Source organism: Cibotium barometz, chromosome 42, assembly GCF_041138505.1.
Source record: "Cibotium barometz isolate CiBa-2024 chromosome 42, ASM4113850v1, whole genome shotgun sequence".
Classification (NCBI taxonomy): domain Eukaryota; kingdom Viridiplantae; phylum Streptophyta; class Polypodiopsida; order Cyatheales; family Cibotiaceae; genus Cibotium; species Cibotium barometz.
Genome location: NC_141087.1, coordinates 1450682 through 1594860, shown reverse-complemented (window position 1 = coordinate 1594860; position 144179 = coordinate 1450682). Strand labels below are relative to the sequence as shown.

General features: G+C 43.7%; 1 protein-coding gene across 3 annotated transcripts; it reads left to right on the top strand.

The window, feature by feature from the left end:
• The first annotated feature begins 22786 nt into the window (after positions 1-22786).
• On the top strand, positions 22787-118855 carry LOC147614041 (sodium/hydrogen exchanger 6-like). 3 transcript variants are annotated; one of them, XM_086780582.1, is made up of 24 exons: positions 22787-22988; positions 23082-23171; positions 23256-23422; positions 60230-60281; positions 60387-60446; positions 60581-60605; positions 60715-60800; positions 60977-61088; positions 61186-61248; positions 61536-61555; positions 61631-61728; positions 95374-95402; positions 95516-95547; positions 95664-95711; positions 115206-115266; positions 115381-115478; positions 115613-115688; positions 115806-115825; positions 115955-116052; positions 116268-116377; positions 116449-116532; positions 117804-117907; positions 118038-118138; positions 118223-118855. In XM_086780582.1, exons 3-24 carry the CDS (start codon positions 23266-23268, stop codon positions 118507-118509), a joined length of 1821 nt encoding a protein of 606 aa, XP_086636708.1. In that variant the 5' UTR covers positions 22787-22988; positions 23082-23171; positions 23256-23265; the 3' UTR covers positions 118510-118855. The 3 variants fall into 3 exon arrangements, with proteins under 3 accessions (XP_086636708.1, XP_086636707.1, XP_086636709.1); XM_086780581.1 differs by having other exon boundaries at positions 118035-118138; XM_086780583.1 differs by having other exon boundaries at positions 22788-22988; positions 60585-60605; positions 118035-118138.
• The last annotated feature ends 25324 nt before the right edge of the window (positions 118856-144179 follow it).

Here is a 144179-nt window from a genome sequence, read left to right as displayed (position 1 = left end):
GGTAGGGATGAGTGGTGAGGTGTGCTCACTCTCAAATAAATGCATCTTACATGTAATCTCCTTCTCTCTCTCTCTCTCTCTCACACACACACACACATACATGCACATGCACACTATTTATATATACATGCTTACATACCTATAGATACACATACATACATAATATATATAAGTGTGTGTATCTATAGGTATGTAAGCATGTATACAAAGATTTCATTGAAAGATGTGAGATGAGATCTTCTTAGATTCAAATTCAAAATTACATTGGAAGATGTGAGATTTGGCTTTTGGAGAAGGAGTGGTTATTTTGAAATAGTCCCACCTCCTTTGCCCACGTGGAGGGAGGTGGGGTTCTCCTTAATCCTGTATAGATAAGCCCTCAACAAAAGCATCTCTTCAAGATTTTAAATCGGAAGCTTTTACCCCTCCTCACACCTTGCTTTAAAGTAATATATAACTAGGAAAAAAAAAGGCTAAGTTCAAAGGCTTCTAAAGATTAAAGGCTTGAAAAATGTAAACTTTTGGATTGCTGCAAAAGTGAGTTTCTCCAAATTTGATTTTTGGGACAAAGGCAATCATCTCAAAAGCAAGATTGGGCTATGTCAACAAATCGATCTAGAAAGCTTCAAATGCTACTTACGGGCTTTGTGACACTTGAAGTTGGGAATTCTTACTCCACAAAATTAGGACAACATATGACCAACAAATTCGAAGCAAGGACCGTAAGTATTACTTTTCACATATTGTTTATTTGCTTATCTTAATTATTATCATCTCTTCAAGCTCAATTAAATGAGAAACAAGCTAAGAGGATAGAATTGGAAGAACTACTTTCTAAAAGGAAAAGATCAGGAAGTGTTCAATCTGATTTTGACATTAAACATACCATTAAATAAACTTTTCGTGAGCAAGAGAAACAAAAAGAAAAGAAAATTAGTCGTAAAGCTTTCACATTTCAAAATTTTGATAGTAGTAAAAAGGATGCAAAAATGATCTTGCCATGGATTAGTCAAGCTGATAATTATTTTTCCGGAAAAGAATTTTCCAAGAAAGAAAAAGTCAAGTGTGCTGCAAATCATTTGGTTGAAACTACACCATTATGGTGGAATGCAATTAAGCAAGGACGTGAAAGACCTAGAACTTGGAAAGAATTTCAAAAGCTCATTAGAAAGAATTTCTTGCCATCTCAATATTGTTAGTCTAGAAGTCCCGAGTGTGAACAGTCCTACACATGAACACTTTTTACCTTGTGTTGACAAGGGTTTTTTCCCGTGTGAACACACTCTTGTGTGTTAGCCACATCAGCCTTAGGGCAAGGGCTATAGTACTCTTGTACTCCACTCATTTTATATCATTATCATCGAGGAGGCTGGAGAGTACGGGAGCTCCCTTTTAGAAGAGAACCCATCAATATACTTCGTCGAAAGCTTCTACTACTCTCAGACCCACAAGATAATCCAAAGATTACGCGTAGCGAGAGGAGAGCTTGCCTAACGATGATATCACGCCTCTCGGGGTACTTTTTGGCACCGAGCTTCATCTCTCGCTCTCTAAGCTTGTCTGTCACTGTGTGTGCATATGTCTAGTGGGTGTCCAAAGCGTCGTCTCTGAGCTTGTCTATCACTGTGTGTGCATGTATCTAGTGGGTGTGCAAAGCATCGTATCAAAGCAGTGTTATTGACATCTGTCTACGTTCACATTCGGCTATTGTCATTGCCACCGACATTTGCGTTTGTGTTTGGTCTCACATCGATCCCTGCTATTGGCCTTGATGCCTTCCTCTTTGGTGTGGCCACCTGTTTGTTTTTGGGTAAGCTCTTGCACTACTCACTTTTCATAGAACTAGGATTTCTACCTTCTCTATACATTGGTCAACTTTTCTTTATGATAACGTACATTCACGCCAATCCCACACACTAGCACTACACTCAGCTCAAGCTTTCACAAGCATTCGGCATTGGATTTCTATATCCGCCGAATTTTGCTGCTTCTGGCTTTCAGTTTTTGACATTTGACTTCTACATCCGTCAATTAAGCTCAGTTAGCCATTCAGCTTTCCATTTGGCATTGGATTTCTTTGTCTCGCAATTCTGCTTGTTTAGCCATTCAGTTGCATCAGTCTACTTGGTCTAGTCAGCAGATCAACCTTTGGCTTCCCTCAGTCAGCACCTGCACATTTAACATTCAACTTCAGCTTCAGTTGTACCAAATGATTTATCAGGCATTCAGTTGCATTTGTCATCGATTTTACCCAATCAACAAATTGAACCTTCCATTTTTAACTCACAACATTGGACTTCCTTGTCCATTCGTTGTATCAGTCATCTTTGCCCAGTGAGTCGTTCAACGTTTGGCTTTCTTCATTCAACCATTCTGCTTCAGGCATTCCGCATTAAAGCATTCGACCTCAACATCCAATAGCTTCTACATCAACTGTTTCAATTGGCTTTCCCCTGTGATCAGCCATTCGACATTTAGCTTTTCTCATTTTGCCATTCTACTTCAAGCATTTTGCATTAAGGCATTCGACTTCAAGGTTTAGCATTTGATTAAAGCTTTCGATTCAGCAATCAACTTTTAATGCTTAGCATTCAATATTCAACTTTCAGCCATTAACGTTCAACATTTGATTGCGGCCTCTACGTCAATAACTTAGCAATCAGCTTTCAGTGCTTGGCGTTCAACATTTACCTTTCAACCATCAATGCTCAGTATTTGATTGCAGCTTTCACATCAGTAGACAGCTTTCAGTCTTTTAACTATCAACATTCAACAATTGGCCGGGCTTACTCCTTTCAACAATCGCTAGACGCACCAATGCTCATTCCCTAATATTAGGAATCAAATTCTTCAATCAAATGTCTAATCTAATCATTGTTTTTGCTCATCTTTCTCTTCCCACTACAATAAGGTTAGTGTCATATTAATGACTCCTTCAAGCTCCCCACTATTAAAAGCACCATTAATAAAATGTGAAAGATATTTTTTTTGCCAATATTTATCCAACTTGTAGCAATGCTTTTGATATCCAAAAGATGCACTAGTTCCACGTTGATTAAAAATACAAGGTACACAAATCAAATCAATTCAAAGAAGATGAGTGAAGACATAAACAAATGATTGCCTTAGGGCTTTGCCTTAGAAGCCCTAGACAAAAGAAAATCAAAAGTGAAACTTAAGCTCTTGCAACTAAGAAAATCTTTTAAAGAAGAGGAGATTTAATACAGCTACTTAAAAAGGCAATGTATGATAAGGATAACCTTGAAACACACCATAGCAAGATTCTACTTGTCCATAACAAACACTCATTGTTTATCATCAATGAAGCTCATCCATATCGTTGCATCATTGTCTACCATAATAATTACAAAACAACAAAGGGAAAGTATAAGGGTTTGACTAGCACTCACGACCCAACCACTAGCTCCAAACCACACAATCGTAAGCCACCCATCAAGCTAGACATCAACACAACCCTTGCAAACACGTGCCCACAAAGCATGCATGTCCCATACCATGCACCCCCAGCCATTTGGACTATCATTGCATTGCCTACCAGTGGGCTAACCACTAGCTGGGGCTCTTGGGATGCCCTAATTCCAAGGTAGAGCTCCACAATTAGAACCACACAAATGAGCCATAATCCCAACTATATAGCTACTTGACCAATTCACACTGCTATAAGAACTGTTCGACCGGCCGATCGCTATGTCCACACAATACGAGACATAACATGTCACTCACAATTCCCTTGATTTAAGGATTAATTTAGATTTGCTCTCTCTAAAAAATATTTCTTAAGAGAGATTGATCCAATCCAGCCATATTTAATATAATTTAATTTTCTAGAGTCACTTCTAGGATTTTAACCTAATCTTAACCTTAATCCTAAATGTGCATGGGCTCTCTTCCTTTTCACTCTATAGAATTCTCTTTTCTCTCTCTAGGATTCTCCTCCTAGGGTTTTCTCTCTCTAAAATTCTTTGGCTATATTTTCACCGATTTTGAAAAAGAATTCTAAATCCCAATAAACCCTAATTAAGCTAAGATATTTTCCCCATCATAATGTTATTTTTTTTCTCTATAATCCTAATCTTACTTTTGCTCTGTAGGCGGAGGGCTAACCCTAAATTCACAAATTAATTTCTAAGTTTGATTTTTCCCACTTTTCCCTACTTTTTTTTTTGTCATAATGCTCATCCCCGCTCCACCATCCAAGATCATAGTTGCTTGAAATCTGTTAAGGTAGATGGGAATTGCAACATCATTCGTGTCATCATTCTCATAGTAGTGGTCCAACTAATTGTCTAGGATTTGTATGAATTTAGGGGCATTGCTATATGATGTGAGATATAAACCTCTGGTTCATGTCTTGGTTTATCCTGTGGTTTTGAAGTTCCTTCAACCCATTCTTTTATGTCCTTCCATGAGGTGGGATTTTTATCTTTGGTTTATCCTATGGTTGTGAAGTTCCTTCGACCCATTCTTTTATGTCTCTCCACGAGACATGATTGCTAGGCATTTTCACCTCTGAAGACAAGAATGACATCAAGCTGTCTACATCACGTGGTTTGTATATGCTATCTCACTTTCCCTAACCAGATGTTCAATCCCATTTTAGGAGTATGAACCTCATCCCATGTCTTAAACATTCTATTCACATGAGGTCATCTCTCGACCCATCCATGGAGCTAAGTTCTTGCTCCTCCTTCTGTTCTTGAATTGGCCCTGAGATGTCCAATTCTCTGTTTCACCTTATCTCTTCTCAGCAATATAATGTATCGAGAGCTCTAGTGCTTCTTAGCTTTTGTTCAACCTTACCTTGGGCTTCTCTGATTAATCCCTTTACTGTTTCTAATTTTTGAGTCTCTTTCTTAGCATTGGGATATTCTCCCATGCCCTTTGGGGTTGCTAGCCTTTCCTAGGCTATTTGTTTGGGGGATTTTTATATAGGGACATTGTCTAGACTAGATCTCACAGCCTTGTTTCTATGGTTTCCTTGTTTGGACCATCTTGGACTCATCCCTTGCCTACCCTCTTTGGCAGCCTTCTCCTACCTTTTTTAGAGGTAGAAGCTAGTTCTTGGTGAACATCCACCTTGTCTTTGTTCAACTAATTGACGTGGGCTTGAGTTACGTTCAGTGGAGCTACAATGTGTCTTGGTTGTATACTTATCAAGTGGAGGCTTGTTGCAAGATTGGTGGAAGTTGGCACTTGACTTGTATAGACAATCCTTGATTAGATGGTCCACTCCACACTTTGTACATTTAAACGCTGGAGCCATTTTGTTTTGGAGCTTGCCTGCTCTGCTGCTGAAGCAGCAGGAGTAACCATTTTATGTAGGATGTCATTCAGTCTTCCGTCCCCAATAGATAGGTAATCCGTTCTCTGTAAATGAAAGGAGGGAGAAATGGCGCTCAGGCTTGACCATGATGTGCATATAGTAGGCAAGGAGCATATCTATAGCTATCTAGTAACACATGTGGTCACCTAAAAAAGACTCCAGTTTACTAGCTTTCTGTCTTATCTTTCACCAAACTACCGAGCTTCCATGATGATCTTCATTCGCCTGAGATGCTTTGCCTTTAATCTTGGTTTTGTGACATGTTATGGGTTCAGCCTCCCTTTGTGGGTTTTGGTGAATCAATGCCTGTGGTGGCCACCCACCTTTTCCATACATAGGTACTCCTTAACTACACAACCTATCATGGCCTTTGCTACAAGAACATCCACAATAGATGCAATGTGCTTGACTATATCTCCTTCTTTAATGGCGGTATCACTACCGAATATAATAATTCCTAGCACTCTGCTATTTGATGAGATCCTTGACAATGATTAAATTTCAACGAGGCCCTCTGAGTTGTTGCATTCATGCCTCTTCCCTTCCACCATTGGATAGAGGTTTGAAACACGAGCACTAGCTTCGCTCCTTGCATAACGTAGAAATTGAACAATATCCTGTTTCTCCTTATAGTAGTCATGATTTAGTTCAGACTCATGCTTGTCCTTGTAATAGCACTAATTGCATATATGTGAGGAAATCAGGATTCGTTATTACTTTGTTAATGTCCTCCTTAGAGTAAATTTGTTCCTTGGATTTTTCTCCTTTTTGAGTTGAGTTCTGCTAGCCCATGATGGGTAGCCATTTCCCCCTCTCCCTTTGGATACTCCTAGATTGGCTCTAGGGATGGCATCCCTTCTGTCAAAGCTTGTCCAAGATCTTGGCTTGCATTGCAGCCTCCAATCTATCCCTTTCTTGTGTGTTTAGCTCTAGGGTTTACACTCTCTCTCGGTGTCTATTTCCTTCTAGCATCCAATTCTTATTTTCGTTGGTTGTAGATTTTGAATTGTTTGTGAGCCGTGCTCAATTTTATTTATATCTCCATCTCCTCACTCATGGGAAAAAAGGTCTCTCTAGTTTTGCCGATACTCTCCATGCCCCTCTTAATCCTAGGAGTGTCAGAGATTTGTTTATGGGGGTGTTGCTTGCATAACTCCTCTTGTTGTTGTTGGGAGCATTTGAATGGTACTCATTGCATGACCCTCATTTTGGCAAAGTGAGCCTCTTGGTCCATATCCCCAACTATACTCTACATAGCCCTTTAGCAATGTCTAATCATGCCACTAGATATTGTGGGAGATCTTGAAACTCTCTCCTCCACAGTCATCTATAATCTGAGTGTCTTTCCATGGATTCCTCGCTACTAGTTTGCTTGAACTCAAACCTCTCCATACAATCACACTTTGATGTGTGCTATAGTAGACCAAATCCAATGCTTCTTTGGTAGGAAGACCCTTGTAAATTAGATGCACTATCCTCTAAAGAAGTTTCATCTCCCAGAATCTTAAAGGATCTTAAGTACATGTAAAATGTTTCAGTAATCCAAATTTTAATTTTTGGATAAATTTTTGTGTTTATGAACCTCTGGTTACCCAAAGGCGACGTTATTCATGGCGTAAATAACTACGGTTTTTCACATCAAACTTTTTAACTTATCATTGTTCCTTCTATTTTTTGGACTAAGAACCATTACAATTAATCTAACTCAGAAAATCATGAGTGAATATCTAAGAGATAATCACACTTGAATAACTCAAGATAGTCACACTTGAATAACTCGAGATAATCATGGATGTGAATTTTTTTTTTCAAGATTTGAATGCAAAATCATTACCAATGAAGTCTACCAATCTATCTATAACATGTAGTTACCTCAAAAATATAAATTGATGAAATAATTTTCATGTGATTTTCTGAAGAAATGATCGTGAAAAACTCTAGATTTTCACACCAAATTTTTTTGATCTTTTTATATCAAACTCACTTGTAATAAAATTAAATGATCAATTTACTTGTGTCGAAATCTTAAAAACCTCGATGAAAATATTTTTGATGTGATTTTCTCCAGAAATTCACAACGTGAGAATCTAGAAGAGTCACACATGAAAAAGTCGAGATAGCCATGATCGAAGAACTCTAGTTTTCTGCATCAAATTTTTTTCCAGGATAAGAGGATTAGATTTTCTATTTTAGGCAGTGCAATCCCTCAAGTCATGACATGATTTTAGGGACTTTTGGTCAGCGTGAATTTCTTTGGTTTCCATGATTGTGAATAACTCTCATGCTAGAAAAACCATTAATTGATTTTAATCTCAATTTTCAAGTTCCAAATCTTTTTTTAACCTGTTCATAAGGTTCAATTTAAGTTTATTGACACCATAGCTAGGATAATTAAATTCTTAGCAAAGCTTAAACGACAACACTTTTTACGTTTTTTTATTTTTTAAAAGAAAAAATCCAAACAAAATCCTAACACTGATTTTTCATGCGAAAAAGCATAATGTTACAAACTCAAAAAATAAACAAAAACTAATTGGAATACTTTCCTCTAGGCTCCCCAAGTACTCAACACCAATCTTTTAACCAAAAACATTAAAAAATCTGACATCCATTACACTTTTCTTCACTCTTGCACCAACCTTATCCACTCACGACTTCACACAAAACCTCAACACAACTGAAAGTAAAGATTATTAAGCATGCAGGGAAGGAGTTGGTCACTCTAAGAAGATAAAAGAAGCGTGATTAGCTCCTCGATTGCAGTGCCAAAAATGTTATGGCCTATTTCTACTCTTCCAAGAACTCTACCATTCAAGCAAGTAGAGAAACAAGCAACAACCATTGTGGGATTCTTACCTTGTTTCTGGCCCAGGATCTCTTTGACCTCTAAGATCCAACAATGGTTTCTAGCTCCAACTCCAAAGCCTCCCTTTTGTCACCAAGAAGTTTGTTGCACTTCTCTCTAAGGACTCACCTCTCTCACTCTCTATAGCCTCTCACATAAAGCATAAACAGGCACATGTGCAAGAAGCCCTCTCACATAAAGCATAAATAGGCACATGTGCAAGAAGCTACAATCATCTCCTCTCAACTCTCTCCATCATCCACATGCAAGAGCAAAGAGCAAGAAGCTACAATCATCTCCTCTCAAAACTCTCCATCATCCACATGCAAGAGCAAAGAGCAAGAAGATAACTAAAGATCACTTAGCAAAGAAGGGGATTGTGTCATTGTATTATGATAAATTCTTATATATAATTGACCATTATTCACACTTGGGCACATAAACTTAAACCCTAAACTACTAAGCTTGGTTATTTGTTGCCAACTTTTCTCATAATATTTACAATTTTTATAGTGCCTTTTCATGAAACTTATTGTGCTATTCTTGTCTGTTAGTAAAAAGTACCTTTGTTAAGCCTAAAATGGGATTAAGAGTTGCATCTTTAAATGTATAGGTAGCTTCTCAATCTCTTAGTCTTCACGATGCATGAACCATTGAATTTTTCTATTAAATTTGTTTATGACTTTACTCAGTGATGGTTAATTTCCTCATCCAAAGGTGTAGATAATAGTCAAAGATATGGCTTACTTGGGGAGAAAGCAAGGGTTTTGAGACCTCTATAGTCTAGGAAATCAGTATAGTAAGTGTATATTTTGAAGTATTTATTAAGAGGACGTTCATATGCCCTAGTGGCTAAGAGGAAATCAATGCAAACGGACCTAACAGACTCTTATTTGATAGGGGGTAGACCAAGCATACAAACATTGTAAAAATAGGCTATACCCAAAGAGAGAGAGAGAGAGAGAGAGAGAGAGAGAGAGAGAGCATTGGATATAATAGTTACATGTTAATATTGAAACTTAATTCAACATTTGAAACCTACCATCCCTTGAGGTCCATACCTCACTACAACCCCCAATCACATCTACCATGCATTAGACCAATCTTGCACCTCCAATTATGCCATCGGGTTTCAAAACCCCTGTAACTCCAATTCCCATAGTTAACTAGCCCTACTTTCTTAAGAATTCTCAAAGTACATACCTCGCAACCCATAAATGCCCAAACTCTAGCGATATTGAACAATCAAGGAAGGGAGGTTACCAAAGAAGGACCTGCACCACATGACACGAAGAAGCCATGTAGAATTGTCCATAAAAATTTCCAAGCTCATGGGAAAATATGATGGATCTATCGTCATGTTCAATTTATACAAATGTTTACATAACAATGTGAAGCATTTAGAAATCCAGATTGCCCTAGTGGAAACCTAAGGAAACTATATCAGATTACATCTTACGCAAAACCATGTACTCACAATGTGAGGATATGGGAGAAACTTAATGATGAACAAATGAAGCGATGTTTCCTCGTGGGGTTAAAGGAAAGCATTTTGCACAATTTGATCATAGTCTCAAATCAAGATTTTTTTTATCAACATTGCAAAGAAGCAATCCATTTGGACGAAAACATGATGGAAGATACAACCTCTTCTTCGTCTAAACTAGTGAAAGCAAGGAGCAAAGAGACATTGATCTCTGCTGGTTGAGATGTCAATTACAAAATTATATATTGCCTTGCTTTAAAGCTTTGAAGGTCACCACAAGAAAGGGGATAAGCTAAATTGTCAGAAATCCATATAACCCCTTTCTCTTGTAGACAAAATGTGCTATGCACATTGCGGCACCACCATCCCAATTCACATTCAATGTATCCTAAGGTAGTCTTTCTATATTATAGTCGTTGTAAGGCATTCAGTCTCATGAAGTCTCACAATGTTAATATTCACATGCAACAAGCTCACAACAATCACCCCAAACCCAAGGAGTCTCATGCACGCATCCAAACTCTCACATAGAAACAAAAGTAGGGATAGAAATTGCTAAAGAAGAATTAGACAAACACTCCAGTGCTTTTATTATTGTGGAGGACCACACAAGTTTGCAGACTGCCCAATGTGGAATGCACCTACAGTTCATGACACCACACAACCCAGGTGTGAATAATGTGGAATGCACCTGTAGTTCATGACACCACACAACCAATGTGGAATGCACCTACAGTTCATGACACCACACAACCCAGGTGTGAATAATGTGGAATGCACCTGTAGTTCATGACACCACACAACCAATGTGTTAATAATGTGCCATTGATCACATGTTCATGGACTACCTCGCAATACCTAACTCTTAATATCTTAAGTGTGTTCCACTAAATGTGCTCACACATTTGCAAGCTAAGGTGCAAGCTAAAACCAAAAACCTACATAAGAATACTCTACACACGGGGTAATGTATGTGACACTTGCTATAAGTGCTCAAAATAAAAATTTGTTCTCATCACAAGGGAAGGAATAACACCTTATCTAGTGCAATTGAAAGCCAAATCAAAGCACTAAGACCTGACCCACCACCCCAAGATGAGAACAAGACTCTTGTCAAGAGCCCTAGCAAATAACATGCTCAAGAGACCATGCTCAAATTTGTTAAGTTGTTGACTAGATCACCAATTGACATTGAACCACATCTTGTTAAACCCAAAAAAGTTCCCCAAAATCAACATGAAGAGTTTTACTAATTTCCTTTTCAAGAAGAAGAGGCACTATATCTACCAAAACCAATCCATCAAACCATGAGGATAAATCAAAATAAGAATATACAGATGATATTGCAAGGTAATATTCAACTAAGGATGAGATTGAAAGATCTAGAGAGTCTATGATGAAGGATGGTGCTACACCTTATTTTAGATCTACACTGGGAGATGCAACCTCATCTTATGGGTGACGATGTAACTTCCATCTTTACACCCCTCCAATCTAATTGTGACTCGTATCGAGACCTAAAAGCCTTCATAGAGGGGTATTCTAATGTCACACTTCTAAGGTCTTCACAAGCTTCTAAATAAGTCTCAGTTAACATAGTAAGGGGACCTACATAGTCATTGTACACATTGAGCAACACATTGGGTAATCTTGAAAATGTTGAGAGCCAAAATGAGGAAGACCATATTTTAGACCAACTGTTTGGAAATAAATTGGGTAATCTTGGAAATGTTGAGAGCCAAAATGAGGAAAACCATGTGTTAGACCAATCTTTGGAAATAAATTGGGGAATGAAGATTCAATGCTTTCATCTCAAAGTGAATGGGAAATTGAAACTGAGATATCCATGATTCCATTTGAGGAGCCTATTAAAGTGTTCCCTATGGGAAAGAATGTTAAAAGGAAAAAATCAATGATAAGTCGTAAAGCGAGTCCGGGTAGCCTTGGAACAACCCACACTCATCTCTAGACACATTGATATGAGAGATGCTAGTGGCTCTCCTCATTGAGGGGATTAACATAGAATGGGAGTTCCAAAGGTTACTCCTAATAATCTTGATGAAATCATCTTGGGTGGCATTTGGATATGAAGTTCTCAGTACTCCATTGAATAATCAATGTGAATTGTCATCTTAAAACACCTAGGCATTCACACTACTCTTACAACAAGAAGGAGGAGCCTTTCTAGAAATAGACACAATCATTCTAAATGTCTAATGTTCATTTCTTCTGCTCGTCAGTAGTAGTAGACGTGTTTCAGCCACTTTTCATTATATGCATGTAAACTTAGCTAAATTTCTGGAAAGCTTTTCACTAAATAATAAAGAAATGTCCATGTAGATAAATTTATGTGTTTTTATGGTATAAAAATCAATGATTTTATTATTTGAGTCATTTCTACTTAGAATCTTCAAATTTTGAGTCCAAATTTGGAATCTGCGCGTGATTTTACCCTAATATAAGATTTTACAGCATCCAAAACGGACACCGGATCAAGCTTGGAATCTAATTTCAGTCATTTTAGTTAAAAAGTGATAACCTTTAAACCTTAATAAATGCACGACCGGGCGTTCGATTGACGAATGGTCTAAACCCCAACGACCAGGAGAATCTCGCGGACAAAAAAAAAAATTCGTCCCCTGGGGCGGTCCGGCACGCAAATCGAGGTAGGCGTCCCAAATTTGGGGACCCCGCCCCAAAATTTGGACCGTACACACTTACCGGGGTGCCCGTACGATGGCCGCATAAGAACCAAAGGACGGCCACCCACTGTGTGGTCCACACGTACAGCTACGTGGACACCCATGCTGCCCAGACCAGATAAGGTACATGCACTTCACTCCTTTCCCTGATAAAACCGACACCGTACCTTTCCCCTAGACCCATGCAAGCCACTGATCCATAGCCTTTGATGGTACACCGTCCTTTCGTCCTTGCTTTGCGTAGCACCCGTACCCGTACCCCACAGCTATATAAACCCCCGGGGTGCTCCACAGGCAACACGCATTTCTGCACAGCGTATGCCCTGTCCGTACCGCCGTCCGTCCTTGTGCAGTGTACTTGCTGTAGTACAGCCGCCCCTTGCAGCCACCCCTCTCACACCCCCTCATTTGCCTCTTTTCAGATAAGGCAATTTTCCTCTATCCCCCTCTTGCTAGAAGGCAATTTTCCTCTATCCCCTCTTGTTTGAAGGCAGTGTCCTTAACTCTTCTTCCCCCCCCCCCCCCCCCCCCCCCCGGCCGCGTGTGAAGAGACTTACAGTAGCCCTCAGCCCTTCTCCCCTTTAGCAAAATGTTTTTGTCTTAAGGACATCTCACAATCCCCCCCCCCATTTGCGTAGACTTTAATAAGAGGTTTTTGCCTTAAGAAAGGGTTCGTGCGCTATAGTCTTTTGCTCATACGGTGAGCAAACGATCTCAGAATTGAGATTTGACTGAAGCGTTTCGTCCGCAATAGCAAGCCCTACAAGACGACATCCAAGATGGCTCCTTCCTTGAAATGTCAAAATATTACCTCGAGAGGAACGCGCAACAAACGAGATTAGGGAAGATGCTCCCAATGCGGCTCCAACCCTCCCTTTTCAAGCTCCTGAAGGAAATGGTGGCCAGCCAGGCGGTGTCATTAGTAGCAAAGCCCGGGAATGGCCCAAGGTATCCCTCATACCATTGGGAGAATAAAGTTCGTCGATTGAGGCAAGAGATTATGATGTTGCCTAGTTCTGAGGGCCTAGGCTAGTGCCGTGAATAAGCCCACCCTAGTGTGCAGACATCTCTCTGAGGGGCGAGAGGATCGAGCGATGAAGCCTGAGAGGGCGACAGGCCAGCTTGAGTCCTCACAAGCGACGGCTGCGACGATGAGGTGTATGGTCCCGTAGGGTTTTGCCCAGCATGTAGAGGTTGGAAGGTTGAATTCTAGATCATCGGCAGTATAAAGGAAAAGAATAAGAGAGCCGGTTTGGCTTGTATGGAATTTATTCATGTATAAACTTTATATATATATATCTTGTCTTTGGCATGATTGTATTGTGTAAAAAGGCTGTTTTAACAAACCTTGTGATGAAAAGGGCCTTAATTAAGGAACATGTTTATTTATGTCAAACAGTGTGGTAGGATTAAATTAGAAAACAAATTGACGCGTGAGTAGGGTGGAAAGTGGGAGGATGGAATGCCCCGATGGCACCATCCTACGGACGGCGGGTGGACCCGATTAGTCGGGTAGCTTTCCAACAGAGTAAGTGAAAGCCCTATGCTAGATAAATAGGTTCTTGGGCAACTCTATTCTAGAAGACTAGGTCAGCGGCTGTGCCTTGCGTGGATGAGGAAAAAAGCATTGTCTTTAGAAATCAAGTCTAGTAGTTGCCCAATTTATGATCAATTACCCTATGGGTGATTTGATTTTTAGAAGATCACGCTTCCCCTGCGAGATAGGATTAGGTCTTACCTATGGATCGTATCCTTGAATCTCTACATTGTCAAGGTGTCCATAAATAGGAAATTTTCTCCAAGTTAAGACTTAGTGGACTATCTTAAGTGTTTCTCCTATTTTAGAAGGGAGAAACCTTACAATTGGTATCAGAGCCGATCTTAGCTCCTAGGAATTGCCATTTAAGAACAGTTTTGCAATGAATGTTTTACCTAATATAATGCTAATTAATAAAAACATCCTACTAAAACAAACAAGTTGAATTGATGTTTGAATGATTGTAGGAAGAGGAAGATGCCTACTCGAAGTTTCTAGTTTTCCAACCAATGCATCTTCGAGACTACTAGTCACTCCTCAAATTTCGAGTTCCGTGACACCATGGTGCAGATACTAGAGAAGATGTTCCTCCCTCATTTCTCTCGTATTGAAAGAGGATGGGGTAGAGATTTCTGGAGTCATGGACTGAGATATTTCTTCATCCGAGCAGATCGAATTGGAAACCTTACCACCAACCTAAAGCAGATTCGTTGGATTGAAAAGTTGAAGATGATCCGTTTATTTTGGTTTGTCGGTACCCCCAAGGCCGACACCTCTGTGACTATAGATCGGATTCGCATACCTCAAGGATCGTTGGGTGCATGACCAAGTGTATGATGGTACCCCCAGGGCTGACACCTCTGTTTATTTTGGTTTGTCGGTACCCCCAAGGCCAACACCTCTGTGACTATAGATGGGATTCGCATACCTCAAGGATCGTTGGGTGTATGACCAAGTGATGCAGATCTTACCTGCTGCTGATAGAGTAGCTGTGTTGGGACCTACCCCAATCCAGAGTCTACCACCCTTACCATTAGTTTTTAGAGTCTTAGAAACTACAGCGGAACCCCCATATTTCACCTATGTGGACCGCTCTACCCTTATGTCATAGTCAAGCTTAGGAATTTCCCTTGATGGCAAATAAGACTAATTATATTAGTCTCAGATCTTTGTAATAAAACTCGTCCTTGTAAATATTTGGAAATAAAATGATTTCAATGTTTTACTCTCCAAAAATAAGCGTTGTGCAAATATGAATCTTGTAATCTTAAAATTATTTTTACAATGATGGCCAGGACGATCACCCTCCACTTCCCAATGCACTTTACACTGATACCCAAGAGAAGAAGCTCCTGCTCAAGCAAATACAACCTCCCTCCTTTAAAGGAGAAGGTTCAAAGGTTGAGAAGGATGCTGAAGTCTGGATTGAGGCGATGGACGATTATTTCTCTGCCGCCGCCCACCGGTACGGGAGTAGCAAATCAGTCTATGCTTGCACGGTTTCGCCTCATCGGAGATGCTAAACTCTGGTGGAAACAGTGGTGCCGTGACAAGGAAGTCACCGAGCATTCTCAAACGTGGGAAGACATCAAGCAGGCAGTGAAGGAAAGATATCTTCCCCCATCCCATGAATCCATAAAGATGAATGAGTTTTTTAGTCTTAGGCAGTGCAGCTTAACTCTTGAGGACTATTATTCCAAATTTATCACTCTTTGGAAGTATGCCCCAGCTATGACTACTTCCCAGCAAGTGGCTCGTTTCTGCCAAGGGTTAAATGAACCCTTAGATTCCCGCCTTGAAGCAATGAGGCCAAGCACATTACAGGATGCTCTCATACGAGCAAAGCCCCTTGTGAAAGAAATGAGGACTGACAAACCTAAGCATCAAAAGAGATCTTACCCTGAGGCAAATCCTAAAGATCAACCCTACAAGAAACCCCAACAGAATTTTCCCTACTACAACAAAGGGCGACAAGGCAACTCTTTTGTCCCCCGCTCGTATGTTGCTTCTTCCAGAGAAGGCCCTCTGTGTTTTGAGTGCAATGAGCCAAGACACTTTAGAGCCAACTGTCCCAAGATGGCAACATCATTTCCCCAAGGTAGCAGAGGAAATCAAGGCCGTGGAACCCCTATCCACCAAGGTGCAAGAGGCGATGGGCGTGGCAGAGGCCGCGGAGGAGCAGTTGCTAGGACCCCCTGTATTATAAGTGAAGAACCGACCTTGGAAATGGCTAAAAAAGAGCGCGCCATCGTCCATGCGGAAGTAGAACACCAAGGTCCTTATAAACAATTTGGTGTAATCCAAACCCCAGCCACTCATCACGGTAAGCCATTTTAGCTTTTGATTGATTGTGGCAGTACCCATTCATTTCTTTCTCCTAGGGGTTTTCAAAAATTAAACTTGAGTCAAAAAACAGCTAGAAGAATGATTGTAGAGTTAGCCAGAGTGGGAAAGAAGTAGTATCTTGCCAGTCTATAGGAAACCTTGATTTTGAGCTGGGTAATGAGCGAACTTATGGCCACTTTAGAGTCTTGCCATTAGGAATTTATGATGGAATCCTTGGGATGGATTGGTTAATTGCAAACAAAGCTAGCATTCATTGTAATCAGGGGAGTATCACTTTTGAAAATGAGCATGGCCAAGTAATATATGTTCAGGGGATAACAGGAAAACGTAAATCCAGGGTAGTCAAGGCAAAACATCTTCTCAAGGGAACACGTAAGGGTCAGCAAGTTTTCTTAGTCAAGCTCAACAAAGCCATTGAACCTAGTATGGAGACAGAACCCTCTTGGCTCCAAGAATTCTCTGACATCTTCCCTGACGAGCTTACAGGGCTACCGCCTCCTCGAGAAGTCAATCATGAAATCGAGGTGATCCCTGGAGCTCAACCCGTCTCAAAAACGCCCTATAAAATGTCCCTTCCTGAAGCCATTGAACTTAAAGAGCAACTTTCCCAACTCATTGAGCAAGGATTCGTACGCCCCAGTAGCTCTCCTTGGGGAGCACCTATTCTTTTCCAAAAAAAGAAGGACATAACTCTCCGCCTCTGCATAGATTATCGAGGGCTAAATCAAGTCACTAGAAGTCACTATCAAGAATAAGTATCCTATCCCTCGCATCGACGAACTTCTTGACAGGCTTCATGGGGCCAAAGTCTTCTAAAAAATAGATGAGTTTACTGTAATGTCATTCGGGTTAACCAATACTCTTGCAACCTTCAACTGCCTAATGCAAGATATATTCCGTCCTTACTTGGATGAATTTGTGCTTGTTTTCTTTGATGACATCTTAATCTACTCCAAATCAATGGAAGAGCATGAGGAGCATGTGCGTAGAGTTCTGCAATTGTTACGCAAACACAAACTCTATGCCAAGAAGAACAAATGTACCTTCTTTACTCATCAAATTGAGTATCTTGGGTTCATTGTCTCCAAAGATGGCATTTCAGTAGACCCCGCCAAGGTCAAGGATATTCTGGAGTGGCCACCCCCTAAATCAGTTCATGAAGTTCGTGGGTTTTTGGGAATCACGGGATGGTATAGGATTTTTATCAAAGATTATGCCTTGGTAGCTGCACCTTTGACAGATCTTCTTAAGAAGGATTGCAAAATAGTGTGGCTGCCAATCCATCAAAACAGTTTTGATCAGCTCAAGGTCATTATTACTTCTGCCCCAGTCCTGAAACTTCCTGATTTCGCCAAGGAATTTGTAGTTATTGATGCCAGTAGTCTAGCACTTGGTGGTGTCTTAGGCCAAGAAGGAAGACCAGTTGCTTATACTTCCCACAAGCTGAAGCAATATGAAGCAAATTATGCCACCCATGATTTGGAGCTCTTAGTAGTTGTTCATTGCCTCAAATTATGGAGACATTATCTCTTGGGGGGCAAATTCTAGCTTGTAACTGACCACAAAAGTCTAAAGTGGATCTTCACCCAGCCTAACCTTAACATGCGGCAAAGGAGATGGATTGAAATTCTACAAGAATATGACTTCGACATCAAATTCCGCCCTGGGAAAGATAATGTGGTATCAGATGCACTTAGCCGCAAATCTTTCTTGAGTGCAATTTCAATGCCAAATAATCCCATACTGGTCAAGGTGGAAGAAGTCTCATCTCATGATCTAGATTATCAGAGGATGATGAAGTTAGTAGAAGAAGGGAAAAATTCAGAGAAAGAGAAGAATCTAATCAAGGGATACTCCACTCATGAAGGAAGTCTCTACTTTAATCATAGGCTATGTATCCCTAAGGATCCTGCTTTAAAGAAACTAATCCTCCATGAAGCTCATGATAGTCCTGCTGCTGCTGTAGGACACATAGGCTATGCAAAAACATTAAATGCCGTAAGAAGGAGCTTTCATTGGGTAGGCTTGAAAAATGATGTCCTTCGGTACTTGAAGCAATGCCTCTCATGCCAAAGGATCAAAGCTGAAAGGGTCAAGATGCCTGGAAAACTTCAACCCTTGGATATTCCCCAAATGAAGTGGGATTGCATTAGTATGGATTTTGTCACAAGTCTCCCCACTGTTCAAGGAGGATATGACTCCATTCTGTTAGTAGTGGACTTATTTACCAAAGTAGCTCATCTTATACTAGCGACGACGAAGAAGACCTTCAAAGCTTCTGATGTTGCTCGAATATTCATCAAGGAAGTCCTCAAACTTCATGGTCTCCCAAAAAGGATAGTAAGTGACCGGGATTCTGACTTCACTTCAAAGTTATGGCAATCCTTATTTCAAGCCCTGGGAACTCAACTTTGCTTTAGCACAGCTTATCATCCAGAGACCGATGGCCAAACTGAGAGAGTCAATCAAGTAATTGAAGACATTCTCAGAGCATATTGTGGACGGGAACCAAGAAGGTGGACTTAATACCTTCCTCTGGTAGAATTTGCCTACAATGCATCTTATCATCAGAGCATAGGAATGTCACCATTCAAAGCACTCTATGGGCAAGAATGCTTGTCTCCTCTAAATTTCTCTGATCCGACCATAAGAGTTGAGGCATCCAGGAAAATGCTCGAAGAGATGGAGGAACAAACCAAGGCAATCCAAAAGGATATTAAAGCTGCCCAAGATCGACAAAAGCATTGTGCTGACACCAAGAGGTCTGAAAGGATCTTCAAGGAAGGAGACATAGTTCTTCCATGAGTGCGACCTAAACAAAGTTCTCTATCACTTGGGAAATATAAGAAACTCAGTCCTAGGTATTGTGGTCCCTATACAGTTATCAAGTGTCTAGGTAAAAATGCATATAAACTCCAACTCCCAGCCCATATCAAAGTCCACAATGTATTTCATGTAAATTTGTTAAAACCATATGTACCCAGTCTTGATCATATTCTTGATGATGAACAAGTTGTAATCCCTACTCAAGGAGTCCTTGAATTATAGCCCAGTAGCATCATAGATTCTAGGGAAAGGCAACTCCGAAATAGAACTCTTGTAGAACATCTAGTACAGTGGAAAGATTACCTTGAAGAGGATGCAACTTGGAAAGATGAAGCTACACTCTTAAAGGATTATCCCCAATTCATGACGAGATGAGGACATCTCGATTTCTTTAAGGGGGAAAGGATGTAACATACCCATCTTCACTAATAAAGAAATGTCCATGTAATAGATAAATTTATATACCCATCTTCACTAATAAAGAAATGTCCATGTAATAGATAAATTTATGAGTTTTTATGGTATAAAAATCAATGATTTTATTATTTGAGTCATTTATACTTGGAATCTTCAAATTATGAGCCCAAATTTGGAATCTGCGTGCGATTTCACCCTAATATAAGATTTTACAGCATCCAAAACGGACATCGAATCAAACTTATACGCAAATTTCAGTCATTTTAGTTAAAAAGCGACGACCTTTAAACCTTAATAAATGCACGACCGGGCGTCCGATTGATGAACGGTCTAAACCCCAACGACTAGGAGAATCTCTCGGACAAAAAAAAAAAAATTCGCCCCCCGAGGCGGTCTGGCACACAAATCGAGGCGGACGCCCCAAATTTGGGGACCCTGTCTCAAAATTTGGACCGTACACACTTACCAAGGTGCCCGTACGATGGCCGCACAAGAACCAAAGGACGACCGCCCACTGTGTGGTCCACACGTACAGCTACGTGGACACCCATGCTGCCCCAGACCAGATAAGGTACATGCGCACCACTCCTTTCCCTAATAAAACCGACACCATATCTTTCCCCATACCCATGCAGGCCACTGATCCATAGCCTTTGATGGTACACTATCCTTTTGTCCTTGCTTTGTGCAGCGCCCGTATCCGTATCCCACAGCTATATAAACCCCCGGGGTGCTCCACAAGCAACACGCATTTCTGCGCAGCGTATGCCCTGTCCGTACCGTCGTCCGTCCCTGTACAATGTACTTGCTGTAGTACAGCCGCCCCTTGCAGCCACCCCTCTCACACCCCCTCATTTGCCTCTTTTCAGATAAGACAATTTTCCTCTATCCCCCTCTTGCTAGGAGGCAGTGTCCTTAACTCTTCCTCCCCCCCTGTGTGAAGAGACTTACAGTAGCCCTCAGCCCTTCTCCCCTTTACCAAAACGTTTTTGTCTTGAGGACATCTCGCAATTCCCCCCCCCTCCCCCCCATTTGCGTAGACTTTAATAAGAGGTTTTTGCCTTAAGAAAGGGTTCGTGCGCTATAGTCTTTTGCTCATACGGTGAGCAAACGATCTCAGAATTGAGATCCGACTGAAGCGTTTGGACCGCGACAGCGAGCCCTACAAGACGTCTAAGATGGCCCCTTTCCAAAAACGTCAGAGTATTGTCTCGAGAGGAGCGCGCAACAACGAGATTAGGGAAGATGCTCCCGATGCGACTCCAACCCTCCCTTTTCAAGCTCCTCAAGGAAATGGAGGCCAGCCGGGCGGTGTCGTTAGCAAAGCCCGAGAATGGCCCAAGGTGTCCCTCATACCATTGGGAGAATAAGGTTCGCCGATTGAGGCGAGAGATTATGCTGTTGCCTAGTTCTGAGGGCCCTGGCTAGTGCGGTGAATAAGCCCACCCTAGTGTGCAGACATCCCTCTGAGGGGCGGGAGGATCGAGCGATGGAGCCTGAGAGGGCAACAGGCTGGCTTGAGTCCTCGCCAGCGGCCAACGATGAGGTGTATGGTCCCGTAGGGTTTTTCCCAGCATGTAGAGGCTGGAAGGCCGAATTCTAGATCATCGGCAGTATAAAAGGAAAAGAATAAGAGAGCCGGTTTGGCTTGTATGGAATTGATTCATGTATAAACTTTATATATATATATATCTTGTCTTTGGCATAATTGTATTGTGTAAAAAGGCTGTTTTAATAAACCTTGTGAAAAGGGCCTTAATTAAGATACATGTTTATTTATATCAAACAGTGTGATAGGATTAGAAAACAAATTGACGTGTGAGTAGGGTGGAAAGTGGGAGGATGGAATGCCCCGATGGCACCATCCTACGGACGGGTGGACCCGATTAGTCGGGTAGCTTTCCAACAGATTAAGTGAAATCCCTACGCTAGATAAATAGGTTCTTGGGCAACTCTATTCTAGAAGACTAGGTCAGCGGCTGTGCCTTGCATGGATGAGGAAAAAAGCGTTGCCTCTAGAAATCAAGTCTAGTAGTTGCCCAATTTATGATCAATTACCCTATGGGTGATTTGATTTTTAGAAGATTATGCTTCCCTTGCGGGATACGACTAGGTCTTACCTATGGATCTTATCCTTGAATCTCTACATGGTCAAGGTGTCGATAAATTAGGAGAACAAGTGTGTGCTTAAAAACTACATGTAATGCATATGTGTGCCAAGTGCGGCACTATTTATAGGTTGTTTAAATTAGTTCACTAATTTTAATAAATGCTAAGTAGGACTAAATGTGTGCATATTCACACATTTATTTGGTGTCTATTAAGAAGGCCCACTTCTCGGCTCTTATTAATAGGAACACTTTATGATTATAAGGTTGAAAAACCTTATAATTATAAGGTTCAAAGTCCACTCCTCATTGTACTCACCTGTAACGCCAGCCTCCTTCTCGCTTGCTTTTTCGTAGCTTAATCGCTCTCATGTGCCCTCTTTGGTGCTTTAACCAGCAACCTCCCTTCATCTCAATCTCTCCTTGTATTCCTTCTCCACCCATCCTACCGTAGACCTATGCATCACTTCAGGCTGACATCAAGTCTTCTTGAACCTCCTCTAAGTGCCCTCTTGTTGCATCCAAAGCTACGTAACAAAGCCACAACAAGAGAGCGCTTAGAGGAGAGAGTAAAGAATCTTGGTAGCCTCGCTTCTGTAGAGAGAGATGGGCATGAGTCTGTTTTGCTGCAAAGTGCTTCCGTAGAGACGACAGAGACATCTCTTGTCTAAGAGAGAGAGAAAGAGAGAGAAAAGCATCCATGTCCAAGATTTGTTTCTAAAATAAAATAGGTGAGAGAGAGAGGACGGATGCGACAAAAACGCATGCATGTTTATATCCATGATTACTATTTTAAGTGGATTTGACAAGATTTCTTTCTAAAATAAAATACCTTTGAAAATTTTCTAAACTTTGGTTTTCCTAAGGTTCAAAAAAACATTATTTATTCTAAAAAAAACATTTTGGTGCCATATTGTGTTTGTGTGTGTGCGTCAAGAGAGAGAGAGAGATATATCTGTGATGCAAGTGTTCTTTTAGTGGTGTGCCTTAGTCGGAGACTAACGGGCGTTAAACACCTTTACACTTTTTCCATACCCAATGGGCAAGGAACGTGTGCCAAGTGGAAACGAACAGGGTACCTGTACATAGGCTACTTTCACGTTATAGTCTTTTGTTGTTTTTTTGCAGGTCGTTGTCTGGTCTGCTTATAATTGATCGCGTTGAATATTTCCCATCGAGCAAAACGGCATTCCAATCGCACATAACTGGGAAAACGGGCTTCCTTTGTAGATTCCCGTTGGTGTGGCGAGAAGAACGAATAAAAAGCTAGATGTTAGGATTTACCCTAGGTTTCTTTTCTGTGCAGAAACAGCTATGGCGCCAAGAAGCTTCGTGAACAAGCTTGCAATCACGGCTTCATAACACGAAGGAAGCAAGGTGGGGTTTGCATTCATTTATCTGATTTTTTTGATGAGATCAAACGGTTGAGCGATGAAGAAATCCAGCATGGTTACTGGTTTTTTGTTACAGAAATCGGCTAAGAGCTAGGAAAATTGCTGGAAAAAGCAGAAGACAGGGCCTGCGGCAGGTCTTTCGGCTCTACTAAGAAGAAAAGAGCAGGTATTTCTTTAGGCTTCGCAGTTCATCAAAGGTTCAGGTGCCTGTAAATGCAGCTTCTCTGAGGACGGATTTTCTTTTTTGCAGTTCTCCAGCGATGGCTGGAGAACCAGCTGCAGGTGATCAACAGCAGATGGCCAGTGTGAGTATCCTTCTGCAGATTGTCACGCTGGGATTGGCTTTTGTGCTTGGCCATGTTCTTCGCCGGCACAAGATCTATTACCTGCATGAGGCGAGTGCTTCACTTCTTATTGGTAAGCCCCCCAATCTATGCATTGATCTCATTCCGCTGCTTCTAATAATAGCTGAAACCATTTTGAATTTTAAAGCTATGTGGTAGGCCTGTGTACTACGCGGGTCCTATGTGTACAATGAGTAGTTAAAAGGCCAGTGAAAGAGTGGGGCTCATCATGTGCCATCCTCCTCTATGACAGCATAAAACTAGTGGGGCTCATCATGTGTCATCCTCCTCTATGACAACATACAAGGAAGCAGTGTCCATGGCTGTGGTGGTGGCGCTCTATGGCCCTGGAGTATATCCTGGTTCTGGAGTGGACAAGAGAATGGATGGAATCTCCAGGGGCGGGGACTTTTGGCTCCATGAAGGAATTGTGCACGATCCCTGATAACTTTACATCTACAAGGGTGGATCTTGGGTCTTGGGGAGTTGCTTGGTGAAAATGGATGTCCCGTACAAGGTCTCTCTGTCCCCTCAAGTGTCGAGTGGGCTGAGTATTCGACACAGTCACTTGGGTGATACCAAAGAAGTTTGTGACAGATGTATGAGTGGTATCCTGCCAATCCTGTCTCCCTGTCTGCAGTTAGTGTTGGAAATATTGTTCATCCCTAGATGGACTCCCTGCGTGCTTGTATCTAGCCCATTTATGAGGCCCTGCACTGCATATTTTATATGCTATTTTTGCACCATTTTTAGGTGCCCTTTTTAGCATTTTTCAGCGTTTGATGGAATTTTGTACAGGTCGGCCTATAGGACATGGCCGACCAGCTCATGAGGACCTATATAAATAGGTGATTGAGATAACCGTTTGCTGAATAAGTCTGCAGTGTTGTCCTAGGTAGGACAATATTCAAGGATAATGTCTCCTACTAGATCTATATATGCTTGGTTCGTGCATGAAATATCGGATTCTTAGCAATAGCCAAGCAACTCTGGCTGTTGCATGAGATAAGGGTAGGTTGTTACTGTCGAAAACCGATCTCCTCACGTAGACGCCGCAACCAAATCACCTCACAAGGAGCCGAACAAGTTGCTCGATATTCCGCCTCAGTCGATGAAAGCACCACAGTAGGCTGCTTTTTACTCGTCCATGAAACGGCTCTAGATCCAAGAGTAAAGCAATAGCTTGTAGTAGATCATCGGGAATCCACATCTCCAGCCCAGTTGGAGTTCCTCTAGCCACGTAAAGTGGCCCCCTCTCCATAGAAAATGCCAAAATCTTTGGTACCTTTCAAGTACCACAACACGCGGAGTGTTGCCTGCCAATGAGTGTCCAATGAAAGCATTGAGAATTCCCACCACAAATGCACAATCAGGCTGTGTGTTGAGCAACCAAATCAAGGAACCAACCAGTTTCCTATATAGAAGTGTATTTGCAAATGGATCAGATCCAGAAGAGGAGAGTTTGATGCCAGGTTTCATGGAGGAAGTGATGGGCCTACAATCTATCATCCTGAAAGCCTCTAGTAGCTCTGTAACATACCGCTGCTGAGAAATGAATATGCCATCTGCCATCTGAGCGTTGAAAAATCTCCAATCCAAGAAAGAAGTGAAGCAACCCAAGATTTGCCATCTCAAATTCGTGAGACTGAGGGCAACCTTTGTCTGAGCAATGTGTGCTGCATGTATGTGATGATCAAGAGAATGATAAGAGTATACAAGCCGTTCTCGGGATAAATGTAGAGATTTGGATCAGCCGCCGATCGCTTGAAACCTTGCTGTTGAAAGAAAGCATCAATCTTCTCATACCAAGCTTTGGGGGCTTGTTTCAAACCATATAAGGTCTTTTTCAGTCTGTAGACCATACCTTTGGAACTAGGAACCTGAAATCTTGGGGGTTGTTCCACATAAACTTCCTCCTCTAGCTCTCCATTGAGGAATGCCGACTTGACATCCATCTGAAAAATGTGCCAATGAGAATGTGCATCAAGAGCAAGAACAGTCCATATGGTCGCCATCCAAGTAGTCGGTGCAAAGGTATCATCAAAATCCACGCCAGCTTTCTGAGAATAGCCTTTGGCCACAAGACTGGCTTTGTGCTTATCCAGAGTCCCATCTGATTTGTACTTGCTCGTTTAGTCGAATCAGCCCCTTGAAGATGAAGAAGCTCCCTCTGCAATGGAAGATGAAGTCTCATTAACCACATTTGTGCTAACGATGATCGTGGAGGTTGCAGGATTGTAGAGCCGATAACCTTTGGATTCTGAGTTGTAACCAACCGAAATATGATGCTTGGACTTAGTGTCCAGCTTTCCCTTGTCACCATCAGGTACATGAACAAATGCATCTGACCCAAAAATCCGAAAGTGAGAAACTGTGGGTTTTCTATTGAGGTAGGTCTGAAAGGGGGCCTATCCTGGAACAGTAGTAGTAGGGGACCGGTTAAGAATATAAATAGCAGTAGCAACTGCCTCTGTCCAAAGCTTTTGAGGAAGACTCGAATGTTCCAACTTTGTTCGAGCCATCTCAATCACCGTTCGGTTCTTCCGCCACCACGCTGTTCTCTGAAGGGGTATGTGTGTTGGCAAAGTCCTGTAAAATACTGGTTAAATTGACGAGAAGTAAACTCGCCTCCTTTGTTAGCTTGTAATGTCAAGACAGAGTGTCCCGACTGTTTCTCCATGTTTGGAATCTGTCGAAAGTTTCATCTTTGGATTTGAGAACATAGGCCCAGGTATACCGGCTAAAATCATCAACCAAGAGAAAAACATAACTGGCATAACCAAGAGACGGAGTGCGCATCGGGCCACACAAATCCGCATGAACCAACTCCAGAGGTCTGTAGCTCGCCGTGTAGCCTTCTTTGGAAAGGTCTCCTGATATTGTTTCCCTTTGATACATGAGTGGCAAGGGCCCTCACGTGCACCAACATTTGGTGATCCATCCACCAGGTGCTCCCGAAAAGCCTTCCACAAGGCTTCCAAATGAAGATGTTCAAATCTAGCATGCGAAAGATCGCCTATGCGGGTATGTGTTTGAGAATAAAGAGCCGTGAGTTTTTAGAGGCCATGGTGCTTGATGTCTTGCCAAAGGATCTTGTCAATGAGAGAGTCCCGAATGATCACTGAGTCCTCTAGAAATTCCACCTTAGTGCCCAATATGCAAATCTCGTGTAGAGAAAAGAGATGAAATCCTAAATCTGGCACAATATAGCACTCTCGAGGTGTACTTCCCTCCATTGCCATCCGGAATGAGGGGTATTGTCCCGTATTGTTCCTTCGCCAAGAGTGGGGACAATAGAGTTATCTCCAATGGCAAATCTTCCGCAGTGTTGCTGCAATTCATCAAGTCAATCGTTGCGATAAGTCATGTGCTGTGTGGCACCGCTATCCAAAATCCATTGAGGAGAGTGGGAACAAGAAGGAAGAGCCTGCTTAACCATTGGAGGGGGAGATCAATCAAGGTGACGAAAGCTGACTCCACTTTGCAAATGAGCTTCCCCTTTGTCCTTTGACTTCCCTTCCAAATCCCGCATGTGACTCCGGCATTGTCGCTATAAGTGTCCCTGTTTGGAGCAATAATCACAAACCTTCTGATTGTGAGAAGAATGAGAAGTTGAAGATCTCTTCGGCTTTGCATCCTTGGAGTCCTTGGAGTTCTTAGAATCCTTAGAAGGAGGTACCCAACTTTGCCTTTGTTAGGCTACCCCCCTCTCTGTCCAATGAAAGCCTAGCTACCTTTCTTTGAAGAAGAATCCCTGAATTTGCTTTCCTGATCAAGATTCCTCTCCAGTCTCTCAAGATGTCCAGCATCTTCCCCTGTAATCAAATCCCTCTTCAAAAATATAAAAGATCTTGTTTCTACCTGTTTTGGCTTAGAGAGAGAAAATATTCTAGAGAGAGGTTATTTAGATTTTGAATATTTTTGGATGAAAAAATATCTCTTCTTATTAAAATAAGTTCCCCCGAAACAGAAGTTCAAAAAGATTTTCAGAAGGTGCATTAGAAATCAAGTATAATCTGTTCAAGAGGCCTTATCATAAGGGTCCAGATTTTCTGAAAATTTTAGAGTAAGGTTTTGAGGGGCCAATCAGATTCATCTAAATGGGTGGAGAAGATAAATAGAAGAAAATCCCCCAAAAAATGAGTAAATACTCACATAAGATGAAGAGTGGACTAAGGACCGAAGGAAATACTAAAAAAATGGATTTTTGACACCTCACAATGGGAATTCCCCCCTCATGAAGGAGGTGCCTATTTCACATGTGTGGTGGAGTTTTAAATTATCAAAAATTATGATATTTCATCTCTCCTCTCTCCTAATTCAAGTCTAGTTTCAAAAAGTAAGCTAAACTGACCTAAAAATGGTCAAAAATTGACCAAATTGATTTGAAAAATTGTAGAATCAGTTTGCTTGGTTAGGAGCTCACTTTTTCCTATAAATAGAAGCCTTTCTCTTTGTTGAAGCTTAATAGTGTTTTATTCACTGTTACTCTACTTCTCCCAAGAGCCAAGAACTGTAAATTTCTTAATAATTCACTAGTTTTTGACCATTCCCTCTTCTAAAGATTTGGTGGCCACTCTTGTTGCAAACAAGAGTAGATCCCTCAAACCATCAAGCCAAAGGAAAGCTCCCAGAATTCATGTAAGTTAGAAATCATATATGTTTCTTTATTCTTTTAATGGTTTTCTAATTTTTGTTTTGTTTGAAATGATAAATGGATGCTATGTCTTGTTGAAAAAGCTTTCCCCCTCTCTCATTCTTAAAATCAGCCCTTCTCTGTCCTAGTTAAGTAATCTAATTGTTGGAATTAAACTTTTCATATTGTTCTCTTTTAAAAGTAAAAAGTTAGGTAGCCATAGCCATAGCCATAGCCATAGCCTATCGTCACTACAAAAACATTCAAAGGAAGAGCAGTAAACTCAACAACACAAAAGCACGCAACTTAGCGCACAGAAGGCACGTATCCAAGTGTTTTTCCTAGTACACAGCTATGGGCATAGGTTTAGCCGCATCCATAGTTGTGTGCTGGGAAATGATTCTGAGAGCTATTTTTGGAAGATTTTAGAGAGCTTCTTTTTGGTTTGATGAAATGGAATGGAGTGTTCACATAGTTGTATTGTAGATGTTGTTTTTTAGGTGCCCACACGCATAGACTTAAAAGAATATGGCATAGTGGAAAGAGATAGCAAGACAAAGCAAAATAGACAATGCAATAGATACACAATGGAGAGAATTTAAAATTTTTGATTATACGAAAGAGGTACAAGTGATGATGCTGTCCACCCATGTGCTCTCAAGTAGAGATTAGATGGCAATGTAGACAGATAGGGTGGATACTCATGAGCATTGGATACCTTATCTCATGGCAACCATGTCCATATAAATCTGTGATGGCTCTATGGGAGGTGTCATGTTGGGATTGGGCCTATTTTTCAGCGTGTTGCCTCAACAGTACATCCTTGTGTTGTTTGGGCCATAGTTGTTTCTCGTACAAGTACGAACCTATTCGTACGGTACGATTCGTATGATACGATTCCGTATGATATCATATGCTCTCGTACGGTACGAATTGAACTTTGAAACTCTAGCCTCCCTCTCTCTCTCTCAACTATCAAGCCATGATGAGATATGCCATGGACATTATTGTGTCACTTTGGTCTCATAGGCCCATTGGGTCTTTAGTAGACACTTAATATATCTTTCTTTCTTTCTCTCAAGCCTCTCTCTCTCTCTCTCTCTCTCTCTCTCTCTACTGTAGCCGGGCCAAGGGGCGCGCTGCATATGCCCATATGCGCCAGTACGGGAGCACATCTGCAGGGTCGGGGTCAATATGCCACTTTCGAGAAGCGGCGGCCACTACCCGAATCCTCTGAAAGGTGCACTCTGCAACCAAAGGCGACTCCATCTCCACTCTCTGGAGTCTGCCCTCATCCTGAATCTCATAGTAGATTGGGTTTCCCAACAAATCTGCTCATCATCCACAGGAGCATTACCAATAGCATCGTCTCTGACATGAAAAGGCATTGTGACTTGATGTTCCACCCAAGAGGGTGTTGACTTACGGTCTCTCCTGTCACATGCAGGCTGAATGTCAATCTCATGCATCACATGAGTGGCTTGCTCAGTAGCCCCACCCGGATCAAAGGGAAATGCAGTCCCCTTTGTGGCACCTGTGTCAGGAGCTTCATCTGCATCATGAGCTCCTGTCAATTCCTCATGAGAGGCATCATGGGAGTCTGTCACATCAGCCACTTCATCATCGTCTGAGAATTCGATTATCATGCTGAGTTTGGCTGAGTTGACATTCTTCATCTTGCACAACTCTCGATGCTCAGGTGTCCATTTCTCTCCACATCTAAAACATAAATTAGCCTTCTTCCTACTGTCCATTATGGCCCTGGAGTGTTGTTTAACATCTGATTTGTCAAAACCAGCACTGGGTTTGACACCTGGCTTTGCATCCGTGGGCCTGTATGGCTTGGCGTAAGGCATTTTACTCCCTGTAACCGTAGGATATTGTGGAAAGGGGGTACCTGCTGGTTTCTTATCTGCCCAATCAGCAAACTTTGGCTTCCTGTCAGCCTCGTAAACAGTACCATACGAGTTGCCTGACACGTACTTGTACTTGCCAGCATATTTGGGCTCAAACACCTCAGCAAGTTGGGCTGCTCGCTCAATGGTTTGAGGGTTGTGAGCTCTCACATCAGCAGCCAGAGGGGAATTTAAGCCTTGGATGAAACGCAGCAACTTCCCCTTCTCGGAAATATCCTGTACAAACAAGGAAAGTCTCCAAAAACGCTGCAAGTACTCCTGGACCGTACCCGTCTGAGAGAGTGCATAAAAATCAGCAAGGTATTGCTCAAGGATTAGGGCCGAGACAAAAGTCGTGACCATAAGCTCCTTGAACTGTTTCCATGTGGTCGGCTTTTGAGGTGACTCTCTCATGTAACGCCACCATGTGTGTGCATAATCCTGTAAATGCATACCAGCAAAAATGATCCTCTCTTCATCGTTCTTAGGGTAGAAGCGGAAATAATCTTCCAGCTTCGTGAGCCACTCCTCCAACTCAAAAGGAGTGCGAGTGTCCCCCTTGAACTTGTGCACAGAGAGCTTGTCTTTCACATCTTTGGCTGCATTATTCCTGGAGTGACCACCAGCATATCTAGCATCCTCACGCTTAAAGCTCACATACTGGGAAAAGGGCATTTCATCACGTACATCCTCAGGCAAGGCCCTGTATGAACGTAAGGCATCTGAGAGCATATCATCCATGTTTGCATGCTGCCCAATTCCAGCATCCTGCTGGTTAGGAGAAACACTCCCCTGCTGCACAAAATGCGGCTGGCTGGAAGCATGACCTCCCCGATACGCAGGCTGAGTCTGACTGAATGTGTTCACAGGAGGTGTCATCGAAGCATGCAGACCCTGCTGAGTTTGCCTGCCAAAAACATCACGGTGACTGGGTGGCATAGAAAAAGGCTGAGAAGAGGACTGGCCTCTCTCCCAACTGCCTTGAAAACCAACACTTAATCCAGGCATGCTCGCCGTAGGCGGAAATGTGCCAGTAGGCCGGCCCAGAATGGATGGCTCAGCCAATGAAATCTGTGAGCCGAATGGCGGCCTGGCATCAAACAAGGAAGTGCTCGGTGGCACGGGCAAGGCATCACCCATATCAACATAGTCCCCATGCTGGGGTGCATGCAAAGGAGCAGAATCATAAGCGCGACGGCCATCAGCCATAAACCCCCTGCGTGGGTCAGAAAAATCACCGTGACTATCCGAATGATCCCCGTGCTGGGGTGCGGGCTGCTTACCCTTATCATGCATACTGATGGCAGTAGTAATCTGCTGGCCAATGTTCTGACCCATCTGGGTGATAACTGTATCGTGCATAGCCATAGCAGTGGTGAGCTGCCGCCCCAACTGCTGACCCATCTGCTGAAAAGCACCCTGAAGCATCAAGGCCAATGCATCCAAAAACTGTGTGTCCGTAGACATAGCAGCAACTGGCTGAGGGGGAGATACACCCTCTGTAAAAACTGGCATCTGCTCCTGCTGCTGAGCAACATCATCGCTATGCTGAGATGATTCATCTAACCGGGGTGCACGCTTTGGTGCCATGAGCGTGCGATGGAGTCAATGAAGAGGCTCGAAGAAAACTCTGTGAAAAAGATGCTCGAAATGAGCCACGAAAATGGCTGAGAAAGGCCCAGAACAGGGCTGTAGAAGTGCCCTAAAAGCACAGTTTTTTGTTTTTTGTTTTTTTTTTGTTTTTTTGTTTTGTTTTGTTTTTTTTTCACAGGCCTAGGACTGTTAGGCCTGTCCTAGCCTAGCTAGGACTGCTAGGATTTGACTAACTAACTGACTAACTAACCCACAGTCACAGCTAACTAACTGGCAGGTTAGTAACCTTAGGAATTAGATTAGGTAGATGAATGGAATAAATTGAAAGCGGTGGCGGTGGCGGAAACGGTGGCCAGTGGGAGGCGCGGGCGGAATCGTGGCGGAGGTGGTGGCGTGGCGGTGGCGAGGCGGACTAGGCGGTGGCGTGGCGAGGCGGATGCGAGGCGATGTGGCTGAGCGAAGGCGGTGGGGAGGCTGACTGGAACTAGAACCGGCTGAGCGGCTCGCTGTGGCTAGCTAGGCTGGCAACGGAGGAAGGAAACGGCGGAGGAGGGGCTGGCTATGGCTGGCAGGGCTGGGGACGTTCCCTACGCAAAGGCGATCCGGCTGGGCGGCTAGCGAGGACAACCGGTGGCGTCGACGGCCTGGCTACCTGTGAGGCAGCCCAGCTTGGCTGGCGATGGCCTGGCTGCCTGTGGCGAGGCGGAAAGGCTGGCGACGAGGTGACGTGAAGATTGGCGACGGCCTGGCTGCCCGAGAGGCAGCAAGCTGTCGTGGCTGGCTCTGTATCGGCAGCCCCTCTTGCTGGCGACGTAGGTGGCGGAGAGAGTTGCTGACGACGTAGGTGGCGGAACAAGCCTGGCTGAGCACGCTGGGAGTGGCGGAGCTGAGTAGCAGAATCACAGCACGCTGAGGCTATGAAGGCTTTTTCCCTGGCTGCGGTAGAACAACCAGCACGTCACGAGACTTCCCCACTTCTGTAGTGCCTTCGATCGTGTTACCAGCCCACACCGTAGTTGGCGGGCAGAGCAAAGGTGCCAGTCACGTGGCTCTGATACCAATGAAATGAAGAGGACGGGAAGGGATAGGAAGAGTCACGGAGGACTGGGGAAGAAGGGAGGAGAAGGAGGGGAGAAGGAGAGAGAGAGAGAGAGAAGGGGGAGGACAAAGGGAGAGGATAAGGTGCAGGGATCGAAGTAGATTATCACATCAAAAAAAAGTGCCTACAAATGAATCAGGGTTGACTTATATAGTCCCCTTTAAATCCCATAAGTCCCCTACTAATCTCCCACTTATTTCCCACATAAACTCTTCCATTTCCCACCTTCATTACATATGCGCCAGTACGGGAGCACATCTGCAGGGTCGGGGTCAATATGCCACTTTCGAGAAGCGGCGGCCACTACCCGAATCCTCTGAAAGGTGCACTCTGCAACCAAAGGCGACTCCATCTCCACTCTCTGGAGTCTGCCCTCATCCTGAATCTCATAGTAGAGGCAACTGCCATCCTCAGTGCAAGCTCTGACTGCAATCAGGATCTCCAACTGTGTAAAGGCTCCCATCCACCGTGGGGCCACTGGCTCGAGAGGCGTGAACCACTCCTCTGTGAGTGGCTCCTGAATATCATCCCTCATAATCAATCCCCCTCTGAAGTGATTCAGCCTCTCCACCTGGATCTCCTCTGGGAGACTGCAGAAGGCCTGCCAGTCTCCAAAACTACGAGCTGGGCCTGCCGCTAAAGGTCCCCAGGCTAGGCGAGGCCGAGAACCCAGCATATGACCCTGCTCCGTGCGAACCGCTGGGCTCCAGATGAGCGGCTGTCTGGCCCGCTCCTCAACACAAGAAGGAGGTCGTTGAGAGAGCCCCGGTCTCAGCAACTCCCAAGCTCTCAGGATACTCAAAGCAAATCTGTCCTCCCATCCTCTACTGAGGCCTGTCCTCCTCATCTCTATGAAGATCCAGCGAATCTCTGGTGCCCAAGTACCCCCTCCTGGGGGCGCTCGAGCCTGCAGCCGCTGCAAGAGGAGCTCTTTCCAAGGCTCAGCGCCTGGAAGCAACCCCCGAACAATAAGCTTCCCCAATAAGGCTCTACTCTGATCGACTGGATCTATAATACCCAAACCTCCCTGAGCCAACAGAAGTGTAATAACTGCCCATGCAACCTTTGCCTGAGCTGGCTGACCGTCCCGCCCAGACCACAGAAAGTTCCTGATCAGCCTCTGTACCTGGCTGATGCAAGAGCTCGAGAAAATCCAGCAAGACGTAATGTACCACATGGTCGCTAACAGCACCTGATTTGCCACCACCACCCTCCCAGCCAAGGATAGTCGAGCTGTACTCCAATACAAAAGCTTCTTCCGAATGCTCAGAAGAAGCGGGGCAATCTGCTGCTCAGGTGACAAATCTAGGCCAATCTGGCATCCCAAATACCGCACTGCTGTGCCTGGAGGGATCCATCTAAAACCGGGGTCTGGGCTCCATGCCGGAATGGGAGCACTACTGATCCAAAAGGCCACTATCTTGCGCCAATTGATCAATGCTCCCGAAGCTGCACTAAAAACCTGGAGCGACTGCTCTGCCCGAAGAAGATTGGCCTCTTGGCCATGCAAAAATAAGCCCGTGTCGTCTGCAAACTCAGCATCAAGCAGGTCCTCCCCCGGGACTGGGAGCTGGAGTCCCCTCAAACCAACCTCCTCTGCCGTCAAATACATGCTCATAGCCTCCGCAAAGAAGAGAAAAAGAAAAGGGGCGAGGGGACACCCCTGATGACGGACTGATCTGGTCAGCTCAAAACTCGGTCCCCGTCCTCCTGCAATCAGCACCTGGCTGCGAGCTGTGGAATACAGAGCCGCCACCCCTCTGATCCATCCTGGCTCAAAGCCCAGGCGAAGCATAGTGCCCTTTAAGAAACCCCAATCAACTCTATCGTATGCCTTCTCAAAATCGAGAAGCATCACGACCAAGTCCTCGCCAAGAAATCTAGCTCGGGCCGTCGCCTCCTAGAAAGTAAAGATGTTGTCAAGGATACTGCGCTCCTTGACAAATCCTGTCTGAGTAGCATGAATCAACTCCCCCAGGAAGGGCTGGATCCTCAAACTCAAGGCCTTTGCCAAGACCTTGTAGACAGTATTGAGGATCGTAATAGGCCTCCAATGTCGAATATCATCTGATACTCCCTCCCCCTTGTGGATAAGATAGATCAAGCCCTCTGGAAAGCTCTGCGCCATCACCCCAGTGTCCAAAACATGCTGAAAGCCCCTGCGGAGGCCTGGCCCCAAAAGGTCCCAATAGCGCATAAAAAAGGCCGGCGTCAGTCCGTCCTCCCCTGGGCAACTATGTCGCGGTAGGACCCTCACGGCCTCGGCAAGCTCAATCTCTGACAGAGGCGCACCTAGAAGTGTACGCATATGGTCTGTGACCCTCCTCTGCACATGGGCCCACACAGTCTGTCTGCAAACATCTCGATCCTCAGTGGCTGGCTCCGTTGAAAGCAGGTCTCTATAAAATGCAGTGGCAATGGCTCTGATCTCCCCGAGCTGAGTAGCTACCAATCCATCCGGTCTACCAAGCTGGCGGACTCCTGCTCGCGCATGACGGAGTCCAGTGATCTCAAAAAACTCTCCAGTCACTCTATCACCAAGCTGCGTCCACTGAGAGGCCTGACGACGATAGTAAAACTCATGTCTCTGCTCCTCTACCTCTCTAACCTCCTGGGGTGCCTGGCTCTGTTGGGACGCCACCCACTCACATGCAGGCTGCTGCTCCTGAAGGCGCTGTAGCGAAGCAAGGCTGCGTCTCAGCCGATGCTCCCGCTCGCGAATCTCTCCCAGCCGTGTCAAAGCTGCAGCGTGTAGAAAAGAGCTAAGATCGGTGAGTCCTTGGGCACACTGACCCGCTGCATCCTGGTCAGAGCACTGACTATCATGCCAGATTCTCTCAATGTCCTCAGCGAGACTGGGATCTGTAAGTATCCTCTCTGGGATCCTTAACTGCAAGCTGGGCTCCCGTGTCCCCTCCTCCAATGTCAATATGACTGGCGCATGATCTGAAAATGAGGTGCCAGCGAGAATGCCGACGGAGCCCCCTCGCTCCCCTAACCAGTCGCCCATGTAAAAGCGATCAATCCGTGATAGATTAGTCCCTCCCTGCCGGCGATCCGACCGAGAGAAACTAAGACTGTCCTGAGAGCGGGAGAAAGCCCCATGCTGCCATGCATCAGTGATCCTCAATGACATGCAAAACCGGTCCCAAGCTGCAAGCTCCGTGCCGTGCACTGTAAGATGACTGCCTCCCACCCTATCTGTCGGGTCCTCAAGCATGTTGAAGTCTCCCCCAACACACCACTGTGCGGCCTCTGGCAATGCATCCGTAACCTGGGTCCAGAACTCTGCTCTGGCACTAGCATGATTGGGCGCATAGACGTTGAGCACACCCAATAGCTCATCATGCATCCTCAGAATAACATATTGTGCTCTACCAGGCACAATGATCCCTCGATCCACAATGGCCTGCCGCCATACATCTGCAATGACCATGCATACTCCTCCCTGTCCACCCAAAGGACCAAACCCTGCAGACCAAAAAGTGTCCCATCTACCAGGCATCACCGAACCATATCTCCGGATCCTGCTCTCACCCAAGTGGTGCTCCTGCATCATCAAAATATCAATGCTGCCACCAACCAGGCATCTCTGAAGCTCCTGCCTCAAGCAACCACGATAGCGTATAAAGTGTGCTCCGCCAAGGCCCTGTACATTCCATGAGATGATCCTCATGGATGCCCTGCTGAGGTGGATGCTGTCTCAGCCGTACGGCGGGCCTTCGCAAGCGGCTTGGATGGAGAGTAATTTCCATCCGAGCGGCTGCGAATCTGCCCACCCGGTGTACTGCAAGCATCCCGGATCAGACGCCAGTGGTGGCTGTGGCCCATGGCGACTGCCTCCCGCTCTGACAGAGCAACCTCGTGTATACACACATATCCAGGGTCGCGTGCTAAGTCTGCCACTATGCGCATGACCAAATGCCGGATCCCTGAGGTATCCACACTCCCAGGATCCAAGAAAAAATGAGCCAACTCCCAAAGTCGGCCTATCACATCTGTGACCTCCAGATCGCTCATGTGATGAGAAAACTCAACTGCCTGAGTCTTCAAAGTGCTGAGAGCGAGCTCTAGAGTCCACTCCCGGTCGCAAGGGCCACATAGAGGGAACGAGAAGGCCACCGCTGAGTCTAGTGCCTCCTCCCCGCGGGCCGGAGGTATCACTACATGAACTCGGATGGGTACTGGCTCATGGGGGCCCTCTGCTCCAAAAAGCCGTGTGAAGGTATAGTCAAAAGCCTCCGAGTGCTGTCTAATGCCAAGGCGACTCAGTCGACTGCGGATAGATGAAATCCGTGAAGCCCTAATCGGCATAGGTCTCCTCTGTGATGCTCGAGCGAGGTCAGTGCTCAGCGCTCTCCGGACTGCAGGTGAACGCCAGGGAACTGCCAGGGCCTCCCGGGAGGGTGAGGTGGGCGGAGGGGGAGGAGGGGGAGGCGAGGGGGGTGGAGAGGGAGCCGCTGCCGAAACCGGAGCGGAGACGGGAGGAGGCGATGGTGGAAGCGAGGCGGTGGGAGGGGACGGGGGTGGGGGGGGGTGAAGGAGGGGGTGCTGGCATCTCCTGGTCCTCAGTCGTCGCCGCGGGGGTCTCCTCTTGGAGGGGAGAAAAGCTGTTCGGAACGGGAACCCAGTGAGGCTGAGACTGTGGCTGCTGCTGCAGCGGTCTCTGGACGTGCTGCTGTGGCTGTCTCCCTCGGCGGCGCCCCTGTCCAGGCTGCCACTCCGAGGTCTCTGTGGCCTGAGCAGGCGTCCCGGAGGCAGCCTGTCGAGCCGAATCTGTGGGCGGGCCATCAGTAGCCTGCTGCTGTGGTGAGGGTCGGGGTCTCCTGCGAGGGCAGGCCTTGGCCAAATGACCGACCTGCCTACAAATGAAGCACTGATTCGGGAGCCCCGAGAACTCCACTCTTTGATCTATCCATCCCTCCCCTATCCTAGGTAGCTGAATGACCTTAGGAAGGGAGGAGATGTCAGACACCAACACTCTGACCGAAGGTATCCCAGCTGCTCTGGCCACCACTGAAGCTGCTGAGGGGCCAGTCTCTAGTACCGAGCCCACCAATGCTCCGAGCCTGGAGAGGAGCGGAAGATACTCCCAGCGGAGTCCAGGGAAGCAAACTGTAACATGAAAGAGGCGCTCTCCCTGCTCCGCCGCTGCTGGGTCAAATCCATGCTGCCAAGGTCTGAAGAAAGCCCGAGCACCCCTGATGTCCAGGGGACTCATAGCAAGGACCTTGGCGACGCTCTGGGCGGCCTCGAACTCGATCTGATAATGTCCCCGGCCCAGGAGCTGTACATCCAGGATCTTGCCCACATCTGCGAGATGGCGGGCCTGAAGAAGATCCCTGATCTCCCCTCTGCTGGGGCGAGTGCCGACTATACGGCAGATGGTGGAATGAGCCTGAAGGCGTTCCACCTCTGCGGTGAGGCTCGCTTCCTCTTCTGGCGAAAGAGAAAGCCTCATGGGGGTGTCCTCAGGGGTGGGCGAGGGGGCTGCGGATGAGTCCCTCTGAGGCGGGCCGGGAGGAGCCTCCATCAGAGTCTGAAGCTGCGTCGAAGGCGAGGCGAAGGCGGGAACTTGCTGGAATCGAGTTGCACACAGAGGGGCGGAATGCGGAGCGAAAAAAGGAAAACGAAACCCCCAGGGGGCGGAAGCAAGAAAAAGAGGGGGGGGGGGGGAGAAACAGGCGAAGGAGATAAAACCCAAAAAAAAGGGGGGGGGGAGGGCGGGGGCTGCGCGCAAGAGGGAAGGGAGGAAAGCGAGCTGGCGAAGGGGGGGGGGATGAGGTGCTGCAGAGAGGAGGAGGGCGCGAAGACAAGGGGGGGGGAGGCGTGAGGGAGAGGAAGGCGGCGAGCAGAGCAATGGGCGGCAGCGAAGGCAGGCGGAAGGTGGGGGGCGCAGCAGCGAATGCAGGCGGGGGGGGGGGGGGGGGGGTAAACGAAAGGCGGCGGCGGGCAGTGCAGGCGGCGGGCAATGCAGGGAAGGCGGGGGGGGGGGCAAGAAGCGAGGAGGAAGCGAGGGGGCGAGCAGGCAAGGAAGGCGATGGGCGCAGTGCAGCAACGTGAGCAGGGAGAGGAGGCGGGAGCTTCAGCGAGCCGGCGATGACTCGGCCGCCCTATTAAGGGTGTTAATGTTGAGGAGCCTGATATGGCTCAAAAGCTCTGCAACGAGGCCTGTGTTGCATAGTTACCACGGAATGTCGTTCCGCCTTCCTGGAACGCCGGAACGCCGTTCTGGGCGAAGGCACGTTCCCGGAACGTCGGGACGTTCCGCAAAAAAATAAAAAAATAAAATAAAATAAAATTATATATATATATATATATATATATATATATATATATATATATATATATATATATATATATATATATTGCTTGCAGAAATGTATGTTCATGTCTTGGGGGAGCAAATATTATGAAGCATATTTGGCTATCCGTATACAAAAAGTTACATTTTTTTGTGTCATATGCTGACATGTCATATGACGTGGCGTTCCGCGACGTTCCCGATCCGCTCCCGTTCCCGTTCCCGCTCGCGTTCTAGCATCCGACGTTCCCGGAACGTTCCCGTTCCGCGGTAACTATGCCGTGTTGCCTATCTCCGCAAGCAGTTAAAGGATCAACATATGAATGAGGGTGATAGCATGGATGCCTATTTGACAGCTATCAAAGATTTGAAAGAGCAATTGGCCAACATTGATGAGGATATTCCCGATCCTTAGCTTGTATGCGGAACATTGGATGGATTGCCCGACTCTTACCAAGGTTTTGCTACTTCCTTGAGGTTGAATGCCATGGGCAATGCCAACTACTATTCCTTTGATCAGTTGGTTGCACTTTTATTGCAAGAGGAGCAGAGTCACTCTAACAGAAATGCCAGTATGCGTTCTGATCAAGCATTTGCAGCCAATGATAGGAATAAGGGAAAATTTCAGAAATCTGCCCCTAAAAATACAGCAAATCAGTCTTCTTCTTCATCATCCTAGGGTGATCAAAAGAAGAAGAAGAGGTGTAATTACTGCAGGGTTGTAGGCCATGATATAGCTGAATGCAGGAAAAGGATTGCTTCTGAGAAGAAGAAGAAAGAAAAGGGACTTGCGGTCTCCACTGCCTCTGGCAATGAGCTACTCCTAATGAGCATGCTCATTTTGCCACGGAACAGTCTTGGAGTTTCATAGTCCAATGCCATTATGATCCTTTTGTACATGATGCAGGTGATGCTTGCATGTCAGTTTCAGCTTCCACGTGGTTCTTTGATAGTGGTGCTTCTAAGCACATCACTTCCTGCAGGACATTGTTCACTTCCCTTGCTGATGCCCCAAAGGGGGTTCTGTGACGTGTGCCAACAATGCATCCTATATGGTTAAGGGTGTTGGGCAGGTTGCAGTCACTTCAGTTGCAGGCAATGTTGTCACTCTGGAGAATGTTTTGTATGTGCCAGGCATACGCAAAAATCTTATTTCCATTTCAGCTTTTGCTACTTGTGGACATAAGATTGTTTTTGATGGGCATAGGTGTGTAGCCTATGACTTGAGTCATGCCGATGCTATTGTTTTGACTGGTACTCCTCAGGGGGGCTTGTATAGCCTGGATGCATATGATAGATGCAGTGACAGTTCAGCCCATGATGCCCATGCTGTGGATGCAGATGTACTCCCTGACACATATTTATGGCATGAGAGGTTTGGTGACCTCAATCTTAATGCCTTGGTACGGTTGCCACAAATGGTTGAAGATATGCCACAAATGCGCATTCCTACTAAGAAACATATTTGTGAAGCTTGCCTACTTGGCAAGATGCACCGCTTTGCTCTCCCCAAAGATGGCAGAGTTGGGGCATCTCGCAAGTTATTTCTTGTTCACAGTGATGTGTGTGGTCCCATGAAGACCGCATCTATTGGTGGCTTCTACTACTTTGTCACCTTCATTGATGACTTTACCAGGTACACTTGGATATTTGCATTGAAGTCCAAGTCGGAGGTGTTCACATGCTTCAAGCACTTCATTGCCTTGGCTGAAAATGATGCAGGCTTGAAGATTGCCAATATGAAATCTGATAGAGGGGGGGAATACATGTCTAAGGAATTCAATGATTACTTGGCAGCCCGTGGTATTCATCATGAGTGCACAATGCCTTACACTCCTCAACAGAATGGAGTTGCTGTGAGCGGAAAAATAGGACCATTATGGAGATGGCTAGGTGTATGCTTAAGGGCAAGAATTTGCCAAATATGTTTTGGTTGGATGCAGTGATGTGTGGAAATTATGTCTTGATTAGATGCCCAACTAAAGCATTGAGAACAGTCACACCCTATGAGGCTTGGAAAGGTCACAAGCCATCCATTTCCCATATGCGTACGTTTGGGTGTTTGGCCTATGCACATGTACCTTCATAGAGGCGGACAAAGTTGGATGATAAGGCTATCAAATGCATATTTTTGGGATAAAGTGCAGAGAGCAGAGGTTATAGACTTTATGAGCCCTCATCACGTAGGGTGGTTGTCAGTAGAGATGTTATCTTTGATGAGACATCCTCTATGCCTTTGCGGGATTGCAAAATGCAGTCCACACTTGGTGTCTCGGACATTTTTGACAGTCTTGTGCCATTGCTTGGTTCCGATGCCTCCGATGATGCACCACAGGGATACACTCCTCCACTTTGAAGGACAACAAGTTAGATGCTCCTTTGCTAGCCCGTACGAGAGCTGCAGCCAAAAGAGATTTGGCAAACTCGGTTGCTCATGCTTTGATTGCTACAGCATGTGATGAGGAGTCTGTTTGTCACAGAGATGCCTTTTCAAATAAGTTGTGGATGCAAGCCATGCAAGATGAATTGAACTGCATTCATGCCAATCAAACATGGGAGTTATGTGACTTGCCTGCAGGTAAACATGCCGTGGGCACTAAGTGGGTTTACAAAGTGAAGAGGAAAGCTGATGGTTCAGTTGACAGGTACAAAGCCCGTCTTGTGGCCAAAGGCTATGCTCAGAAAGAGGGCATTGATTATGAAGAGACCTTTGCTCCCACTTCACGTATCACCACCATTAGATGTGTTATTGCCGTGGCTGCCCACAATAATTGGGAAGTGCATCAGTTGGATATCAAGACAGCATTTCTCAATGGTCTATTGGCAGAGGAAGTCTATGTTGCACAACCTCCTGGCTTTGAGGTTGTAGGTTCTGAAAATAAGGTATGCCGGCTTAAGAAAGCCTTGTATGGATTGAAGCAGGCACCTCGGGCTTGGTATGACAGGATTCACACTCATTTGCTCAGCCTTGGTTTTCAGAATAGTCCCACAGAGGTGACTTTATATATCCGCAAGAGGGGGGCAGATTTGCTGTTTTTGATCCTCTATGTGGATGACATGATTCTCACTGGGCCACATCCCAAGAAAATTGCAGATTTTAAACGGGAATTATAGCAATCATTTGCTCTTACTGATCTTGGCCAGTTGCAGTACTATTTGGGCATACAATTTGCTCGGACTGAGGGGGGGATTATTATGTCACAATCCAAGTACATTGGGAAGCTCTTACATAGATTTCAGTTTGAGGACTGCAAACCCGTCTCCACCCCATTAGAGACTGGTTTTTGTTTCTCTGCTGAAGATACCAGTGGACCTTGTGATGCTACCTCTTATCAGCAGGCAGTTTGGTTGTTTACTTTAGTTGTGTCATACTCGGCCGGACTTGCAGTACGTGGTCTCCCAGTTGAGCAAGTTTATGCACAGTCCCACTCATCACCATTGGCATGCAGTGAAATGTGTCTTCAGATATATCAAAGGCACACAACACTTGGGCCTTTTTTACAAGGCTGATTCTTCACTTATCATGCATGGGTTCATTGATAGTGATTGGGCTGGTTGCTATGATACACACCGATCCCATAGTGGCAATTGTTTCATGCTTGGCTCTTCATGCATCTCTTGGTTCAGTAAGAAGCAAGCGACAGTTGCCACATCTAGTTGTGAGGCTGAGTACAGGGCAGCTTTCACAGCTACAGTAGAGTGTGTTTGGCTACGGAAACTACTTGCAGATCTTCTAGTTGGTCAGACTACTCCTACAGTCATTCATACTGACAGTCAGAGTGCTTTGGCTATTGCACGAAATCCTGTGTTTCATGCTCGCACGAAACACATTGAGGTTCATTACCACTATGTCAGAGAGCGATGGTCAGATGGTGACATTCAGTTGTCTTACATTCCCACTGAAGACAACTTGGCAGATCTCTTCACGAAGGCTCTCTCGTGACCAAAGTTTGAGGCTTTTCGACAAGCTTTACACCTGGTACCATTTGTTACGTGATCTGCTACTATGTACAGTCATAGGTTGCTATATCCATATTGGATGAATTTGTGCAACCATAACCTTTAGTCTTTAGGTATCTTGAGACGTTTCCAGGATACTTCAGCCCATACCGTCGAGGGGGGTTTGTAGGCCACTCTATGGGCTATCCATAGGTGTTACTCATTCCTTGGTATGTGCCTTGTAGGCCTAGATATTATCAGTTAGGACCTATGGTACAGTTAGTACTAGTTCCGATTGGGACACCTAGTACATGTATGACACCCAGTTAGGGGTTCATTATATTAGGTGTATCTTTTGTACTCTTTATCACTTCAGCAATAGATCTTCTACAGCACGCTTTGCTTCTTGCCTCCTTCTCCTGTTGCTTCCGTTGTCCACTCCACCCAACAATGAGATCCCGTTGCCACATGCTGGTTGAAGTTGTCGCCTCCCAAAAAGCGAAGATGTTATCTAGAATGCTCCAATCTTGAACAAAACCTGTCTAAGTATCATGAATCAAGTTAGGGAGGAAGGGTTGAAGTTCGCAGCAGCTGAAGGCCTTGGCCAAAATCTTGTAGGCGGTCCTGAGGAGGGTGATGGGTCTCCATTACGGAATCTCCAATCTGTCACCACCCTCCTTAGGAATCAAGTGAATTAGACCCTCTGAAAGCCTCTGTGGCATGGTGCCCGTGGTCATAATCTCGTTGAAGGCTGCTCGAAGGCCGCTTCCATGATATTCCTGTGATGAAGAAAAAATGAGACAGGAAGCCGGTCTACTCTTGGGCATTCGCCCTTGGGAAGGGCCACCAAGGCATCTGCCAGCTCCTCAGCTGTGAAGGGAGTCAATAGGAAAGCCCGAAGAGCAAGGGAAACCACCTCTCTCGTGTGCCGCTGTGAGGTGATGAGCAACAATTAGTCTTTGCCTCCACAACTATCCTCTGTCAGACTCCCAACCCTTATAATATACTCGAGGAGCACTCAATGACTCTTTGCTAAACTCCAAGAACAATCATGACAATCCCAAGCTGAACAACGTACACTTCCGAAGAAGCTCCTAGAGCATAAAGCTCTTGTAGTATCATAACATGCACAACTTTTAGGCAACAACACCAAAGGTTCTTCAACCCGATTCCAAAACATGGGGAGACCAAACAGAATCTTCCTCTGGAGCATCTAAATCACTGAAAATACCAAGCTCAAGGCACCCAGCAGCCTTGTAGCTAGCCTTTGACTCTCTGCTGATGTAGTTAGACACCTGACCCCTCTCAGTCTGAATCAGCCGACCCACCAAAATTTCCGCTTGAGTTAGTCCTGACTCTGAACCAGCCTTATCTTCAGCCCTAACACCTCAGTTGACCTCCTATGATCTGCTACTGACCTTCTCCAACCCCAGCTGACTCTCAGCTGATCTTTGTCTCATTCAGTTGACTGCTCTCTGACTTAGTAGCTTCTTGTCCTCTAGACTCCTAGATTTTCCTCCAAAACCAACAACCCTCAAATCCCTCTAGACTCCTAGATTTTCCTCTAAAACCAACAACCCTCATTCCAACACTCCTCTGCTGACTGCCTGCTGACTCCTACCTGATTCAGTCCTGACTCAGCTGACTTAGCCGACTTCAGACTTTTCCACTTCTGTGTCCTCTGATGCTTACAAACCCTTAAACACCTTAGATCCCACAATGATTCATCATTACAGCCCCTTATCTGACATCAGCTGACCTCCAGCTGACTCTGTTAGACATCCTCCTGCTCACTAAAAGCTCTATCTGACTCTGATAGACTTCTGGCTAGGAGATTTGACCCTAATTGACTTCCTTTCAACCATAGTCACAAGAAATGTTTCGAGGTTTTTTGGGTTTTGTTTTGAAAGGTTTCGTCCCTCGGCTAAGAAACTGCGAGGTTTTGAAAAATCAATAATTTCATAAAGTAAAAATACTTAAAGAACTTATAGTAGCCATCTAAAAACATAGTGTAAAGATGAAAAAATGGTGTCTTCTCACACATCTTGGGGAACCATCCTTTTTTTCGTGAGGCATTATGGCAATTTTGCTTGATTAGATGCCTCAAGTGGTTCAATCAAGGACTCTTAAGAAATTGAAGAAGAGAAGGTAGAAATTGGGAAAGATTTAAGACATTGAAGAATGGCGTATGAAGAAAAAGGGGAAAGAAGAGAGGAGAAGAAGTGAAAAGGAGAAGAAAGGGAGAAGAAGAGGAGAGAAGAAGAAGAGAGAAGAAGAGAAGGAAGGAAGGAGGAGTAGAGGTGAACAAAGTAGCAGAAGATGGAAAAGGGAAGGAGGGAGGCAGGAGAAGAAGAGCGAAGGAAGGTGATGAGGAGGATATGGAAGAAAAACAAAAATTAAAAAATCCCATAAAAATCGAGGGGGCTGGGGGGGGGGGGGGGGGTTGTTACTATGCTCTCAACCCAAAAAGATTATTTCTACCCTTCTACACCTTGAGTTGACTTAGCCGATCTTTAGCTGACCATTGCTGACTGCATGTTGACCCTGTTTGATTCAGCTCTGACTCAGCACTAATTGAGACATCCCTCACAATTGATCTTCTCAACAATCTCAATCAAAACAACATAGCCAAAACACCATAGCACAAACAATTGTCAAACCTTACACTCCTGAAGAAACTTCAACAACACCCCTTCCATTCCAAGAAGTAGATATGGTAATCTTGCTAGATATTGGGTTAACACACACCCAACTGACAAGCAAAGCTACTAACACACTTCAATGGGATCAATCCCACTGCTTTAAGCCTCACATACGAATTCCCAGAAAACGCCCAACACATCCACACGCACCTTGAACACCAAAAAAGCACTTTGTTTTTTGCATTTAGATAAAATGAGAACTAGTCTCAACAACCCTAAGACCCTAGACTCAAACAAGAGAAAAAACATAAAAAACTGAGGGATCCTGTACAGCTTCAAACCTCTTTGAGAGATTCTGCAACCACCTTCTGTAGATCTTCTTCTTCAAACACAAACTCTCTCTGTCTTCTTCTTCAAACACAAATTGCAGTTGAGCATGTCCTGAGTAGAGCCCAAGTTCCAACAGAGATTTAGATAGAGATCCTAGGCTCACCTCTTGCAACCTTCGGTTGATCCTCTGACTCACTCACTCTCTCTGCTCTGGACCAGCCCACTCCTACTCACACTGCTTTGAGCTCCTCAAACACAAGCTCTTCTTCTTTTCCATTCTTTCTCCTCCCTCTGTTTGTTTGGGCCACTGTGTATATCCAACTGCATTTCCTCCCACGACTCTCAGCCAAAAGAGCCTTTATACAAAAAACAAAAGCCCCGACTTTTTCCTACCTTCGCTCCTCAAAAAAAGATTGCCACCCGATGCCTTTGATCTTCCCATTCTCTTTCCCCTTTTTCGTCGCCTTCATTCTTTTGCGCATCTTCACAAACAGCTCCCCTTTTTAGCAGGTGTATGGCCATTTTATTTATCCATCTATCCCAGTCAATTATATTGTTTTCATACTATGTCGACTACTTTGACCCTACACATATTATACACAGTACATTCTAGACTAGCATATGTACATCAACTCTAGATACAAGCCAACTATCATTGCTTGCAACAAAAACACCAGGACACTACACATATATACATGTTTTCTTGGTTTGATTTCTCAAACCACACCGCCCGACTCGCTCTTGCACATCCACCACTTATGGGGGTAATGGGGCGGGATATGAAAAAATATGTGGCTATGGCTCTCACATGGGGGTGGGGGGGGGGTGGGGGGGGGGTGGGGCTTGCAGCCTACCATCTCAACTCTACCACTTGCATTCTGTGTTGGTACTCTTACCACACACCTTGGAGGAGAGGTGGGATCAAGTCCACTCTACCACTTGCACTATGTGTTGATACTTTGACTACACACCTTGGAGGAGGTGGGCTCAAATGTGTAACATAAGATAACAATCACTCACAGGCATAGATATCTGTTGGAATGTGCAATGGAAATGAGACTGAAAACTGAGAGCAAAAAACATATATATATATATATATATTATATATATATATTTGACCTTGCTCAAAGGAGGAAGAAGACTGTCAGGACATCTGCTATGAGCAAAACCTATATGCCCTTCTTAACATAGTCTACCTAATCCACATATTGTGCCCACACAGTCCGGTTTTTCACGCCCTTGTAATCTTTGATTCTTGCATTTGTTCTTAACTGCATCCTTCCGTCACATGATCATTCTAACTCACATGCATTACATCTGTAAGGAAATGACCTCACTTTTTGGCATGATCGTGAAAAACCAGTATGGCTTTTCACGTCAAAAAAATTGTGCACAGTTGACATGATCTGCATTGATTACATGTATTTGAAGCGAATTAATTCATCTCTAGTCCTTCTCAATGACTAACGCTCGTATCTTTTCGACATGAATATCTCTAGATATTCATGACCGTGAAGGCACCAGAGATACCGGATATAAATCCGACTGCTGCAGATGTGAAAGAGTTTAAAGACTGAAACCAAGGAGCCAGGAAAGTAATGTATTGGCTTTCCATTAGTATACAGGACACCATGATTGGGCACATTCAGGATGCCAAGTCTCCCAAGGAGGCGTGGGACACCTTGGTAAAGCTTTATGAAACAAATACCAAGGCACGTAAGATACAGTTGACAATATGACATCATCACAGACATGTGAGTTGGAACTATGCTCATCTGCATATCTATCATGCCAAACCGTGGGATATATATGATGCAAAGCTAGGTACATCCGAGAACTTCTCCTAGCACTTCCAGCCTTCGCGATTCTCCCATGCACTCTCAACTCTCACCATATCCATCCCAATATCCTGGCTATCAAGGTCATTTATATATATATATATATATATATATATATATATATATATATATATGGCATGGGGCAGCCAGTCGGGGGGGGGGGTGGGGGTGGGGGGGGGAGGTGCCCATATATATATATATATATATACAGGATGGGGCAGCCAGTTGGCTTTGTGAAAACAGGTTGACAGCCCCAACATGGGCCCCACGACCAACAACACCTGGTCGGCTAGCCCACGACCAGCATCTAGGTGGGCCCCCATGGCCAACCGCCTCCTATAGGCCGGCCAGAGAAAGAAAAAACAGCCCCCATGACTACACGCCTACCAAAACTAGGAAAAGAAAAATGGACATGATCAGGGACTCCTCCCGCAGGCGGGCACACCCACATCACAGGCCCTCACTCCCTACAGTATAGTATGGTACAGACAAGAGATGAATGCTAACACCCCCTCTCAGCTCGTGGACGTGGAACCAATTCCAGTGAGCTGGAGTGCTGATGGAGCATCTGCTGAGGAAGAGGCTTCGTGAAGAGGTGTGCTGCATTGTCCTCCATCGAACAAATGGCTAGCAAGATGTCACCATCCAAAATCTTCTCTCAAACAAAGTGATATTGTATCTCTATATGCTTGGTCCGGGCATGGAAGACCGGGTTTCGAGCAATAGCTATATAGCTCTGGTTGTTGCATTGGATGAACGTGGGTTCCTTCTACGGAAACCGGATCTCGCCAAGTAACGTCCTCAGTCACACCACCTCGCAAGCAACACCGCAAGTAGCCCGATACTCTACCTCAATGGAAGACAAGGCAATAGTTGGCTGTTTCTTGCTGCTCCAAGAAATCACTCCCGAGCCAAGGGTAAAGCCGTATCCTGAAGTAGATCTCCTCGTGTCTAGATCTCCTCCCCAATTAGAGTCACTCCAACCTCGGAGATTGACTCGGTCCTTCAACCCCCCTCCAATGTTATAAAAGAGGTCCAAGATCCTTCGTACCCTATAGATACCGCAAGATCCGCAATCCTGCGTCCTAATGAGTCTTCAAATGTGGTTGCATAAATGGGCTCAACAACCCACTGGAAAAAGTCAAGTCCAATCTGGTGTTCAGCAACCAAATCAATGAACCGACAAGTTTCCGATATAATGAGGCATCAACTTACTCACAAGAATCATGTACAGTAAGTTTGGTATTTGGGTCCATTGGAGATGAAATAGGTTTGTAGTTCTCCATCCCAAAGGCCTTCAGCAACTCATGAACATACTGTTGCTGAGACACAGAACCCCCTCTGGATCTGCCAAATCTCCAATCCCAAAAGAAATCGAGTAAGCCTAAATCCGTCATCTCAAACTCCTCTGACAAGGCAGCCTTCGTCACGGCTAAATGCTCCACATGAGTGCCAGCGACGAGGATAAGATCATCCACATAGAGGATAATCAATGTGACCATACCGTGTTTCCAAAAGCGATACAAGTTCAGATCTACAACTAATCTATGGAAACTCTGGCTTTGAAAGAAAGCATCAATCTTCTGGTTCCAAGCCTTGGAAGCGTGTTTAAGACCATACAAAGCCTTTCGCAACCTGTAAACCATACCTTTTGAGCCCGGAACCTCAAAGCCTGGAGGTTGCTCAATATACTCCTCCTCCTGTAAGTCACCATTCAGGAACGCAGATTTAACATCCATCTGGTACATCGGTCATGCTGATGAGAGGCAAGGGCAAGAACTATCCGAATCGTGGCCATCCTAGCTGTCGGTGCAAAAGTGTCCGCATAGTCGATACCTGGCTGCTGAGCAAAGCCCTTAGCCACAAGTCTGGCCTTGTGCTTGTCCACGGACCCATCGGACTTATACTTGGTCTTGTAGACCCACTTGACACCAATGACGGACCGTGTCGACGTTCTCGGAACCAACTCCCAAGTTCCATTCTTCTCCATGGCCTCAAGTTCCACTTGCATGGCTTTCCTCCAAGTCTCCTAGGAAAGAGCTTCCTTAATTGATGTAGGCTCTTTGTCCCGAATGATACGAGACATCAAGGCATAATTTACCTATAAGTGCTCATCTGACTGACCTTTGTCACGAACTCTTGTGCGATCTTCGAGGTCCATCCTCCGTGGTCCAGTCGGAGGGATACTCCGTCACACCAGACTCTTGAATGGTATCCAACAACCAATTCGGTACGCGAACAGAATGTGGAGCCGCTTGTTGCTGCTGTGGCAAATCTCCAACCTCGGGATCAACCTCTCCTATTGACCAAGGTTGGCTAGTTGGAATAATAGCCCGGGACTCATCCTCATACACATCTGACTCTCCAAGAAGCGGTGGCTCCTCAACAGTGGAAGTCATGCCCATCAAAGACAACATCTCTGCTGACGGCAACCTCATTTTGCTCCAGGTCATATAACCTGTAGCCTTTGGAAAGAGAGTTATATCCCACAAAAACAAGCTTTTGGGACTGGAGTCAAGCTTCCCTCTCTGCTTCTTCGGAATGTGAACATAGGCTCACTCCCAAAAACACGGAAATGGGACACATTTGGTTTCTTGCCAAAATAAGCCTCAAATGGAGTCACCTTAGGCACTCCAGTCGTCGGAGAGAGGATATGGACAGCCGTAGCCATAGCCTCTCCCCAAAGTGGACGAGGAAGGTCGTGATGCTCCAACATCGTCCTCGCCATCTCCACCGCATTCCGGTTCTTTCGCTCAGCCACTCCATTCTCTGAAGGAGACCCAGTATTGGCCAACTCCCGCTTGATGCCATTCGGGGGCATGCAGCCCGGTATGCATACTGGTATGTTTGGAAACATGGCTGGAATGTATGGCATGCCAGGTGTGGGAATTGGTAATGTTGACCCTATGATGGGCATGAATGCTGGGGGTAGCAATCTTGTGAAGCCACTTCCTTACGATAATCTAACGCCTATGGGTAAGGCTAAGGATTATAAGGAAGGGGGAGCTGCTGTGAAATTTGATACATTCAGTGGGGCCAAAGATAAGTTAAAAGCACTTACCTTTTTACAGCAGTTTGATGCTGCTTTTTCTGGTGGTAATTACACGGAGTCCTCTAAGGTGAGAAAAGCTGCCACTTTTCTCAAGGGCAATGCATTGCAGTGGTGGTCTACTCTTCTCTTGCAGGGCATAGCACCATCTACTTGGGTACAATTTAAACAGGTGTTCTCTTCCGTTTGGCTCACATCTACTTTTGAGGTGGACGTAATGACAGCATGGCACAAGTTGGATGCATCAAAATGTGAAAATCTGGAAGATTACAATAAGAAGTTTTGGGAAGCTTTACTCCCAGTTACTTCTTACCGTGCAGTGCCTTTGTCTAAGCAGGTAGAGAAGTATTGTTGTGGGCTGCCCAAGGAAGTGCGTGACTATTGCATAAAGACTCGAGTAACAAACATGTCACAGATGATAGAGAATGCTATGACAGCTCATGCGTTACTCACTGGAGTCTCATCTGGATTTAAAGGAAGTAAGAACTCGAGCAAGAGATTTGAAAAGTCTGGGCATGCTTCGCGTGATGCAAAAGGGTCTACAGAGACGCAGTATAAGAAGTTGCCAATGCCCAAGAGAACTCCTGAGGAGAGACGGGCTTTGAGAGATGCTCAGAAATGTTTCTATTGTACAGAAGAGGGACATATGTCTTTTAATTGTCCCAAGAGAAAGTCCCAAAAGGACTCTGACAATAAAGGAGAGCCCAAGTCAAAGAAACCAAAACCTTCTGCAGGGTTAGTTCCTGATCTTGTTGGGGAACAGCCAGGTGGTGAAGAGACTGAGTTGTGCAGGGCATGGGGCAAGGTGAGAGATCAAAATGCCTTGATATTCTTTGACACAGGTGCTAGAGCCAACTTTATTTCACCGGATTTGGCTGGCAGATTGGGGATTTGTGCAGAGGAGATGGGGCCGTTATATGAGGCTAACATGGCTTGTCCAGGGTATGCAGAACCCGTCACTCCTATCCTTGGGAAGCTCAGGCTTCATTTGCAGGGTTATGTGGACAACGAAGAGTTTTTCATCATGCCACTTGATGGATGTGATGTTTTGTTGGGAATGCCATGGTGCCACAGAGTACATGCGGTGGTGGATACATACAATAGGAAGATCACTTCGACTCATAGAGGGAAAGCACATGTTTTGGATGTAAAACTTAAAGGGGAATCTGTTCCTATTGTATCAGCTTCGGCAATTTCATGAGTAATGAAAAAGCATCTTTCCGCGGACTTGATTTATGTAAAGGATGCAAAAGATGATGAGTCTAAGTCTAATTTGTCTATGTTAGATAAGGACAGGACTGATTTCTTATGTGGGTTCCAAGATTGTTTTTTCGAGTCATTGCTAGGGGAACTTCCTCCGGAAAGGCCAGAAGATCATGCCATTGATCTAATTCCTGGTAGTACTCCACCAAATAGACCGCCGTACCGTGTTAGTGCAGCCCAACAAGAAGAAATTATGAGTCAGGTACAGGAGCTTTTGAATAAAGGGTTGATACAGCCTAGCTCATCACCCTTTTGCTCACCTGTACTCTTAGTGCAAAAGAAGGATGGTTCTTGGCGCATGTGTATTGACTACAGGGCGCTGAACAAGAATACCATCAAGAATCAATTCCCCATACCAAGGATCGATGACATTTTGGACCGCTTACAGGGCTCCATAGTCTTTAGTCGGATTGATTTGAAAAGCGGGTATCATCAGATACGTATTAGACCCGAGGATGTGCATAAGACAGCATTTCGAACCACGTTTGGGTTGTATGAGTTCTTGTTTATGCCCTTTGGTTTGACAAATGCACCTGTCACATTTAACAGAATGATGGACAGGATTTTCCGGCCTCAGAGAGCGTTTGTGGACACATTCTTTGATGATATGATTGTGCATTCACAAACTGAGGAAGAGCATAGAAGGCATTTGGCCATTGTGTTTGCAGAACTCCAGAACCATAGGCTGGTTATTAATGGCAAGAAGAGTGAGTTCTTCTTGCAAGAGATACATTTCTTGGGGCATATTGTATCTAAGCATGGAGTCCGTATGGATCCAGCGAAGGTGGAATCAATTCTTAATTGGCCAGATTTGAGGACCGTGCATGATGTACGCAGCTTTTTGGGATTGTGTTCCTATTACAGGCGGTACATACGGTATTTTGCTGAAATTGCTTCGTCCCTTCATGCCTTAACAAAGAAGGCAACTCCGTTTAGATGGGCTGATCGGGAAATTACAGCCTTCAAAAAGCTTAAAGAAAAGCTTACTTCGGATCCAGTATTGGTATTACCGGATCTCCGAAAGGCTTTTGTTGTCCAATGTGATGCATGTGGAAACAGCATTGGGACAGTTCTCATGCAGGAAGGACATGTGATAGCCTATGAGAGTAGAATATTGTAAGATGCCGAGAAGCATTTACAGGTTTATGAGAAAGAGATGTTGGCTGTAATTCATGCTCTTTCTACATGGAAACACTATTTGCTTGGGGCTGATTTCACTGTGCAGACAGATCATCAGACCTTGCGTTATTTCCTCACGCAAACTAAGCTTTCAGAGAAGCATATGTGATGGGCAAACTTTTTGTCTATGTTTCACTTCCAGATTGTGCATGTGGAAGGCAAAAAGAATGTTGTGGCAGATGCTTTGTCACACAAGGTCTCAGCAGTTTCACTTGCTTATCATCATGAGCTTGATGAAATGAAAGAGCAGTATGCCCATGATGAGGACTTTGAAAGGTTGTATGATCAGCTATCTGAGGGTCAGCGGCATGAGCACTATACTCTCAGAGATGGGTTTCTGTTGATGCATGGTAGATTGTGTTACCAGGCAATTGCGCCTCAAGGTTATGATTGAAAGTCATGCTCCACCGTATGCAGGTCATAGAGGTATTGACGCCATGGTAAAAGCAGTGGAGACTTTCTTTTATTGGCCAACCTTGAGAAGAAATGTTGATGCTTTTGTTAGGCAATGCATCGTATGTCAGAAGGTAAAGTTTGACCGTCAAACGACACCAGGGTTACTACAGCCTTTACCTATTCCAGATAGACCTTGGGAGAGCATTGCCATGGATTTTATATTTGATCTGCCACGGACACAAACGGGCAATGATGGCATTTGGACTATCATATGCAGGTTCAGTAAGCAGGCTCATTTCATTCCCGTGCGTAAGACGATCAAAGTTGATCATATGGTGAGCGAACATCTTCAAGTATCATGGCTTGCCTACATCTATCATTAGTGACCGTGATCCACGGATGACGAGTTTATCCTGGAGAGGCTTGTTTGACAACATGGGTACAACTCTCAAGTTTTCATCTTCATTTCATCCACAAACAGATGGTTAATCGGAAGAGGCTAACTCTACAGTGTTAGATCTTCTCAAATGTTATGTGCCAGAGCACAAGCAACAATGGGAAAAGTACCTTCCTTTGGTGGAGTTTGCATATAACAACACTGTTCATACCTCGACGGGCAAGGCGCCTTTTGAGATTGTGGAAGGAGGGAAGAAGGTACCACCCATTTTGCACACAAAGGATAAGATCTTTGAGGCTGATCAGTATGTGGAAAACATGGATGAAGCTTATCGGAGAGTTAAGTTGGCACTCCAGAAAACTCAGCAGAAGTAAAAGAAAGCAGCAGACCGTCACAGACGTGCATTAGAGTTTGCATTGTGTGATTGGGTTCTTTTGCGATTTGAAAAGGCTAGGCTCAAGAAGATGAAGGGTAAAGAGCGCTTATTTCCTAAGTTGAGCATGCGCTATTATGGGCCTTTTCAAGTGTTGGAAAAGATTGGTGAGGTGGCCTATCGTTTGAAGCTACCAGATCACTGGAATATTCACAATGCTTTTCATGTGAGTCTCCTTAGACCTTTCCGTGGGGATGTGCTTGAGGATGTATCAGATGAGGCTTAGCCGGAAGTTGAGGAACTTGATGAGGTTCTTATTCCAGAGCAGATACTGGCACATAAGGAAAGAAAGGTAGGAGGTAAAGTTTCCCGTCGCTATCTTATGAAGTTCAAGAACTATTCACCGATGGATGCGAAGTGGATGAAGGTGACTTAACAGATTCACCTCAGGTTTTGGAGCTTTATCTCGATGCCTTTGAGTTGGAGCCGACTCTTGTTATGGCTCATTCAGGTTCAGCAAAGCATGGGTCTGGAGCATTGCCTAATGCTCAAGAGGGGGGTAGCACCTCCACTCCCTTGACAGACAGGCTCAGATGACATCTAGAGGTCGCTTGGTGTAGTTTTGTCTCACCTTAAGGTATTGATGGCTGACATTACATCTGTTTATGGGACTTCTATGATATATGTGTACTAGTCACATTGGATGTTGTGGTTGTGTATGGTTCACAGTGGTATACAACTTGGACTACTACTACGCCATTGGTTTGCAGTGAATGTTGATACATGTGCATGGCTTAGAGAGATTGGGACGCTGATCTTGCCATATTGTATATTTCACTTTGGATATTTTGCTGTATCACCAGAATGCAATCGAGGACGCTTGCCATTTTTCAAGAGGGGGTTATGTCATGACCCTGTGAAAACGGAACAGCATAAGTGTGGGAATGGTGGTTGCTGAGCAAAAATATTAAATGATTCACATTTGGGGTGCCCGGACAAAGAGAATGATGTGTGGACATCTTCAGGGGGACGAGAACATTAATGAATTTTAATGTTCTAAGCATGGGTGGCCCCTAGGCCTTAGTGGCCCCTAGGAAACTTTAATAAACATTAAAGTTGGGGGCCTAGGATAATTTTAGAGAGAGAGGCAACTCCACTTTTGGAGTTACACGCCTCTCTCATCTCTCCCTCTCTTGCTTTTGGGAATACGTGCAAGAAACCTGCGTGGAGAAGAGGAAGAGTCGACTGGACTGGTTGCTACTGTGTGTGTGAGAAAAACAGGCCGTACAGAGCTGTACGACTGCAGGTACAAGTGTACGATTGTAGGTACAGGTGGCGTTGACAGGGTACCGTACAGCAAGTACTGGCGGTGGCTGTTGCAAGCGGCTGTCAGTTGCAGATTCAGGCGGCGCAGGCAGGTACAGTCCACGTGGCAGCTGTACGACTGCAGGTACAGTTGTACGGACAGAACAGGTGCAGGCGGCGTTGAGTTCAGGCTGTGCTGGCAGGAACAGACAGCAGGCGGCTGCTGTGCAGGTACAGATATGTACGGTACAGGCGGCTACAGAGAGACTGTACGGACAGGTACAGTGGTGATTTACTAACCTGTACGGACAGGTACAGCTGGTTTGAGTTCTGTTCAGACCTTAACAATAGTGGTCGGTGCATCTTCAGTTGCAGGCAGAGCTTTCTCAGAGCTTAGTTGGTGTATTAGTCAAGTGGTTGCAAGGAGGAAAGTACAGACTGGTACGATTGGCCTCACGAGTGCAGAATCACGTGCTAATTTGGTAAGCTCTGAACTTGTCCATCTTTCTTTCTTTCCATTGGCTTATGTCTGCTGCAGAGTTGTGTTATCTGGCCCCTTGTGAGAGGAGGGGTATGGCAGATTGAAAGGGTGGAAACAGAGATTGGACAGTGGATGTATGTTTGTCCTGAGTTGTGGAACCATGTTCATGGGATATGCCAGATGTGTGCTTGAGGCTGCCCGGCTGAATTGTCTTGGCTGATCAGAGGGAAGCACAGAGTGTTGCTTTTGTGGGACACAGATCTGTGTGTGAATCCTCTGTGCTAAGAGGTCTTGTGGGCTACCAGATTGGACATACAGGTGTATTCTCCTGGCTGGCTTTGTTGTACTTAGCTTTACATCTTTTTGAATTTGAATAAAGAAATACCGAAAGGGGCGCGAAGCTTTGGGGCGAACAGGTGCCGTTCTCATTTCAGTTTTGGGGCACTTTAGTTCCAATTAAATTTGTTTTAATATTTGGACTACAAGTGGAAGGGTGACTGCTATAGTCTACCGCACTTTGGTTTCTACCAGAGGCCGGTTTCAGTCGGCCCTGTGAAAGCAGATCGACAGCCTCAACATGGGCCCCACGACCAGCATAACCTGGTCGGCGAGCATCTAGGTGGGCCCCCATGGCCGCCGCCTCCTACAGGCTGGCCAGAGAAATAAAAAACAGCCCCCATGTCTACACGCCTACCAAAACTGGGAGACGACTCCTGCGGGCGGGCACACCCACATCACAGGCTCTCACTCCCTAGAGTATAGTATGGTTCAGATAGGAGATGAATGCTAACAATATCCTGGTGTTCCATAAACATTTCTGCTACACGGTTTATAGGCATTTCAGCCACCAATAGTTTAACAAGCATTTCAATCACCAATAGAAAATCGTCAATCCATGAGTTGTCATGTGCTCCATAAATCCAATACATCCCAATAAAGAGAGCCAGAGAATTCCAAGGATAACCATAAATACTACGCTTTTCAGCCATTATCAATGTTTCCGTGAAGGCACTCAAGGCAAACAGTGCACTACTCCTTGTATGGGCATACAAGGGTTAGGCTTATCACCTACTTTATTCAAAAAGGGTGAACAAACTTTTAGCTAAGTTAAAAGCAAATATTGATTCAAATATTTACTGGAAAAATACTTGGCTTTCCTTAGACGCGTTTGTCCGAAGTGTTGTCCTTGAGAAACACAGCAGCATAGAGATCCTTAAACCTCCAAAATCCATGCGGGATTTAACTTGTAACGAGATACTTTTCACATCCATAAGATGTCCTTTGCAAGGTGGTACCATTCTCTTGCCTTTGTAACATAAACTCTGAATTGGCTGGCCACGCTTAAAAACATTGATGGCAAGTATGTTCCTCACTTGTGATCTTTTCCTTCCTTATGAGAGTGATGGAAGTCTGTGTGCTGAGACCAATGAAACTGAACCGTGCGGTGGACCAAGGCCTTACACACTTTGTTATACCATCAATGTGTAGTGCTTGTACAACCATCTGAGTAGGGAGGCCTAGACCTCATCGACCCTACAGTACATAGCAGAGCCCTTCTGGGCAAGCTTATAGTTCGCTGTCTCCAGCCAGAGATTGTGCCCTGGAAGGAATTTCTGTTGAGCTGCACCTCCTCTCGGCTTCCATTTCAAGGTGGCACCTGAACTCCAAATGTGCGATGCTTCTTTTCTGCGGGCTCCCCAAAGAGAGTTCAGCACCTCCTCCGTTAACAAATTTGCAGCCAACCTTTTCTGAGCTTGGTGTGCCCTTCGCCCAGCAATGATCCGGATCCCCCCAGCCCACTGAGGAGGACCAAATGTGCCAGCCCATCGCCTGGAACCCTGTCATTCCTGTCCCCTTCGGCCACCTTATTGGGGCCAAATCTCACTTCGCTTGGGACAGACGCTATTGCCCAAAGGCCTAGCAGGTTTGGTGGCACATACTCTGCCTATTCATTTCAGACTGCCATTGCCCGCACCGTCACATGGGGGGCCGTTGCCTAGCAGGCGGAGGCTGGCACAACACTCTTCTATGAGGATGACTGAGCAGGCCTAGCTCTTGTGCTCTCACACGGCCGCATTTCAGTGGCGACAGTGGCCACGGCTCCCATCCGACAATGGACCTTTGAGACTGGCACATGTAGCGTTGTTAGCTCATATGCAGCCTTGCCGCATGGCACATCTGGCGAGTGCGCTGCAGCGAGACTAGCGCAGGTGATTCCATCCCCCTCGTGGAGACCATTTGAGCTATATGGATTGATCTCATTCACACCTTGCAAGGATGCCTGGAGCGCTTGGCAAGGGACTCAGAGGGCATGTGGAGAAAGCGGGCAACATTCTTCCACACCTGGAGTAGTGGACCCTTCTTCACTAGAAAGGAGGGTATGGTCATTTGGCATTACAGTCCACCTGTTTGAGGGCCTCTGATGTAGCCTCCCTCCGAGAGCGGGCAACCATGGAGGGAGCCCCCCCTTCTTTTTTCAGTTCTATTACTGTCATAGACAGAACGCCTCTTGGCAGTTTTCTTTTAACTAATAGAAGGGTCTATTCTTGGGAAAGAAAACTTATAAACTTGACAGACTTGTCTTCAGTACAAAACTCCCGTAATCTTGGCTTTTTATGGCTGTTCATTGCTTCATCTCTATGCCTTGAATGATCCAAGGGATGGCTCAAAGAACCATGATGGTGTTGCGAAGGTTCAAGTGATCGGGATTGTTGGGATGTAAGTGGGCTCGCCTTGTTAGAGATTGGGGTTGTCCAGATATAACACTCTACGCGGTGTTGAGGCTGAGAAGGAGCAGCACTCCAAGTAGTAGTAGCATGATGTGAAAACGGTTTAGCACAAACTTGTCGTATAGGTTGTCCTTTTTCACATAACTAGAAGTAAGCCACGTCAATTGGTTCCAGGTCCATTTGCAAGCTTCACAAACTACGATTTGTAGAGACCTTTCTTAGTGGCCTCTTTAGACTACTTCTGCACTTTGGAAAATGAGAAGCTTTGTTTAATAACCTCATTGTCTGCATAGCTTCAGCTTGGCAGGTCAGTTCTCTCTCAAGAATTTTGCTACACAAGATTTTCATGCTAGCTTCATCGAGAAATTAACCTTGTCAGAAGATTAAACTTGAAGAGCAGTAGAACTAGCTCAAAGGGTAGCTGATCCAGCCCTCATTTCAACACAGATTGTATCAACTAATGTAGATCAGTTGAGTGCTTCCTATTACATCAGATTTCAGCAATTGGGAGAGGTTTTCTTATTCTGTTCACAGCCAGTCTCTTTGAGCTCAGTAAGCAGTTCAGTTTGTTACAGATCAATCAAGGTTCTTTGGAAATATTCAAGTTGTATTAAAATCAGCAGCACACAGTAGATTTGGTTGGGAGAACTCAGTCTTAAACAACAATTTCAGCAGTATACAGTAGATTTGCTGGCAGTTGTTTTTTCTTTCCATGGCAGTCTTTGTATCATCTATTGGTCTCATAGACTCTTTGGGTCATTAATAGATGTTAATATTACTTTCTTTCTTTCTTTTCTATATATTCTCAGTTTCGGTGTTTCAAAAAACTGAGAATATATAGATGCCTTCATCAGTGCACCTTGACACTTGAAGAGTTTGGTGAAATTCCGGCCAGGTTGGCACCAAGGGGAAGGCTCAGTGATGTGATTTAGTGGCTACAGTGACTGAACCTTGACATTTGCACACATCCGAGTACCATGGATCGTCTATGCTTTCTTCTAAAAAAAATAATCATGGAGCTCAATGTTGAGCTTTAAATGAATTAATGCTTTGTGTCTTTGTTTGCACTGTGCTGAAGTATCTGTCTTCTACTCATCCTTGTTTGCAACCTCTTATTGTTGGAGATTCGCGGAAAGATGTGGGGCAGTTTCACATGAAGGCGATCGCTAAAGTTCACAAAGGAGGGCTTGGAAGCAGGGTAGGTGACAAAGGAAAAGCGTAGGGGGAAGGGAGGAGAGGTGAGGCAAATATTTAGTGACGCACTTGTAGCGACTTATGATAATGCGTGGCTGAAGTTGGCAGAAGGTGACCACTTGTGTGATCTTAGTCTTATGGAATGGGTTTTATATTTCAACCTTATAAAGGTATATATAGCAGGAAGTAAAGCTTTGCTGGGAAGAGGACTGACTTTTCAACTTGTGGGTCTTTCCAGGTCTGATTGTTGGTGGTATAGCAAACATTTCGAACACCGAAGAAAGTTTCAAGTAATAAATTTGATGGCTTTGTTATTCGAAGCAGTATTGATGGATTGGCTTCTTCTAGGTTTCTTCAGTGAACTTTCTGAATGATGTTTTATGGTGTGTCTACAGGAGATGGTTCAATTTCCGGGAGGAGTTCTTTCTCCTGTTTCTGTTACCTCCAATCATTTTATATCCTTTTGGTTAGGCAGTCTACAAGATTTGGTAATAACATTTTTCAGAGAGAGTGGCTTTACATTCATTGTTTTCTTCTGATATTTGTACATACCATTGTTATTGAATTTGTTGCCTTGACTTCTAGTCACTTACTCAGGGTTCAGCCTACACCCTGTAAGGTCCCTTTTCCAAAATAAAAATTTCTGAGTTTTCATTTTTGAAGTGCACATGCACACGTGCTTCCTATTTGCTTGCTTAATCCTGCTCTCGATTTTTCATGCAGAAACCTTTCTTTTCAAATTTTGGTGCAATCATAACATTTGCCATTCTTGGGACCTTTATAGCTGCAATGGTCACAGGGATCCTCGTGTAAGTTCTTATTGAGTTTCAAACTGCGTGTCTGAGTCAATGCAATGCGCCATGCATATTGTTCTCGATTGGGTATGTGAGTAGAAGTGCTGTTTTTTGTGGTCTTGATTCTGAATGCTTCTTTGCCATAGCTTCAGAAAGATGCTGAAAGTGGACTGGCCATACTTGTTGGCCAGTTATCTTGGTGGACTTCTGTTTCTAATGTACAGGTTACCATTTCGAGAGAGTTTACTGTTTGGGGCTATAGTTTCTGCCACAGATCCAGTGACTGTTCTAGCAATTTTTCAAGTATGCTTTCTACCTTCCTATAAGTTTTAGGGGCATAAATTTCTCAGCATTGTGTTCATCCCGCTTAAAAAATGTGTTTATGGTGCTTTGATTTCAGGAACTGGGGACTGATGTGAACCTTTATGCCTTAGTTTTTGGAGAGTCTGTTCTGAATGATGCGGTATAGACTGCCTCTTGACTATGTTCCATCTTGTGTTGAGAAAGCATTAAGAGCGAGCTAAAAATGCTGCTCTGTTGAGCACGTATTAAGAGCGATTTAAAAATGCTTCTCTGTTGTGCAGGCTGCAGTGTTTTTTGTCTGCATTGCATGGCTTTCGAGATTAGGACATGCATGTGTCTGTTCTGCGTTGCATGGCTTCTGAGATTAGTGTAGCATACATGTTTTGATTTTATAACTCTGATGAGTTTTTTTTGGGATGCTATTTGACACTGGCTATGCTATACAAGGTGGCGATTTCTCTCTATAGGTGAGTGATCCTTTTTGTGTTTTTCTTTTTGTGTACATACTACAAACTTATATTTAATCGTAATGAACTCTCCAGGACCATTGTCAATGTTGGGCATCATCCTGCAGCGAAGCACAGTATGATTGCTGCTGTTTGGAGCTTTGTTGAAATTTTTGTGGGCTCATTATCTGCAGGTAATTTCATGGCAAAGCTAGATGTGTACAGGTTTCACGACGTGTTATGTGATTGATGGACAAGGCTAAAAGAATCTTTTGCACATTTGAACGTGTGCAACGTGGAATTATTGGATGATACAGACCTGCATTGATCAAAACTGAAACAATTTCTGTGTTTCCTGTGATAGTGGATACAGTTAATACTACATTTTTTTGTGCTCTTTGTACCAAGCCAGTTCAAATGGCAAGAAGCGTCAATAATGTTGAGATATGAGTCCAAACTTGGCTCAAGAGCCTCTCTTGAGGCGCCATACTGATGTCATGGTTTTAATTTTTTACACAAGGTGTATGTAGCATCAGTATATCATACTTTACTTTATGTCACGTGCATTTTCTGAGCCCTTGTCCAGGGTCGAGTTGCCTGTGTACTGCCAGGTTGGTTAGGTTATGTTGTGCAAGTCTCGCACAGTCCACTCGTGCTAGTCCCAGACAGTCTATGTAACCCACATGCAAGATGTCATGATGTACATGGTGTCTGGGCATTGGACATCCCAGTTGAGTGTGTCAGTGTTTCCAGGTCAGGCGAGGTGTGAACAGTCCATAGGATCTACTAATGGCTGTGGTCAGCCAATGTGGACACCCATGCATTGGATATAACCCCCAAGGGTGGCCGACTAATGTGGGAACCCAATAAAGGGCATATGGGGCTGGTCGCCTACATGACTACAGTCGAGCTGGTCCAATCAGTAGGCTGAGCTGACTGCCTCATCTCAGCACTATATAAGTAGGCGTTTGCCCCATGTCAGGGGTTTGTCGCGACCAAACCTTCTCCAAGATGCCCTAAACATTATACCTAAGCATCAATGATCCAAATTAGGTTCCGTAGGCTTGATCTCACCACCCAACCGTACATCGAGTACATCGGATCACACCTGAGCAGAAAGGGGTCAAGACTCCCGTCCATACATACTCACAACAAACATACTTATCAATTCATGATCGGTCTCAAGATTCGAGGGTTGAATCACTAAATTACCCTTGAGACAAAAATGGACACCATCACATGTAATGGAGATGGTATGGCCATTCTACTTTTTACCCAATATTAGATTTACTGTATCTAGATTCATAAGCAAAAAATCTAGACGCTCGGTATAAACCTATATAGTAATTGGTAGCTGGGACACTTGTCCATGGCCCGCCGCCTAATTCACCCAATACACACGATCACTTGGCTACGTTGTATCCCCAACTTCTGCACCAATCTTGCATCAATGAAATTGTGAGTACTACCAAGGTCAAATAAGGTGAGCAGCGTTTTCCCCATGATTGACCCGTACATATGGATTAGATCATTAGGACTGAAGACTGTCGAACTAAAGTTACAATCAATGCAAGTACTTTGGTCAATCGAGAAAGTAGCAGTAGAAGTACCTTTATAATATTAACCTTTTGACTTTTAGTAACATTCGCATCTTTGCCACCACTTTTTGCCTAAGGGAAAAGCTTCTAAGTGTGGCCCTTTTGGTTGTAGTTTAAGCATCATCCCTCTTGAAGAGTCCGACGTCTCTTTGCCAGAGCTTTTTGAGAATCGGTGTCGCTTTGGTTTTGGACAGCCTTCCTAGGTTTAAACGTTTTAATGGGTTTCTACAGGTCTTTCCACCATGTCAAGGCTTTCCCTTTGAGGAAGCCTTGCACCATCTGAATCTCACAGAATCAGCCAACGCCACCTATTTCTACAATGAGACCCAGACTGCAAGATGTAAGGCTGTATACTATGCCTTGAAGCCACAACTGGAAACAGAGCTCACTCTGCAAGAAGCTAGCAAGTGGCAAAAGCACCCATCAAAGAGACAAGGGCCCTGATAGAGACTCTGCCCAAGCAAACAATGGCTAGCTCTATTTTTGAAGAATCATCTAGAGGGCCAGGCAAAGACAAGAGGAAGAGGGAACAAATCTGGAGGCTACAGCTATGTAGTCAACAAATCCATTGCCAATGGCTGAAGAAGGGCCGGACTGTGAGAACATGTGAATGTGAAGCAGAAGCAAATAGAGATTACACAAGAGAGTAGACAGCCAAGAGAGATCCAACACTTGAGCTAGCAACTGAAATATTGAATGTATTGAATGAATTAGGAAGGCACAATGCTTATATACATCTCATGTAGAGCAGTTGGCCAGTAGCACTAGAGGACAGATGTCCACGACAGATAAAAATGCCTAGAAATATGGGAAAAATCCCTAAAAATATTAGATAAATATCTGGATAAATAAGGGGATAAAATGGAGTGAAAGAGAGTTGGAGATGACATGTCCAACACCTCCTCTTAGCTTCGGCACAGGGGTCCGTCTTCCATACGGGTAAGGAGCTGATCAATAGTATCTCGAGGAAAAGGTTTGGTGAAGAGATCAGCAATGTTGTCTTGAGAAGGACACTACTTCAGTGTAATGGTGTCGTCGGCGACTAGCTCGAGAACAAAGTGAAAGTGGACCTCAATATGTGTGGTCCTGCCATGGAAGAATGAAGTTCGAGCCAACGCCAAGGCATTTTGATTGTCCGTAAGAATACGGATCGGAGAATCCGAGAGCACATCAAGATTGCTCAACATCTGGAACAACCATAACAGCTCACAACAGGTATCCAGATAAGCACGGTACTCAGCCTCAGCAGAAGATAATGAAACTGTATTTTGCTTCTTGGATTTCCAGGAAATAAGACAGGAACCAAGAGTAAAGCAACAACCAGAAGTGGATCATCGAGTATCTTGATCACTACCCAATCAGCATTAGAGTATCCAATCCAACAAGCTGAGTGCCTCCTCTAAAAGAGAGACCATAGTCTAATGTACCGGATAAGTATTGGAGAATCCTTAGGGCAGCCTGCCAATGAGAACGTCAAGGAGCGGAAGAAAACTGATAGAGAACACTGACACCGTAAGAAATGTCGGGCTTGGTGTAAGTCAAATAAATAAGAGAACCAAAAAGTCTCCAGTACTTTGTATTGTCCTCGAAGAGGAGAGAGGGATCATCACGGGAGAGCTCGGAGTTAGGATCCATCGGACAAGAAATTGGACGGCACTCGGTCATCTCAAATGTCTCTAGGAGCTGCTTCAAATATCTCTAGTACTGGCTAAGAAACACTCCATCGGAAGACTGATAGACCTCCATCCCAAGAAAGTAGTGGAGAAGTCCTAAATCAGTCATCAAAGGTGAGAGCTAAATCTGACTGGAGCTGTTCAATCTTGGCAAGATGTGAGCTAGAAACATCAATAAATCATCAACATATAAGACAATCAAGCAGTGCAAAGCATCCTGAACAAAGACAGAGATTGCTGTATGCAAAGCATCTCTGGAATCCAAGGGAAAGAAAGAATGCATCAATCTTATCATACCACGCGTTGGGTGCCTGTTTCAAACCATGAAGGGCTTTGTGCAATCTGTACACCTTACCCTCTTGTCCGGGAACTTGACAACCTTGAGGTTGTTCAACATACATCTCCTCATTTAAGCCACCATTAAGAAAGGCACACTTGACTTCCATTTGGTGAACCGGCCAGTGCTCATGAGCAGAAAGAGCAAAAACTGTTTGGATGGTGGTGTATCTGGCTGTAGGAGCAAAGGTTTCCTCATAATCCACACCCTCAATTTGAGAGTACCTCCTTGCAACCAATCGGGCTTTGTGTTTGTCTAGAGATCCATCAACATGAAACTTGGTCTTAAAGACCCACTTGACCCCAATGACCTGTCGATGCAGAGGTTCCTCACAATGGAATCAATCTCAGCCTCCATGGCTGCCCGCCACTCAAGAAGAGCGAGAGCCTCTTTAGGTGTATTAGGTTCATATGACTGTATCACTGTACTCAACAGGGCGAGGTACAAGAATGACGAAGTTGCTATCCATGTCAAAGATTGTGCTCAAGAATCAGCAAGGTGATGAAGTTACATATCGGAGAGATGAGAATCGCAAACAGTGGTTTCGAGCCATCGTGGAATCTTGGGGGCAATCCTTCGTTGCACAGGAGCAATAGGAGGAGGAGAAGCCGGGGAAGGAGGGGGTGGAGAGGCAGGGGGTAAAGAAGTTGATGGTGGAGTTGCATTGGCTGAGGAAGGAGGAGGGACCTCAATGGTAAGCTCGGGTTGAGAGCGTGAATCATCTGATGAGGGTTCAACATGAACATTGCGAGAAATCACCAAGGATCGCGACTCTGGATCCCATAATCCATAAGCTTTGGAATGAGAGCTATATCCAAGGAATTTGGACTTGGGATCCAAATTGATCTTTTAGAATTAGGGATATGAACATAGGCATCACAACCAAAAACCTTGAAATGAGAGAGGGAAGGTTTGTGTCCAGTAAAAGCCTCCTCTGGAGTCATATGAGAAACCGCCTTTGTAGGAGTACAGTTGATGATGTAAACAACAGTGCTTACATATTCTCCCCAGAAAGAGAGAGGAAGATCAGAAGAATAAAGCATGGTACGAGCCATCTCCTGAATAGTCCTGTTCATGCATTCAACCACACCATTCTGCTGAGGAGTGTGAGGTGTGGAAAATTGACGGCTTATACCTTTGTGTGAGCAAAAATTATGGAAGGCTTTGGAGATGAACTCTCCTCAATTGTCGGAATGGACTTGTCGAACCTTTTGTGTGGTCGCAGTCGCGATCAAAGTCACCCACTCTTGGAAGCGGGAGAAAACTTGAGATTTTTCTGCCAAGAGATAAACCTAAACTTTGCGTGAGTAATCATCAATAATAAGCATTAAGTACTTGGCTTCTCCTTGGGTAGTAGTCCGCATGGGGCCATAGAGGTCCATATGAATGAGCTCCAGAATATGAGAAGCCCAATGAGTAGCCTCGTGAGGAAAGGCATCTCGGTATTGCTTGCCATGAAGACAAGCCAACACAAGTGAAGTGGGAGGGTTTCAGTGGTGGAAGACCCTCGACCATCTGTTGCGAAGACAACAGGTGTAGAGAAGTATAATTCAGATGCCCGTAGCGAGCATGCCACAAATCTGTATCCACATGAGGTACCAAGGCATGATAGCTGTGAAGAAGTTACAACAGATGAGATTGGGACTTAGTCAAAGAGCCTCCAAAGTCCTTCAACCGATAAAGACCACCTTCCTGGGTACTTGTGGCAACAATCTGCAAGATGCTGGTGTCGATGATCTCAAGGACGAAACTGTCAAAGTAGACACCATATCCTTTCTCTGCGATCTGAAAAACGTAGAGGAGATTGCTGGAGAGCTTGGGAGCATGAGGGGCATCCCGAATGGAAGAAGGCTAGCCCGGGGAAGAGTTATGTCACACGTTACCAACCGAAGATGCCTCCAAGTTGGAAGCATCACCAATGGACATTGTCGAAGAGCTGGGATGAATGCCTTGAAGAATGTCCTATTAGGAGTCATGTGAGTAGTACACCCACTATCAACCACCCAATCCGTAAGACGTGAGGTGGAAGGAATAGGAGAGTTAGAGGGAAGCTCCTCAATACTGATGAAGATAGTCTCCTTGGTGGAAGAGGATTTTTGAGTTTGGTTGGTGGATGAAGAGGTTTGATTGGGGGGTTTCTTAGGAGAACCACCTTCTCTCTTCTTCTTGCGACAATTAGGCTAAATGTGACAAGTAAGCTCTTTATGAGAGGGATTGTTGGCAGATTTGTGGTCATCTTTGTTGCTTGTGGAAACCTTGGACTGCCATTTTCTTTTTCCCTTAGCGTGAAGAAGGGTCTCGGAAGTACTGTGTCTGGTCTTCTTTCTGGTTTGTAGATGATGAGTAGAAGTGATATAGTATCACAAAAAGCAGAGAAAGTCTCGGGCAATTTGGCGAGGAGTCGATTGACAAAGTCCACGTCGGTAGCTTTGCTCCCGAAAGAGACCAACTACTTCTGAATGGTTATGAACTCCGTAATAGAATCCATGATGTTAACATCATCAACGATCTTTAGGTTGGAGAGCTAATTCTCCAAGGCTGCCTCCTGAGTAGAGTTCTCATGGTGATACCTCCTCTGAATGGTATCCCACAATTCTTCTGCAGTTTCCACATCATTGTCGTCAAATTGACGAGAAAAAGAGGGTTTTATGTTGAAGCAGATTAAGGCATGAGCCCTTGCATCTTTGTCAGCCCACGCATCAATCTCTGCCCGAGGAGAAGTAGCATCGGGAGAGGCATTAGTACTAGAAACAATACCCCATAGCTGATGATATTGAAGGAGAGTCTTCATCTGTAGTGCCCAATCAAGATAATTGGTTCCATCTAAGATGGATTCGTGGGGAAGTTGAGGAATGGATGAAGAGATGACAGTCGGTGTAGAAGCCATGGAATCCTCTTCTTGTATTTATAGCGTAAAGGTTGCAGAACCACCTTCTCTCTTCATCTTGCGACAATTAGGCTAAATGTGACCTTTGAGACCACAGTTATGACAAGTAAGCTCTTTATGAGAGGGATTGTTGGCAGATTTGTGGTCATCTTTGTTGCTTGTGGAAACCTTGGACTGCCATTTTCTTTTTCCCTTAGCGTGAAGAAGGGTCTCGGAAGTACTGTGTCTGGTCTTCTTTCTCATAGCTCTACCCTAAAGCATGCCAACAATGGTTTGTAGATGATGAGTAGAAGTGATATAGTATCACAAAAAGCAGAGAAAGTCTCGAGCAATTTGGCGAGGAGTCGATTGACAAAGTCCACATCGGTAGCTTTGCTCCCGAAAGAGACCAACTGCTTCTGAATGGTTATGAATTCCGTAACAGAATCCATGATGTTAACATCATCAACGATCTTTAGGTTGGAGAGCTAATTCTCCAAGGCTGCCTCCTGAGCAGAGTTCTCATGGTGATACCTCCTCTGAATGGTATCCCACAATTCTTCTGCAGTTTCCACATCATTGTCGTCAAATTGACGAGAAAAAGAGGGTTTTATGTTGAAGAAGATTAAGGCATGAGCCCTTGCATCTTTGTCAGCCCAGGCATCAATCTCTGCCCGAGGAGAAGTAGCATCGGGAGAGGCATTAGTACTTGAAACAATACCCCATAGCTGATGATATTGAAGGAGAGTCTTCATCTGTAGTGCCCAATCAAGATAATTGGTTCCATCTAAGATGGATTCGTGGGGAAGTTGAGGAATGGATGAAGAGACGACAATCGGTGTAGAAGCCATGGAATCCTCTTCTTGTATTTATAGCGTAAAGGTTGCAAGTAGGTGTTAGAATTGTGCATCTCAGTGTTCTAGGGCTTTACCATTTATCTGGGTATTTTATTGTATTTCTCCTATTTATTTGTCCTGTGAGCAGTCAGCCAGCCCTAGAGGCAGTCGGCCAGCTCACTCATGCACTATATAAGGAGTTCCCCATTATTCACTCCTCCATCCAACTCCCTTGAACATAGTTCAACATCCAGTTGCTAGCCATTGCCATTGTAAAGCTTTTGTCCAACTCTGTCATTCTACTTTGCACTCTCTCATATGTTATTGTTTATGCTTCTGCCTGTGCTATCTCCTTCATGGTATCATACGCTTAGGTCTAGGCTGCTCCGAACTCTGCAAATCTGCCCACCTTTCCCTCCTTTTGCTGTGTGTTTCTCTCCACATCTCTCCCGACTGCAGATATATGACAACAGTGGCTGCGTTTCCCCAACAGTGCTGCGTTTTCAGGTCCAGCCAGCCGGCTGTTTGCTGCAGGCCAGTTTTGGTGGCTGCGTTTTCTTCTATAGAGGTAAAAGGTGGAGTTGTGGCTGTGTTTTCTGCACCGGCATCTGTTTTTTGGTGAGGTCTTTGCATTTGGTGCTACCAGACAAGTGGCCCTACATTGTCTTCTCCCTCCATGAGTCCCTGCCCTTCCGGTAGGAGGTTCCCGGTGGATCTTGGACTGTTTTGCTGCTGTCTTGCCTCTTTCTCTCCACTGTTTGAGAAGGGGCTGATTGTTCCTGGTGCCTCGCTTCGTTGGAAAGCACTTGAGAGAAGTGTTTAGAGCTGAGATTTGTTCTTTGCTCCTGTGGATATGGCTGCCCCTTGTACGAACAAAGATGACAAGTTGAAAGGACCCAACTATGCTCATTGGAAGCTTCAGATGCGGATCTGGTTCATCCACAAGCGTTTGTGGGACATTGTTCAGGGCATTGAAAGGAAGCCCGAGCGTCCTCAAAACTCTAGGAGGTGGACTCAGGATCAGGAGGATGAATTTGCTGTGGAATCACAAGACTGGGAGAATGGGGAGTCAAAGGCACATTCTGTGCTTGTGCAGACCATCATTGAGGAGGTCTCACCGGCAATGCAAACTCTCACCAGTGCTCATCAGGTATGGTCAAAGTTGGAGGATCTCTTTGCACGAGATTCATTGATGAGGGCAGTTACCTTGCAGGGGCAGCTCTATGGTTTGTTATTTCTTGAAGGCAATTCCATGCAGTCTTTTCTCATGAAGGCCAAGGTTATCCATGCCAGTTTATTGGCTATGGGTGCTGCTTTGTCCTCTTCTCAGCTGGCTACTCTTATCCTCCCTATTCTTATCCTCACCAAGCTTCCTCCGGACTATGATGTTATTTCTTGATCTTTGCGGTGCCAGGTCACATCCATCAGTTGGATTTTGATGATCTTAGCTCCCTACTTTTGGAGGAGGAGTCCGTTCTCATCTCACAGGGTAAGTTGAAGCTGTCAGTCAACAGTTCTGACCACGCACTTTCCTCAGTTCAAAAAAAAGGTCGGAGTCGCTGCTTCTCTTGCGGGAAGAGAGGACATCTGTCCAAGGATTATTTGTCCAAGAAGAAGGACAAGACCAAGGGCAAGGCTTCATCTCAGAGAAAAGGCAAAGACACGACACATGATAGTGAAACAGATTCTAGTATCACTTCTAGGGCTCCCAGGGCGCTCCTGGCTTAGGAGACCCCATTTGGTGTGCTTCTCTAGTACATATGTAGTTTCCCCCCATGTGCTTCCAGCCAGAAGAGGCTTGTGGGCGGAAGAGGGGGCTGATTACAGCTCCACCTACTCGTGCATGGGGACCGTGATTCGGAGTTCCAAGCATTAGACATCTGGCAAGACATGGTTATCTTTGGTACAGCAGAGATTATGAACTGGATTTGTTCTAAGTTTTCATTGTTTGAGGCTTTTGGGACGTGATGTGTTCTGTCTACTGTTGGGGATTATGAGCGCGGTATGTTCAGCAGCTCATCATCTATTTTTGGAGTTCACTGCACACTTGTGTAGGAATTCGTGGCCAAGCAAAGTTCCTTGCTGTTCGTGGCAGCATCCTGTTTCGAGGAAATAGGTTGGCGGGTGCTCTCTCTCAGGTGATTCCAGTATTCACGATGCTGGAGGGTGAAGGGAGAGAATTAGGGTTTCATGTGGGAGACATACACAGAGAAGAAGAGAGAGAGAGAGAGAGAGAGAGAGAGAGAGAGAGAGAGAGAGAGAGAGAGAGTTGTGGGGACAAGTCAACTCATCAAGTGTGAGTGTGTGACTCCCCTATCACACATGTATATTTGCTCTAGTACACATAGTGCACTATGTACTATAAAACACATGGGCTTGTACACACTATAAGGGTGGGCATAATGCCTTTACCCCAACAACCTCCCACTTAAAGGCAAAGTGCCCTTAAATGAAGGAAAAGAAAAAAATCAGCATGTACATAATAATATACAAGGCCATATCAAGGCTGAAACTGGCCTCATCCAATGCCCATCAAGTGTCTGCAATGAGCAAATCGCTCTGGAGGCAAACTCTTTGTCAACAGATCAGCCGGGTTGTCATCCGTATGAATCTTAACAAGCTGAATTTGCTTGTTCTCTATCACCTCTCTGATGAAGTGATACTTCACATCCACATGCTTTGTCTTTGCATGAAAGACAGGGTTCTCTGCCAACTGGATAGCACTCTGATTGTCACAATGCAACAATGGAATATCCCATGTATAACCCAAATCAACCACTAACCGAGATAGCCATAATGCCTCCTTGCAAGACTCTGTGGCTGCAATATACTCGACCTCTGTAGTAGATAAGGCAGTGCACTTCTGCATCCTGGATATCCATGACACAGCACCTCCTGTGAATGTAAACACATAACCGGTAGTAGACTTCCGGTTATCTGGATGACCGGCATAATCCGAATCCGCGTAACCATGCACTAATGCATCCTGTTTGCCAAAGCATATGCACATATCCTGTGTGCCCTTCAGGTATCTCATGACACCTTTCACTGCTTCCCAATGCTTCTTGCCAGGTTTGGCCATGTATCTAGAAACCACTCCCACTGCAAATGCAATGTCCGGCCTAGTAGCAACCATGGCATACATGAGACTGCCACAAGCTGAAGCATACGGAATCTTGGCCATATCATCCCTGTCACTATCCGACTATGGGCTGTCCATAGCACTGAGTTTCACATATGGAGGCAAAGGACTACTAGTTTTCTTCCCCCCGTCTATATTGAACCTTTGCAAAACTTTGCCAATGTATTCCTTCTGAGACAAATACAACACATGCTGATTTCTGTCCCGAAGTATCCGCATACCCAAAATGTGATTTGCATCACCCAAATCCTTCATATCAAAGGTCTGATGCAGCCTCTTCTTCAAGGCATCCATCTCTTTACGAGATTTCCCGGCAATCAACATATCATCAACATACAAGATGAGGATCAATAGACTGCCATCCAAAGCTTTCTTGGTGTATAAGCAGTGATCTATGTCACTCCTCCTGAAATCCTAGGATTTCATGAATGTATCAAATTTATGATACCATTCCCTTGGTGCCTGTTTGAGCCCATAAAGACTCTTTTTCAGCTTGCATACAAGCTTCTCCTTTCCATTCACTGCATAACCTTCTGGCTGTTGCATATATATCTCCTCATGGAGATCACCGTGAAGAAAAGCAGTCTTCACATCCATCTGAGTCAAATCCAGATCATCATGAGCAACCAAAGCTAATACAGCTCTGAGTGTGGTCATTTTGACCACTGGAGAGAAGATCTCATCAAAGTCCACACCATATTCCTGCTTGAAGCCCTTAGCCACTAACCTGGCTTTGTATCTTGGCTTTGCATCAGGTGCAACTTTGAGCCTGTAAACCCAGTTGCAAGGCAAAACGTTCTTGCCTGTAGGCAAATGCACTAACTTCCATGTTCCATTTTTGTACAGTGAATCCATCTCTGACTTCATAGCACGCTCCCAAAGAGCCTTGTCTGCCCTCTGTAAAGCCTCCTTATAACATGAGGGCTCCCCACAGTCAGTAAGCATCAAGTAGTCAGCCCGTGGAACAAACCTGTCAAGGGCTCTGGAGGGTCTTGTGGACCTCCGTACCCAATGACCATCATTTGCAGGTTGCTGTCCAGCCTGCATATCACCTATTGGTGGCTCTTGTTCCATGCCATAAGGTTGAAATATCATGCCCGGTATCTCCTCTAACTGTGGAATATCCATAGGGATATCTTCTGCCATCTCTGGCTGTCCATTTGGACCATTTTCAGCACCATTTCAGGGCTGCTGTAATGGCTGATTTACAGCCCTTGGTTGTTGTCCATGATGTCCATCATCATCAAAAATGACTCTGCCAGGCTCCTGTTGCCTTGTAGGCTCCTTATACATGCATGTTTCATCAAAAATGACATCATTGCTGCGTATAATCTTTCTATTCACTGGATCCCAAAGTCTATACCCCATTTCACCTGTGTCACCATATCCTAGGAATATGCATTTGTGAGACTTAGGATCAAGTTTGGTGCGCATTTCCCTGCGTATGTGCACGTACGCAACGCAACCAAACACTCTCAAGTGCTTGTAGGACGGAGGCTTCCGTGTCCATACTTCTTCTGGCACTTTCCCACCAAGCCTCGTGTTAGGTGACCTGTTTATAAGATGAACGGCTGTCATAACAGCTTCAGCCCAAAAACCATGAGGTAACGCAGCATGTGACAACATAGAACGGACCTTCTCCTGAATGGTCCTGTTCATCCTCTCTGCTGTCCCGTTTTGTGGAGGATCATAAGGAGTAGAGAGCCCCCTTTTGATGCCTTTAGCATCACAGAAGTCCTGAAACTGTTTGGACATATACTCTCCACCATTGTCGGAACGCAAAGCCTTCAGTGTTTTGCCAGTTTGATTCTCAACAAGAGCAACAAACTTCTCAAACATTGAGAATGTATCACTCTTCAAACGAAGAGGATAAACCCACACCTTGCGTGTGGCATCATCAATAAAGGACACAAAATATTTTGCCCCTCCCAAAGAAAGCTGAGGCATCTCACATACATCTGTATGCACAAGCTCTAACTGAGCATCTTTCTGTCCAAGAGCTTTCTTGTGGGGGCACTGGAGTTGCCTGCCATATATACAATGCTCACAAAACTGAAAACTTGAGAACTTTACAGAAGGCAAGTAACCAAAACGAGACAATTGCTCCATTCCCTTGACACTCATGTGTCCCAACCGGCTATGCCACATAGAGATTTCCGGCAGCTCAGTTGCATTTACATTAGCATGGTGACAAACACCAGCATGCATGAAGTAAAGAGTGTCCACCTTAGAGCCTCTGGCAACAACCAGTGAGCCCTTACTAATCTTCCACTTTCCACGACCAAATGTGGTAACATAATCAGCATCATTAAGCTGTCCAGTAGAAAGCAGGTTCTTCTTGATCTCAGGCACATGCCTGACATCATGGAGCATAAGCTGTGAGCCATCTGAAAACACAAGCCTCACATCACCTCTGCCAAGAATCTTGCATGCATGGTTGTCACCCAAATAATCTACTCCTTCATTGCCATTTGTATACCTGACAAACAAGTCTCTGCAACCTGTGACATGAAAGGAGGCACCTGAATCAATGATCCATGAGTGCATACCATGACCATCTCCTGCAAGAAGTGAATGGGCATCAAGTGAAGACGTGAATAGGACCTCATCCTCACTGTCACCTGCATGGCTTAGCATCTTTGGCTTCATCTTTGTCTTTGCCCTTTTCCTTTTGATCATTCTTCCATTTGTAGCATTGCTTTTTGATATGTCCCTTCTTGCCACAATAATGGCATTCCAAGTCCTTTTTGGAGCGGGACTTGCTCCTTCCCCGTTCTTGGCTTTTACCCCTTTGCTGGGATCTCCCACGTGCATTCATTGCATTGGACTTTCCAACAGAGTTGGTCTTCCACACATTATAGCACTGGGTTTGCCAAATGTCATAATTATGTGAGCCTTCAAGCTTCTTGATGTGAAGCAATGAAGAACTCTCACCTGTGGTTGCCATAGCAATATGCAACCTTTTACACAGTCAATGCCTGACTCCCTGCAAGATGTGCAAACACTGCACCACAGCACACAAAGTGCTCACAGTTGTTCTCCCAAAGTTTATCTTCCACTGCGGAAGCACGAATGCAACTCTACTCCCACTGTATGTGATAAAATCACCAAAATCTGGTTGCTGCAGATTTAGGACAGCACCTTAAATGTGCTCTGTTCCCCTTCCAAAGTACTGTACAACAGTACTAAGTGCTCACCAATGATGTACCAAATCTGTACCGGCAGGTACAGCAGCTGAAAATGAGCCTTTTCCTCACTCAAATCAATGTACAGCCATGCCAAAACTTGTACAAAGTTGTACCAAATCTGTACCAGCAAGTACAGCAGCAATAAATGCTCTCCTGGCTGTCCAAATGAGTGAAAATCAGACTTTTACAGTCCCCACCACTGCATACAACAGTCCCGAACAGAAATTTGGGCAAAACCCTCTTGACTGCAAGTGGATTTCTGAGGATTCAAGGCATAAAAGTCTTGCCTGTTGCTTTGCCAAGCTCAACAAGCATAAAATCTTGAAAAGCCCCTTGATTTACAGGCACATTGAGTGCTTGACAGGCATCAACACATTGCCCAAAGCATCAAATGCCAGTGCCTGCATGCAAATCAACCCAATCGGCACAAAAGCCCTTTGATCTGCACTCCAATTTCCTACAATTTTGGCCCGAATGTGAGATTTCTCACATCATACAGCATGTATGAATGCCCAATGGCACAATTACATCAAAAGCCCCAAATTTTGACATCCAATTTCCTGCAAATTGATCCGGAATGTGACCAATGTCACCCAATTTTTACCAAATTTGCTCAAAATTTGAGCAATTTGGCACCTGTACCTGCTCAATTGATAATTGTACCTGCTCAATTGCAAATCCCAAAAAAAAATTGAAGCAAATACCTCTGAAATTTCTGATTAATGTTGCAGAAAGGGAGGAGTCATATTGTTGCAAGAAAAGGGGGGTGTCAAATTTGATGACTCGTGAAGGAGCTGTTGCTTTGCAGGTGGGCGATAGCTGAGGAGCTCTTGGCGCAGAGGACCAGGTTGACACGATGAGGCCACTGGATGGCTGCGAGCTGTGCAGCTGGATGCGAGTGGTTGTAGCGATGGCCACTAGGCGCACAGAATGCGCCCAGCAGAAGATAACCAGCACACACCTGCCTGCGTTTGCCTGGTCGCTTCTTCTCCAGGTTTGAAACTACTGTAAAAGCAGGCGTATGCGTGCAATGTTGGCGTTGGTGCGTAACTCTCCTCGTGGGCGACAGGACCTCCACAGGTGCAGAAGACGTCGGGTCCAGAGGCTTACGGCACGCTGGTGGGTCACCAGCCTTCGCTCCGGCCTCACCACGTTGCTGCTATTCAGCGCCACGTTGCAGCTTACGGTGACCTGGTACACCTGCACCACAACGGCGCTCACGTTTTTGTTACGCCTTGTGGCCAGCCTATTTGTTGCTGCCGCCTCTCACTGTCTTGCAGCGCCCAACACGACACCAAGCTCTCCCAAATCAGAAACAGGCCGCCCTAGTAAAGCTCTCCTCTGCTCGTGCCAAGCTCAAGGCTCCATAGCCGAGCTTCTTCTTCGCGATGAAGACAACTCCGCACACCCGGACACACACGGACACAACCGTGGCTCTGATACTAGTTGAAGGGAGAGAATTAGGGTTTCATGTGGGAGACATACACAGAGGAGAAGAGAGAGAGAGAGAGAGAGAGAGAGAGAGAGAGAGAGTTGTGGGGATAAGTCAATCCATCAAGTGTGAGTGTGTGACTCCCCTATCACACATGTATATTTGCTCTAGTACACATAGTGCACTTAGTACATTAAAAGTACTAAGTGTACTATGTACTATAAAACACATGGGCTTGTACACACTATAAGGGTGGGCATAATGCCTTTACCCCAACAGAGGGTCCATGGTTGCATCTTCATCGACTTATCTTCTTCTGACTCTTGCACACTATGAGTTGCAGAGGGGGTGTTAGAATTGTGCATCTCAGTGTTCTGGGGCTTTACCATTTATCTAGGTATTTTATTGTATTTCTCCTATTTATCCTGTGAGCAGTTGGCCAGCCTTAGAGGCAGTCGGCCAGCTCTAGAGGCAGTCGGCCAACTCACTCATGCACTATATAAGGAGTTCCCCATTATTCAGTCCTTCATCCAACTCCCTTGCACATAGTTCAACATCCAGTTTGCTGGCCATTGCCATTGTAAAGCTTTACTGTTGTTATAAAAGGTGATCTTGTCCAACTCTCTCATTCTACTTTGCACTCTCTCATATGTTTACTGTTTGTGCTTCCGCCTGTGCTATCTCCTTCATGGTATCATACGCTTAGGTCCAAGCTGCTCCAAACTCTGCAAATCTGCCCACCTTTACATCCTTTTGCTATGTGCCTCGTACTCCTACCGGAGATCAAGTGTTGGTCATGACCACTCCCGGCTAGTTCAGGTGTGAACACAGCTTACTCTTCACGGGCACTTTTTCCGTGTGACTGGACAGGTTTTTTCCTCGTGTGAACACACTTATGTGTGCTGGGCACTTTGCCCTAGGCTACTTTATGTACTCACATTGTACTTTCATATTATTATTGAGTACATCTTTTCCAGCACTCTTGAGCTTCACAGGTTTTGCTCTCTCTTGCATTTGGTGTGTGTGTGTGTGTGTGTGTGTGTGCAAGCTTCTTCCCTCATACCCAACATTGGTATCAAAGTTGGTTAGGGTTAGGGTTTTGCTACATTAGGGTTTCAGAATAGGGTTAGGGTTACACCCTCAGCCGCCCCGCAGTTGCCCTGCCGCCGCCCTCAGCTGCCCACCACCGCCGCCGCTGCTTGGATCTGCGCCGCCCTCTGTGTGCGCCGCCGCCGCCATCACTCAGATCTAAGTCGCCCATCTACAGATCTGCCTTGCGCCGTCGTCATCATGTGCCTTGCGCCGCCGCTCCCATAGTCGTCGGCCAAATCTACGCCTATCGGCACTGTGGGCAGCGCCACCGCCGCCGCTTCCATCGTCGACGCCAGATCTGTCCTGCGCCGCTTGTACGGCTCTGCACTGGCTGTACCTGCGCCATACACCACTTGACACCCTCCACTGTACACGCCCAGATTTGATGTTGTCTGGCCTATGTTGTGTGCCGCCCCTCTCCTCGAACTTAGTGCCAGCAGTAAACAGTAACCAGTTTGCTTAGTTAATTTCTTTTAAAATTACAGAAATTGCTAAAAACTATTAGTAAATTGGGTGCATTAATTTTGGGGCTTTTCATCCTTGAGCTCAAAATTGTAAAATTGACATACATCGGCACTGATTTTGCGTGCGTAATTGCACTGAAATGAGAGGCTGTGAACTGTAGCATGCTGTGGCATGCTTTCTGGCTACTGAACAGCGGTGTCTGCTTGTTACACGGGTATGAATGCCTGACCATGTGTCGTGTACAGTAGAGCAGGACAAGGATGCTCACAAGGTGGACCACCAACAACCAGCCTTTTATACACAAGGAGCTGATTCAAGCATGTCCCCAAAAAAGCAAGTTTCCTTCAAAAAGCATGCGCCTACAAACATCCAGAAGACTAGCGCTTTTTACCCACAAATTTAGAGAAAAGCCAAGTATACAAGCACTTTTTAAAGAAAAACACTCAGAATACCATAAATACTTGCTTTTTTCAAGGATGGCCTTTAAGTCCTGTAGTGCGCCCATGCTTGCAGCCAGATTTAGCCTTGCTGTCTGCCCATATGCGCACATGTGTGAGCCAGAAAAGTGTGTTTTTTCCCTTCCTAAGCTGAGAAAATGCCTACTACATCCTCTTCACAAGCTTATTACTCCTTGTTTGCTGAAATTTCTGTATCCTCTACTTCACGGTGGAACAACAAGCAACTTTAGGGGTACATGTGGATCCATCCCACGACGGTGTCATCTGTGTATGACCTCGTGAGCATACTACCATGTAGTACCAACTACACATGACTTCGACGCCTCAAGTACCATCTCAGTATTTGGGACATCCGGCTCCTATGGAAAGTTTTGGTATTGATCCTAATCTTTGCTTTGCTTTTTCTCAATACTCACAGCCATATCACCAATATATGGGCTATATGCAACCTCCTCTGCCATCTGGACAGCCATCATGTGCTCCTCAACTTCATGCATCTCCTTTTGTGGATTCTTTGCATTCCACTATGCTTGCTTTACAGAGACTGATGGCCACTGGTTTGTGGGGAACGTAGTGGTGAGAAACTAAGTTATCTCATGCACCCAGCACCTCTTTCAGTCTACTTACATGAAAGACGATGCACACGTACTCCATCCGGAAGATGCAACCTATAAGCAACCTCAGTAATGTTTTTCAAGATCATAAAATGCATTACATGAGAGTCTCTCAAGTAAACCCATTGACCTTCTTTGAGGACTCTAGTTGATCACTTTTGGTTGGCATAAAACTGCGCTCTATCTTGCGCACTCTTATATGCTCTCTCTTGCAAACTGCAGCAGCATGTCTTGCTCTTGTTTCAAGAAATCAATTGCAACACCAAGTCAGACTTTCTCTAAGCCAATCATCCATGGGGCTCTAGGCTGAAAAGCCATACATGAGCATAAAAGGGCTCATCTTCGTAGGAGAATGTTTAGCACTATTGTAAGAAAACTCTACTAATAGAAGATAATCTTCCCAATTAGACTGTCTCAAAGAGACATATGCACGCAACATATCTTCCATGGTCTGATTTACACGTTCTATGTGCCCCTCAGACTCAGGATGGTCATATGAACTCAAACTCAACTTAGTATCCAATTTCTTGAATACTTTACACTCGAAATGTCTATCATGTGCGACAACCAGGCCCAAAATGGCCCTCTATAACAACCCAGAAGACCCCCAATTAATGGCGTTACAAAGGCGTACAAAGGCTCTTTATCAAGTCGGCCAGGCTGGCTGACCTGGTCGGTTTGGGGGGCCAGCACAATTTTTATCTGCCCCTCCTTCCCATCAACCTCACCAACATATATGATCAGTGCTTTACCACCTCCGTTCAGCAGTGTACTGCAGCAGCCCGGCAACCAACAATATCTTGATACAGAGTTCTACACCCACTATTGGGTACTGATGACGTTAGTGGGGATGTCGTAGTATCTAGTCCATACTATGCATAATGGAATTGATAGTTATATAGTCTTGTGGGTTGACTACCATGAGTATATAACATGCACGTTTCTAAAAGGTGAATTTGGGCATGTTCCTGGATTCATCTAGGTATATATCATATCGATTAACACAAGCACACAGATCATCAGGCAGCCAGCTCTCTACCACCTACGCATCACACCACTGCAGTCACCCGGCTGAACCTTCATCAACACAATCATCTTGATCATACATTAGCACTGCCCCTGCTGTACCTGCTCTGCATGGTGCTTCTTCATCAACCTGTGTTCAGCAGCAGCCAGCACTTTGCTCCAACTCAATTTGCTTCATCATCGAGCATCAGTACTCCACACCACTACAGCCAGTGTGCTCCCTCAGTCTTCAGCAGCACATCTGCGTTTACTGCTGTCCTGCGTTTGCAGCCTTTGACCTCTACTTCACATGGAGTGCCACCGCTGTCTTCAACACAAGCCTTCATCATCGATCGAGCCTCTTGCACCGACTTCGTCCTTGCTTCATCGCCAGTCTACTACTCAGAGTCACTTCATCTGTGCCTCACTCAGAGGTCCTCTTGTACTGGATTACATTCACCATTATACATATACTCATTCTTCCATTTCATGCTGTGTTGATTTGCTCTGATCTCTCACACATCTGGTCCTTTCGTCCTTTTTGCCCTCACATATCATGGATGGCCAAATGAACTCATACTCAACTTAGTATCCAATTTCTTGAATACTTCACTCCAGAAATGTCTAGTAGACTTTGGATCTTGATCATTGGCAAGCCATAAAGGCTAAACAACTTCTCAATAAACAACAGAGCAAGCTGTACAATTGAGATTTTCTGTTTTGTAGGGATGTGTTGAAAACATGGATCCTTGCACTTCCTGGGAGGTCACCCATCCCAATTGTGCTCCTGGGCAAGTGCGCTTAACTAAGGTGTTATGTGACCTCCGGTTATCCAATTTGTAGAAACCTCAACTTGCCAAGATTCAAACCCAGTCTCACCACGTGAGCTGGTTCTGTCTAGAAGTGTGGATTGCATCTCCAATGTGATGAACTTAGGCAATTTGGTGAGTCAATCAACAATCACCCAAATGACATTATTCCCCCTCAAATTCCGTGGTAATCCAACCACAAAATCCAAATAAATACTTTTCTATTTTTTTTAAAGGTATTTCCAAAGGCATCGACAAGCTACCACATCTCAAGTGCTCAACTTTATTGACTTGGCATTGTTGGTAATTTCAAATATATTGTTCAAAATCTCTTGTTAGTCCTCAGCACACCCGGATGCCCAACATAAGGCATGCCATGACACTCAAACATGATGGGACTCCTTGCATCATCAACATCAGGTACAGAGACCTTTCCCTTTCATAAGAATAAACCATTCCGAATAGAATACTCCCTTATACTAACAGAAATAGGGGTCGTCTCAGCCTGGACAATATCCTAGAATCCACCAAAGAATCCATCACGATACACAAGCCCTTAAGAGAGTCAAATAGGTCAGACTGAATTTCAACAAATGAAAGTTGATTCACATAGCCAATTCTACTCAAAGTATCTACCACTTTATTGGTAGATTCTTTCCGATAACAAATCTCGAAATCAAACTCATGCATAAGCTCAACTAACAACCCTTTCCCCCCTCAACTCTAGAGAATTGCAAAAGTATTGCAGAGATGAATTATCCACAAATACCACAAAAGTAGAGCCATAAAGATAATGTATCCACTTTTTCAAAGCATGAATAACAACAAAAATCTCTTTCTCATTCGTGGGGCACTTTATGTAAGCATCAGTTACTTTCAAAAGCAACTGGCCTACCATCTTGGTAAAACATAGCTGTGATAGCATACTCACAGGCATCGGTTTCAACCACAAGTGGGTTACTTGGATCTACAATCCGTGGTTGCTTAATGTTTCAATTCCTTAAAGCACCCATCCAACTCCTCAGTCTACTCAATGGGCTTGTACTTGCTGTACTTGCCTGTCTCCATCCCTTTTGAAAGATTCGAAAGAGGCAATGCAATCTTGATAAATCCTAAAAAGGATTCGACTTGGGTAATGTTCTTTAGGATTGGCCATTCACAATAGTAATAACATGTCCAAGGTACATCAACTCTTGTTTAAAGAAATTCTTTAGCAAACAAGACTTCAATTCTGAGAATATCTAACACAATTCTCAGATGCTAAGCATGTTCCTCAAGGGTCCTATTATACATGAGGATATCATCTAAAAAGACAATCATAAACTTTCCGAAATATGGACGAGATAAGTCATTCATCATCTGCTAGAAAGTTGTCAATACATTCGTGAGTCCAAATGGTAAAACCAAGAACTCATAATATACCCATATCTAGTCCTAAATCTAGTCTTAAAGACATCATCCTCAAATATCCTAATCTGTTGATAACCTATCCTCAAATCGATCTTCATGAAGTATTGCGCTCCACAAAGCCGATCAATAAGGTCATCCATCCTTGGCAATGGATATTTATTCTTAACTGTAAATTTGTTAAGGCCCTTGTAATCAACACACATTCTCTTGGTCTTATCTTTCTTGTCTACTAAAAGGACAGGTGCATCCCACGGCGACTTACTAGGTCTTACAAGCCCCATACGGAGGTGCTCCTGAAGCTGTCTAGCAGCTTCATCCTCTTTAATTCGGCTTAACCTATAAGGCTACCTAAATGCGGGTTGAGCCGTAGGTAATAGCTCAATCTTATGGTCTACATCATCTCTTCTCGAGGGTAAACCAAGAGGTAGTTCCTTTGCAAACACATCTGAAAATTTAGTCATAATCTCTCGAATGAGCCTTCTCTCAGGAGAATCCCACTTTGAAGATCCACTTGCTTCGAGTATGCCATATCAATAGCACTAGAGCTTGAACTAGTCTGCTGGTCTTCCTCAACTAATCTCTTAGGAAGAATAGAATCACTCTTTTCTCCCTTCCCTAGAGCGAAACTCATAGCTCTAGCAGTTGATGGTGGGGCTTATGGTATTTTCCTCATGAACGAGCATTGGAGGTGACACTTGTTGCGCGACAAGGTGAGTTCTGTAAAACCCCACAAGGTGCTTCCTCTGCGACATCGCCTACGGGCGGTGAAAAATGGTAACTACAGCTAGAAAGGAAAAAAGAAAAAAGAGAAAAGAAAATAGAAAAGATGTCTCATGATGATGTTTGCAGTACAGATGGTTACAATCGTTTTAGGCATGATAACCAGGGTAGAGGACCGGAGGAGGACGTCACGGAGAGGAGAAGATGGTGGTGAACACATGGCAGAGGAGGGCATGCTGCGCAGGCGACTGGAACTGAGCAAAAAGTGCAACAGAGGGGCAGTTGCCAGAAAAACGCCAGGTAGCTGGAGCGCGGGCAGCAGGTGGTGAGTCGGCAGAGAGGTTGCTGCTGGTTGCTTGTGGGCACACCCTGAGGCCTTGTGTTTTCTCCTTCACTGCTAAGAAAAGGCCTGCTGGATCTAGATGTGGTTGCCTTGAAGATTGCTTGCATTTTGCTTCTCTGAATGGCCCACGGAGCTAGGGGATGCTTCTCTTGCAAGCCTTGCAACCTTGTCCGATGATGAGAGCTGAAAATGCAGAAGTGGTGCTGCCAATAGGGTATAGAAAAACTCACAGAATCAGTGTGGACAGAAAAACGCAGCCCTGATGATGATGCAAGCGGCAGCATCAAAACGCAGATCTAATGATGATGATGATGGCGGCGGCAACATCAAAACTCAGATCTAATGATGATTATTTCCTTTGACCCTCGCGCTAGAGTATCTGGATTCCTGGTCACAGTCTGCTTTCCAGGCCTTACGAAGGAGTACCTTCCTCTTCTCCCCGTCACTGGGAGAACGATAGGGCAAGTGTTGGAATCCCGGGCAACAACCGCCTCGATGCTGGTGCAGGTGGTTGGGATTCCATCACTCCGCATCAGCATTTCCTCTCCGTAGATAGTAGCGCATGTCATCTTTCCTCGATGCCTCTGGGGGGACCCCATTCTTCAGCGGGTGGAGTATTCAAGCCTTCCTAGCGAGTGCTTCATTTGCTGTCAGATGGGTCACCTCACCAGAGCTTGCCCTCGTTGCCATGCCAAGCGAGCTCCGCACGCCAGTCCACCCCCCTCCCCCCTGCAAAGTGGAAGGAGCAGACCAAGAGCCTCAGTGCCACCTCTTCCTTTGGTGACATAGCCTTAGCACCCTACCCCTAATGACGAGGATGGGAGTAAGTGGCAAACAATTGGGTGGAGGCAGTGCAAATGCCCAACCAGAGCAGCATGCCGTCGCCAAGCGAGATAGCCCGAAAGGGCTTGGGTGGAAAAGGTCATTTTAGAGAACCGTTTCGAGCAGTTATCGCAGGAGCATCTGTCAATGTGGCCCACAATAGTACTTGGTGCCTATGGCTCTGGAAGAGCTGGCCTCTGACTCACGTCGAGTGGGATCTAGGCGAGTGGGAGTGGTAGGATCCCTTCAGCCCGGAGATCCCGACCACACCCTTTTTTCATTATTCGGCGAGGATGGGTCATAGGATCCAGATTTATGAGATCGATGGCACCTCGGCAGCGGCAGACCACTGGCATCTCTTCACGCTTCCTCGGAGATTTTTGGAGGCAACTATGGGATAGTTATCGGTCTAGGAAGGTCACACTCTTCCCCGCAGCCTCCCTATTGGCAAGTGGTTGGCCATTGGAGGATGGCCAGCATAGTGCGTGCAATGTAGCCAGCCCATGGAGTTGCAGTGGCACTGCCTTTGGGACCGTCCCAAAGTGCAACAGGTTTGGCAGAGGATCCTTGGCCTATACATGTCGGTGCGGTCCCCACCACATGCTATCACTTGAGGGGGTGACTGAGGCCAGCCCCACTACTTTCTATGAGGAGGCAGCATGTGGGCAGGCCCTCTGACTCTTTCACTGCAAGATTAATACAGTTTCCACCCGTGCCAATGCGGTAGAGCCTTGGTGTAAGATCCACCAGGATCTCCCTAAACACAAACAATCAAATTAGTACCAAATAGAAGAGGTGTGAATGGGAGTTAGGGTTAGAGTGTCATGTGGGAGACATACACAGAGAAACAAGGGAGAGAGAGAGAGAGAGAGTTGTGGGGATAAGTCAACTCAAGCATTGAGTGTGTGACTCCCCTATCACACATGTATATTGCACTAGTACACATAGTGCACTTAGTACATTAAAAGTACTAAGTGTACTATGTACTATAACTTATGGGCTTGTACACACTATAAGGGTGGGCATAACGCCTTTACCCCAACAACGTTGAATGGGAGTTAGGGTTAGAGTGTCATGTGGGAGACACACACAGAGAAACAAGGGAGAGAGAGAGAGAGAGTTGTGGGGATAAGTCAACTCAAGCATTCAGTGTGTGACTTCCCTATCACACATGTATATTGCACTAGTACACATAGTGCACTTAGTACATTAAAAGTACTAAGTGTACTATGTACTATAACTTATGGGCTTGTACACACTATAAGGGTGGGCATAACGCCTTTACCCCAACAACCTCCCACTTAAAGGCAAAGTGCCCTTAAATGAAGGAAAAGAAAAATTAGCATGTACATGATAATATACAAGGCCATATCAAGGCTGAAACTGGCCTCATCCAATGCCCATCAAGTGTCTGCAATGAGCAAACCGCTCCGGAGGCAAACTCTTTGTCAACAGATCAGCCGGGTTGTCATCCGTATGAATCTTAACAAGCTGAATTTGCTTGTTCTCTATCACCTCTCTGATGAAGTGATACTTCAAATCCACATGCTTCGTCTTTGCATGAAAGACAGGGTTCTTTGCCAACTGGATGGCACTCTGACTGTCACAATGCAACAATGGAATATCCCCTGTATAACCCAAATCAACCACTAACCTAGATAGCCATAATGCCTCCTTGCAAGCCTCTGTGGCTGCAATATACTCGGCCTCTGTAGTAGATAAGGCTGTGCACTTCTGCATCCTGGATATCCATGACACAGCACCTCCTGTGAATGTAAACACATAACCGGTAGTAGACTTCCGGTTATCTGGATGACCGGCATAATCCGAATCCGTGTAACCATGTACTAATGCATCCTGTTTGCCAAAACAAATGCACATATCCTGTGTGCCCTTCAGGTATCTCATGACACCTTTCACTGCTTCCCAATGCTTCTTGCCAGGGTTGGCCATGTATCTAGAAACCACTCCCACCGCAAATGCAATGTCCGGACTAGTAGCAACCATGGCATACATGAGACTGCCACAAGCTGAAGCATACGGAATCTTGGCCATATCAGCCCTATCTCTATCTGACTGTGGGCTGTCCATAGCACTGAGTTTCACATATGGAGGCAAAGGAGTACTAGTCTTCTTCCCCCCGTCCATATTGAACCGTTGCAAGACTTTGCCAATGTATTCCTTCTGAGACAAATACAACACATGCTGATTTCTGTCCCGAAGTATCCGCATACCCAAAATGTGATTTGCATCACCCAAATCCTTCATATCAAAGGTTTGATGCAGCCTCTGCTTCAAGGCATTCATCTCTTTACGAGATTTCCCGGCAATAAACATATCATCAACATACAAGATGAGGATCAATAGACTGCCATCCAAAGCTTTCTTGGTGTACAAGCAGTGATCTATGTCACTTCTCCTGAATTTCTGGGATTTCATGAATGTATCAAATTTATGATACCATTCCCTTGGTGCCTGTTTGAGCCCATAAAGACTCTTTTTCAGCTTGCATACAAGCTTCTCCTTTCCACTCACTGCATAACCCTCTGGTTGTTGCATATATATCTCCTCATGGAGATCACCATGAAGAAAAGCAGTCTTCACATCCATCTGAATCAAGTCCAGATCATCATGTGCAACCAAAGCTAACACAGCTCTAAGTGTGGTCATTTTGACCACTAGAGAGAAGATCTCATCAAAGTCCACACCATATTCCTGCTTGAAGCCCTTAGCCACTAACCTGGCTTTGTATCTTGGCTTTGCATCTGGTGCAACTTTGAGCCTGTAAACCCATTTGCATGGCAAAACCTTCTTGCCTGCAGGCAAATGCACCAACTTCCATGTTCCATTTTTGTGCAGAGAATCCATCTCTGACTTCATGGCACGCTCCCATAGAGCTTTGTCTGCCCTCTGTAAAGCCTGCTTGTAACATGAGGGCTCCCCACAGTCAGTGAGCATCAAGTAGTCAACCCCTGGAACAAACCTGTCAGGGGCTCTGGAGGGTCTTGTGGACCTCCGTACCCAATGACCATCATTTGCAGGTTGCTGTCCAGCTTGCATATCACCCATTGGTGGCTCCTGTTCCCCATAAGGCTGAAAAATCATGCCCGGTATTTCCTCTAACTCTGGGATATCCATAGGGATATCTTCTGCCATCTCTGGCTGTCCATTTGCACCATTTTCAGCACCATTTAAGGGCTGGTTTTGCTGTTGTAATGGCTGATTTACAGCCCTTGGTTGTTGTCCATGATGTCCATCATCATCAAAGATGACTCTGCTAGGCTCCTGTTGCCTTGCAGGCTCCTTATACATGCATGTTTCATCAAAAATGACATCATTGCTGCGTATAATCTTTCTATTCACGGGATCCCAAAGTCTATACCCCATTTCACCTCTGTCACCATATCCTAGGAATATGCATTTGTGAGACTTAGGATCAAGTTTGGTGCGCATTTTCCTACGTAGGTGCACGTACGCAACGCAACCAAACACTCTCAAGTGCTTGTATGACGGAGGCTTCCCTGTCCATACTTCTTCTGACACTTTCCCACCAAGCCTCGTGTTAGGTGACCTATTTATAAGGTGAACGGCTGTCATAACAGCTTCAGCCCAAAAACCATGAGGTAACGCAGCATGTGACAACATAGAACGGACCTTCTCCTGAATGGTCCTGTTCATCCTCTCTGCTGTCCCGTTTTGTGGAGGATCATAAGGAGTAGAGAGCTCCCTCTTGATGCCTTTAGCATCACAAAAGTCCTGAAACTGTTTGGATATATACTCTCCACCATTGTCGGAACGCAAAGCCTTCAGTGTTTTGCCAGTTTGATTCTCAACAAGAGCAACAAACTTCTGAAACACTGAGAATGTATCACTCTTCAAACGAAGAGGATAAACCCACACCTTGCGTGTGGCATCATCTATAAAAGACAAAGTATTTTGCCCCTCCCAAAGAAAGCTGAGGCATCTCACATACATCTGTATGCACAAGCTCTAACTGAGCATCTTTCTGTCCAAGAGCTTTCTTGTGGGGGCACTGCAGTTGCCTGACATATATACAATGCTCACAAAACTGAAAACTTGAAAACTTTAGAGAAGGCAAGTAACCCAAACGAGACAATTGCACCATTCCTTTGACACTCATGTGTCCCAACCGGCTATGCCACATAGAGATTTCCGGCAGCTCGGTTGCATTTACATTAGCATGGTGACAAACACCTGCATGCATGAAGTAAAGAGTGTCCACCTTAGAGCCTCTGGCAACAACCAGTGAGCCCTTACTAATTTTCCACTTTCCACTACCAAATGTGGTAACATAATCAGCATCATCAAGCTGTCCAGTAGAAAGCAGGTTCTTCTTGGTCTCAGGCACATGCCTGACATCATGGAGCATAAGCTGTGAGCCATCTGAAAACACAAGCCTCACATCACCTCTGCCAAGAATCTTGCATGCATGGTTATCACCCAAATAAACCACTCCTTCATTGCCAGCAGTATACCTGACAAACAAGTCTCTGCAACCTGTGACATGAAAGGAGGCACCTGAATCAATGATCCATGAGTGCATACCATGACCAACTGTAAGAAGTGAATGGGCATCAAGGGAAGACGTAAATAGGACCTCATCCTCACTGTCACCTGCATGTGACACATTGATTTCTTCAATCTTGACTCCACTTTTGCCCTTTGGCTTTACATCTTTGGCTTCATCCTTGTCTTTGTCTTTGCCTTTTCCCTTTTCTTTTTGATCATTTTTCCATTTGTAGCATTGCTTTTTAATGTGTCCCTTCTTGCCACAATAATGGCATTCCAAGTCCTTTTTGGAGCGAGACTCGCTCCTTCCCCGTTCTTGGCTTTTTCCCCTTTGCTGGGATCTCCCACGTGCATTCATTGCATTGGACTTTCCAACAGAGTTGTTTTTCCTGTTCATCTCTTCTTGAAGAAGAGCACCCTCAACATCTGCATATGACAGCATAGCATTCGAATTGCTAGTGGCTGTCCTGAATGTGTCCCAACTCTCTGGCAAAGTGCATAATAGAAAAGTGGCTTTGAACTCATCGTCCATTGCCAACTTTTGATTTATAACTTGGCTGACAATACCATTAAACTCATTTAGATGGGCTGCCATAGACGCCCCTTCCTTCATCTGAAGACCTATGAGTTTCTTCAACCAATACACTTTGCTTGAGGCACTTTGCTGGGCATACAAGTCCTGCAATCTCTGCCACATTCCCCAAGCTGTCTTCTCTTCATGAATGCTGAAAAGTAATGAGTCTGACACAGACAACATGATAGTAGATCTTGCCAGCTCATCCATATCTTCCCACTCTTCAGCAGTAAGAGAAGCGGGCATTACACTCCTTTCTTTGATAGGCTTGTGCTTCTTCTTCTGGAGCAACACATTATAGCACTGGGTTTGCCAAATATCATAGTTATGTGAGCCTTCAAGGTTCTTGATGTGAAGCATTGAAGAGCTCTCACCTGTGGTTGCCATAGCAATATGCAACCTGTCAATGCCTGACTCCCTGCAAAATGTGCAAACACTGCACCAAAAGCACACAAAGTGCTCACAGTTGTTCTCCCAAGCTTTATCTCCCACTGTGGAAGCACAAATGCAACTTTTCTCCCACTGTATGTGATGAAATCAGCAAAATCTGGTTGCTGCAGATTTAGGACAGCACCTTAAATGTGCTCTGTTGCCCTTCCAAAGTACTGTACAACAGTACCAATTGCTCACAAATGATGAAAACCAAACCTGTACCGACAAGTACAGCAGCTGAAATTGAACCTTTTCCTCACTCAATTCAGTGTACAGCCATGCCAAAACTTGCACAAAGCTGTACCAAATCTGTACCAACAGGTACAGTAGCAATAAATGCTATCCTGGCTGTCCAAATGAGTGAAAATCAGACTTTTATAGTCCCGAACACTGCAGACAACAGTCCCGAACAGAAATTGGGCAAAAGCCCCTTGACTGCAAGCTGATTTCTGAGGATTCAAGGCATAAATGTCTTGCCTGCTGCTTTGCCAAGCTTAACAAGCATAAAATCTTGAAAAGCCCCTTGATTTAAGATCAATTGCTGATCATACATGGTACATTGATGCACATGAAGGCATCCAGAGTCTTTGCGATGCTTCCCCCTGGCCACATATACATTCAATACATGAAAGCCCCTTGATTTACAGGCACATTGAGTGCTTGTCAAGCATCAACACATTGCCCAAAGCATCAAATGCGATTGCCTGCATGCAAATCAATCCAATCGGCACAAAAGCCCCTTGATTTGCACTGCAATTTGCTGCAATTTTGCCCGAATGTGCGATTTCTCACATCATACAGCATGTATGAATGCTTAATTGCACAATTACATCAAAAGCCCCAAATTTCGAAATCCAATTTCGTGCAAATTGATCCTGATTGTGACCAATTTCCTGCAAATTGATCCTGATTGTGACCAATGTCACCCAATTTTGCCAAAATTGCTCAGAAATTGAGCAATTCGGCACCTGTACCTACTCAATTGATGATTGTACCTGCTCAATTGCAAATCCAAAAAAAAAATTGAAGTAGAATACCTTGTAATTTCTGATTTTTTGTTGCGGAAAAAAAAATGGGTGATGAATTTGGTGCTGCTTTGCAGAAATCTGATGGTGTTGGAGGGCTCTTCAGGCGTGTTGCAGAATTCGTGGAGACACAAGCTGTTGGTGATATTTGCTGTAGCTGTAGCTGATGCTCAGATGGCTGGCCACCCTGCAGCCGTCTAGCTCTTACTCCCTGATGGAGTACTCTTTTGCGAGCGAGTAGCAGGGCTGCGGTCTAGCTGAGCAGCAGCGAGTCCATGGGGGCTTACAAGTACCTGGAGGAGCTATGGTGGAAGAAGCAGTCGGATGTGATGCGCTTCCTGCTGCGCGTGCGCTGCTGGGAGTACAGGCAGCTACCTGGTATTGTTCGCATCACTCGTCCCACCCGCCCTGACAAAGCTCGCCGCCTCCACGCTCAGTTGCCTACGTCCAGCGATAGCGGCCAGCGCTTCTACACACCCAGTCGAATAGTTGAATGGCGCTGCTTTTATGTGTCCGCCTGCTGTGCGCTGGAACTCCACGCTCGTGTATTCGCCTGGTGGCCAGCGGTCGACCAACGCTTCCAGTCGCTCTGATGTTGGTGTGCTGAAGTGCGCCTGCTGGGCAGCGTGGTTGTTGCCTGCTGGGTAGCGTAGGCTACCTGCTGCGTTGCCTGCGCCGATTCTGTAAACAAGCGAAGCCACCCACCGCAAGGACTGCCAGAAACAGCACTGGTATTGCCACCCCGATACCTATTTTCGCAACAGTGCTTAATCCAGTCCCTGAAGTACTTACAGGCAAATCATAGGCAGATGGAAATTGCTGAAACATAGGTGGTCCGAACCTAGGTGGAGAAACTCCCTTCTAGCTCTGATACCAGTTGAATGGGAGTTAGGGTTAGAGTGTCATGTGGGAGACATACACAGAGAAACAAGGGAGAGAGAGAGAGAGAGAGTTGTGGGGATAAGTCAACTCAAGCATTGAGTGTGTGACTCCCCTATCACACATGTATATTGCACTAGTACACATAGTGCACTTAGTACATTAAAAGTACTAAGTGTACTATGTACTATAACTTATGGGCTTGTACACACTATAAGGGTGGGCATAACGCCTTTACCCCAACAGAGGTGTAGGCTAGCTCACCTCCCAACCGTAGATTCCATCCCGAATCACCTCTGAGCTGGAGGCTAAGGCTCCAATCCCACGAACCATGCTAGTCAACATTGGTATACTGTTACGTACCTTTAGGATTAGTGGTCTAATCCAGCAGGGCTAGGAGAGCCTTGAGATTAGAGGAAGCAGGCTGATATAGGCGGCTAAGGCTCATGGTTAGTAATACCAAGTATACTGCTAAATATAGCAGTATGCTTTGTATTATTAACCATGAGCCTTAGCCGCCTGCATTAGTCTTCTTCCTCTAATCCCATGGATCCCCTAGCCGTGCTAGATTAGCCTAAAGATTAGTACTAGGTACGTAACATATACCATCAATGCCTACCTACTGAGGCCTTCGGCATGCCATCGAATCCAATCATGTTCTGATGGTAATCTTGGTCCATCAGAGACCAGTAGTCAAGAGACAAAATAATAAACCCATTAGTCACTGTAATTAACCATCGAGTCATAAATAGCCAGTAACCATAGATTTACTAATAATCCACCTTAGCCACTCGTATCATCTTGCTTTCCCTAATCCCAAGGCTTCCCTAACACTACTGTTTTAGGCCACAAATCTTGGGGATTAGCGTTAAGTACACAACATACTTGCAGATCAAACATAGATAGGGTGACCGAGAGAAATACCGGAGTCCAATGCAAACTTGGAACAAACCTTACTCTTGCTTCCACATTTAGGATTCCTCGGATACAAATCTCCCTAAACACAAACAACCAACTAAGTACCAAATAGAAGAGGTGCAGGCTAGTTCACCTCCCAACCGTAGATTTGATCTGGAATCACCCTTGAGCCGGAGGCAAGGCTCCAATCTCACGAACAATGCTAGTCAGCACTAGTATACCACCAATGCTTGCCTGTTGAGGCCTTCAGCATGACCGTTCGTGATCCATTGAATCCAATCATGTTTCCGACGGTAATCCTGGTCCATCGTTGACCGCTAGTCAAGAGACATAATAATAAACCCATAAGTCACTTATATAGTGACTACTGCTGCTATAATTAACCATCCAATCATAAATAGCCAGTAACCATAGATTTACTAATAAACCATAATTAATTCATATACAGCCAAGAATATGTATATTCCGTGTGGATACCAGCCAACACAGCTTATCCAATAGCCCACGTAGCTGTCCATATGCCCATATCGCTGAATCATAAGCCCATAAAGCTGTCCATAGCCTATATGGCTGAATCATAAGCCCATAAAGCTGTCCATAAGCCCATAAGGCTGAAAATCATAATATTATAATGATCAAATACCCTTGCCTTCAATATTTCTTCGCGGTGAAAGCCTTCAAAATGGTCCCCAACAGTCGGTATACTTCATGGGCAGCCTTACAAAGAGAGAGAAATAGAGCAGCCAGCATTAGGGCAGCCTGTAGCGGTGGTAGAGAGCCATAACCTTGGAGTAGAGAACCATCAAGAATAGAGAAAGGTTGCCAATTTGTAACAATATGCCTTTCTCAAATGAAGAGAGAGGGCTCAAATTTATAGATTTGGGGCTATCATGAGAGCCAGAATGGCAAGCAAAAGCTATAATGACAAGTGTGACCCCACTTGTCTCACTTTGGTCCACTATCGTGCCACATCTCCCAATTTAAGAGATGGTTCCCACCCATAAACTTCACCACTAAAGAATGAAATTTCCATTGGGGATTGTCTAAAAATAGTAGCCCTACTTGATTTTAGGAGTGTGATCCTTTGTATTCCACCTTATGGGAGCACCATGTAGAACCATGTTTCAATACTAGATCTTTCCCAAATCCTCGAGAGGTCACCATACATGCTTTCCACTTGACCCTTGAGCTCCAATGCCCATTTTTGTGTCCAAGAAGCCTTCTCGAGTGCCTAGAGCAAGCTTCAGGTCTTTGATCTCTTGTATTGGATAGCTCCCCCATTCTGAAAGCTTGTACTTCCCAAATCCTCGAGAGCTCGCCATACAAGCTTTTCACTTGACCCTTGAGCTCCAATGCCCATTTCTGTGTCCAAGAAGCCTTCTCGAGCGCCTAGAGCAAGCTTCAGGTCTTTGATCTTTTGTATTGGATAGCCCTCCATTGCAAAAGTTTGTACTTTCCAAATATTTAGACATTGTGGAGTCCACTTGACCCCTTTCATGCAGGGAAATGTCCGGACTGGGGACACTCACCCCTCTAGGTGAGTCCATCCTCTCCATTTGGACCGACATCATTCATACCCTCCATGGTCAATGGGGGAAGCTGTAGGGTGGGTCAGATCGCATGCGTAGATGGCAAGAGGCCTTCTTGCGCACATGGTGCACGGGTCTCTCTCTCGTTGATCGAGCTGTCAGTTCGCCCCCTCCCCCTCCCCCTCCCCCTCCCCCTCCCCCCCCCTCCCCGCAGGCGTTTTTTCTTCTCTCTTGTATGAGGTAGGTTCCCTCCAAGAGTGGCCAGCCATGGAGGGAAATACCCGTCCCCCATTTGTATTTTGCCTGCTTTGAGGGTGCTGAGCATTTGCATCTAGCCCTCGGGCTGCTATTTACCCTATTGCTCGGGAAAGCAAACCACTCAAAATATTTACCCTATTGCTACCTGGAGGAGATTTGTTGCTGGTTGGCCTCTTTTAGGGCTGATTTGAAGGTTACATAGTGCTATCCAGACTGTTTTCAAGGAGTGAGAGGCTGCCCTACCACTACACAAGCATGAAAAAGAGGTAAATTCAGCACACATTCATTTATGCTTCAATTTTGAAGACTTTCATGTGATGGAACAGATTCCAAGGGATTATGGGAGAACCGGATTACCTTGTGAGAGTGAGTACTCACCTCCAGTGGTGGGGAAGTCCATGATTATCTGATTATTTGTGCAGACAATGATCACATACACTGACTGGCACACTACTCTTTGAATGTTTTCATCTCTCAAGTGTAATCGGATAATGAAAATGAGCCGGTCGAGGTAGCTCCTAGTCATTCCACGCTTGCACAAGAGAGACCCTTTTTGTAATAAAAGGGGGGGTTTGACCCATCTTTGACCCCTAGTGCAGTGTTTATGGTCTTATGATTGTGAGGTTTAATCTTTTATGCTGAAGTGTGTTTAACTGACTTAATGGTTAATCGTCCTGAGATACACACTCCAAGTAAGCATGGGTTGCATTTGTATTCAAAAGAAAATCTTTAGAAAAGTGTTAGTCAGTTGTTTGCATGTGGCCAACTTGAATATAAATAAAATTGGAGATGCGGGTGTGTGAGTGTTATACATGGTTGGGACACAGTATTTGCAGGCACATTATGTGAGTGAGTTCTCATAACATTTTCTGCTGTTTGTGCAGGTGTTGTGGTGGCTCTTGTTTGTGCTTTGATATCCTGACTCATAAATTGGCACCTTATTTTATGCAATTTATAAAACTGACAAATAGGTGTTCATTAACATGCTTCCTTTCATAAAATTTGGATGGTCCTTAACTAGTGCACCTTTTCAAGTATGCGGGACTTGCAGTCAACAAGTAAGATATGCTCTTTGAACCCTCCAGCTTCATCATCCCTCCAACCCTCCCCTTTCCCTCTTTAAAAAAAAAAACAAAAGCATGTAGAAGTTCTTGATCATTCTTCTGTGTTGCAGTCTCCAGAACTTGGAATGCTGCCTGGTTGTTCTCTTCCCATATTTTTCGTAAGTGATCTCTTTTCCCTCTTAACTAGGAATCATTTCTAAAGTACACTGGACAACAGCAATCGAAAGCACTGAAATGTGCTGCTTGAAACCAAATTTGATGAATCATGTACCTTTATATAGTAGAATAGTATAGAATGCAGGTCCATTGTAGATCGCATGTTGGTGTGGCCTCCCTTTTCGTGTGTTCTCTAATAATCTAGTTCAATTGCTTGGCCTCACGCTAGCCTCATTATGTCCAAACAATGGGACATAACATTCTCCTTCTCCTAACGAGAGGGAAAATCTACAAACCGGCTCCGGAGTGAAGCAACATTCTCCCAAGTGTTGTCTATATCCGCACAATCTCTCTGTTAAATCTACCACTCAGAAATCATTCGCTTTCTAAAGATTTCTTTGTTGTCTTATGTTTGTCCCTGCAAGCCCTCCTCTCAAATAGAATGCCTCAGAAATTTTTAATGTTCATTACTTGCATATACTTTACTTTTTTTATTAATAGTGGTTTCCTTGAGCCTAGATTACTTGCACCCTCAACTTTGTGAGGGGTAGTCTATAGCTTAACCTTCAATACCCACTGTTGATTTAGATTTTTTAACCATACCAAATTTTTTCCTCATAGATTGTACAATTGACTATTGGAATGTGTTGGGGGCAGTCTTTCAACAGCATATTAATGAACATACACCCCTTTAAAGAATAATATAAGATTTTTTTACAGTGAGGGTTCTCTTTATTGAGTGAAGAAGATAGATACATTTAACATAAAAAATCTTCATAGAGATCATAGCACACGTTTCTATTGGTACATTTGAAACTCCACCCTTTTAGGATGATATTAAAGACTAAAAATGTTTCTATTGGTACTTTATTTCTTGTATGTGTCTTTGAAAAGAATTTGTGATCCCTGGGTTTAGACAATTTGAGGTGGAGGATGAAGTCATTTCGGCCACCAATGGGTCAATTGGTCATAGAGCAAGGATTTTGAAGTGAGGTTGAGAGCGCTATTATAGTGAAAAAAGGATTTCCTCTTTCCCCATTTCTTTGGGCTGCAAATAGATGAGCTTGTAGTCTTCCTTGATGGATTAGGATGACGGGTATCTACACTAGTAAAGATAGTGGATACTTTTCTTCTTTCTTTTCGAGAAAAAGATCCTTCAATTAGTTAAAGAAAAGCATCCACAAAGGGCTAAGTACAACCACGATGGGCTAGATACAAACTTGCCTTATATAAGGGCGGGAAACAAATGATCAAAGGGGAAGAGATGCTTCTCCTCCAGCTGGCCGCTCTGTGAGGAGAAGGCTATCTCATACAGGGGGAGGGGGGCGAAACAACTATACAGGTGGTCTGTAATGCCAAATGGGGTCACTACCTCTATCTGTGAGGAAAGGGCCAGGCCTCCAAAGTCTCAAGAAGGCTTCTCGCTACTTCCGCATGTGGTCGGACCCTCCCTGCAGGTTCCCCCACTGACCGCGGAGGGTGTGAATGATATCGAGCCATATGCTCTTGATGGTCTCAGCCGGCGGAGTGGGTACCGTCGATGGCCTCGTTGCATCTATTACGCTAGATGTGCTAGGCTGCTATGCTACTGCAAATCTCCCATCTCTGGCATGGGCCTGGTTCGCTAGTCACCTCTCGGTGGGGTTGGGACTGGTACTGCTGCTATACGATGGTGGGAGACCTAAAGGGCTAGCCCTTCCCCATCCTCCTCATAAGTCCTGATGACTCTAGTCTCGGTGTCCCAAGCGACAGTACCCCAAGTGATGATCCGGGTCGATGCCCTGTCTAAAGCAAAGATGCGGAGAATCTGCTGCCAAATCTGCTGAGGCTTCGGGCAATCCCAAAGGCAATGTCGCTAGGACTCTTGGGGGTGGCCGCACCTCGGGCAAGCTGTTGACCAACCTCCGACTGCCAGCCAAGTACCGACTGCCAAAGTCCTGTGTGCCATGAGCCAAAGAAAGAGAGTGATCTTCCTTGGCCAAAAGCTGTCGCAAAGCCTCTTCGAGAAATTTGAAAGGAAGCGCTGTGATAGGCCCTGAGTGCTGCTGCCGGTGTGCCATCTATCTCAGGCATTTGGATCCTGCGGCCAAGCCGCGCTGTATATGCAAAGAAGGGGCCATCCATAGTCTCCTCCTGATCTGTCAGATCATGCCATGTCCACTCTCCCGGGTCTCACTGCACCCGTGTGAGAGGTCGGCTCTCCCAAATCCATATCCGCCGTAGTCTCTCCTTAGCCACCTTGGCCAGTGCAGATCTATGTGCCATTCCCGTGCCCGAACACCAATCACCCTCACCCTCTACAAGGTGTAGCCTTTGAAATCCTCCAAGGGGTGCACTGATCTCCCTATTTTGCCATGGGATCCAATAGAAAAAGTGAGCAAACCACTGTCCTCATCTGCTCCATGGACCGCTACGAGGATATCGTGTCTGGCAAACACGCCTAGCCACACCGGGGGGGTCGGGTCTGGAATAGGAGTCAGCCACTCCTGAGGAATAGCTGAGTCAATGTCGATGTTGAGCCTGTCTCTACCCCGGATCCCTGTCAGGCGTCTCTCCTGCTCCTCTTGAGGTAACTGTCTATGTGCAATCCAATCTATAAAGAGACCAAGCTGGTCCCATGCTCAAGGCGCCCCAGGATATATGCGGTCGGGCCCCTAGCATGTGGCCACTGGGTAATGGATCAGGGGGTTCCAGACCAAAGGCTACCGAAGGTGCTCCTCTAAGGCCACTGGAACAATCTGTCTGAGGGCTGATCCCAAACATGAAGTAGACTGGTTTGCGAATCTGTCCTCAAAGGCAAGGCTAAAACCGCGGGCTCGCATCTCTGTGAAGATCCATCTAGTACTTTGCGGTCACGGGCACTCCAAGGCTCGGAGTGCAGGCTGAAATCCAAGCCAAGGGGAAATCCTTCCAAGGCTCACCATCGGGTAGGAATCCTCAGACAATCAACTTGCCCAGCAGGGCAGGGCTCTGTAAGACTGTATAGCGGGATCGATGAGGCCAAGTCCCCCCTGTGCTACGTGACTGAATGATCACTCTCCATGCCACCTTGGCCGTGGTTGGCCTCCCATCACTTTGGGCCCACAAGAAGTTCCGGATCAAACGATGTACCTGGCCAATACATGCCTGAGAAAAGGCCCAGCATGAAGTGATGTACCACATGGTGGCAAGCAGTACATGTTTTTCCTTCACCACTTTGCTTGCTGTTGAGGATAGCCTCGCCGAGCTCCAGTATAAAAGCTTCTTTCGAATACTTAGAAGAAGCGGAGCGGGCTGTTGCTCGGGAGAGATATCAATGCCAACCTAGCAACCGAGGTAGCAGATTGGAGTGCCTCTCGGGATCCATTGGAAAGCCTCAACTGGTTGCCAAGTCGGGGCGGGTGCTGAGCCTACCCAAAAACCACATGACTTGTGTGAGTTGATCTGCGCTCCAGATGCACGGCAAAAAAATCTCAATCACCTCCGTGAATCTTTGGAGATTCCCAACATCTCCAGCAAGGTAGGTTGCTGTGCTGTCTCCAAACTTTGAGTCGAGTAGCACCCTGAATAAGCCCTGAATAAGAACCTGGTTGTGTGATCCTAAATAAAGTCCTAAGACTCCACGAATCCACTCCATGGGGAATCCCATCCGGCTCATTGCCCTCCAGAAAGCTTCAATCCACCCTATCATAAGCTTTCTCAAAGTCTAGGAGTAGCACAATGAGGTCCTGTTGCCGCATCCTGGCCGAAGTTGTCGCCTCCCAAAAGGTAAAGATGTCCAAAATGCTTTGATCTTGAAAAAAACCACTCTGAGTATCGTGGATCAAGTCTGGGAGAGAAGGTTGAAGTCGCCTGCTAATGGCCTTGGCCAAAATCTTATAGGCCGTCCCTAGAAGGGTGATGGGTCTCCACTGTCGGATCTCCAATCTATCACCACCCTCCCTGGGAATCAAATGCATCAACCCCTCTCTGGCATGGCACCTGTGAGCATAATCTCATTGAAGGCAGCGCGAAGGCCACCTTCCATGAGGTCCCAATGGCGAAGAAAGAAAGAGATAGGAAGCCCATCCGCCCTCGGGCATTTGCTTCTAGGTAAGGCCATCACCGCCTCCGCCAGCTCCTCTGAAGTGAAAGGGGTCAATAAGAAAGACCGAAGGGATGGGGGAACCACCTCTCTCGTGTGCCGCCAGACTCTGTCGCATGCATCCATCACCTGGGGGAATAATGGGGCACCAGTGAGAGGAGATCGGAAGAAATCCGTGGCGATGGCTCTCACATGTGGGGGATCAGAAACAATAGCTCCATCTTGGCCACGCAACCTGCGAATACCATCTCTCCTCCTATTTGGGCCAGCTATCTCAAAAAAATCTCAAGTAACTTTGTCACCGGCCTAAGTCCATAATGAAGCCCTGGCATGGTATCTATACTCCACCCTCCTCTCCTCAATGGACCGAATCTCCGTGTGGGCGGCAGCAATCCGACTCTCAATCCACGGGCTGTCTCGGGAACTCTCCCAAAGACGTTGTAAAGAGGTCAGGCCCCTCCTTAGACTCTTTTCTTGCTTCCAAAATCCCTCCAATCTACTCTGGGCTGCATCTTGTAAGAAAACACTGATCTCCCCCAGGCCATCATCGAAAGTGCACGCTGCAGAGCTTGAGGAAAAGTCCAGTCCCGCCCATATCTGCTTGATTCGGCTGCAGATCTCGGGGTCCTGAATGAGGCTCTCTGGAATCCTGGAGCTCGCATGCCTGTCATGCGTCCGCGAGTCCTCTAGGGACAGAATAACTGGGTCATAATTTGAAAATGTAGTGGCTGCCAAAATACCAACCATGCCTCCACGGCTGCAAGCCCACTCGTTGACATAAAACCTGTCCAGCCGAAAGAGGTTGGGGCCAGTGCTCCGCCTATCTGATCGAGAGAAGCTAAGACTCCTAGGGCTACGCCCAAACTTTGGGAGTTGCCAAGGGTCTTGTCCCCTAAGAATCAATATCATCTCCTCCGAGGCAGAGTACTCCGCTCCTAAGACTGTGGCCGTGCCACCTTCAAGTCTGTTCTTTGTTGCCTCTATCATATTGCAGTCACCGCCCATGCACCGAAAATCAGCCTGGGGCAGGGCCTGTCGGATAGTGCTCCAAACGATAGCTCTACCTACAGCAGCATTCGGGGCATAAATGTTGAGGAAGCCAACGCTATCCTCACCAATTAGAATTGTAACCCACCGAGCACGTCCTAGAACTTTTACTCATGATCGTGTCACAGACGACAGAAGCTGCTCATTGATAAAGAGACACACTCCTCCTTGCGTCCCTGTGAAGGGCTGAATGATGGAGACCAAAAAGAATGACTCCTGCGTGGTAAAATCTTCCCGCAGCGGCGTGTGCGTCCCTCAGTAAGATGCTGCTCCTAGAGGGAAAGAATGTCGATAGGTCCCCCAACCATAGCTTGCTGAAGCTCTCCTCTAAGGATGCCTTGTCCCTGAAAGCACTGAGGCCCCCCTAAACCCTGAATGTTCCATGAGATAATCCTCATATCAATCTCTGTGTGAGGCGGAACTATCGGAATTGCCCTCCACTCGAAGAGTCTTGGGCACGGGTTTAGACGGGGAATAGTCACAATCTTTCCTAGTGCGAAGTCGCACCAAGTGGGCGTGGATCCTGCCCTCCATGTACTGCCTCTTTGTCCGAGCGCAATAGTATGCATACTCCGTGCTCCAACGATCACAATAAGATATCTATAAGAAGGGGGGAGAGGTAGTGCAATAGAGGTATGCATGAACACAAAAAGCAGCACCTCTAGGCTAGAGGTCACCATCTCCCCTCCCTGGTCTCTGTGGGTTGATCCACCAAGCTCCAACCTTGCCAGAGGCCATAGATGAGTAAGAATGTCGGTGATGCGGAGATCCTGAAGATGCTGCGATAGCTCAACTACCTGGCCCTGATTGGTAGTGGCCACCAACTCTGGATCCCACTCTGTCCTCCGGGCTACGCTCAAGGGGAAAGAGAAGATCATCGCGCCAATCTCTTTTGTAGAGGGTCTGGAGCGGTGGACGACCACTCATATCCGAATAGGGGCTACAGTCTCCTCAAACCTATCTATCCTTTCCGTCGGAAGACACTGGAAGAAACTATAATCCATAGGCTGCCCCAAGATCCTGGGGGCCCGCCTGGACACTCAGGTGGGAGAGCCCTCACCACTGAGGCGGCAATGGTCATCTCCACCGGCTTTGAGAAACAATGAATCGGAACTCGCCGACTGTCTCCTCTCCAAATCAGGGTTGCAGGGGGCCGACGGGAGTGCTCTGGAGAGGTGGAGGGGGGAGAGGGGATGGTAGGCACAAAAGAAGAGGAAGGGGCAGATGGAACGACTGCGGGTAGAGTCGGAGGCGAGGGTGGGGGAGGGGGGGGAGGAGGCAAGGGGGAGTGGGAAGGCAAAGAGGCTTGAGAGGGACGCTGCTGAGAGGCGTCCATCAAAGAGGAAGGTTGCTGGGGAAGGCTAGACGGAGAGAGGGTGGGGTCAATTGGCCCCATTGGGCACTGAGGGCCAGAAGAGGAGTCGCGACAAGGAATCGGCCACCACATTTTGGGAAGGGAGGGGTGGTTGGGGGGGAGCGCATAGGCAGGCGTAGGTAGAAACAGGGGAGGTGCACGTGGAAACAGGGGAAGCGAAGGCAGGCGAATAGGGGGGAGGGGGCGCAGACGGCGCTGGTGGGCAGGGGGGCGTAGGCGGAAGCAGGGGGCACAGACGGCGCTGGTGGGCAGGGGGGCGCAGGCGGAAGCAAGCGGTGAACAGGGGGGAGGAGGCGAAGACGAACAGGGGAGGGGGCAAGGGCTAGGCACGAGCAGGGAGAAGGGGTGATGGCGACGGCAGGTAGGCAGGCGTGGGGGGAGTTCGCAACTCACAATTCGATGCCCACAAACAAATTTCCTCACATTTATTTCTCATTAGTGGATACTTTACTACTCAAAGATAGATGAGCTTATAGGCTTCCTTAATAACACAAAACTAAAAGTCTCTTGAAGCCCAAAAACTTGAACTTGTTATTATGCTTGGGTCTAATAACAAGTTCAAGTTTTTGGGCTTCAAAAATAAAAATCTTCATCCCTCTGTGACGACATAAGGCCGGATGTCACTATCAACTGTCCTTCTTGGCTACTTTTATGTGTCTGCTTGAATCATTTAATCGAAGAATCCTTGAGTTGAGGGATAAGATCTAACCCCATGTCACTATCAACTGTCCTTCTTGGCTACTTTTATGTGTCTGCTTGAATCATTTAATCGAAGAATCCTTGAGTTGAGGGATAAGATCTAACCCCACTTTGAGTCCACAGCCCGTCATGTAAAACATGTTGAAAGTCTCCTTAGTCCACATAGTACTTCTAGAAGGATTCTTCTCTATATTATGCGTCCTTCCTCACTCTTCCACATGCTCGCCACATCAAGCTTGGCATGTGTTTGCCATCTTATTTTATTAGAGTTACCAAGACATGTAGGCATAACGTCTACTTTTATTTCCGCATCACTAGACTAAACAACCATACCAAAGTATTTATAGAGTATACTTGTGGATTTTACAATGTGCACATCGGAACATGATATAAAACCGTAGGAAATGCAAAACATTATAAGGCAAAAGACGTTGTTGGGGTAGCTGCTAAAAGCTTTTGCACCGTGCCACGCCATCATTCCATTGCGGGTGCCACCAACGTCTTGAATATGATGTCACTTTATTGTCATTGCAAAACCACCAAAATATATACAAAAGTTGAAAATAATAGATATTAACTTTTGTCGTCACACTACCTCGGCTGATCTATTAAGAATGGCTATTGAAACAAGAAGGGCATAGTACTAGGAAACGGTCGTTTCCTAGCCGGAAACGCGGAAACGTCGTTTCCCGAGAGTCGCCGTTTTCGTTTCCGTTTCTTCAATAGAAAATCACCCATTGATTTGTCCCATCTAGTGCTTGCTTAGTGATTTTCTACAAATTTTGCTCACGATTTACTTCAAATTATGATGGTGTACCCAAACTTTTCCCTAGTTATTAATTTTCTCATTATTTTTATATTAGGTATCATACATCCATTGTTTCCTAGTCGTTTCTGTTCCCTAGTTTTGAGCCGTTGCCGTTTCCTAGAGGTTGGCTGTTGCCGTTTCCCAGAGGCTGGCCATTGCCGACTATGAAGAAGGGGGGTGTCTAGGAAATTGAGCACAACTCATGCACCAAGGCCAACATAATTGGTCTTCTAGGACTGACCCCATTGATGGCCATAAGCAGCCCATTTGATCTAGTAAGAATGGCTACATAAACAAGATGGGAGGTGTCTAGGAAATTGAGCACAACTCATGTAACAAGGCCAACAAAGATGAAGCCACATCACATAGCAAAGCTAATACAAAGATTGACGGGTGCCAACATATAGAAATTGTTGAGGCTACCTATGAGACATGTGGGCCAATAGATGACCTAATAAAGATTTATTCATTTTCCCTAATGTTAGATTGGAAGACTCACTAATGGTACTGTACTCAGCATCAAAATGTATTTGTGCTAATTTTACACAAAATGGTGATAAATGGAGCCCAAAGAAACATCTCAATAATATCAAGCAACAAGAGCATGAGAATCAAAGCGGGATTATGTCTCTCGACTTAAACATCTGAACTTCCAGTGTAAACTTCGGGAGAGGTTGACTGATGTTGACAAATTCTTGTCGTGCTTTCACAAGGGAGTGACCCAATTGTTATAAAAAAGCCCAATGGACTACAAACCCTCTCCTGCTCATGAGAAGGCAGAGCAGAGACCAATCAAGGGAGCTAAGGTGCAGAAAAGTACAAATAAACTGAGAGGCTATATCATACAATAGGAGGGGGGGAAATCCAAACAGGTGGCCTGTAGTGCCAGCGGCGGGGGGTACCCGTGTGTAGAGTATAGAAAGGGCCGCTGCGCCCAGTGGTGTGGAAATCCTGGCGTCGCAAGATTGCTAGATCCGAGTCGCCCCGGATGCGGTCATACTGTCCTCACAGGGTGTGAATCAACTCCTGCCAGGTAGCCCGAACAGTCTCTGCTGGTGGCTCCAATCTCCCCTCAAAAGCCCTGAAACAACGGGCTCTCCAGGTGAACCATATGGTGAGGTTGCTGAGGAGCTCCCATCGTAAATCCCTCTCCTATGTCTAGCCGGCTGTCGAGGAATCCGGTGAAGGAACAAGGCGAGGCTAGCCCCCAATGAATGTGTGGCCTGGCTGGCCTGCTTCATCTCGTATCCCATAGCTAGCCCTGACGAAGTCGACCAAGCAGCAGCTCCCCACGTATGCATTCCCTCTGGAGAGAGGAGGGCCAAAATGCGCAGAATCCTCAGCCAAATTTGTTGCGCCTGTGGACAGTCCCATAGGCAATGTCGCTGTGTCTCCAATGGGTGGCCGCATCGGACGCAGGTCGGCAGAAGGCCACTGTAGACAAGCCAGGTGCCAACTGCAGAGCCCCTGTGGGCAACCAGCCACTGGAAAGCGGAGATCCTGCGTGCCTGTCTGCTAGCCCAGAGCCTGGTCCAAAAATCCTCCAGGAACTCCTGTGAGAGTCCCTGTAGCTGCCAATGCTCCCATGCAGCTGGAGAGACCATCCTCCTCGTAGTCAAAATATGCCTCCCCAACCGAACAGTGTACTGGAAAAAGGTGATCCTCGGGGGACGCATAAGGATCATGCCACTCGTACTCGCCAGGGTCCCACTGGAGCCGGGCCAAGGGGCGCGTAGCATATGCCCATATGCGCCAATCAGAGTCCACATCTGCAGGGTCTGGATCAATATGCCACTTCCGAGAAGCGGCGGCCACTACCCGTATCCTCTAAAAGATGCACTCTGCAACCAAAGGGGACTCCGCCTCCACTCTCCGAAGTCTGCCCTCATCCTGTATCTCATAGTAGAGGCATCTACCATCCTCAGTGCAAGCTCTGACAGCAATCAGGATCTCCAACTGTGTAAAGGCTCCCATCCACCGTGGGGCCGCTGGCTCGAAAGGCGTGAACCACTCCTCAGTGAGTGCCTCCTGAATGTCATCCCTCATAATCAGCCCCCCTCTGAAGTGACTCAGCCTCTCCGCCTGGATCTCCTCCGGGAGACTGCAAAAGGCCTGCCAATCTCCAAAACTGCGTGCTGGGCTTGCCGCCAATGGTCCCCAGGCTAGACGAGGCCGAGAACCCAGCATATGACCCTGCTCTGTGCGTACCGCGGGGCTCCAGATGAGCGGCTGTCTGGCCCGCTCCTCATCACAAGTGGGAGGTCTCTGAGAAAGCCCCGGTCTCAGCAACTCCCAAGCTCGCAGGATACTCAAGGCAAATCTGTTCTCCCATCCTCTACTGAGGCCTGTCCTCCTCATCTCTATGAAGATCCACCGTATCTCTAGTGCCCAAGTGCCCCCTGCTGGGGGAGCTCCAGCCTGCAGCCGCTAAAAAAGAAGCTCCTTCCAAGGCTCAGCGCTTGGAAGTAGCCCCCGAACAATAAGCTTCCCCAACAAGGCTCTACTCTGATCAGCTGGATCTATAATGCCCAAGCCCCCTTGGGCCAATGGAAGAGTAATAACTGCCCAAGCAACCTTTGCTCGGGCCGGCTGACCATCCCGCCCTGACCAAAGAAAGTTCCTGATCAGCCTCTGTACCTGGCTGATGCAAGAGCTCGAGAAAATCCAGCAAGACGTGATATACCACATAGTCGCTAAAAGCACCTGATTTGTCACCACCACCCTCCCAGCCAAGGAAAGCGGAGCTGTACTCCAATATAGAAGCTTCTTCTGAATGCTCAGAAGAAGCGGGGCGATTTGCTGCTCAGGTGACAAATCAAGTCCAATCTGGCATCCCAGATACCGCACTGCTGTGCCAGGAGGAATCCATCTACAACCCGGGTCTGGGCTCCATGCCGGAGCGAGAGCGCTACTGATCCAAAAAGCCACTGTCTTGCGCCAATTGGTCAATGCTCCCGAAGCCACACCAAAAACCTGTAGAGACTGCTCTGCCCTATGTAGATTGGCCTCCTTGCCATGCAAAAACAATCCCGTGTCATCAGCAAACTCAGAATCAAGCAAGTCCTCACCCCGGACTGGAAGATGGAGTCCTCTCAAGCCAACCTCCTCTGCTGTCAGATACAGCATCCTGACGGACTGATGTGGTCAGCTCAAAACTCGGCCCCCGTCGTCCTGCCATCAACACCTGGCTACGAGCTGTGGAATATAGAGCCGCCACTCCTCGAATCCAGTCTGGCTCAAAACCCAGGCGAAGCATAGTGCCCTCCAAAAAACCCCAATCGACTCTATCATATGCCTTCTCAAAATCGAGAAGCATAATGACCAAGTTCTCGCCGAGAAACCGAGCTCGGGCCGTCGCCTCCCAGAAGGTAAAGATGTTGTCAAGGATACTGCGCTCCTTGACAAAGCCTGTCTGGGTAGCATGAATCAAATCCCCAAGGAAGGGCTGGATTCTCAAACTCAAGGCCTTGGCTAGGACCTTGTAAACAGTATTGAGGATCGTAATAGGCCTCCACTGCCGAATATCATCTGACACTCCCTCCCCCTTGGGGATAAGAAAGATCAAGCCCTCTGAAAAACTCTGTGGCATCACCCCAGTGTCCAAAACATGCTGAAAACCCCTGCGGAGGCCTGGCCCCAAAAGGTCCCAATAGCGCATAAAAAAGGCAGGTGTCAAACCGTCCTCCCCAGGGCAACTATGACGCGGGAGAGTCCTCAAAGCCTCAACAAGCTCATCCTCTGAAAGGGGCGCACCCAAAGCTGTGCACATACGATCTGTGACCCTCCTCTGCACATGGGTCCACACAGTCTGTCTGCAAGCATCACGTGCCTCCGTGGCTGGCTCCGCTGAAAGCAGGTCTCTGTAGAACTGAGTGGCAATAGCTCTAATCTACTCGGGCTCAGTGGCTAACGATCCGTCCTGCCTCCTAAGCTGGCGTACTCCTGCTCGAGCATGGCGGGGTCCGGTGATCTCAAAAAACTCCCCAGTCACTTTATCACCAAGCTGAGTCCACTGAGAGGCCTGGCGATGATAGTAAAACTCGTGTCTCTGCTCCTCTGCCTCTCGAACCTCCTGACGTGCCTGGCTCAGTTGGGACGCCACCCACTCACATGTGGGCTGTTGCTCCTGAAGGCGCTGGAGCGAAGCAAGGCTACGTCTCAAGCGACGCTCTCGCACTCGTGTCTCTCCTAGCCGTGTCAAGGCTATAGCGTGCAAAAAAGAGCTGAGCTCGATGAGTCCCTGGGCACACTAGCCCGGGGCATCCAGGTCAGAGCTCTGGCTATCCTGCCATATCCTCTCAATGTCCTCAAAAAGACTGGGGTCTATAAGTATCCTCTCTGGGATCCTCAACTGCAAGCTGGTCTCCTGTGTCCTCTCCTCAAGAGTCAAAATAACTGGCGCATGGTCTGAGAAAGAGGTGCCAGCGAGAATGCCAACGGAGCCACCACACTCCCCGACCCTGTAGCCCACATAGAAGCGATCAATCCGTGATAAATTAGTCCCTACCTGCCGACCATCCGACCGAGAAAAACTAAGACTGTCCTGAGAACGGGAGAGAGCCTCATGCTGCCATGCATCAGTGATCCGCAGTGTCATACAGAATCGCTCCCAAGCTGCAAGCTCCGTGCCGTGCACTGTAACATGACTGCCTCCCACCCTATCGGCCGGGTCCTCAAGCATGTTGAAGTCTCCCCCAACACACCAATGTGTGGCCTCGGGCAATGCATCTGTAACAAGGGTCCACAACTTTGCTCTGGCACTAGCATGATTGGGCGCATTGACATTGAGCACACCAATGTGCTCATCGTGCATCCTCAGAATAACATACTGCGCTCTACCAAGCACAATGACCCCACGATCCACAATGGCCTGCCGCCATGCATCCGCAATGACCATACATACTCCTCCCTGCCCTCCCAAGGGCCAAAACCTGCAGACCAAAAATTGTCCCATCTACCAGGCATCACCGAACCATATCTCCGAATCCTGCTCTCACTCAAATGGTGCTCCTGCAGCATCAAAATATCAATACTGCCCCCAACCAGGCATCTCTGAAGCTCCTGCCTCAAGCAACCACGATAACGTACATAGTGTGCGCCGCCAAGGCCCTGTACATTCCATGAGATGATCCTCATGGATGACTTGCTGAGGTGGAGGCTGTCTCAGCCATACGGCGGGCCTTCGCAAGCAGCTTGGATGGAGAGTAATCCCCATCCGAGCGACTACGAATGTGCCCACCTGGTGTGCTGCAAGAGTCTCAGACCAGGCGCCAGTGGCTGTGTCCCATAGCGACTGCCTCCCGCTCGGAGAAAGAATCCTCATGTATGCATACATAGCCAGGGTCTCGCGCTAGGTCTGCCACTATGCGAACCACCAAGCGTCGATTCCTGGAGGCATCCGCACTCCCGATATCAAAGAAATGTGCCAACTCCCAGAGTCGGCCTACCATGTCTGTAATCTCCAGATCGCTCACATGGTGAGAAAACTCAACTGTGTGTCTCTGCAAAATACTAATAGCAAGATCCAGAGTCCACTTCCGGTCGCTAGTGCCGCAAAGAGGGAAGGAGAAGGCCACCGCTGAATCAAGTGCCTCCTCCCCTCGGGCCGGAAGTATCACCACATGAACTCTGATAGGTGCTGGCTCATGGGGGCCCTCCGCTCCAAATAGGCGTGTAAAGGAGTAGTCGAAAGCCTCCGAGCGCTGTCTAGTGTCGAGACTACTCAGCCGACTGCGGATAGAGGATATCCGTGAAGCACGAATTGGCACGGTAGGTCTCCTCTGCGGTACACGAGCGAGGTCGGTGCCCGTCGGATTGCAGGTGAGCGCCAAGGCACTACCAATGCCTCCCGGGCTAAGGCGAGCGGAGGGGGAGGGGGGGGGGGAGAAGGGGGTGGGGAAGGAGACACTGAAAATGCGGGAGCGGGAGGGGGGGAGGGGGGGGTTGGAAGTGAAGGGGGGGGGGGGGGGGGGGGGACGCTGGCATCTCGTGATCCTCAGTCTGCGCTGGGGTCTCCTCCTGGAGGGGAGCAAAGCTGTTCCTCACTGGAACCCAATGATGGTGAGGCTGTGTCTGCTGCTGCATCGATTTTGGGGGATGCTGCTTTGGCTGTCTCCCTCTACGGCGCCCCTATCCAGGCTGCCAATCAGAGGTCTCTGTGGGCTGAGCAGGTGTCCCAGAGGCTGCCTGTCGAGCCGCATCTGTGGACAGGCCATCGGAGGTTTGCTGCTGCGGTGAAGGTCGGGGTCTCTTGCGAGGGCAGGCTTTGGCCAGGTGGCTGACCTGCCTGCATATAAAACACTGGTTCGGGAGCCCCAAAAACCTCACTCTGTGATCGATCCATCCCCTCCCCCATCCTAGGTAACTGAATGACCTTCGGAAGGGAGGAGATGTCAGGAACCAAAACTCTGACCGAAGGCAGGTCCGCTGCTCTAGCCACCACTGAAGCTGCCGTGGGGCCAGTCTCAAGCACCGAGCCCACCAATGATCCTATCCTGGAGAGGAGCGGAAGGTACTCGCAGGAAAGCAAACTATGACATGGAATAGGCGCTCTCCCTGTTTGGCCGCTGCTGGGTCGAAACCATGCTGCCAATGTCTGAAGAAGGCCCGAGCGCCCCTAATGTCAAGGAGACTCATGGCTAGGACCTGGGCCACGCTCTAGGCTGTCTCAAACTCAATCTGGTAATGGCCGCGGTCCAGTAAACTGAACGTCCAGGATCTTGCCCACATCTGCAAGAAGGCGGGCCTGGAGAAGATCCCGGATCTCCCCTGTGCTGGGGCGGGTGCCAACTATACGGCATATGGTGGAATGTGCGTGGAGGCGTTCCACCTCTGCGGCGAGGCTCGCTTCCTCTTCTGGCGAAAGAGAAAGCCTGATGGGGGTATCCTCAGGGGCGGGCGAGGGGGCTGCGAAAGAGTCCCTCTGAGGTGGGGCGGGAGGGGCCTCCATCAGAGTCTGAAGTTGAGTCGAGGGCGAAGCGGGACGGGGGGAAGTGTGGAGCGGGGAGGGAAAGACTGAAAGCGAGGGGGGGAGGGGCGGATGACAGAGGGGGGGGAGGCAAGGGGGAGTGGGGAGGGAGCGGGAGCGGAAGGGTGCGAGAGGGGGGCCGGGGGGGGGGCGCGAAGGGGGGGGGCGGGGAAAGGGCAAGGGCAGGCGGGCAGGCATGCGCGAAGGGGGGGCAAGAGCAGGCGGGCGCGAAAGGGGTGGTAGGTGGGCAGACGGGCGTGAAGGGGCAGGCAGGCACGAAAGGGGCAGGTGGGCGTGGGGGGGCAGGCGAACGCGAGAGGTGGGGGCAGGCAGGCAGGGGGCGGGACGCGGACGCGGACGGGGGCGAAAGGAGGGGCAGACGGGTGCGGAAGGGGGCGGGGGGGCCAGATGGGTGCGAAGGGGGGGACTGGCGGGCGCGAAAGGGGGGGAAAACGGGTGCGAGAGGGGGGCGGGCACAGGGGAGGGGGGGACGACGGCGCGAGCAGGCGGGACGAAGGCGCGAGCGGGGGGGGGGAGGCGAGAGCTTCAGCGAGCGCGAATGGGACTAGATGCATGACTATTTGCTCTTATCTAGACCAGCTTCTCTAGATATATGTTTTAAAATAGCCATAGAGTTTAAAGATAACATGTTAGAGTTATCAAGTCTCCACCATGAATGATTGTTCTATCTTGGATCTCAAGTCATCATTGCTTTGGACATTTGAGAAACAAGTAAGCAGCATGATAGTCAATGAACTAAGCACATGACTATATTAGAAAAGTTAAAGTTAAATGAGATAAGAGAGCCGCCGTTGGGTAGTAACATGCAACTCTATTCACAAAAGCAAATAGCTTTTCTAAAAAAATCCTAAAGCATGCTTTTCACAATAAAGTATTTGTGCCAAAAATATTAACTCTGAAACTTTACGAGTTCCTTCCTATTCTCTCTCTTCCCAAATTCTACTTGAGCTTGTATTCTTTCGACATAAGGTTTCAAACTTGTGTATGGGTGGGGATTTCAGCATGTTCGAGGCAATAGAGGACTGACTCGGAGGTGGCATGGTTACAGTTTCTGGTAGAGAGTACTCGGCTTGGAACGAGTCAATTTTGGCTCCGAGGGGGGAGGACTCTTGGCATTTATTGGAGTTTGGATGCAGCCTCCGGTGTCTATGCTTCTCGAGATCCGACAGGAAGAGTATAGGCCCTAACCTGTTGGGTGCACTGGTTATTCTATCTGAGTTTGGATGCAGCCTCTGGTGTCTATGCTCTCGAGATCCGACAAGAGGAGTATAGGCCCTAACCTGTTCGGTGCACTGGTTATTCTATCCATGGAGGAACCCTAGAGGCAAGACATACATTTGAATCCGTGATAATCTCATTCAGGACTCTGAGATATGTAGCAAGATAGAGGAGATTTGGGAGACGTTGGATTTTCACTGGGGATCAACCGGTAGGCGTCTCTGGTGTTTGTGGATTTGGGAGGTCCGGCCTCTCACGCGACATGGCATGATCAAGATGACAGGGGGGAGGCTTCTAGCTCCCCCTTTTTTGCATACACCACATGGTTGGACTGTAGAATCCAGATGCCAGAGGTTGAGGGCACTCCAGTAGCAGCAAGACACTGGAAGTCTCAAGGCCTCTCGCTGCAATTTCTCTCACATTTCTGGAAGAGGATATGGGATAGTTTTCGGCTCGTGGAAGATCACTCTCTTTCTATGGGGCAGTTGGCACATAGGAGCTTGGCGGTTGGCACTTGGCTGGCAATTGGAGGTAGGCTTGCAGTATGTCCGAGGTGTGGCCATCCCTAAGAGTTCCAAAGTCATTGTCTTTGGGATTGCCCGAAGGCTCAACAGGTTTGGCAGCAGATCCTCCACATCTTTACTATAGACTGGGCCCCCTCCCGCATTGTTACGTGGGGTACTGTTTCTTGGGCCATTGAGGCCGAGACATTCATGGCATATGAGGAGGAGGGTGGGGGATTAGCCCTTTAGGTCTCTCATCTTTGTATTTCTGCAGTGCCAGTCCCAGCTCCATCTATTGGTCACTGGACTCGAGGTTCTTGCCAGAGATGGGAGATTTGCAGCAGTATTGCTGCATGGCATATCTAGAGAGCTCGATGCAGCGAAGACATGGAAGGCACACTCACTCCGCGAGTGGAGTCCATCCGGAGCATCTGGCTCGATATCATTCATACCCTCTGATAGCGGGGAAAGGTTGAGACCGCATGTGGAAGTGTCGGGAAGCCTTCCGGAGGATCTGGCTGCCCAGTCCCTTGGTGATGGTGAGCCCGCTTGACACTATAGACCACCTAAGTGGTTGTTTCCCCCTCCCCCCATTGTATGAGATAGCCTTCTCCTCCTAGAGCGGCCCGCCAAAGGAGAAGAGTATCCTTCCCCCTCATTCTGTTTCTTGATTCCTGTTCCACATGTGGAGACAGGTTTGTACTTAGCCATTGAGGCAGTTTTTTCTTGGTAACTAATAGAAGGATCTTTTTCCCAGAAAAAAAAAAGGGTGGAGAGTGATCTACATTAGTAAAGACAATGATCGTGATACTCCTTTACACAGATGACGTTAGTATACTCCTATCATATTCAGTAATGTGATGTAGGGAGAATTACGAGCTAGGGATATGGAGTGTGTGCATGAGTGCAACAAGCATGCAATGAAGGAGATTCCATTTCTTGTTTGGTCCTCTATACCAACACATCGAGTATGAGCATCAGGGATAAAGGGAGATGAGAGGATTAGGCAGATGATTTTTACATCCTCTTCTAGAACACACATCGATGTAGCGCTAGAGATAACTGATGAAGAGAGGATTTGTTTCAGAGTTGCTCGACCAGAGCGTGGAGTACATTTATATAAATCCTAGTGTAAATATCTTCTGCATGTGTTAAACACATAAGTAGACACACTCCTATGCAAACTCTACTTAAGAGCACATCCACACGAACACACTCCACCTTTAACGTGAACATCCTCCAAAGGTTTTCCCATGTGAACAGTCTAAAGCACCTTTAAGAGCCCATGTGAACACCCTCTAAAGCCTCTTTAAGGGCAACCTTAATGGATTGAAACTGACACCTTCGTGGTGAGCCCAGTTTCAATCCATTAAGGTTGCCCTTAAAGAGGCTTTAGAGGGTGAAACAATCTTGGAAGTTGGAAGGTAGGGGAATGTTGTTTCAAGCTTTTGCTGAGGGAGAAAAACTGGTGCACACAAAGAGAGGGCCATCTCCTCAGATCTGCAAGGAGGCGCCTGTACTGCAAGACCACCTGTGGTTAGCTTTCTAAGTGAGGAACACAAGGAACTGAGCATCTCACTTACTGCCCAACCATGAGACTGCTTAGACTCAAGGTCTGAGAATCCCTTTCACTTGATCAGATACTTGTAATCAATGATATTTCTTTTTTGTTTAGTACGTTGATCTCAAGATCTAAAGGAACATACCTGGCCATATCCTCAAAATTGGGAATCTCCTGTATTGGAGCTACCTTGTCACTCTCAGTGAGATGTTTTTCCAAATGATTGATGTAAAAGACTGGGTGAATTTCGACTCTTGGCGGTATTGCTAATTGATATCACTTGTCTTCAGCCAAGCCTATATGCTGGTAGATGGTGTGAGGCCCCCGTTCACCCATGTAGAGTTTTCACATCCAACGGGCCTCCTCACTCTCATCGTCATCATCAAATAACTTGAATTCACAAGAAATTGCAGAAAAATTGAACTTAGAAGACATCTCTCTCTTTTATTTGTTCATATGCAAAACGTCAAGTCTTGAATGCTGAATTCTGCTCTAATCAAGCTAACGATTCTACTGCAAGCTTCCGCATGCAACATAGAGGGTTAAAATATTATCTTCCTCAATTGAAATTATTTTCACCCATAATCATCCCTTCTCCGGCGGTAAAGATGTTTTTACAAGAGAGGGAAAACTATTCCAAAAGAACCGTAATCCTTACTAGCGCTAGTCCACTGTTTTAGGTCTGAGGTTCATTCTTGATGAGCATTGGGTTAGGTTTGATTCACCTTGTGATATCTTTACGAAGGCTTACGTATTTTATTGATGAAAAAAATGAGCCAAAAAAAGAAAAAACTCAAAAGTTTTCCTCTTCTTCTTTTTAAATGGATAATTATCTGTGCTTGTTGATTTGGCAAATCTCATTCATGAGGTACAAACATTCGGGATAGCTAAAAAAGTCTTGTAGTAGCCCATTCAAGGTATCTCTATTGAGTTGATATGTATGTTGCTTCTTTCCACAGCATTAGGGTGACCTTGAGTGCATGACGAGTTGTCTCATAATAAGATCCATTGCCACGAGCATGAGCAAGCAAGACCAAGATCCTGTCGATAGATTTATATGAATTGGAGCCATAGCGCAGTAGAGATCAAGTCAATGAGCACTAACCAAGAGAAGATAACACTGTATCAACGCATAGTTGTTATGTTGATATAGGCGGTAGATATTAAGGCAATGTGATTCGGCTAGTTGGAAAAAGATGTTGGCACTTAAAATTGCTTTTTGCATTTTATTCAGGTACATGCTGGCTGAGAGTGTTGGTCTTTCTGGGATCGTCGCCATACTCTTCTGTGGTGTTGTAAGACAGCTTTCCTACCTTTGTGGCCTGATGAGACCAAGCCAAAGAGGTTTTCTAATAAAATTGTAATGAATATGATATGTTCTGAGGCTTGGATAATTCTTTGTTGTGTAGGTCATGAAGCACTACATGTTTCCAAACCTTTCTGGCAATGCGCAGGCATTCACGGCTTCATTTTTTGAGTTAATCTCGTCCTTGGCAGAAACATTTGTGTATGTTGCAAGCCATTGCGGGTGGAACATTTTGTGTCGTTCATAAGGTCCACCTTTAAAATAAAAAAATAAAAATACAAAAACAAACTTTTGTTCTTTTGGTAACTAAATTTTCCACGTGGGTGGTTTTTTAGGTTTATATACATGGGCTTGGACATTGCCATTGAGGATCAAAGTTGGTCACATGTTGGCTTTATTTTCTTCTCCATTGTATCCTTCATAACTTAATTTTTTCTTTTGTTGCGTGGGTATTACCTTTTGTCTTATCTTCTCTTTTCTCTTTCATAAAATTGTTCTCCTTGACAGAAGGCTTTTCTATCCTAAAAGCTATTCATGGTGGTGGCAAGGTAACAGCATTCACCTTCTTAGTGCATTCACCTTCTTAGTGTGTATTTTTGTAGCTTCATCATGAAATTATACCTTGAGGTATAGCTATAAGACAAATTTGATGGGAGGTTTTATGGTTGATGATGCAGGGCTGCAAATGTCTTCCCATGTGCTTATTTAGTCAATCTAATTAGGCCCATGTCTAGACAGATACCAATGAAGCACCAGAAGGCTCTTTGTTTTAGTGGTGAGTCACACTAATAACATAAGTAAAGAATCAATTCACAAGCATGGGTGAAACATCATAATTCATCTGCGCAAAGGCGTTTTCGTATACTTTGCACAAGAAAGGCGGCAGTTTTACAGAAGCTACTAGTGACACAGTAGAGATCTGCATGAATGCAAAGCATTTCTTTGCACTCAAACTATAGTTGTCTTCTCTCATCTCTTTTTGTCTAACAGGTTTACGAGGAGCAATGGCTTTTGCCTTGGCCTTGCAGTCTACTCATGATTTGCCTGAGAGTCATGGAAGAACAATTTTTACGGCTACCACTGCCATAGTTGTGCTCACTGTATGTTAAAGAGTAATTGGAGTTGCGTAATGCTTTCACGTGTTTGCACTTGTGACACTCTTTTCTGGCAGGTTCTTTTGATTGGGGGATCCACTTCTACCATGCTGGAAGCTTTGGAGGTAACTGGAGAGAGTAATACAGCTGGAAGTGGAGAGGTATGCATAAAGGACTTGTTATCAAAAGATAGATGGAGCTTCTTTTTGGTTCATAAATGTGGGCATGCCAGTATGTTGGTAATTATCTTTTTTTGCAGGCATAGATGCAATACTAGAAGCTCATGTTTGCTTTTATAAAAGCTTTATTTGGGGAAATAGATGCAATAAATGTTGGGGGGAACACATTCTACTTGTGTACATTGTGATCCTTGGTGCTCACGCTTGGGTTTGAGAGGGAACATCTTTGCTTTCAAGTCCTCTGAAGGTTGACAGTTAGGAACCACTCCACTTGGGGAATGCATCTTTGCTCATCATGAGGTGAAAGCTTTGATTTGTTAAGGATACGTTTGTGAGCAAGATTTGTAGGTAGGCATGGCGGTGAGGACAACACCAACTGAGGGGTAACCTTACCAGCCATGGAAGCCATCACTTCTTGCACATGAAAATCTTCTTGTGGATTTTCGCCAGGTGGCCATTTTAATAGGTCCAAGGATTTTGATACCCAGTGTCGGAAATTTGGACAGTGGATCGAGATGAGGGCCCTCCTCTGCAAAGGGTTCCATTGGTTCATGTTACTTTTCCAGCATCTAGTTCTGCATGCCTCCTATGGTTGGTGGAGTGCTTCCTAGGAATTTTAGCAGCATTGCCTTCGGCGCTGTGTGAGAGAGCAGCAGGTCTGGTGGCGGATTCTTTACCTTTTCACCTCAGACCTAGGGACCTTTTGGGTTGTCACTTGGGGGACCATTTTGGGCTGCAGAGGCAAGCCAGGAGGATGGCGAGAATCTTGCAGTTCAGCTCACTCACCGTTACCCCTGCCTCCGCAGCTCCAATTGTACCTTGGACTCAGACTCACACAGATCAGCGGTGGAAGCTCCTTGGCAGCATTGCTGCCCCCATCATCTGGCAGCCGCAGTGCAGGGAGGCCATCGAGTGCACAGACAACCAGCCGGTGGAGACCAGAGCATGCAGCAGCACCGTGCTTCCATTGTATTTCGAGCCTAGGACCTTCCGTTACCTGAGGAGATGATGGCGTCACTTTGCATAGCAGGCCCCTCGTGTAGCTTTTCCCCCTCGGCTTCATATGTGGTCTCCCTCATCCATTTAGGGGAGCCCTTTTCTTCTACATTGTACATTCTGCCTTCTTGGAGGGTTGTAATCCACTCATGAAGATATGTTCCGTCTCTTTTTCAAATAGAAGGCACTTTTCTGGGAGAAAAAAAATGAAGGATTCTTTGGAGTTGTTGGAGTTGATGGTTTTTTCTAATGTGTAGAGTCCTGATGAAGAAAATGAGTACTTGGCTCCAGCTTTTATAGGAGAGAATGATACAAGCCCCCCACAAAACCTTAAGATGCGATTTCGTGAGTTTCAGCGAAGGTCTGTGTCCCTTTAAGATTTTAACATTGTACTATTTTTTTTTCAAAAAATACTAATAAGAATTTGAGAGAACAAATTAGAGGTTCCTATAAGTAAATTCTGATTTGAAATTTGCCTTTGATGTCAGCAGCACGGCTTCCTTCACTGCAATTGATAAGAATTTTCTTACTCCATTCTTCACAGCCCGCAATGGAGAGGAACATCCCCTTGTGGATGGCAATGATGTAGCTGGTGAGTGGTGTGGCCTCTTATCTGTGTTTATAAAAATACAAGGCAACCAAAGCACTCATTTTGACCTGATGATGACTGATGCAGGGGAAGGATCTGGTGATGATGCAAAGAAAACATACTACAGCTCCCGCAGCAAAAAAGAAGCCAGGGCTTCCTTCTCCGTTTCTAATCGAGCTGCTTCAACTCAGGAGGGTAGCAGTGAAAATAGCACTGAAGGGAGGCTTCGAAGGCTTCCTTCAAGCAATGCACACAGTGAAATGAATAGGCTGCATACTGACAGAGATGATGGCAAGGAACAGTCTGAAGCAGCCTCTACTCTGAAAAATAACCTTCAAGATGGAAGGCCTAGGCAAGCTCGCAGTGATAGATAACAGAATGGTTACAAGCAGGTGTAACTACAGAATATTGGCAAACACGGTGCTTGTGACAGTCTATGGAGTGTTATAAGCAAGCATGACACTGACAAAGTCTTGCTATGGGATGCCAAGAACTCATTGAGTTTTCAGAGGAGGATTTTAGATGAGCTAAGGTGAGATGCATAAGAATCCTCAACACACTAAAGAGTTTTGTAGAGCTTTCTATGAAACCATCAAAACCAGGATGGTAGAAAGCATGCACGACTTTACAAAAATTCTTTAGTCACAGATTAGCATTATACATTCAATCCTATATATCTGATGTAAAAATTTTACGAATATATTAATTGTATTGTTCATATCTGTTAGCAATAAGGTTGCCTTTCAGTGGGAAATGCTAATCTTGCTCATGCCTTCACGTGCTAAGGGGTTTCAAAAAGCCTATACATGTCCTTGAGGCGGAAGCCTAGTGGAGAAGACTTTGGACTTTCTACGGGAGGTCCTGGGTTCAAATCCTCTTGGGGACACCTTATACTAAGGGTGTGTTTACGTGCAAGTCGGCACGTATGCAGGCTGTCATCCGCACTTCTTAAGCCGTCATCGTTCAATCGTCATAGCACCCTCCTCTTCGGGCGATCTTTGCATTGACAACAGTGTGCAATGCTTGCCCATGCTCTGGATCAGGGACGGGACGATAGTTGCCATGGACATCAAAGATCGTGACTCGACTTGTGACGCCAAGTTCTCCCAAAGCTGTGCAGGGTGTTCACTTGAATCGGCCGAGCAACTAACTTGTGGAGTTCGTCCCGCGGCTTGTCCACTGTCTACAAAGTGGCCAATATTTGGAAGGGTGGTACCTCCTTGTGGTACTCGAGTGTGTGTGGTGAGTAGTATTGGGGGGGGGGGGGGGGGCGAGGGGGGGGTAGTGGGGTGAAATTCTCGTGTGTGACTAGGAATGGAATAAGACCTCATAAAAAAGAAGCCGCCTATACCTAGAAATTCAAGATTACCACAAGAGAACAAGAGATTTCGACGAAACCATCAAAAGTAAACATGCGCAATTTTACAAAAGTATTTAGTCACAGATCAGTATTATACATTCAACCCTATAGATCTAGCATAATTTTTTTATGAATTTATTATTAATTGTAATGTTCATATCTGTTAGCATTAAGGGTGCCTTTCGATGGGAAATGCAGGTCTTGTATCTTGCTCATGGCTTCTTGTGCTTGCTTTAAAAGCTGAGAAAGCCTATACCTAGAAATTTAAGATTACCGTAAGAAAATGTAATGGTTGGGCACTCAAGAGAGCCAAGTAAAACATCCTTTGCAAAAACATTCAATTAGATGGTACTATCTTTTTTCGTATACTGTTGCTTGTAGTGCACTTGTCTATGTTATTATGCTTGATAGTGCTAATGGTTTCTCTATAGTAGTGGCTTTCATCGTGGTTGAGTCTGTCCTCCACCTTTGGAGAAGTGAGACTCATTATGGTGGTTCATTCATGAAGATTTATTCACTTAAAATAGGCACATTATGCATGAACATGCATCCACTCTTGAGTGATGATGTGAGTGGGTATGCTATATGATATAATTTACTGCCACGCATGACAGAATTCATGGCATAAAGATTTGTAAGTAGACTCTTATATAGTGCACTTAAGTTTCGGAAATAGTGTGGACTTCATATTAGCATGTTACTTTGCTTTGAGAGGTGAAGTCTTTGAGGGATAGCACTACCTTGGTGCTAATCAATGTGGTAGAATGTCTTCATACCACCATGGTCTACCCTGTTTTGGCCTGGAGAGAGAAAATGTCTAGAGGGAGGTAATTCAAAATTGAGATATTTTTGGATATAAAAATCCTCTTAGTATCTAAAATGGTTTTCCCTGAAACAGAAATTCAAAAAGGACTTTTCAATGTGCATTTGGAATTAATTGAAAAACTAGGTATAAAGGACCTTAGCCTAAGAGTCTAGATCTTCAGAAATTTTTGAATTATGGTCCAATTAAGGTTCTTATGGACTAATATAATTAATCCAAATGTAGGGAGGAGATAAATTAAAGAATAAAAAAAAACTCTCAAAAATGAGTAAATGCTTACATAAGATGAAGAGTGGACTAAGGACCAAAGAAAAGAATTAAAAAGTTGAATTTTGACATCTCGGAGTAGGGATCTCTCCTCATGAAGTAGTGTCTTTCTCTCATCATTACTCCCAATTCTTAATCAAGAAAATGAGATATTTTTATCTCTCCTCTCGTGTTTTAAAACTAGATCCAAAAAGTAAGCTGAACTGATCCAAAAATGGTCAAAAATTGACCAAAGAAAAATTCTAGAATTAGTTTGCTTGGTTAGAGGCTCACTTTTTCTTATAAATAGGAGTCTCTCCCTTTTGTAAAAGCTTAATGGTATTTATGCACTGTTACTCTACTCTTGTCTTGAGTCATCTACATTGAATTTTTTAATAATTCAATTGTTTTTGACGTAATCTTCTCCAAAGTGAATTGGTGGCCACTCTTGCTTCAAACAAGAGTAGAATCCTCAATCCCTCAAGCCAAAGGAGAGTCCATGTAAGCTAATTTTCTTACTTTGTTTAATGAAAATCTATGGTTTTTTTTATTTTTATGTTTTGCAAATGTTTGAATTAAATTTAAATGCTATGCCTTTGATAAAAAGGCCACCACTCTTCTCTTCTTTACATTCTAACCTTTCTCAATCCTAGAAAAGATTAACTAAGTGATTAATTAAACTCTTCTTATTGTTTATCCTCTTGAATTTAGAAAATTGTATAGATTAGAGTTTTATAATTTTAATTTAGATTAATTAAGTTAAATAGAGATAGATAACAATGAGAAATGGTAAGCCATACAAAGGAGGTTATGGTAAAATTTTTTAAAATTTTGTGAAAAAGAAAGTTTGTTTTTATGTTATTCCAAAAGAGTAATTCTCACCATTTTTGTATCTAAAAGAAATATTCTAATTGCTCTTTGTACATATTCACCTATGAATAAGCATGGATATCACTGATATTAATTATTAAATTTGATTTTTATGCATAGAAAGATGCATAAAAGAATTTTTTTTATTACAAAAGTATTATTCTTATTAAATTTGATTTTTATGCATAAAAAGATGCATAAAAAAAAATTTATTATTACAAAAGTGTTATTCTTATTAAATTTGATTTTTATACGTAGAAAGATGCATAAAGAAATTTTTTTATTATAAAAGTGTTATTTTTATTAAATTTGATTTCTATACATAGAAAGATGCATAAAGGAATTTTTTTTATTATAAAAGTGTTTCTCATTAAAATTAATTTCTATGCATAGAAAGATGCATAAAAGAAATTTTTTATTACAAAAGTGTTATTCTTATTAAATTTGATTTCTATGCATAGAAAGATGCATAAAAGAATTTTTTTATTATAAAAGCGTTATTCTTATGAAAATTGATTTTATGCATAAAAGATTTTTTTTATAAAAGTGTTATTCTCATTGAAGTTAATTTTTATGCATAAAGAATTTTTATATTAAGATTAAAATTCTCTTAAATTTTATGTTTAAATTCTATGAGTATTTGATAAATGAATAAATACTCTAAGAGAAAAATTTATCGTTTTATACTTACACGGATTATAAAAAGAAAATTTAAGAAATCTATCAAGATCAAAATATTCAGATAAATGATTAATTTATTTCTCATTGAAATTCGTAACTAATTTAAAAATCAGTTAAGTGAAGATTCAAAGAAAGAAATTCAGTAAAATAGACCAAGATCAAACTCTTTCGTCAGTTTTCAAGGAAAGGAGGAGTGATCAGTTAAGAAAAATACACTCAAAACTCTCACCAAATCTGAGACTAAGTTTAAGACCCTTCGAATTGATCTGTGGATCAAGGTTATAGAATTCGAGGAATTCTAGTATGAAATTCAGAATTCTGATCAAGAAGTTTTGGGGATACTAATTCAAGAAATACTCCTTGTATTCAAAAGAAAATCAAACTGAAAACTTGCATAGAAATCTTGTTTTCTTAAAGGACTGTCTTATGCCAGAATACTAGGGGGGGCAGAGGGGTCTCAGCTCATCTCGGAGCCACTAGACTCTTCATCAACAAGAGAATGTCCTATAGAAATATCAGGCATACCAAAGGGCTCAATCACTCTCTTTACCTTTATGAGATGTGAATGAATGGATGTGGATGTGGATGTATGTAAATGAATGGATGTGGATGTATGTGAAAGAATGGATGTGGATGTGTGAAGAATGGATGTGGATGTGTGAAAGAATGGATGTGGATATGTGTATGGATGTGGATGTGTATGTAAAAGAATGGATGTGGATGTGTATGGATGTGAATGTGTGAAAGAATGGATGTGGATGTGTATGTAAAAGAATGGATGTGGATGTGTATGTAAAAGAATGGATGTGGATGTGTATGTAAAAGAATGGAGGTGGATGTGTGTATGGATGTGGATGTGTATGTAAAAGAATGGATGTGGATGTGTGTATGGATGTGGATGTGTATGTAAAAGAATGGATGTGGATGTGTATGTATGGATGTGAATGTATGTGAAAGAATGGAGGTGGATGTGTGTATGGATGTGGATGTGTATGTAAAAGAATGGATGTGGATGTGTGTATGGATGTGGATGTGTATGTAAAAGAATGGATGTGGATGTGTATGTATGGATGTGAATGTATGTGAAAGAATGGATGTGGATGTGTATGTGAAAGAATGGATGTAGATGTGTAAAAAAAAGATGTGGATGTGTATGTATGGATGTACATGTGTATGTAAAAGAATGAATGTGGATGTGTGTATAGTTGTGGATGTATGTGAAAGAATAGATGTGGATGTGTATGTGAAAGAATGGATTTGTATGTGTGTGAAAGAATGTAATGGATGTAGATATGGATGTGGATATGGATGTGGATGTGAAAGAATGGATGTGAATGTGTATGTGAAAGAACGTGATGGAGGTAGATGTGTATGTGAAAGAATGTGATGTGATGTAAAGAAATGTGATGTGACATGAGTATATGTGGATGTGAAATGATAAATGTGAATATATGGATAGATGTGGGTAGTCGTACAAGTGAACGATTGGATGGATGTGGATGAATGAAATGAGATGTATGTGAATGAGACATGATGTAGATGTGATGTAATGTGGATGGGATGAATGAGATATGATGTGGATAGATGTGATGTGATGTAAAGAAATGTGATGTGACATGAGTATATGTGGATGTGAAGTGATAAATGTGAATATATGGATAGATGTGGGTAGTCGTACAAGTGAACGATTGGATGGATGTGGATGAATGAAATGAGATGTGTATGAATGAGACATGATGTAGATGTGATGTAATGTGGATGGGATGAATGAGACATGATGTAGATGTGATGTAATGTGGATGGGATGAATGAGATATGATGTGGATAGATGTGATGTGATGTAATGTGGATATAATGTATGTGATGGGATGGTGATGAGAATGAATGTGATGGATATGAATGAATGTGATGTGATGGAGATGATATGATGTGAAATGGATAGATGTGAGTGAATGAGATGTGATGTGAATGGATGAGGTGTAATGTGAATGGATGAGATGTGATGGGATGTGAATCGAGATAGATGTGAATGAATGAGATGTGAGGTTAAATGGATGTGATGTGATGCGATTTGGATCGGGGTAGCTATGAATGGATGAGATGTAAATGAATGTGATGTGATGTGATGAGATGTGGATATGGGTAGATGCAAGTGGATGAGATCTAATGAGGATATGGGTAGATGCGAGTGGATGAGATCTAATCAGGATATATGAGGAAAGAAGTGATGAGATGAAAAATGATGTGATTGGATGAGTATGGGAATACATATGAAATGGATATGAATTAAATAATATGGATTGATGTGGAACAAAAGACGTATATTCGTTATAGAAACTGTATTTATGACCGTATTTAATTGACTGTTTTATGTCAAGAATGCTGGGAAAGCATTTTGACCGTCTTGTGTGAATGAGGTCGTGGAGACCTATCTGATAAAGTTGCAACAGCTGACGGAGAGTCGATGTAGGACGTCTCTCGCGTAGCAAGGTTGACCAGCCTCGGTTCGATTTAAATGGTGAGCTTTTGGTACGGTGGATGAGGGACCAAGGAAGCGGCCTATGAGTGAAGCGCTAGGTGACCTCCGAAGGATCCTAGAGAGTGCTGATGACCATATGGTACTTGGGCTCTGGGGCGTTGAAGATACCCACACGTGCATCGTAGAAGATATTGGAACAAGGAGTAAGAGTTGTTTTCTGAATTTGGGCATGGATCTGGTTGATTGACCTCGCTCGTCCTCAAACGGATGAGTCCATGGCTCTTTTATATGGATCAATTGGTTGATCTTGCTGATCTTCAACGAAGATTTTATTTTGGTTTTTATAAGTGAATATATTGCCAGATACTATCAGCTAGGAACTATCGAAAAGGTCCCTGAGTGGACAGGTGGTGAGCAGTCTGGCTGCCAATGATGCCATAGGTACACCGATGAAGGAAAAATTAGAAATTAGAATTCAACCGGATATTTTGGAGGATTATGATCAGTGGCACTAAAGTCTCATTTAAAATTTATTTTAAAGACAGCTGAATCTGTGAAAAGGGCAATTTCATATTGGGTGTGTAAGTGGTATGACTAGTTTTAAGTTTGCATGAATATCCGGATAGGAGGCGTGAGAACTCTTTTCCCTCGTACCCGAGACAAAACCTAACCAAATTCTTAAATGGATCCCATCACTACAGTGGTTGGGCGGTTGGCTAATCCACGGGACTGGATGGAGTTAGACTGGACTGATGGATCCCTAAAATGAGACTCAATTCTATTATGGTACGATAGATGAAGTAAATCCCGGATAAAATATGTTGAATGGAAAAGAACCAACAGCTATGCCTCTCAATGAGGAAAAAAGCGTTGGTCTCTATGATCCAAGTGCAAGTCTTTTTCTTGATCTGACTGTGGGACTTACAGGTTAGGTCAGATCAGTTCAGTTAATTAAGGCTCTTGACTACGTTAGAGTAAAATTATCCTGGAGGAATCGCCTGTGCTTTCTGGGCGAGAGAAGTTTCTCCGAGTTCAGTTTTGGAAGAACCGAGGGATTAGTCTCTTGTCCGGATACCCGAGTAAGGGACCCTGTCTCGCGTAAGAAGTGCTACTTCCGCTGCTAGCATCCCTGAATTCGTTGCACGGAGGGGACAGGAATATTTTAGCTTCTAGTATCAGAGCGAATTGGCTAAAGTGGATCAACCGAGAAACTAGAAATGTCAAAAATTTATGAAGTAGCAGTAAAAGGTTATAATTGTGTGTGAAAATTCATACAAATTGATATTCAGAATGAAGATTCATAAATAGGTAATTGGGTCTTCAAATGGAAGAACCGCAATTGTATGGAATCCATGACTTGCTTGAGGCTTAGACATGATGGTATTTATCTTAAAATTTCAAGGACCGTGACTACCCGTATATACCAAGGGTATAACTGGCTCTTTACTACTGGCAGTATATACGAGTAAATCTCATACCTTAAAATTATAAGCAAAAATGCTATCCAGATGATAAATTCGAATGTGGTTGATATGATTTTGAAATTCTGGTTGAGAACTGATGAGTTGATTCAGATTTCGATTGAAAAATGATCATTCTTGAATTTTGGTTGAAAAACGATAAGCTGAGCAAAACCACAATGAGGATGAATGAGACGAGTCCCTGTGATGATATTCAGCAAATCACTATGAGATTAGTGGATTGTGCTGTGAGTGACAGATTGCTACTGTTAACACTTGACCCAATGGATCAAGTTAAGGGATGACAAATTGAAAATCTGTATAATTGAAATTCCAATGGAGGAATGTTCAGATAGAAATTTCGGTCTAATGGACCATTATTGTGTTAAGGATATGTATGATAAGATCTGAAAGAATTGTTATTTGATGATGAGTTCTATGTAAGGGATCTTTATCCTAGGACTCTGTTGGGTTTACCAGACTATAAGGAAACCCAAAATCAGTTGGTTCTTAAGGAAAGGAGTTATCCTCTAGTTTGCGAGATGAGGACATCTCGCGTTTTTTAAGTGGGGTAGGATGTAAGATTCCTCCCTCCAGCTTTTGAGGTGTGTAGGTGTAAGATCCTCCCCTTTTGATCTTATAATTATTCCCCTCTCTGAAATAAAAGAAAGATCCTGTTTTATCTTGTTTTGGCCTAGAGAGAGAAAATATCTAGAGAAAGGTAATTCAAAATTGAGATATTTTTTGATATAAAAATTCTCCTAGTGTCTAAAATGGTTTTCCCTGAAACAGAAATTCAAAAAGAACTTTTCAATGTGCAATTGGAATTAATTGAAAGTAGATATAAAGGACCTTAGCCTAAGAGTCCAGATTTTTAGAAATTTTTGGATTATGGTCCAATTAAGGTTCTTCTGGACCAATAATATTAATCCAAATGTAGGGAGGAGATAACTTGAAGAATAAAAGAAAAACCCCCCAAAAATGAGTAAATGCTCACATAAGATGAAGAGTGAACTAAGTACCAAAGAAAAGAATTAAAAAATTAAATTTTGCACCTCAGAGTGGGGATCTCCCCTCATGAAGTAGAGGTCCTTTTCTCATCATTACTCCCAATTCTTAATCAATAAAATGAGATATTTTTATCTCTCCTCTCCTGTTTCAAAACTAGATCCAAAAAGTAAGCTGAACTGACCCAAAAATGGTCAAAAATTGATCAAATTGATCTGAAAAATTCTAGAATCAGTTTGCTTGGTTAGAGACTCACTTTTTTCTATAAATAGAAGCCTCTCTACTGTTACTCTACTCCTGTCTTGAGCCATCTATATTAAATTTTTTAATAATTCAATTGTTTTTGGTCTAATTTTCTTCAAAGTGAATTGGTGGCCACTCTTGCTTCAAACAAGAGTAGAACCCTCAATCCCTCAAGCCAAAGGAGAGCTTACACAAGCTCCATGCAAGCTAATTTTCTTACTTTGTTTAATGAAAATCTATGGTTTTCTTGATTTTTATGTTTTGCAAATGTTTGAATTAAATTCAAATGCTATGTCTTTGATAAAAAGTCCACCCCCCTTCTCTTCTTTACATTCCAACCTTTCTCAATCCTAGAAAAGATTAACTAAGTGATTAATTAAACTCTTCTTATTGTTTACTCTCTTGAATTTAGAAAATTATATAGATTAGAGTTCTATAATTCTAATTTGCGTTAATTAATTTAAATAGAGAGATAAAAATGAGAAATGGTCAGTCATACAAAGGAGGTTGTAGCAAAATTTTTCAGAATTTTTTAAAAAAGAGTTTGTTTTTATGTTATTTAAAAAGAGCAATTCTCATCATTTTTGTATCTAAAAGAAATATTCTAATTACTCCATGTACATATTCACCTATGAATATGCATGGATATCACTGATATTAATTAATAAATTTATTTTTTATGCATAGAAAGATGCATAAAAGATTTTTTTTATTACAAAAGTATTATTCTTTTAGATGTGGATGTATATGAAAGAATGGATGTGGATGTGTGTGAAAGAATAGATGTGGATGTATATGTGAAAGAATGGATGTGGATGTGTAGATGTGAGTCAATGAGATGTGATGTATATGTGATGTGAATCGGGGTGTGATCGAATGAGATGTGATGTGTATGTGATGTGAATGAGATGTGATGTGTATGTGATGTGAATCGGGGTGTGATCGAATGAGATGTGATGTCATGTGAATCGGGATAGATGTGAATAAATGAGGTGTGATGTGAATGGATGAGATGTGATGTGAATAGATGAGATGTGAATCGGGATAAATGTGAATGAATGAGATGTGAGGTGAAATGGATGTGATGTGATACGATGTGGATCGGGGTAGCTATGAATGGATGAGATGTAAATGAATGTGATATAATAAGATGTGGATATAGGTAGATGCGAGTGGATGAGATCTGATGAGAATATATGAGGAAAGTGATGAAATAAAAAATGATGTGATTAGATAAGAATGGGAATACATATGAAATGGATGTGAATTAAATAATGTGGATTGAGTGGAATAATGTGGAAAGACGTGAGTTTCTTATAGAAACTGTATTTATGACCTGTTTTTAAATGACTGTTTTATGTCAAGAATGATGGAGAAGCATTTTGACCATCTTGTGAATGAGGTCATGGAGATCTATCTGATAAAGTTGCAATAGCTGACGGAGAGTCAACGGAGGACGTCTCGCGTAGCAAGGTCGGCCGAGGTCTTGACCAGCCTCGGTTGTTCGATTAAAATGGTGAGCTTCCGGTACGGTGGATGAGGGACCAAGGAAGCGGCCTATGAGTGAAGCACTAGGTGACCTGCGAAAGGATCCTAGAGGGTGCTGACCATACGGTACTCGGGCTCTGGGTCGCCGAAGATACCCACACGTGCATCGTGGAAGATATTGGAACAAGGAGTAAGAGTTGTTTTCTGAATTCGGGCATGGATATGGTTGATTGACCTTACTGGTTCTCAACAAATGAGTCCATGACTCTTTTATATAGATCAGTTAGTTGATCTTGCTGATCTTCAATGAAGATTCTATTTTGATTTTTATAAGTAAATATATTGCCAGGTACTATGAGCTAGGAACTATCGAAAAGGTCGCGGAGTGGACAGGTGTGGTGAGCGTTTTGGTTGTCAATGATGCCATAGGTACACCGATGAAGGAAAAAGTGAAAATTAAGATTCAATCGGATATTTTGGAGGATCATGATCAGTGAAAATTAAGATTCTATTTTCGAGGATTATGATCAGTGATACTATAGTCTCATTAAAAATTTATTTTAAAGACAACTGAATCTGTGAAGAGGACAATTTCATATTGGGTGTGTAAGTGGTGTGACTAGTTTTAAGTTTGCATGAATATCCGGCTAGGGAGCTTGGGAACTCTTTTCCCTGGTACCCAGGACAAAATCTAACCAAATTCTTAAATGGATCCCATTACTATAGTGGTTGGGCGATTGGCTAACCCACGGGACTGGATGGGGTTAGGCTAGACTGATGGATCCCTAAAATGAGACTTAGTTTTGTTATGGTACGATAGATGAAGTAAATCTTGGATAAAAATTGTTCTATGGAAAAGAACCAACGACTATGCCTCATGAAGTAGGCGGCTTTTTCTCATCAATAATCCCAATTCTTAATCAATAAAGTGAGATGTTTTCATCTCTCCTCTGTCCTGTTTCAAAACTAGATCCAAAAAGTAAGCTGAACTGATCCAAAAAATGATCAAAAATTGACCAAACTGATCTGAAAAATTCTAGAATCAGTTTGCTTGGTTACAAGCTCACTTTTTTCTATAAATAAAAGTCTCTCCCTTTTGTAAAAGCTTAATGGTGTTTATGCATTATTACTCTACTCCTGTCGTCCTGAGCCATCTACATTGAATTTTCTAATAATTCAATTGTTTTTGGCCTAATCTTCTCCAAAGTGAATTGGTGCCACTCTTACTTCAAACAAGAGTAGAACCCTCAATCCCTCAAGCCAAAGGAGAGCTTACAAGCTCCATGTAAGCTATTTTTCTTACTTTGTTTAATGAAAATTTATGGTTTTCTTGATTTTTATGTTTTGTAAATATTTAAATTAAATTCAAATACTATTCCTTTGATAAAAAGGCCACCTCCCTTCTCTTATTTACATTCTAACCTTTCTCAATCCTAGAAAAGATTAAGTGATTAATTAAACTCTTCTTATTGTTTACTCTCTTTAATTTATAAAATTATGTAGATTAGAGTTCTGTAATTCTAATTTGGGTTAAGTTAAATAGAGAGATAAAAATGAGAAATGGTCAGCCATACAAAGGAGGTTATGGCAAAATTTTTAAAATTTTGTGAAAAAGAAAGTTTTTTGTTATTCCAAAAGAGTAATTCCCATCATTTTTGTATTTAAAAAAAATATTCTAATTACTTCATATACATATTAACCTATGAATATGCATGGATATTACTGATATTAATTATTAAATTATAATTTCTATGCATAAAAAGATACACAAAGATTTTTTTTTTTTTAAAGTATTATTCTTATTAAATTTGATTTTTATGCATAGAAAGATTCATAAATGAATTTTTTTATTACAAAAGTGTTATTCTTATTAAATTTGATTTTTATGCATAGAAAGATGCATAAAGGAATTTTTTATTACAAAGTGTTATTCTTATTAAATTTGATTTTTATGCATAGAAAAATACATAAAAGAATTTTTTTATTACAAAAGTGTTATTCTCATTAAAATTGATTTTTATGCATAGAAAGATGTGTAAAAGATTTTTTTAATTACAAAAGTGTTATTCTCATTAAAATTGATTTTTATGCATAGAAAGATGTATAAAAGAATTTATTTTATTACAAAAGTGTTATTTTTATTAAATTTGATTTTTATGCATAAAAAGATGCATAAAGAAATTTTTTTATTATAAAAGTATTATTCTTATAAAAATTAATTTTTATGCATAAATAGATGTATAAAGAATTTTTTTAATTTAAAAAGTGTTATTCTTATCAAAATTGATTTTATGCATAAATAGATGTATAAAAGAATTTTTTTTATAAAAGTATTATTCTCATTGAAGTTGATTTTTATGCATAAATGGATGTATAAAGAATTTTTATATCAAGATTAGAATTCTCTTAAATTTTATGTTTAAATTCTATGAGTATTTGATAAAGGAATAATTAAATACTCTAAGAGAGAAATTTCTATCGTTTTATATTCACACGGATTGTAAAAAGAAAATTTAGAAAATCTATTAAGATTGACATATTTAGATAAATGATTAATTTATTCCTCATTGAAATTCGTAACTAATTTAAAAATCAGTTAAGTGAAGATTCAAAGAAAGAAATTCAGTAAAATAGTAACTGAATTATCAAACCTTTTCGAGAAAGATAGTTCAAGAAAAATCTTATTTGACTCGAACCTTGAATCTCAGACTATGATCAAGATCAAACTCTTTCGTCTATTTTTCGAGGAAAGGAGTGGTCAGTTTAGAAAAATACACTTAAAACTCCCATCAAATCTGAAACTAAGTTTGAGATTCTTTCAATTGATCTCTGGATCAAGGTTATAGAATTCGAGGAATTTTGGTATGAAATTTAGAATTCTGATCAAGAAGTTTTGGAGATACTGATTCAAGAAATACTCCTTATATTCAAAAGAAAATCAAACTGAAAACTTACATAGAAATCCTGTTTTCTTAAAGGATTGTCTTACGCCAGAATACTGGAGGGGACAGAGGAGTCTCACAGCTCATCTCCGAGCCACTAGACTCTCCATCAAGAAGAGAATGTCCTATAAAAATATCACACCTACCAACAACAAGGGGCTCAACCACTTTCTCTTTACCTTCATGAAATGTGAATGAATTGATGAAGATGTGTGTAAAAGAATGGATGTGGATGTGTGAAGAATGGATGTGGATGTGTATGTGTATGTGAAGAATGGATGTGGATGTGTATGTAAGAATGGATGTGGATGTGTATGTATGGATGTGGATGTATGTGAAAGAATGGATATGGATGTGTATGTGAAAGAATGGATGTGGATGTGGATGTGTATATAAAAGAATGGATGTGGATATGTATATGGATGTGGATGTATGTGAAAGAATGGATGTGGATGTGTATGTGAAAGAATGTGATGGATGTGGATGTGTGAAAGAATGTGATGTGATGTAAAGAGATGTGATGTGATGAATATATGTGGATGTGAAGTGATAAATGTGAATGTATGGATAGATGTGGGTAGTCTTACATGTGAACGATTGGATGGATGTGGATAAATGAAATGAGATGTGTATGAATGAGACATGATGTAGATGTGATGTAATGTGGATGGGATGAATAAGATATGATGTTGATAGATGTGATGTGATGTAATGTGGATAGAATATATGTGATGGGATAGTGATGAGAATGAATGTGATGGATATGAATGAATGTAAAGTGATGGATGTGAATGTGGATGGAGATGATGTGATGTGAAATGGATAGATGTGAGTGAATGAGATATGATGTAATGTGATGTGAATTGGGATATGAATGAATGAGATGTGATGTCATGTGAATCGAGATAGATGTGAATAAATGAGATGTGATGTGAATGGATGAGATGTGAATGGGATGAGATGTGATGGGATGTAAATCGGGATAGATGTGAATGAATGAGATGTGAGGTGAAATGGATGTGATATGATGCAATGTGGATCAGAGTAGCTATGAATGGATGCGATGTAAATGAATGCAATGTGATAAGATGTGAATATGGGTAGATGTGAGTGGATGAGATCTGATGAGGATATATGAGGAAAGAAGTGATGAGATAGAAAATGATGTGATTGGATGAGAATGGGAATACATATGAAATGGATGTGAATTAAATAATGTGAATTGATGTGGAACAATGTGGAAAGACGTGAGTTCATTATAGAAACTGTATTTATGACCTGTTTTTAAATGACTGCTTTATGTCAAGAATGCTGGGGAAGCATTTTGACCGTCTTGTGAATGAGGTCGTGGTGGAGACCTATCTGATAAAGTTACAACAGCTGACAAAGAGTCAACGGAGGAGGTCTCGCGTAGCAAGGTCGGCCGAGGTCTTGACCAGCTTCGATTCAATTTAATGGTGAGCTTCCGGTACGGTGGATGAGGGACCAAGGAAGCGGCCTATGAGTGAAGCGCTAGGTGACCTGCGAAGGATCCTAGAGGGTGCTGACCATATGGTGCTCGGGCTCTGGGATGTCGAAGATACCCACACGTGCATCGTGGAAGATATTGGAATAAGGAGTAAGAGTTGTTTTCTGAATTTGGGCATGGATCTGGTTGATTGAGCTTGCTAGTCCTCAACGGATGAGTCCATGGCTCTTTTATATGGATCTGTTGGTTATTCTTGCTGATCTTCAATGAAGATTTCATTTTGATTTTTATAAGTGAATATATTGCCAGGTTCTATGAGCTAGGAACTATCAAAAAGGTCCCTGAGTGGACACGTGGTGAGCGTTCTAGTTTTCCAATAATGCCATAGGTACATCGATGAAGGAAAAATTAAAAATTAGGATTCAACCAGATATTTTGGAGGATTATGATCGGTGATACTATAGTCTCATTAAAAATTTATTTTAAAGACAGCTGAATCTGTAAAAAGGGCAATTTCATATTGGGTGTATAAGTGGTGTGACTAGTTTTAAATCTTCATGATGAATATCCGACTAGAGGACCTGGGAACTCTTTTCTCTGGTACCCAGGATAAAACCTAACCAAATTCTTAAATGGATCCCATCACACTACAGTGGTTGGGCGGTTGGCTAACCCATGGGACTGGATGGGGTTAGGCTGGACTGATGGATCCCTAAAATGAGACTCAATTCTGTTATGGTACGAGATAGATGAAGTAAATCCCGGATAAAAATTGTTCTATGGAAAAGAACCAACGGTTGTGACTCTCACAATGAGGAAAAAAGCGTTGGTCTCTATGATCCAAGTGCAAGTCTTTTCCTTGATCTGACTAGGTTCGGTTAGATTAGTTCAGTTATTTAAGGCTCTTGACTAGGTTAGAGTAAAACTATCCTAGAGGAATCGCCCGTGCTTTTCGGGCGAGGGAAGTTTTTCCAGGTTCAGTTTTGGAAGAACCGAGGGATTAGTCTCTTGTCTGGATATCCGTGGGTGTGGCCCCGAGTGAGGGACCCTGTCCCGCGCAAGAAGTGCTACTTCCGCTAGTAGCACCCCTGAATTCGTTGCGCGGAGGGGACAGGGATCTTTTAATTGTGTGATGAAATTCATACAAATTGATATCTAGAATGAAGATTCATAAATAGGTAATTGGGTCTTCAAATAGAAGTACCGCAATTATATGGAATCCATGACTTGCTTGAGGCCTAGACATGATGGTATTTACCTTAAAATTCCAAGGATCGTGACTACCCATATATACCATAACTGCAACTCTTTACTGGCATTATATACGAGTAAATCTAAGACCTTGAACTTATAAGCAAAAATGCTATCCAGATGATGAATTCAAATAATGTGGTTGATATGATTTTAAAATTCTGGTTGAGAACTGATGAGTTGATTTAGATTCTGATTGAAAAAATTTGATTCCTAAATTTTGGTTGAAAAGCGATAAGCTGAGCAGAACCACAATGAGGATGAATGGGATGAGTCCCTGTGATGATGTTCGTAACAACTGGAATGACGATAATGACTTTAACAAATCACTATGAGATTAGTGGATTGTGCTGACAGATTGCTACTATTCACACTTGACCCAGTGGATCAAGTTAAGGGATGACAAATTAAAAACCTGTATAATTGAAATTCCCATGGAGAAATATTCAAATGAAAATTTCGGTCTAATGGACCATTATTATGTTAAGAATATGTATGATAAGATCTGAAAGAACTGTTATCTGATGATGAGTTCTATATAAGGGATCTTTATCCTAGGATTTTGTTAGGTTCACCAGACTATAAGGAACCCCATAATCAATTGGATCTTAAGGAAAGGAGTTATCCTCTAGTTTGCGAGATGAGGACATTAGATTTGGTCTTGGTTAGAGCCTCCCTCTCCTATAAATAGAACCTGAGTCCTTTGTAAAAAAATAGGAGAATTATACTATGCCAGAATTATGCTAAAATAATAATTTTTACTATTCTCTAAAATTCTCTCCAAATTGAAGAAATTGGAGCTTCCCTCCTTCTTCAATCTCCATTGGTGGCTCCATCAACATACCAAACCAATTGATTGGTTGGGGGCCTCTACCGTGATCAAAGAATCAAGCAATTTGTAAGGTAAAGTGTGAATTTTGATCTTTTTCCATAATTTCTCAATGTTTCTCTCTTCTCAACCCCTCTCAAGCTTGAGAAGCTTAATTGGAATGGCTTTTTAATGCTATTGAAGTTAATTGATGAATGGAAGTAAGAAAATACATAAATTCCTATTTATGCTTAATGGTTTTTATTATTTTTATCTTCTCTAAAATGATTATGATGTTATGCCTCACTGAAAAAAGGCATTCCCCTCTCTTCTTTAGTAAATCCAACCATTCTTTATCCTAGATGAATGATTAATGGATAAAATCAAGTTTTTCATAATGTTTCTCTTTGATAAGTAGAAAATGTTTACATTAGAATGATTTAAATACTCTTGGTGAAATTCTAATTAATCTTAGAGAATTAAAAATTAAAAAATGGTCAGCCAGACAAAGGAGGTTATGGTAAAATTTTCTAAAATTGTGTAAAATAGGTTTTACTTTTTTTAATTCAAAAACAGTAATTCCCATCGTATATGTATTCTTAAAGTGTTAATTTTCATCCTAGGTATAAGAAAATGCATACTAAAAATATTTTATTAAAAAAGTGTTACTTTCTTTAGAATTAAAGTCTATGCATATATGTATTCTTAAAGTGTTAATTTTCATCCTAGGTATAAGAAAATGCATACTAAAAATATTTTATTAAAAAAGTGTTACTTTCTTTAGAATTAAAGTCTATGCATAGAATCATCATAAATGATTTGTATGCATAAACATATGCATAAAAGATATTTTTTTATATTAAAAGTGTGATTTTTATCATAAATGATTTTATGCATAAATTAGATGCATAAAAGTAATGCTTTTATATTAAAAGAGTGATTTTCATCATAAATGATTTGTATGCATAAACATATGCATAAAAGATATTTTTTATATTAAAAGTGTGATTTTCATCATAAATAATTTTTATGCATAAAAGAAATTCTTTTATATTAAAAGAGTGATTTTCATCATAAATGATTTGTATGCATAAACATATGCATAAAAGATATTTTTTTATATATTAAAAGTGTGATATTCATCATAAATGGATTTTATGCATAAATTAGATGCATAAGAGAAATTCTTTTATTCTAAAAGTGTAATTCCTACTAAATTGGATTTATGCATGGAAAGATACATAAAGAATTTATTTTAATCCAAAAGTGTTATTCTCATCAATTTTGATTTTAAGCATAGAAAGATGCATAAAGAAATCTATTTTAAGTTCAAAAGAGTTATTTTCATCAATTTTGATTTTATGCATAGAAAGATGCATAAAAGATTTATTTTTATTTCGAAAGTATTATTTTTATTGAAATTGAATTTATGCATAGATAGATGCATAAAAGATTTATTTTTATTTTGAAAGTGTTATTCTCATTAAAATGGAATTTATGCATAGTAAAATGCATAAAAGGTTTATTTTTAATTCGAAAGTGTTATTTTCCTTATAATTGAATTTATGCCTAAATAGATGGTAAAAAAGGGATTTTTATAAAAGTGTTATTCCTACTAAAGTTGTCTTTATGCCTAATTAGATGCGTGAAGAATCTTTATATCAAAAATTAGAATTCTCTTACATTCTATAAATAGATGTGATGAGATGTGATAGGAATCAGATTGATGTAGATGGATGTATGGATGTAGATGTGAATGTGGATATGGATGTGTATGTATGAATGTAGATGTGGATGTGGATGTATGAATATGGGTGTGAAAATGGATGTATGGATGTGGATATGGATGTGTATGTATGAATGTAGATGTGGATGTGGATGTATGAATGTGGATGTGAAAATGGATGTATGGATGTGGATGTGAATGTGGATGGATGTGGATGTATGAATGTGGATGTGAAAATGGATGTATGGATGTAGATGTGAATGTGGATGTGGATGTATAAATATGGATGTGAAAATGGATGTATGGATGTGGATGTGGATGTGGATGTATGAATGTGGATGTGGATGTGAAAATGGATATATGGATGTAGATGTGGATATGGATGTGGATGTATGGATGTGGATGGGGATGGGGATGTGGATGTATGAATATGGATGTGGAAATGGATGTATGGATGTGGATGTGGATATGGATTTATGGATGTAGATGTGGATGTGGATGTGGATGTACGAATGTGGATGTGTATGTGGAATAATGATCGATGTACCTATGACATCATTGGCAGCCAGAACGCTCACCACCTGTCCATTCAGGGGCCTTTTCAATAGTTCCTAGCTTATAGTACCTGGCAATATATTCACTTATAAAAATCAAAATGGAATCTTCGTTGAAGATCAGCAAGATCAACCAACAGATCCATATAAAAGAGCCATGGATGCATCTGTTGAGGACCAACAAGGTCAATCAACCTGATCCATGTCCGAATTCAGAAAACAACTCTTACTCCTTGTTCCAATATCTTCCACGACACACGTGTGGGTATCTTCGGTGACCCAGAGCAGCCCGAGCACCGTATGGTCACCTTCTAGGATCCTTCGCATGTCACCTAGCGCTTCACTCATAGGCCGCTTCCTTGGTCCCTTATCCCCACCATACCAGAAGCTCACCATTTAAATCGAACTGAGGCTGGTCAAGACCTCGGCCGACCTTGCTACACGAGACGTCCTCCGTTGACTCTCCGTCAGCTATTGCAACTTTATCAGATAGGTCTCCACGACCTCATTCACAAGACGGTCAAAATGCTTCCCCAGCATTCTTGACATAAAACAATCATTTAAAAATAGGTCATAAATACAGTTTCTATAACGAGCTCACGTCTTTCCACATTGTTCCACATCAATCCACATTATTTAATTCACATACATTTCATATGTATTCCCATTCACATCCATTTCATATGTATTCCCATTCTCATCCAATCACATCATTTTCCATCTCATCACTTCTTTCCTCATATATCCTCATCAGATCTCATCCACTCGCATCTACCCATATCCACATCTCATCACATCACATTCATTTACATCTCATCCATTCATAGCTACCACGATCCACATCGCCTCACGTCACATCCACTTCACCTCACATCTCATTCATTCACATCTATCCCGATTCACATCACATCTCACTTATTCACATCTATCTCGATTCACATGACATCACATCTCATTCATTCACATCCCGATTCACATCACATTACATCCCATTCATTCATATCTATCCATTTCACATCACATCATCTCCATCCATTCACATCCATCACATCACATTCATTCATATCCATCACATTCATTCTCATCACCATCCCATCACATACATTCTATCCACATCACATCTCATTCATCCCATCCACATCACATCTCACCATTCCATCACATACATTCTATCCACATTACATCACATCACATCTATCCACATCATATCTCATTCATCCCATCCACATTAACTCACATCTACATCATGTCTCATTCATACACATCTCATTTCATTCATCCACATCCATCCAATCGTTTACATGTACGACTACCCACATCTATCCATACATTCACATTTATCACTTCATATCCATATATATTCATGTACGACTACCCACATCTATCCATACATTCACATTTATCACTTCATATCCACATATATTCATGTCACATCACATCTCTTTACATCACATCACTTTCTTTCACATACACATCCACATCCATCACATTCTTTCATATACACATCCACATCCATTCTTTCACATACATCCATATCCATACATACACATCCACATCCATTCTTTTACATATACACATCCACATCCATACACATCCACATCCATACTTACACATCCACATCCATTCTTTCACATACACATCTACATCCATTCTTTCACATACATCCACATCCATACATACACATCCACATCCATTCTTTTACATACACATCCATTCTTTTACATACACATTCACATCCATTCTTTCACATACATCCACATCCATACATACACATCCACATCCATACGTACACATCCACATCCATTCTTTTACATACACATCCACATCCACATCCATTCTTCACATACACATTCTTCACATACACATTCATTCTTTTACATCCACATCCATTCTTTTACATACACATCCACATCCATTCTTCACATACACATTCACATCCATTCTTCACATACACATCCACATCCATTAGTTTCAGATTTGGCGAGAGTTTTGAGTGTATTTTTCTAAACTGGTCACTCCTTCTTTCCTCGAAACTGACGAAAGAGTTTGGTCTTGGTCATATTCAAGGTTTGAGTCGGATAAGATTTTTCCTAAACTGTCTTTCTCGAAAAGGTTTGATAATTCAGTTACTATTTTACTGAATTTCTTTCTTTTGAATCTTCACTTAACTGACTTCTAAATTAGTTACGAATTCCAATGAGGAATAAATTAATCATTTATCTGAATATTTTGATCTTGATAGATTTTTTGAATTTTCTTTTTACAATCCGTGTGAATATAAAACGATAGAAATTTCTCTCTTAGAGTATTTAATTATTCCTTTATCAAATACTCATAGAATTTAAACATAAAATTTAAGAGAATTCTTATCTTGATATAAAAATTCTTTATGCATCCATTTATGCATAAAAATCATTTTCAATGGGAATAACACTTTTATAAAAAAAATCCTTCTTATGCATCTATTTATGCATAAAATCAATTTTGATAGGAAAACACTTTTAAAATAAAAAGAATTTCTTTATGCATCTATTTATGCATAAAAATTAATTTTTATAAGAATAACGCTTTTATAATTAAAAAATTTCTTTATTCATCTTTCTATGCATAGAAATCTAATTTAATAAGAATAACACTTTTGTAATAAAACAAATTCCTTTATGCATCTTTCTATGCATAAAAATCAATTTTAATGAGAATAACACTTTTGTAATAAAAAAAATTTCATTTATGCATCTTTTGTATGCATAAAAATTAATTTTAATGAGAATAACACTTTTGTAATTTAAAAAAATCATTTTTGCATCTTTCTATGCAAAAAAATATAAATTTAATAAGAATAACACTTTTGTAATAAAAATAAATTTCGTTATGCATCTTTCTATGCATAAAAATTAAATTTAATGAGAATAACACTTTTGTAATTTTAAAAAAAAATCCTTTATGCATCTTTCTATGCATAAAAATCAAATTTAATAAGAATAACACTTTTGTAATAAAAAAATTCCTTTATGCATCTTTCTATGCATAAAAATCAAATTTAATAAGAATAACACTTTTGTAATTAAAAAAATCCTTTATGCATCTTTCTATGCATAAAAATCAAATTTAATAAGAATAACACTTTTGTAATTAAAAAAATTCCTTTATGCATCTTTCTATGCATAAAAATCAAATTTCATAAGAATAACACTTTTGTAATTAAAAAAATTCCTTTATGCATCTTTCTATGCATAAAAATCAAATTTAATAAGAATAACACTTTTGTAATAAAGAAAATTCTTTTATACATCTTTCTATACATAAAAATCAAATTTAATAATTAATATCATTGATATCCATGCATATTCATACGTGAATATGTACATGGAGTAATTAGAATATTTCTTTTAGATTCAAAAATGGTGGGAATTACTCTTTTGGAATAACATAAAAACAAACTTTCTTTTTCACAAAATTCTAGAAACTTTTGCCATAACCTCCTTTGTATGGTTGACCGTTTCTCATTTTTATCTATCTCTATTTAACTTAATTAACCCAAATTAGAATTATAGAACTCTAATCTACACAATTTTCTAAATTCAAGAGAGTAAACAATAAGAAGAGTTTAATTAATCACTTATTTAATCTTTTCTAGGATTGAGAAAGGTTGGAATGTAAAGAAGAGAAGGGGGTGGCCTTTTTATCAAAGGCATAGCATTTGAATTTAATTCAAACATTTGCAAAACATAAAAATCAAGAAAACCATAGATTTTTCATTAAACAAAGTAAAAAAATTAGCTTACATGGAGCTTTTAAGCTCTCCTTTGGCTTGAGGGATTGAGGGTTCTACTCTTGTTTGAAGCAAGAATGGCCACCAATTCACTTTGGAGAAGATTAGGCCAAAAATAATTGAATTATTAAAAAACTCAATGTAGATGGCTCACAAACGACAGGAGTAGAGTAACAGTGCATAAACACCATTAAGCTTTTACAAAAGGGGAAGGCTTCTATTTATAGGAAAAAGTGAGCCTCTAACCAAGCAAACTGATTCTAAGGGATGACAAATTAAAAACCTATATAATTGAGATTCCCATGGAGGAATGTTCAGATGGAAATTTTGGTCTAATGGACCATTATTGTGTTAAGGATATGTATGATAAGATCTGAAAGAACTATTATTTGATGATAAGTTCTAGATAAAGGATCTTTACCCCAAGATTATGTTGGGTTCACCAAACTATAAGGAACCCCAGAATCAGTTGGATCTTAAGGGAAGGAGATGTCCTCTAGTTTGCGAGATGAGGACATCTCGCGTTTTTTAAGTGGGGTAGGATGTAAGATTCCTCCCTCCAACTTTTGAGGTGTGCAGGTGTAAGAACCTCCCCTTTTGATCTTATAATTATTCCCCTCTCTAAAATAAAAGAAAGATCCTGTTTTGGCCTGGAGAGAGAAAATATCTAGAGTGAGGTAATTCAAAATTGAGATATTTTTTGATATAAAAACCCTCCTAGTGTCTAAAATGGTTTCCCCTGAAACAGAAATTCAAAAAGAACTTTCCAATGTGCAATTGGAATTAATTGAAAGTAGGTATAAAGGACCTTAGCCTAAGGGTCCAGATTTTCAGAAATTTTTAGATTATGGTCCAATTAAGGTTCCTATGGACCAATAAGATTAATCCAAATGTAGGGAGGAGATAAATTGAAGAATAAAAGAATAACCACCCAAAAATGAGTAAATGCTCACATAAGATGAAGAGTGAACTAAGGACCAAAGAAAAGAATTTAAAAATCGAACTTTGACACCTCAGAGTGGGGATCTCCGCTCATGAAGTAGGCACCTTTTTCTCATTATTTCTCCCAATTCTTAATCAATAAAATGAGATATTTTTATCTCTCCTCTCTCCTGTTTCAAAACTAGATCCAAAAAGTAAGCTGAACTAACCCAAAAATGCTTAAAAATTGACCAAACTGATCTGGAAAATTCTAGAATCAGTTTGCTTGGTTAGAAGCTCACTTTTTCCTATAAATAGAAGCCTTCCCCTTTTGTAAAAGCTTAATGGTGTTTATGCACTGTTACTCTACTCCTGTCCTGAGCCATCTACATTGAATTTTTAAATAATTCAATTATTTTTGGCCTAATCTTCTCCAAAGTGAATTGGTGGCCACTCTTGCTTCAAACAAGAGTAGAACCCTCAATCCCTCAAGCCAAAGGAGAGCATACAAGCTCTATGTAAGCTAATTTTCTTACTTTGTTTAATGAAAAATCTATGGTTATCTTGATTCTTATGTTTTGCAAATGTTTGAATTAAATCCAAATGCTATGCCTTTGATAAAAAGGCCAGCCCCCTTCTCTTCTTTACATTCCAACCTTTCTCAATCCTAAAAAAGATTAAATAAGTGATTAATTAAACTCTTCTTATTGTTTACTCTCTTGAATTTAGAAAATTGTGTAGATTAGAGTTTTATAATTTCAATTTGGGTTAATTAAGTTAAATAGAGATAGATAAAAATGAGAAATGGTCAGCCATACAAAGGAGGTTATGGTAAAATTTTCATGAATTTTGTGAAAAAAAAAAGTTTGTTTTTATGTTATTCCAAAAGAGTAATTCCCACCATAAAGGACCTTAGCCTCTAACGGTCCAGATTTTCAGAAATTTTTGGATTATGGTCTAATTAAGGTTCCTATGGACCAATAAGATTAATCCAAATGTAGGGAGGAGATAAATTAAAGAATAAAAGAATAACCACCCAAAAATGAGTAAATGCTCACATAAGATGAAGAGTGGACTAAGGACCAAAGAAAAGAATTAAAAAACTGAATTTTGATACCTCAGAGTGGGGATCTCCCCTCATGAAGTGGGTGCCTTTTTCTTATCATTGCCCCCAATTCTTAATCAATAAAATGAGATATTTTCATCTCTCCTCTCTCATATTTCAAAACTAGATCCAAAAAGTAAGCTGAACTGACCCAAAAATGGTCAAAAATTGACCAAACTGATCTGGAACATTCTAGAATCAGTTTGCTTGGTTAGAGGCTCACTTTTCCCTATAAATAGAAGCCTCGCCTTTTTGTAAAAGCTTAATGGTGTTTATGCATTGTTACTCTACTCCTGTCCGGAGCCATCTACATTGAATTTTTTAATAATTCAATTGTTTTTGGCCTAATCTTCTCCAAAGTGAATTGGTGGCCACTCTTGCTTCAAACAAGAGTAGAACCCTCAATCCCTCAAGCCAAAGGAGAGCTTAACAAGCTCCATGTAAGCTAATTTTCTTACTTTGTTTAATGAAAAATCTATGGTTTTCTTGATTTTTATGTTTTGCAAATGTTTGAATTAAATTCAAATGCTATGCCTTTGATAAAAAGGCCACCCCCCTTCTCTTCTTTACATTCCAACCTTTCTCAATCCTAGAAAAGATTAAATAAGTGATTAATTAAACTCTTCTTATTATTTACTCTCTTGAATTTAGAAAATTATGTAGATTAGAGTTCTATAATTCCAATTTGGGTTAATTAAGTTAAATAGAGATAGATAAAAATGAGAAATGGTCAACCATACAAAGGAGGTTATGGCAAAATTTTCTAGAATTTTGTGAAAAAAGAAAGTTTGTTTTTATGTTATTCCAAAAGAGTAATTCCCACCATTTTTGAATCTAAA

What these genes read in the sequence shown, in the direction of transcription:
- LOC147614041 (XM_086780581.1), top strand. Translation starts at nt 23,266, where the DNA reads ATGGCTGGAGAACCAGCTGCAGGTGATCAACAGCAGATGGCCAGTGTG. An exon ending in GAGTGCTTCACTTCTTATTG is followed by an intron (nt 23,423 to 60,229) that starts GTAAGCCCCCCA and finishes GGGTCTTTCCAG; the next exon opens with GTCTGATTGTTGGTGGTATA. An exon ending in TTTCGTGAGTTTCAGCGAAG is followed by an intron (nt 117,908 to 118,034) that starts GTCTGTGTCCCT and finishes CTTTGATGTCAG; the next exon opens with CAGCACGGCTTCCTTCACTG.